At 39.1% G+C, this 143,536-nt stretch overlaps 9 protein-coding genes and 4 long non-coding RNA genes across 25 annotated transcripts in view; 6 read left to right on the top strand and 7 right to left on the bottom strand.

Annotated features, from left to right (window-relative positions):
- Positions 1-8,983, top strand: part of ncoa7b (nuclear receptor coactivator 7b) — a 15,371-nt gene extending 6,388 nt beyond the window's left edge. Inside the window, exons 4-17 of one of the 3 annotated variants that reach the window (XR_014532394.1) lie at positions 412-482; positions 593-700; positions 838-903; positions 2,167-2,277; positions 2,420-2,604; positions 3,040-3,833; positions 4,560-4,731; positions 6,126-6,273; positions 6,398-6,523; positions 6,952-7,104; positions 7,182-7,277; positions 7,426-7,499; positions 7,577-8,618; positions 8,655-8,983. Coding sequence is in view for 2 of the 3 variants with exons in the window: in XM_083535039.1 (XP_083391165.1) it covers positions 412-482; positions 593-700; positions 838-903; positions 2,167-2,277; positions 2,420-2,604; positions 3,040-3,833; positions 4,560-4,731; positions 6,126-6,273; positions 6,398-6,523; positions 6,952-7,104; positions 7,182-7,277; positions 7,426-7,499; positions 7,577-7,712 (2,240 nt within the window). In the remaining variant the exon portion in view is untranslated. Of the gene's footprint in view, positions 1-411; positions 483-592; positions 701-837; positions 904-2,166; positions 2,278-2,419; positions 2,605-3,039; positions 3,834-4,559; positions 4,732-6,125; positions 6,274-6,397; positions 6,524-6,951; positions 7,105-7,181; positions 7,278-7,425; positions 7,500-7,576 lie in introns of all 3 variants that reach the window. The other 2 variants (XM_083535039.1, XM_083535040.1) reach the window with 2 other exon arrangements.
- Positions 8,984-11,973: 2,990 nt separating this feature from the next.
- Positions 11,974-16,101, bottom strand: irf4l (interferon regulatory factor 4 like). The gene is made up of 9 exons (XM_083535139.1): positions 15,986-16,101; positions 15,649-15,843; positions 15,301-15,487; positions 13,918-13,997; positions 13,719-13,824; positions 13,519-13,620; positions 13,107-13,442; positions 12,584-12,693; positions 11,974-12,503 (listed from the first exon to the last, which is right to left on the bottom strand). Exons 2-9 carry the CDS (start codon positions 15,820-15,822, stop codon positions 12,339-12,341), a joined length of 1,260 nt encoding a protein of 419 aa, XP_083391265.1. The 5' UTR covers positions 15,823-15,843; positions 15,986-16,101; the 3' UTR covers positions 11,974-12,338.
- Positions 16,102-26,005: 9,904 nt separating this feature from the next.
- psmg4 (proteasome (prosome, macropain) assembly chaperone 4) lies at positions 26,006-29,406 on the top strand. The gene is made up of 4 exons (XM_083535193.1): positions 26,006-26,087; positions 26,165-26,359; positions 26,471-26,546; positions 29,201-29,406. Exons 1-4 carry the CDS (start codon positions 26,082-26,084, stop codon positions 29,320-29,322), a joined length of 399 nt encoding a protein of 132 aa, XP_083391319.1. The 5' UTR covers positions 26,006-26,081; the 3' UTR covers positions 29,323-29,406.
- Positions 29,407-32,266: 2,860 nt separating this feature from the next.
- Positions 32,267-54,376, bottom strand: slc22a23 (solute carrier family 22 member 23). Of its 2 annotated transcripts, none has more exons than XM_083535080.1 (10): positions 53,062-54,376; positions 51,652-51,755; positions 47,165-47,319; positions 44,527-44,695; positions 41,541-41,668; positions 41,335-41,437; positions 37,060-37,271; positions 36,236-36,268; positions 36,010-36,133; positions 32,267-34,113 (listed from the first exon to the last, which is right to left on the bottom strand). In XM_083535080.1, exons 1-10 carry the CDS (start codon positions 53,473-53,475, stop codon positions 33,750-33,752), a joined length of 1,806 nt encoding a protein of 601 aa, XP_083391206.1. In that variant the 5' UTR covers positions 53,476-54,376; the 3' UTR covers positions 32,267-33,749. The 2 variants fall into 2 exon arrangements, with proteins under 2 accessions (XP_083391206.1, XP_083391207.1); XM_083535081.1 differs by lacking the exon at positions 32,267-34,113 and adding an exon at positions 34,387-34,526 and having other exon boundaries at positions 53,062-54,039.
- Positions 40,517-43,229, top strand: LOC310722659. The gene is made up of 2 exons (XR_014532448.1): positions 40,517-42,285; positions 42,583-43,229. It is a non-coding gene; the product is annotated as an uncharacterized lncRNA (long non-coding RNA).
- A 12,914-nt stretch (positions 54,377-67,290) lies between the features above and the next one.
- dspb (desmoplakin b) lies at positions 67,291-94,892 on the top strand. Of its 3 annotated transcripts, XM_083534927.1 has the most exons (25): positions 67,298-67,590; positions 69,726-69,819; positions 69,931-70,064; positions 74,527-74,671; positions 76,539-76,664; positions 77,084-77,143; positions 78,294-78,461; positions 78,573-78,677; positions 81,110-81,205; positions 82,534-82,659; positions 82,743-82,895; positions 82,980-83,134; positions 83,210-83,336; positions 83,894-84,080; positions 84,211-84,365; positions 84,429-84,575; positions 85,718-85,896; positions 85,980-86,118; positions 86,233-86,426; positions 86,746-86,908; positions 87,938-88,021; positions 88,134-88,241; positions 88,315-88,413; positions 88,510-90,336; positions 91,465-94,892. In XM_083534927.1, exons 1-25 carry the CDS (start codon positions 67,421-67,423, stop codon positions 94,702-94,704), a joined length of 8,181 nt encoding a protein of 2,726 aa, XP_083391053.1. In that variant the 5' UTR covers positions 67,298-67,420; the 3' UTR covers positions 94,705-94,892. The 3 variants fall into 3 exon arrangements, with proteins under 3 accessions (XP_083391054.1, XP_083391052.1, XP_083391053.1); XM_083534928.1 differs by having other exon boundaries at positions 67,291-67,590; positions 84,211-84,575; positions 88,510-89,007; XM_083534926.1 differs by having other exon boundaries at positions 67,291-67,590; positions 84,211-84,575.
- Positions 72,695-74,034, top strand: LOC310722644. Its single transcript, XR_014532434.1, has 2 exons — positions 72,695-73,070; positions 73,111-74,034. It is a non-coding gene; the product is annotated as an uncharacterized lncRNA (long non-coding RNA).
- LOC310722653 lies at positions 75,701-81,846 on the bottom strand. Its single transcript, XR_014532443.1, has 2 exons — positions 80,440-81,846; positions 75,701-78,818 (listed from the first exon to the last, which is right to left on the bottom strand). It is a non-coding gene; the product is annotated as an uncharacterized lncRNA (long non-coding RNA).
- LOC310722634 lies at positions 91,950-96,023 on the bottom strand. Its single transcript, XR_014532424.1, has 2 exons — positions 95,346-96,023; positions 91,950-95,267 (listed from the first exon to the last, which is right to left on the bottom strand). It is a non-coding gene; the product is annotated as an uncharacterized lncRNA (long non-coding RNA).
- A 4,667-nt stretch (positions 96,024-100,690) lies between these two features.
- Positions 100,691-143,536, top strand: part of tbc1d7 (TBC1 domain family, member 7) — a 207,511-nt gene continuing 164,665 nt past the window's right edge. The window contains exons 1-8 of one of the 2 annotated variants that reach the window (XM_083535169.1): positions 100,699-100,973; positions 102,178-102,298; positions 102,478-102,558; positions 102,660-102,850; positions 103,203-103,340; positions 103,727-103,872; positions 105,295-105,424; positions 105,890-106,303. In XM_083535169.1, the coding sequence (XP_083391295.1) occupies positions 102,187-102,298; positions 102,478-102,558; positions 102,660-102,850; positions 103,203-103,340; positions 103,727-103,872; positions 105,295-105,424; positions 105,890-105,976 (885 nt within the window). In that variant the 5' untranslated portion in view covers positions 100,699-100,973; positions 102,178-102,186 and the 3' untranslated portion in view covers positions 105,977-106,303. Of the gene's footprint in view, positions 100,974-102,177; positions 102,299-102,477; positions 102,559-102,659; positions 102,851-103,202; positions 103,341-103,726; positions 103,943-105,294; positions 105,425-105,889; positions 106,304-143,536 lie in introns of those variants that run through there. The other variant, XM_083535170.1, reaches the window with a different exon arrangement.
- Positions 106,830-121,657, bottom strand: phactr1 (phosphatase and actin regulator 1). 2 transcript variants are annotated; one of them, XM_083535110.1, is made up of 13 exons: positions 121,348-121,657; positions 115,815-115,976; positions 115,647-115,727; positions 115,405-115,509; positions 113,783-113,980; positions 113,009-113,237; positions 112,632-112,843; positions 111,749-111,905; positions 109,861-109,916; positions 109,652-109,713; positions 108,644-108,784; positions 108,462-108,538; positions 106,830-108,384 (listed from the first exon to the last, which is right to left on the bottom strand). In XM_083535110.1, exons 1-13 carry the CDS (start codon positions 121,466-121,468, stop codon positions 108,369-108,371), a joined length of 1,617 nt encoding a protein of 538 aa, XP_083391236.1. In that variant the 5' UTR covers positions 121,469-121,657; the 3' UTR covers positions 106,830-108,368. The 2 variants fall into 2 exon arrangements, with proteins under 2 accessions (XP_083391236.1, XP_083391237.1); XM_083535111.1 differs by having other exon boundaries at positions 113,783-113,938; positions 121,348-121,650.
- Positions 123,642-141,542, bottom strand: LOC310722509 (uncharacterized protein). Of its 5 annotated transcripts, XM_083535044.1 has the most exons (23): positions 141,348-141,395; positions 141,213-141,261; positions 139,385-139,493; positions 138,347-138,434; positions 138,158-138,268; positions 137,461-137,586; positions 135,569-135,709; positions 135,362-135,487; positions 134,221-134,343; positions 133,966-134,088; positions 132,196-132,318; positions 131,952-132,074; positions 130,334-130,456; positions 128,087-128,212; positions 127,856-127,981; positions 127,665-127,757; positions 127,492-127,587; positions 126,105-126,200; positions 125,455-125,550; positions 125,007-125,108; positions 124,733-124,838; positions 123,962-124,078; positions 123,642-123,882 (listed from the first exon to the last, which is right to left on the bottom strand). In XM_083535044.1, exons 3-23 carry the CDS (start codon positions 139,490-139,492, stop codon positions 123,804-123,806), a joined length of 2,352 nt encoding a protein of 783 aa, XP_083391170.1. In that variant the 5' UTR covers position 139,493; positions 141,213-141,261; positions 141,348-141,395; the 3' UTR covers positions 123,642-123,803. The 5 variants fall into 5 exon arrangements, with proteins under 5 accessions (XP_083391170.1, XP_083391171.1, XP_083391169.1 ...); XM_083535045.1 differs by lacking the exon at positions 141,213-141,261 and having other exon boundaries at positions 141,348-141,542; XM_083535043.1 differs by lacking the exon at positions 141,348-141,395 and having other exon boundaries at positions 141,213-141,343.
- The window catches only part of eef1db (eukaryotic translation elongation factor 1 delta b (guanine nucleotide exchange protein)), a 9,985-nt gene continuing 9,093 nt past the window's right edge, over positions 142,645-143,536 (bottom strand). For both annotated transcript variants that reach the window (XM_083535112.1, XM_083535113.1), the window contains one exon: positions 142,645-143,536. This exon is cut by the window's right edge and continues 189 nt beyond it. The gene's annotated coding sequence lies outside the window, so the exon portion shown is untranslated.

Genomic DNA, 143,536 nt, shown 5'->3' with positions numbered 1-143,536 from the left:
GAACCCTTGACTTGGCCCAAACCAATTTCCTTGCATAGCTTGAAATCATTTTGGACCCTAACCATAGTGCAGAATGTAAATATGATACATTACTGTAAAAGTAATATATCCTATAGGAGATGGGAATCTTTTTTTAGCATTTTAAAAATTCCTCAGGCATGGAGGAGATGGTGTGGAATTGAAAAATGAACTCTGGTTCCACAACTCCTAATACGAATACTGTCTGTAATTAGACTGTAGAAAGGACACTACTCATAATCACACTCTTGGTATCCCCCAAATACTAAAGGTTCCCCTCATAGTTTCTTCCTCATACCATCTAAGGGAGTTTTTCCTTGCCACAGTCACCACACAAACTAAAAACTGTCTAAAAACTGTCATTGTTCCACATTGACTTGAACCTTCTTTCAGGCAACAACTGCAAAACCAATGAACAGCCCAAGAAAGAGAAAAGGAAGCCTCCAGGCACTGTGGATTACACGGTAAATGAAAGCTTCCATCTTTCAGCCTCTACACTTTAACGAATGTAGTAGTAATAATGTGTGTGTTGATAGTTCAAAGGTTTGAAATTAAAAGATGTATGTGTGTACAGGTGAGCTCGAAGGACACCTTAAACAGCATTGCACTACAATTCAATATCACCCCAAATAAACTAGTGCAGCTGAACAGGCTGTTCTCTCGCAGCGTGCTTCCAGGACAGGTGAGCTTCAACCTGTACTTTACAAGTCTCTCACAGACTCTCTTGATGTCTCTCACAGACTCTCTTGATCTCCTGTTTTTATTCAGATTGTCATACCTTGTATATTGAGTTTTCTTTTTTTTGTCCATTCCTTACAGAAACTCTTTGTCCCTGATTTGGGACAGTCAGAGACGACCAAAGATTTCCCTGAAAACGTGTTACAGGTAGTATATCTGCGGAAGTCACGAGTTAATTCATAGAATCTGCAAAATGTTAATAAAATGGTGATTAAGACTCCTTGTTTATTTCTTTAAATTGCCTTAAAAAAAAAAAAAAAAAAAAATATATATATATATATATATATATATATATATATATATATATATATATATATATATTATAAATGAACAAATATAAACAATTAAAACCTCCAAATAAATTAAAATTATACCGAATTAAACCAAAATAATAAACTCCAGCGAAAAATCATATTTTTATCAGTAAAACTTTTGTTTTGCTGACGCGCCAAGTCTCAAATCGAGCACCAAAAATCCGCACATCCGGCAAATAAAACCGTCCGTGTGGAAACATGGCACAATTTCCGTCATCCGTCATTTAAACCACCAACGTTTACAAGAACATTTTGTCTTCATGCTCTGTGTTGTTTGGTTTCACTATTAATAAACATACATTAGCATCCATATTTGTCCATGTTGATTGAAGTATTAAAAACTTGAAAAGTATTAATTTAAGCTACATTTAATACAGATTTTAAAAAATGCAATTAAGATGCGTTTAATCGTGAGTTAACTTGTGCCATGAGTGCGATTATTCACAATTAAATATTTTTATTAATTGATAGAGCTAATAGATAGAATGATAGATGTGATTTTCAATACTATTTGTTGCTCCCTACATAATTATTTAATTTTCAAGAAAGTTGCAAACATTCATCGATTCTCAAGAAGGAGATAAGTTACAGAGCTGGGGGTGTAAACTTTTGAGTAGGTTAATCCTTCTGGTTGAGCATGTTAATCCTCCTCCGTATATTGTAATTTGTTCCTGTGGGTTATGTGCCTTTTTGAAAACTAATGAATATGCGCAAATAATAACGTGGACTTCCTGGAGACTTTTTTTTTTTTAAAGAAGCATAGGTGGTTTATATGGTCAGGACAAACAATGGAGTAACAAATCCATAGTTTTATTCTGGTTTATTTTTGTGAATTTAGTTATTATTGGGTCTTGTGGATTATATGCAAACATCTGCTATATGAATTATTTAGATATTCAAATAATCATAAAAAAAAAAGTGCTAATCAGCACGTGGTAACAGTGATTTTCCTCTAGAGGCCGCTCTTGTACCTTATAAAGCGAACCGGAAAAACTATCGTCTAACAATCAGCTATCGGTGACGATTATTCTGCAAAAACAGTGAATATGTCGACTTCTAGTTTGAATGCAGTTTCTAAGGCAAACTTGTGTTTCAGGATGACGAATCAAGCTGCAGGCCACGTCGCCGAGAACTCTCTCCTCCTTCTGAGGACGAGAGCCCGGTGAGATTTCTTAAGATGAGCTGCAAGTACTTCACTGATGGCATGGCGAGTACCTTTTGTTTCTAATTCTAGGCTTAGTATTGAACAGGGTTTATTTGCTCGATTGTAAATTTTTTGACATTTCGACAAAAAAAAAAAAAAAAAAACGGACAGATGACATAAAGGAAATTCCTCTCTTCTTTCTTAGGGAGTTGTTGGCGGTGTGATGATTGTGACCCCCAACAACATCATGTTTGACCCGCATAAGTCAGATCCTCTGGTGATCGAGCACGGCTGTGAGGAGTACGGTCTCATCTGCCCGATGGAGGAGGTGCTCTCTGTGGCTCTGTATGACGACGTGTCCCGCATGCAGCTCAAGGACGCTCTGCCGTCGTAAGCAGCAAAGAATTTCTCTTTCTCTTTCTCCTTCTCGTCGTTTTGTGCATTCTGCCTCAGAAATCTCGTTATGTGCGTGGGCGCGTTTATAGAACGGCAGGCATTGGTTATCACATGATGCAGCATTGTTTTATTGGTATTATTGACTGGGTTGTGTTTGCATTTTTGTGTCTCCACAAGCTCTCGCAAAACTCCTAGAATTCCCATTCCAATTTATCATTATGCAGTTTTTTTTTTTGTTTTTTTTTTCTATAATTTACATTTTCTTATTTTTCATACGTTTCCTTGAGTTTTCTTTGCTTTTGTATTGAGTTTCATCATTCAGCCATTATAATTTTTTTTCCTTAAGTTTTGTCATATTTAAGTTCTTATTGTTTTGTTTCTCTTTTAATTTTTTCATCACCCACGCGATGGCCGCTGTCTCATCGGTAGTGACATACCTCAGGATCTTTGTCCATTATACAGGCCAGGTGAGTGGGTTGAACTTCCATCCGAACAGGACCTGAACCCTTTTAGCCGCTACGAGGCCCTCGGCAAACCCAACCGCCCGATCATATTAGATGACATCGAAACGGCGACCGATTGCCCCCAAGCTGACAAATCGCCATCCGATGAAGGCTTCACTGAACTTGAGCTCTTGCAGAATGACTCAGGAACTGAGAACGGAAGCACCGAAACTTCTAACAGCAGACCCCAGACTGCCAACACTACTTGCCTGAGTCTGGGGGAGGTATCCTTTGTGGAACCAAAAATGAGTGTGCCTCTTCTCCCAGACCAGAAAGTGGAGGCAGTGAGGTCATGTGAGGCAGACCAAGTAGAGGAGGATGAAGGCCTTCATAATCGTTCCACAGACGAGAACATAGAGCCGGTCTTGGATGGAGACAAAAGCAGCACTGAAACAGAACTTGGTAAAACAGGACACAGGGTTACTTCAGGGGATAAGGAAAAAGATGCAGAGGATTCAAATAAGGCTAAAATTCTCACTCACGATTCTCTGCAAGCGGAAGAAGTTGTAATGGCTGAGGACCAAAAAAGAATCGTAAGCTCCAGTGATCTGATAGGGGACGCTGGAAAATGTAGTTCTTCTGGACCAAGTGATGAAGACTATAATCAGAATATGAAGAGACCAAATGCAGATGAAGAGCTTAACAAGAAGGAGGAAGAGTTGCAAAATGAAGAAACGGAGATGTCATGGCTAATGAAACGAATGCAGGGTCCAATTGAAGGTAAGAGGATTTAAAGATGTTTGTAAAAATAAAATAAAAAACCAATGAAATATTTTATTTTATTTTATTTATTTTTAATTAGCGCCGATTGTGTTTGCTGAATCTATCAGCAAAAATTAAAAAACGATAGTTTTTCCGGGTTGCGTTATACAGCACGAGAGTGGCCTCTATAGGTGAATCACTGACGTGATGTTTATTTAAAGGTTTTTTTTTTTTTTTTCATTTTTGTATAGAACTGTTAATTTGAGTGTGTTACTTTTTGTCTTAGTTTGAATGCATGTCTTTTTTTTTTTTAGTTTCCTCAATTTGTATTAATATAATTAACATTCATTCACATATTAATGATTGATTTGTTTTTTCTGTAATCAAGTTCAGCACTATTTTACATAGTGTTTATTATTTTTTAAATCCAGTTTCCAATAAAAAAAACCCCAAAAAAAAACGGTTCATTATCTGCAAGTATAATACAACCTGGATATCATTATTGGTAAAAATCGGTCGACCTTTAGTAATATAATCCAATGTTGGTCATGAAGACACATCAGTAAGTTTAAATGGACATAAAATATAAATTGGCAGGAAAATACAGAACTGAAACTTTCTTCTCATCCGTTAGTATGGTGGCATTGCGAAAACAAAAAAGACACTGAAACCCTAGTACCTTTTTTTTTTTTTTTTAGAACACTGTTTGGTTGTGAATAAATGAGGGCATTATTGCTTTTGCAGATATGCTACTGTCTGCAGAAGAGAAAAGCAAGAAACCACCCATGTTTCTCTGCTTCAAAGTGGGGAGGCCTATGAAGAAATCCTTTGCTACAGGTCGAACCTCTAGCCCCACTCTCTTTTTTGGGAGCAGAGGGAAGCACCCAGAGTACTGGTTTGCAGTGCCTCAGGAAAGGTATGTTGTAGCTTGTGTGTTATCAATGCAACATGAAAGATATCATTATAGGAAAAGAGTGTCTTATGTTAATGTCATTGGGCTGCAGTGAGCCTTCAGAATGGTGTTTATTATTCCTATGGAAAAAGAGCTCTATAATCACAACCTCAGACATGATTCGACCATTTCGTGGCATCTAGAAAGTTCAATCATGCATCTAATTAGACCATTTTCTAGCCCTCATTGAAGCAGCTGGCATGGGATGTGGCTGGAAGGCTGTTGAGGACCATCATAGTAGTGATCATATGTTTTGAGCTGGGCTTAAAAAAAATCTGTCTGTCAGAAGAAGGAAGCCTTGTAACCTGGACAATGGTTCTTCTGATTAGGGTTGCAAATTTCCAGGAATTTCCAAGACTGGAAATTTTTCATGGGAGTTAATAAGAATTAAAAAAATTTCAGGTGAGGGAAAATGTATTTGGGGGAAAAAAGTATTTGAATGCAATTTTTCACATCTTGGTGAGTATTCAGGTGTGTTTATATTTGTTTGTATATGATACAGTTTATGTGCATTTTCCCGAATTTCTGGTAATTTTTCAACTTGGAATATTTCCAAAATTCCCGCAGATGATGTTTCCAGAAGGTTTTTTTTGTTCAGGCTTTTCTTTAAGAGGAGATTTTATAGAAATCTACATTCTAAAGCACTTGACAAGGTTGGGGTTTGATGACAAACTGGAATGATGATTGGTGTCTTTTTATTTATTTATTTTTAATATATTCCAAAATACCAGAAGGTATTTTTTTTCGTCTGGGGAAATAAAAGGAAATTTCCTCAGTGGAAAACTCTATGCTGATACTGCCCCCTAGCTGTGAAACAAAGGACCACCACTTGCACAGTTGTTTCGTGGTCATCCTTGACACCAGTGTGTTTTCTTTTCATGTGCTCGTGCATCACTGTGGTACTTCCATCCCACACAAGCTTCGCTTTGCATCGCTTGCGGGTTACAGTCTTCTTTGTTGCGTTTAACATTAAATGCTCCCATGACTTGGATGCACACTTTTTTTCCTGCTTCCGGTTGACTCTGTACTGTTCGCCATTTTGCAGGCGGCTCTGTTATCTTACCGTCACGCAAACCCATAACTTGAGCAGGCCAACTGATTAATAACGGCATTCGTTATTTCATTATCGATTAGTTGTTGCAGCCCTTATTTCAACTGTTCTGGTTTAGCTAAACTTGCAAAAAAATAAATAAATAAATGTTGGTAATTTTGCTTTGACAACAGAACTCATCACAGCACTTTTTTTTTTATTGTTTACATCCTGAAATGGTCTATAGTTATAAATAATTTGTGGCCTAAATTGTTTTTTTTGTTTTACGTAACTGCTGTTTTTAATTTTAGTTTTTTAATTTTTTTAGGGTGGACCATCTGTACTCATTCTTCATCCAGTGGTCTCCTGATGCCTATGGAAAAGACGCACAGGAGCAAGGCTTTGTAGTGGTGGAGAAGGACGAACTTAACATGATTGATAACTTCTTCAGTGACCCAGTGCCAAGAAATTGGGAGGTAAATGCTTGATCTAGTGTTGCAGTTCAAGATATATTTTTGACAGTTTTCTTTGTCCTAAGTGAAATCGAAGACGGTTGTGAGGCGATGTATCGATTGTAGTGCTTCTCGAACCTTTCCTCAGATCATCACCATGAACGAAGCAAGGAGGAGGCAAAGTTTTGGCAATTTTGAAGATGAGGAACCACTGGACCTGTTGTCCGTTCTAACAGACCCCAGCACCTTATTTGAGGATACGCATATCGAGAAGGTTCTATAGAAATATGTTTGTTTGATTTCATGCAGTGCAATGAATATACACAATATATGTCAGGGTTCCTCCACATTTCGGAAAAGTAAATAGAATAAAAAAACCCACTGGAAATTGAAAGATTTGTTTCCTAAAAACCGTGTCATCGGATCTGCACAGCTGCGATTAGTTGTTGTGTCGGGAAGCAGTGGTTTTGCCATGACCATGCGACTTTAACGTGTGAAAAATGTCAGAGATTTAGACGGATTTTAAAATCATTATTTCTGATAAAAAAAAAAAAAAAAAACGGTCTTAAGTCTTTAGGAAAGTCTGCCTATTTGAGTCGGAGGGAAATATGGAATTTTGAAATGAAAAAATGTGTAGGAAACCCTGTATACTATATCTGTTATTATTTCCACTCCATTGACCTCACGATGTGGCGTCTGCAGCTGGCTGCTCGACTCCCGGCTCGGGTTCAGGGGTATCCGTGGAGGCTGGCCTACAGCACAGTGGTGCACGGGACCAGCTTGAAGACTCTGTACAGGAACCTCGGAGAGCTGGACTGCCCTGTGCTGATGGTCATCAAAGACATGAACGACCAGGTACATACACACACTGGATATGACACTCCGTCATACCTGATAAACAATATTTTGATTTATTTTTTATTTCTTTCCAGATTTTTGGAGTTTTCTCCACTCACCCATTCAGAGTTAGTGAACACTATTATGGCACCGGGGAGACTTTCCTCTACACCTTCAGCCCTGAAATTAAGGTCAGGATACAACTGTATCACTATAAATGTAATTATAGGAAATAATAATAAAGATAATTAAAAATGTATACAAAATAATAGTAATAATGATACAATTAATAATAATTTTAAAAAAAATAACGTTGCCTTTTTTCTCCTTCGATTCAAGGTGTTTCGTTGGACTGGAGAAAACTCCTACTTTGTAAAGGGAAACCTGGACTCGCTCCAGATTGGAGGTGGAGGGTAAGCGAAACCGTGTACACGTTTGCACGTGTTGACTAATACAAAGTCCGCATTTAATCTCGCATGTATCTCGCCAGGGGTCACATCGGCCTGTGGCTGGACGCCGACCTGCACCACGGAAGCACCTCCAAATGCTCGACGTTTAACAACCAACCGCTGTCATCGCAACAAGACTTTACCGTGCAAAATCTCGAGGTCTGGGCCTTCGAGTGAACCGCAAACAACCTACACTATACACGCACTTTCTTTCTTTTACGTATCATGCGAGAAAAAAAAAAAGGTATAAATACATATAAATATAAGAATACAAAGAATCCTAAACCTAATGGCAAGCGATTATAAAACGCCGTCGTCTACTGCTGTTTATGCGGAGCTGCACCTTTCCATAAAGGTCTGTCCAAACTGTCCAGGTTGTGCGTTGAGCTTCTAGCGATTAAAGGTAAGAAAGAAGGCGTGCCTCAATTAGACTGCCTTAATATCGCACATCTATCCCAGCATGCAATACAGTATCCGAGCTCTGCGTAGATATAACCCTTATAGGCTGTGAATGCAGAGCCTTAGCCATAATTCATGACAGGATCCTCTGAGCGAGCTGAAGTTTTATATATATTTTCTCCGCATTTCTGTGGATTTGTTACGCTGATGTTTACAAACGGGAGATCAGTTCAGTTAGGGTTCCAAAAGGACGCACGATACGGACGTGCGCGTAAAAAAAAAAAACACACATTCCTATCGTCTTGACCAAAGCGTTTTATTTATGCCTATCTATACGTGTACATTTTCGTTTTATATTTTTGTTTTTAATATTCGAAATCATGTCGTTTTTGTTTTGTTGTTTTAATTCGACGGTTCTGTTCGCACGTTTCCTGCATGCGAGGATCCCGTTCACTTCGGTCGTGTGCATCCACGTGATTTAATCGTAAACGACCCTGTTCGGTCGGCACTGAGCTGAAAAGGGCACATGGTGGAAGTGATGTCAGTATTAGAGGTTTTTGCCGCCGATTAAATTGTTGACTGTTTCACCACGGCAGCGTTGCAGGTCGCTCGCTAACGTCGTGCGCTACAAAAGCTGTGAAGGATGACAGATTTATGCAATGAAGCACTATTCTGTGTATGAACGTTACTAACTCGTGTTTATTGTACAATCACGGGAAGGAAGTTCTGGTTTTGGCAAAGCGACAGACTGAAATGAATTTTGAAAAAGTTGTGGTGTTTTTGTTTTTGTTTGGTTTTTTTGTCACACTGTTGGATATTTGGATGATCTTCATCACTACAGTCAAAAATCCCATGTAATCGTTGTATTGGTGAGCAATTTCAATGAAGCCTCGTTTTTTTCCTCAGTAATTGCGATCGGTCATTTCAGTTTGTCCGTACGCTGGTATGTGCACTAAATTCCTCATGTTTCAACGGTTTGCTGTGTTCGAATGTGAAAGAAAAGAAAAAAAAAAGAAGGGAAATAAATATGTCCATGAAAATCCATTTCACTTTAAATGTCCCAAAGGGTTCATTCCTTGAATCCGAAACGTGTCCGGTTCTATTTCAACACTCCCGACTGCCCAGTTGCACAGCACCTTGGAAGCGCGCTTATATCCTGAGATTTTCCGGCAAGGTTGCTTCAGGCTGTACAAGCTATTATTTGCTAGAACTGGCAGCATTATATCTCTTGTGCGCTCGACCGACTCGATGAACGTGATGCAGGCTTTTTTCCATAGTAACTTCTAGCACTGCAGATGTTCTTTCTTCAAAAAATCATGGCCAGCTTCCACTTATTTCATACAACCATGTTAAATAGGCTTTTCTTCCATGTTACAAAGTACTAAAAGTTACACTACCGGGTTCTGTACAATCCCGTAGCCAGAATTCAAGTGCTCATGTCTGATAGGCCAGTTTTTATTCACTGTGAGTCACACGAACCATTAGTTTTTCCTGGTCATACCCCCTGGGCATTTTCTGCTCGTCACATTCCGGTTGGGGTGGGTGTTTGGGGGACTCCTCCACTCACTACACATTGTTGATTGCTGTACCATCTAATATTTCACCGCTCTAGTTGTTCAATACGAATTTCCACTTATGTCCTCCAGCAATTATTGTATCATAAGGATACAGGAAGTTCCCTGCAATGTTCTGGTTATGGCACCAAAGTAACAAACGAGACCTTTATTTCAACACCCTGACTACCATTCCAGTTTTGAGAGTTTTGCCTTTTTCTGTGAGCGAGTTCCCATCTAAAGTAATTTCACAGCACACAGCTCTGTGGATATACCACTACCCTACATGGTTCCTTTGGAGTCTGTTGATGTACCTCAGGTACCTTTTTTTGGGGGGGATTTCTGGCCCTGTTCAAACATGCAAAACAGTTTTAAGAACAAGTCTTGCTATTATATTAGCGCCAGCACAGCATTATACATGCCCTGCGGTGTCATTTGGACAATAGGACACTGTAGCGCTAAAGGTTAGCCAGTACAGCAATGTAGGTCATTTCCCTAGGCTATAGATATGCTGAGCATGCAGGTCATACTGTCACATGAGCATCTCCTACTCATGTACCTTATACTCTGTGCTCCTGCTTCCTGAGGCCCTTGCCCTATGGCTTCGGTCATATAACCGCCTATTAGGGTTGTGCTGTTCCTTTTTGCCATTGCTAACCCACCCTTCCCCCAAACTCTGGCATTTCAGTTTCTCACAAAAGTAAGTGCACCCCTCACATTCAACCATTTTATTACATGTTCTCAATGTGCAATACTATAGAAATGAAACTTGGGTATATTTTAGTAGTCAGTGTGCAGCTTGTATAGCAGTACAGATTTACTGTCCTCTTAAAATAACAACATACAGCCATGATTGTCTAAATAACTGGCAACAAAAGTGAGGTTACCCTCAGTGAACATGTCGAAAGTGTGAATATTTTGTGTGAGCACCACTGTTATGCAGCACTGCCTTAATCCTCCTTTGTATGGAATTCACCACAGCTGCACAGGTTGTTGCTGGGATCCTCTTTCACTCCTCCATAATGACATCATGGAGCTGCTGGATGTTAAACACATGCCACTTTTCCACCTTATGTTTGAGGAGCCCCACAGGTGCTCAATAGGGTTCATGTTTGGAGACATACTTGGCCACTCCATCACCTTCAGATTCCTCAGCAAGGCAGTTGTCATCTTGGTGGTGTGTTTGGGGTCGTTTTTATGTTGGAAAACTGACGTTCGGCCCAGTTTCTGAAGGGAGGGCAAAAATGTTCGGCTTCAGAATGTCACAAAACAAGTTTCTCCCCAATGAACCACAGCTCCCCAGTTCCAGCAGCACTCCTGCAGCCCCAGACTGTGATACTACCAACACCATGCTTGACTGCAAGGCAAGACACAATTTTCTTGTTACTTATCACCAGGGGGTCACCACACATGCTGGACACCGTCTGAGCCATACAAGTTTGTCTTTGTCTCATCAGACCACAGGACATGGTTCCAGTAATTCATGCTCTTGGACAGGTCGTCTTCAGCAAACTGTTTGTGGGTTTTCTTGTGAGCCAGATTTAGATGAGGCTTCCTTCTGGGACGACGGCCTGCAAACTGACTTGTTGCAGCATGAGCATACTGTCACCTTCTAAAACAATGCTGCAAAACTTTTTTTTGAAGCAGCTTCTGCACCTGACGCTCAGCACAAGAACTCGACTTCTTTGATGGACCCTCGTGAGTTCTGTTCCGAATGGAAGCAGTCTTGAAAAACCTCTGTATGACCCTGACCACTGTACTGTAACTCTGATTGTCTTACAGCCTCTGCATCTTTGTGAAGAGCAACGATTCCAATTCTCAAATCTTTAGCAAAGTCTTTACCATGAGGTGCATGTTGAACATCTAGTGGTCAGTATGAGAGAATTGGGCTCAAAGCACCAATTTTTAACTGCTCTAATACAAGATACACACATTTGTATGGTCCTGTCTGCTTGACGGGACCATACAAATGTGTGTATCTTGTATTAGAGTAGTTACAATTTACAATACTATACAAGTTGCACATTGACTACTCTTAAAAAAAATAATAATAAAAAAAAAAAAATAATAAATATATATATATCTCCAAGTTTAATTTCTATAATATTGTCCCTTATGAACTAATTAAATTAAATGAACTAAATTGTTGCTGAAATATGAGGGGTGTACTCACTTTTTTAAGATTTTGTGTGTGTGTGTGTGTGTGTGTGTGTGTGTGTTATATATATATATATATATATATATATATTAGTACAAGAGCTTATAAATATGGACTATTTATTGCAAATATTACATCATGACCTTGCTGGAAAATCTCCACACATCTGCATAGGGCATCCACCTCTGGATTTTCAGGAGTTCTGTGAGCAGCAGAGTCACTAGACTCCTACGTTCCCCCCAATGTATGTTCTATTTATTGTTGCGATGTTGAATCAAATAAAAATAAATATATATATATATATATATAAAACACAAGACTTGTTCTGTGGTTTTGTAGTTGCCTGGATTTATTTTTAAATAAGCCACATGGAATGTGAGAGAATGGATTAAAGGGAACAAAAAAAATTAAAAATAAAGCTTAATTTATAAAGGTTGCGTTCTTTTTCCTCGTACCAGATCATTTAGAAAAATTTCATCCGTACATTTAATTTCTTCAGACTTATTTATTGCAGCAAAAGGAAGTCTATAATGAGCAAGATGCCATATAATTACAGTAATGCTACTACAGAAATACTAAAAGAATCCAAAAGAAAACTGCCAGACTTGTTTCCCCCTTCCTGCTCCAGACGCTGGTTTAATGCAATTTGAACAAGCAAAACAGTAGGTTATCTCCTCTACTGTCCCACGGAATCTAGTCATGCAACATGTCCTGCTGTTGGGAACTCCCCGTGTAGTAGTTCTGCTGAGAAAGGGGCACCTGCTCCCACAGCACTGGTGCATTATCAGGAGACCTCATGTGGTGTGCGCTGCTCTGCTGACTCAAGATGAACAACTGGCGAGCAAACAGTGGCTCCACCTATAGGCGAAAAACAGTGACATGGTCCAATCGTTTTCATTTCATTTAGAGTATGCAACAAATGGGATGGTTGTATTTACCTGCACTGTTATTGGCCTCCTGTGAACGTGTATGTCGTTGCACTGCTCGAAATACAGCAGGACCTGGAAACCTGGAGGAGGACGTGCCTGGAGATAGTAGCCTTGTAGTTCTGAAAGACATGATGAATTAGATTAATAGGGAAAACCACAGGTAGTTCTTCTTCATCTGTTTCATGTGCTCACTTCTGGAATCTAGGGCTTTGCTAGAAAAAAATATTCCAGATTATTTAATTTTGAAAGTTTCTGAGCAACACAAGAACTTTGAGGATGGATTTACACTGTGACCTCAACAGTCTGCTACAATGGTTCAGGACCACAGGTTTCTTTTATTTAGAATTGGAACTGAATAGGCATTCGGTGCCACTCAGATGAGGATAGGTTTCCTGTTGAGGCAAGTTCCTCTCAAGGCTCATTTCCTAAAATCTGCTTTGAGACAATGTCCATTGTCAAAAGTGCCCTACAAATAAAATAGAATTTCCAACCATGAGCTTTTACCATGAAAGATGCCAGAAAGTGCACTAACCTGTGAAGAACTGCTGGATGTCCAGAAGTTTGCTTGTCTGGTTCCTCTCCAGTTTATTTGGTTTGTCAGCATTAGTATTGGTCGAGGTGGTGGGCGCTAGCTCCCAATACACTCTGGCGTTACACAGACGACGAGCACACAGACCATCGGGAGCCATCCAGATCAATACGCCGCGCTCAAGCTCCGTGCCCTCGCCCTGAGGAAGTGGCACCAGTTCAGGGCCTCCGTAACTCTGGTTCTCCTCGTAAGGAGCCAACCTGCAGCCTTCTGTGCTGAACACGGTCATTTCCCTGATCAGAGAATCCCCACTGAATACCCACACCTGCAGTCTGAGATCTGCAACATGAAGGGTGAGTTAAGATACAAGAAAGAAAATGTGTAAGTGGGTATTTGTGTGAATTCTTAAACGTACCCGAGAAGGCGACAGATCTCATGCTCTGCTCCACGTTAAAGGTGGATGGTGATGGGTCAAAACCATTGTAGCTGTAGAAGGAGTTGCTGAACTGGTAACTGACTGAAAAGAAAAAAAAAAAAGAATCATACATAATTATCTTCTTTTATGACGAAAGCAATCGTACATCTTTTTCTTTCATACATACACAAATTCGGTACCTGGATCACAGGACGCGCCGTACGAGTTTGGATTGTAGGGATAGATCTGGACTTGCTCTGGTAAATCTCTCCATCCTTTCTCACCTGGGGGGAGGTAGTTTGAAACCTGGGCCAAAAACACACCAGACAGACGATGAACCTGGCACAATACACACCCTCTCTTTGTATAGACCATTAGAAATTTGCGATTTTTTTTTACTTGACTCTGCAGAGGTGTATATGTTGGGTACAGTGGGAAGCTGTGAGGGCTTGTCATTGTAGAAGTTCTTTCACAGGACACTGAAAAAAAAAATCCAAAAAAAACCGGACCAATATCATGACTCATTGCTTCAGTTCACATGATGTGCAATTAATTGTGAATAATAATCATTTTTATTTGTTTTAAATGTACGTTAAAATAATAATTCTCACGTTTTTAATACTTTAATCAACATGGGCACAGACAAATTTTGATGCTTTATGCAAAAGTATGTTTAATATTAGTGAAACCAAACTCAACATAAAGACAAAATTTTCTTGTAAACGTTTTAAAGTAATTATATTGTTTCAAATGACATAAAACATCAAAACACCAAAAGTAACTTTTGCTATGTTTCCACACGGACCGTTTTAATTGCCGGATGTGCTCAGCATGGCGGATTCATGTCGGAACATAGTTCAAATATGAGTTCCCTTAAATTTATTTTTTTGGGAAAATGCTACAGAATCCATAGCTAACCAGGAAGTGGCTAACTGCATGCGCTATGGATTATTTATTGTTTTATGTACAGCTTCAATAATTTCTGGAATTATTAAAATAAGGAGAAAATCCTGACACTTCCGCAAATTAAGGGAGTAAATGAATGACGAATGGAAGCAATGAATAATCTGTTGAAATAAGTAGAACAGTTAAATTGATCATATCTTTAGAAAATTTCATATTCAATGTACCAAAAAACACACACGTACATATGCATCTGTATTACCCAAATAGGGTCTCTAACAAATAAAAACTATTCAATTTAATTTTCCATTTATTTAATTCAAAGGAATCCATTTCATTTCTGCCAACTGAATTGATTACTCAATTTAATCAATATTATAAAAAAAGTATATTGTGTTAATTTATTGAATTCTTTATTTTTTATAAAACTTTATAAAATATTATTTTAAATATTAATTATCCAAGCAGACATTTAAAATTGTTAAAAAAAAATTAATTGTTCAAATGTTGATCACAAATGTTAATAATAATAATAATAATAATAATAATAATAATATAATAATAATAATAATAATAATAATAATAATAATAAAGCACGTTAATAAAAAAAAAAATGACAAGCAATTTAATGTTTTGCATTTCTTTCTCCTAACCGTACAGAAATTAAACCTTAAAAACTGCTAATAATAATAATAATAATAATAATAATAATAATAATAATAATAATAATAATAATAATAATAAAATATATAAAAAAATTATTAAAAATTTTTTTTATATATATATATATATATAAAATTTGTATAATTTTTTTATTATTATTATTATTATTTAGAGGGATTATGTTTTTTTTTATTTTGTTGATCCTAAGTCAGTCACCTTTCTTGGTGCCCTCAGGGATGACCCTGTACACTTTATAAGGATCTGAGGTGTCCAGTTGACTTTTCTCCACCAGCTCCTCGAAGTCGTTGCTCTTGTTGAGGGCGCAGCGGAGGCGCGTTTTCCAGGTCGGAGGATCCGGTTTATCGATGCCTTCGCGGTATTTGCCCTTAAAGAGCGCCCAGGCCTGGTGTGTGTGTAGGTGTGTGTGTGTGTGTGTGTGGGGGGGGGAATGAAAAAAAAAAAATCACACGGTCTGCTTAGTTGAGATGATGTGCATAAACTTGTGTGTGTGTGTGTGTGTGTGTGTGTGTGTGTGTGTGTGTGTGTTGGAAATTATTTTATTACCTTAAAGAGCGCCGCGTCTTCCTCACGGTTATAATCCTGCTTGCCGGCGTGTTTCCACGGTATCCGGAACGTGTTCTTCTCGCGGTCCTCCCACACCAGCCCGGGGTATTTCCCTCCATCCACCTGCTCAATCAGCCACTGGCGAAGCTTCCCGTTACCTGAGATCCCAGACATGTTTCAACCTCGTCTCCTTTCCTAAAAGGGATGAGATGAAGGGAATTTTTTTATTCCGACAATACAATCAATTAAAATGAATTAATTGATTGAATAATTAATGAATTCCTATAATAATAATCCACTCTGTTAATTGTGAAGGTTCTACGCTAAACCTTCTCACCTTCCCCTCGAGCGAATATTTTGACATTTGAAACTCCCGTCGCTCAAATTTCAGCCGCAACCTAATTATTTGCCTGCGAAGGGGCGAACTCAAAGCCAGATGTGCGCCAGGGGTTCCACTAAAGTTCACAGGCGCGCGCGCACGCACGCTCACACGCACGCACGCACGCTCATACCGAACGCGCACAAAAAGAAGACGATCTACGAGTGCTAGTTTTTCGAGCAGTTGTAGTATATGTGACAACATCTGGAGTTCATGGTGAACGGAGCGATCCTGAGCACATCTGGATTTTCTTGGAAAAAGAAAAAAGGTCATCTGTGTGTTTTTTTTTGGGTTTTTTTTTGTTTTTTTTCAAAAAGCAAAAACACAAACCATAATATATACTATATTTCATATATATATATATATATATATATAAAACCATTGTATAATTATACACACAAACACACACATACATACATACATACAAACATACATATAAATATTTATGATATTTATTTAGGAATAGAACCAGTGTATAATTACACACACACACACACACACACACACACACACACACACACACACACACACACACACATATATATATATATATATAGTGTGTGTATGTGTGTGTGTGTGTGTGTGTGTGTGTTTGTATAATTATACAATGGTTTTATATATATATATGTGTGTGTGTGTGTGTGTGTGTGTGTGTGTGTGTGTGTGTGTGTGTGTGTGTGTGTGTGTAATTATACACTGGTTCTATTCCTAAATGTTCAGAAGCCACAGGTGTTCTTGCTTGAGAGGAATGAACTAAAACCCCAAATTTCCCCCAGAGGAACGAGGGTTGACTCTGCACATTTTCCGCTTAGATTTGAGTCACATCTGCTATTTAATCTGATTTGTCTGGAGATGACTAGATCTGAACCCAGAACCCCCACCATAAGTCCTCTGGGACCTGATGGTTACTCAGCATTCATCTCTCTCTCTTTCTCACTCACTCACTTACTCACTCACTCACTCACTCACATGCACATTGAGTTTTTATTTTTGGTGGCTATTCATTCATTTATTCATTCATCCTTTAGTCAATCTATCGTTTATGTATGTTTTTAAAGCATTTTTATCCTTTCTTTCCTCACGATTATCCAGTTTGAACAAAACCACAATGAAAAAATGGGACTTTTCTAAATGTATAAGTGATTACCTTCAAATAATATGATGATAGATTATGATTTATTATAACAAATGGTGCTTGCAGAAATCTGCAGTAAAACAAAACTAACAAACGAAAAACAACCCATAAAACATTATCACATTATTTTCAGTTGATAGTATGACAATCATGATGGATCTATCTATCTATCTATCTATCTATCTATCTATCTATCTATCTATCTATCTATCTATCTATCTATCTGTCTGTCTGTCTGTCTGTCTGTCTGTCTGTCTGTCTGTCTGTCTGTCTGTCTGTCTGTCTGTATCTATCTATCTGTCTGTCTGTCTGTCTGTCTGTCTGTCTGTCTGTCTGTCTGTCTGTCTGTCTGTCTGTCTGTCTGTCTGTAAGTCTGTATCTATCTATCTATCTATCTATCTATCTATCTATCTATCTATCTATCTATCTATCTATCTATCTATCTATCTATCTATCTATCTATCTATCTATCTATTTATCTATCTGTCTGTCTGTCTGTCTGTCTGTCTGTAACTCTGTAACTCTGTAAGTCTGTATCTATCTATCTATCTATCTATCTATCTATCTATCTATCTATCTATCTATCTATCTATCTATCTATCTATCTGTCTGTCTGTCTGTCTGTCTGTCTGTCTGTCTGTCTGTCTGTCTGTCTGTCTGTCTGTCTGTCTGTCTGTCTGTCTGTGTAATTATCTGTATATTACGCATGGCCTGTCCCCCTCCCTCTTCTCTCACCAAATGATTTTCCCAGAAATCTGCACATCTTGCGGTTGATAGTCATGTATTCAAATGAACTGTACCCATCCTGCAGGCCACCTGGTCTTATCATTACGCTGCGCATTTCTGATGGCTTTCAAAAAACATGCTGAGTCAATACAATACTAAAGATCAACGAAATTACACAGATAATATACCGATAATATAAACAGCTCATTCTGCTATGAGCCCAACAGCGGGTATGTTTGCATCAATACAGTGGCATGAAGCAAACATGTTTTTTCGTCTGATTCATTATGAATGCCCTTATAATAAACATCATTAATATAATCATTTGTATATCATGAGACATCATTTAGACTCAATGCAACACTATGAAATGTATTTGATAAATGAATGTTGTAGGGGGGACATGCAGAGCTGGTATGTAGCTGGTGAAGTAATAAAAAATAAAAAAATGACACAAATAATAAAATCTGTACATGTATGTGTGTGTGTGTGTGTGTGTGTGTGTGTGTGTGTGTGTGTGTGTGTGTGTGTGTGTGTGTGTGTGTGTGTGTGTAAATGTGTATTTTAGACAGAGAAATAAAAAAAAGAATAATGAAATGAATAAGCAATGAAATAAATAAACATGTAACTGTGTGAAACAATTATGAGGAAATGTTATGTGGTGTGAAAAAAAAAAAAAAATTTAAGAAAATAATCAAAAGAAAGAAAATGGAAGAAAGAAAGAAAGAAAGAAAGAAAGAAAGAAAGAAAGAAAGAAAGAAAGAAAGAAAGAAAGAAAGAAAGAAAGAAAGAAAGAGGAAAAATAAAAAAGCAATATAAGAAGGTATTTTTTTAAAAGAATTATTTCTTGCAATATTTTTCTGCAATTAATAGAATTACTATATAAAATATTTCTATCTTCTACTCAGGGTCGTTACTTTGCCATGTAACTCATTAAATCATTTAAAAGTAGATATATATATATTTTTTTTTTATGAAACTTTAATGTAACACTAAAACCCATGTAACAGCACTTCTACTTTAATGTAACATCCAATATTATTTCTACTCTTCTGATCAATTTTATTTTCTTTCACAGAAACTGAAACATCGTCTCTAATATCGTTTTTGAGTTTACGATCGGCTTCAGGAGCGTTTGTCTCTTGCTCCTTTCTACCCGTAACCACCCTTTCATTCTGAAACCTCAAGATCCTGTAACATCACATATTCAATATTAAATATTAACAAGGTGCTTTTATGCAGTAAACAGGTACTCTTTAAAAACCCTTTAAAAAAGTTGCTCAAATCGTGTAACCTCCATATAATTTCTCTGTATGGTGCCTCGTGGAGAGGGCCGCAAACATCTTGTTGGTATAGATCTCGGAAAGCCGGTGTCTAGTGAAATTTGTAGCACTTTCCATTTACCACTGTGCTCTGAAAACTGGGAGAAGAAAGTCACACTTTCAGGTGTATGTTTTTTTTTTTATTTTCAGTGGTGAAATTTCTCTTCTGAACTGTGTTTCAAAACAACACTGATTTAGAAATGTTGTGAATGGTCGCATTGTACGGAGAAACTCATCAACTACTAGTAAGTAGTTTATCAACCCGACTAGCCATAGCTAGATTCACTGATTTTCCACATAAAGTGCAGCAAAACAACCAAATCAGCAATTTGAAAAACCCAGAACGTTTAATGTTCAGATTCACATTCCTTCAAATATCTTTATACCCTGAATTTTATGTCTAAATGTTGATACTAAATCATTCATGATAACATAAAACATTCAAAGTTCAAAGCCTACTCATGGATATAACAAGTATTCACACCTCAAACATGCCCCCCTCAATATAACTGTGAATTTAGCTTGAATTTGACATATTTGCCCGGCAACAGCCCCCCTTGCCCCCTCCCCAAAAAATCCTACCAACAGCTGCTGCCATGTTTTTGCTCTCACATGCTAAAAGATGCTCACAGACTTTTCTCATTTGAACTGAAAGAAAAACCGGAAAACCAAAGTTACTAAAAGAGTCCAACATCTTGTTCCAGAAGCAAGAAACAGCAAATGTCCTAATCAAATGTGGTGAGTGAGAGGAAGCCAGAGACCATGTACCTTGGGCAGATGTTTGAAAGATGGCTGAAAGAAGAGTTTTTAGGCCTACCTGGTCTACATGCATTTATTCTTAACTGATAGTTGACTTAATCATTATTCCTGGTATAGTTAAACAATAAATCAAGATTGCAATGACATTATTTTAATTCTAATATTGATTTTAGAGGATATTATGTAGGGTTTTGTGGGTTTTTGCTAAAAGTGTGCATGAGTGCTTTGGTGTGGATTCATTTCTCTAGGCCTTGGTGTGATTTAAATTTTTTATTTTATTCTAATATAAATGAAAAAAAAAAAGCATTCTTTATAATGAATTATTTTATTTGCCTATTATATAACATGTGCATGCATTTGAACGATTGCATGTGCTAGAAATATTGCTGCATATCCACACACACTGTCAAAATTCAGGAAATTCAAAATTCCTTATTAATAGGAAGCAATGAAGCCTTAAAAAAGTCAAATTCCAACACCTACAAGTTTAAGGTTCTTTCCTGATGAACAATATTTCATTCGGGTCACGAAGGTAAACCGATGTTATGTTATGTAAGTGTAACGGATATCTTTTAGGTTTTACATTGCAGAACTTGCCTGAGGATGGCAGGTGTAAGAAAAATCCCCTAAAGCCCCGACTTTTTATCGCGTATACATTGCGCTCACAGACGCACACACAACATAACACACAAATGTTCCACTGACCCTCTGGGTGCTAAATCTCAAGAGAGATTTCAAGTTAAACAGGGACACCCCCTCAAACGCACACTCACGCCCACACCCACACACACATTTGTCTTACTACCCTTGTGAGGACTTTTCACTGTTAGAATTATTAATGCATAACATCTAAATAAAAACAAAAAGAACTTTAGACTCTTTTGTAATTTTCAATGTTTATCTCATCAGTCAGTGGCATCAGTCAAATCTCTAAAAAAAAAACAAAGATCAACACACCCAACCGTGTATTCATGATATAGTTAAAATTTAAATATCTCGTTCTGCAAGTGACTGAAAATTACTCATGACCAGCTCAAAGAGTCGTGTGACCGAGAGGTCCAGGTGACTTGATGCATACTAAAATATGGGCAGTCCAGTGTGTCAACACATGTGGCCTCAAGCAACTAGAACTGAAACCACTCAATCACCTTTCGCAGCATCCAAACCTCATACGCATAAAAAAAGACATGTCATATAATAGTACTTTAAATATGTGCTCCAGTTCCTTCCTGCATTCAGAACACAAGTTGCGTAAATATTGCCTGCTGTTGCTACATTGAACTTCTGACATATTTCAGTTGTGTTTTTTTGGTTGTAAAATATGTCATTATCACTACTTATTGTAATGTACACCAGAACACCTCCTTTTTTTTCCAGTTTTTACCGACAATTCTAAAATATAATGTGTACTCAAATTAAACAAATAAACAATTGGACATTAAAAAAAAAATAAAAAATGAGGGAATCATTGAGTTTAACAAATTTTAACCCAATTTTAAAGTAAAAACCCGAACACACTCATGAAAAACTTTCTTTTATTCTTTCTTTTAACCTTTATTAATTCAAATCCAGAAATTGCAGAAGCTCCAACACATTAGTTTCACATGTAGGTTGCTATGCTTTTACCCTTCTGTCCAGTTCTTCCCAAACAAACTCAATGACGTTCAAGTCTGGAAATAAAACTGCCCATTCTATGATTTGAAGCCTACCATCTTGTTCTTTTCTTCTAAGGTAGATCTGACACAGCCTGGAGGTATAGTTTGGGCCATTGTCTTGCTGTAGGATGAATCCCTGACCAACTAGACATATACCAAAGGGAATTGTATGGTGCTGCAAAAGGCTGTGGTAGTAATTTTGGTCATCAACTCTGGATCTAGTAAAAGAGGCCCAGACCACCATCTTTCCTCCTCCATGTGTGACAGTTGGTGCCAAACACCGAGAACCCATCCTTGTGCCAACTAAATCCTGCGTGATGAACTGAAGGTCACTGGTACATAAGGTCTTCTTCCAGGCTTCAGTAGTCCACTAGCTTTCTTTTTCTAATTTTGCCATTTTAGCAATGACTTTGTTATTGCCACCCAACCTGCCAAAACTTCACTTTACAGCTGAAACTGAGACTTGCCTTCTTCACCCACTGTTAAGTTGAGCTTGAAGCTGTTGTCCTGTCAGCCGCCTATCACGCAAGCTGTTTACTCTCAGAAACTTGTTTTCTGACTCTGTTGTGGCTTTGGGTCGGCCAGACCACTTCCTGTCAGAGTTTCCTTCAGTTTTCAAGTGCCTATAGATGGTTTTATAAAAGACAGGTCTACACTTAGGGTTTTAACTGAGCTTTAAGTGAGCTTTATAATGAGCTGTTTGTCTTCCTTTTGTAAACCTTAATCTCACCATTATAGGATAAATACACTACTTCCTGCAGTACAATACTGTCTAAACATTGCCGAAAAGGGTTAGTAAGAGGTTAACAGAAGTAAACAGTAAATGTTGGGACACTTGTAATATTGTTAGCATCAATTTTCAAAGCCTAATTTACTTCTATTGCTCCAGAACAACTCTGGCCTGGACCTTTTGGTAAACTGGCCTTTCTCAAACTTCTGACACTTTACAGCTTATCTTAGTAATATTTCAGGTTATTTACTGGACTAAAATCTGAAAAAAAAAAATGGTGTTTTCTACAAGTTGTTACTTGTAGTGTAGATTTTACAGAAATATGTTGGACTCCTGTTGAACATGAAAAACCCTGGGGTATTTCTTGCAGTTGGCATAGTGTGTGAACAAAAAGCCTAAAAATTTGAATACTGGATGTCCAAATGAACTTAAAATCTGTATTTTTTCTAGATGTTATCTGTATCCTTAACAGGGAAAATCGAAAAAATATATATAATTAATATCAAATTTATATATATAACATTCACATATTTTTCAGCATCCATTTTCATCAAGGAATAACTCCATGAGAACACATTAGGACCAAATTTGATTTATAGAATTCAAAGAAACGACAAGCATATGGCTGATCTACAGTGTATTGTGTATAGTGAAATCGTTTTTCATAATATAGGATCATAAATGATCACTTTTGCAAACATTATCAAGTGTGTTATGATCATATTATTATGTGATCCTTTTTAGGCACAAATCTACACACTTGGGCGGGTTACCGCAACCACTGGCAGCATTTATTAATTTATTCAATAATTTCAGAAGGTATTTTTAAAGGACCACAATTTTAATAAATATTAACATAAACAATATTTGTTGTCAAAACTAGGTCTTTCAAAGTGTCTAATATTCCCACTATACCCACTGCCGCATCCCCAGAACTTAAACAATTCAATTAAATTTAATTCATTTTTATTTGTATAGCGTTTTTAACAATGAACATTGTCTCAAAGCAGCTTGACACAGATAATGTGGTGATAAAAAATTTATATGTTCTTTATAAGTGTAAGTTTGTCATTGATGAACGAGCCGGTGGCGACTGTGGTGAAGGAAAAACTCCCTGAGATGGCATAAGGAAGAAACCTTGAGAGTAACCAGACTCAAGAGGGAACCCATCCTCATCTGGGTTGCACCGAATGTACATTTATTGCAGATATACGAACTAGCATTAGCAAAAACCATCAGTGTATCACTGTTCAGCAGAGATAGGACATAATGAAATGTAAATACTCAAGTAGATTTTTCTGGTATCAGTACTTTTCTTCGCTATGTGTTTTTAAAACTTTTTCCATTCACTCATTTTTTTTACACAAACTTTCTACATCTTTTATTTAGTTTGAATGTATTTGGTGGCATTTTATCTTCTCACTGCGCCGTTTTCACACCTGTTTCTTGTCATTGTGTGGCTTTTTCAACCACTTGTGTATCATTTCCTGGCGATCGCACACCACAGACGTAGACTAGCCTAAGAAGCTAACAATGAGCAGGCAGGAGGCAACAAGAAGTCTAAGGTTAACGTGGATGAGACAGAGGAAGTCAGTGATGTAAACATGACTGAGAACAAACACATTCCTGATCATCATCATCTTTTCTCTGCTTGTGTTATATATGGTGGATGTTCAGCGTGAATACATTCATTAGAGAACAACATTTGGAATTCTTATGTATTAATATATTAATATGATGTGAGGTCCAATAAAAAAGAAAATGGCTACTTTTTACCTCAGAATGTCAGAAGTAAAAACGTGTGGAAAAAGTGTAGTGAGTACGTCAACTTTATCAACTGTATCTGTATGTCTACTTGAGTGAATGACAGATCGACACTATAAAAACAGGCGAGTCGTTTTTCTTTGTAACAAAAGAAACAAGACGTATTTGTTTCTGCTTTATTTTTTTACTTTAGCTTAGCGGTGTTGCTAATAATCATCAAAATAGCTATTCACCCAAAATAGGTGAATTGTTTTGTGTGTGTTATGATTTTTGCTCACTGAAAGATAATCTTTAGTGATTTTCAGACTGAGAGTGAACACGAGTGAACAAATTTGATAAAGTATGAATGGGTTCTTTGAATGCAGTCATGGTTTAAAGCAGTCTCCAAACTGTCTCCAACTTTTTTGCCCCATGGACTGGTTTAAGGTCAGACAATATTTTTCACGGACCGGCCTTTAAGGTGTGGTGGATAAATAAAACAAAATAAAATGATACAACCATAAAAACTGGTATTTTCTAAATATAATAATAAACGTGAATCCACTGTGTTGTTGTTTGTTCATTTTGCTAGCTTGGGGGTTTCAATTTAGTGGTAATGTATTATGTGTTAGAGGCCGGAAATCTTGAGGAAGGTAGAGGATGGAGGTAAGACATGTAAACGAGGCATCATGACATGCATCAAGAGTGAGTCATAGACAGATGTGGCGGAGAGAATCTGATAATTTTCCAAAATAAAACAGAATCAGGTAATAAAGAAAACGGAAATAATGTAAGTTATGTATTCTTTCTGTGCGGCCCGGTACCAATTGACCCACGGACCGGTGCCGACACATGAGAGATTGTCAGGTTCTGCAGGAAATTACTGTATAACATGATATTAAATTATTGGTCCGAAGAAAATGATTTATTAGTTGCTGGAAATAATTTGCCATTGTTGAGTGCCTGTGTCTGTTATGTAGTGAAGGAAATACTGGAAATACTGGATGGAAATGAAATTGGGAATCCTCTGATTCAGTGACAGTGATGGACAACTATATGAAAAGGAAAAGTGAAAACTATGAACTACACCCTGGACAAAATTCAGACCCAGACGAAGGTCCTAGCATGAGCAGTGGGCTAAAAGAAAGCAAAACCGGGTTACCCTAGAGCCAAAGCGGAAGTTAGCTTTCACATGGATTTACAGCGAAAAGCTCTTGAACAGTACCATGGTCCCAATCAAGGACAGATCTTTGGCCAGTTCCTGGTTGACTGCTTAGTCATTTAGGCAAGCAGAGCAATATCACCATTGCTCCCATTTTATATAGCACATCTACTGTATGTGAGTTGAGCTTTTTAAGTATGAAGCCATTAAAAGGTGAGGAGGTTGAAGTTCAGTGGTTGAGATGTTGCTCAGAAGGTCATGAGTACAAATCCCAGCAACACCTTAACCCTTAACTGCTCAGTTTGAATGAGATTGTAAGTTGTTCTGGATGAGAGTCTGCCAAATGATGTAAATGTAAATAAATAACAAAAATTATATTAATAGAAATAGAGACTAAGAGCTGTTAAGCAACAGCATGGTGTGTGTGTGTGTGTGTGTGTGTGTGTGTGTGTGTGTGTGTGTGTGTGTGTGTGTGTGTGTGTGTGTGTGTGAGTTTCTTTAATTCCTGTCAGGATATCAGCTTTATGTTCATCTAAGCAGGCCCAGATTCCTAATGTAAATTAGATGGAATTTCAATGGTATTGGACTCTGGATTGGAAAGTCATGAGTTAAAATCCAAGTGCCACCAAGCTGCTATTGCTGGGCCCTCGAGAAAGGCCCTTAACCAGTAAAAAAAATCAGTTATAAGTTGCTCTGGATATCCACCAAATGCCATAAATGTAATTGTGCTGTGCTCAATTGTGTTTAAACAGTTGACCAGTAGATGGCGCTCGAACCACAAGCGCCCCGGAGAACCTTCGCAGAAGAAACAGAGTGACTCGCATGGAGGTTTCGTTTTTGTTCTGGCGGTTTGTTTTGGTTCGTGTTTTCTTTTTTAATTAGGTCATAATTATTATTATTTTTAGGTGTTCACTATTATGGAGAACGGTGATTGCACTGGCCAGGAGTCCACAGAGCCCATCAGCCTTCATGATTTCTCCGAGAAGCTGCTGGAACAGATGGTGCATTTCCATGTGATGAAGCTCACCGGGGGTTTCTTTCTTTGGGTCGGCACCAGTCCCGTCCTCTCAAACCTGGCAGTGTCCATGAACAGCAGATTTGTGAGTGGTCTGGGAAACGAGAGTATTTTCTTAATAGTTTTAGTATGAATCAAATTGTCTTTGGAGATCTTTCATGACTTTATTCTTATGTCCTCCACCACCACATTCTAGGACTCCATGCCTTTGTCTACCCTGGTACTGGGAGATTCATCAGACACGACCCCAACTTCCATAGCTCAGAGGCTAAGTAAGATCTCACACCACTATTACACCTGCCTTATATCATGGTTATATCAAATGTTTATTATATAAAAATATATTTAAAAAAAGATGTGGTTATAGTTTATTCTAAATACATGAACAATATGGAAAGTATTCAGTTTTGCACACTTGCACATCAGGGATATGATGTGTAGGAAACATCTCTGTAGGAGCTTCCTACTGTAAGTATGTATTGTAAGATCCTGCTGTGCGAACAACTATAACTTGATCTGTACCAGTGTTTAGGTAGCATTGAAGTAACATCTATATCATGAATGCCAGAACCCAAGCTTTCCAAGAAGAACATTCCCCAGAGCATTACACTTCCCCCACCAGCCTGCACCTTTTGTTACACTTGCACAGTGAAACAAGGGATTTTCTATGATCAGAATCATGTGTAGGAGCTTCATATAGCTTGATGAACATCTGAACTCTGCTACTAAGGTGAGCTGTGCGACATGACAGTTCTACTGTATCATCAAGGTCTTTCCCAGACAAAGATTTCAAGGCAGAAGAGCATTTTGGAGTAGCAATGTTGAGGACCGTAGACGCAATGGAATAACCAAACTTGATGCAGCAAATGGAAAAACAATGCTTACTTCCCTCTGCATTAGACCTCGTCCTGCAGTGCCATCAGCAAAGAACTGGTGGAAACCACTGGGACTTAGGTTCACCCATTTAATGTCTGGAGAACTCGGTCCAGAAGCATTGCGACCAAAGAGCCACATGGAGACAAGGCACATGAACATAGGAATTGGGGTACAGAAAAATGGCAGCCGGGCTCTCTGGGCTTATGAGTCGAAATATTCGGCGGTAGAAATATGCAAGTTGTATACAGAAGGGCTGGAGATCAGTAAGAATGCATTATAATGCAGATCCGAGGCTGCATTTTTGCAAATGGAGCTGGAGATTTGGTCAGGATCAATGGTGTTCTCTGTGCTGATATCATGCAATACCTTCAGAGAGGCATCTTATTGGCCCCAAATTAATTCTCTAGCAATACAACAACCCTAAACATACAAGCAATGTCATTAAGAACCATCTTCAGCATAGAGAAATCAAGGAAGTAATAGTGTTAATAAATCTGGCTTATTTATCCAGTTTTGAGATCTGGGGAATATGGAGGTCAAGCCAAGCTTGTTTGTGGAACCACTCCTGAGCAGTGTTTTGCAGTGTGTTAGGAAGTATTATCCTGGTGAGAAAAAAAAAACACTTGCATTAGGGAATAATGTTAAAATGAAGGAGTACAACTTGGTCTGGTCAGTGTTCCCCAGAGCATTACATTGCCTCCACCAGCCTGCCTCATTTTTGTTTAGTACCTTACAATACTTTGTTTAGTATTTTTTGCCCCCCAAAAAAACCCACTGCCATTTACATAATGTAAAAGAAAATGTGATGGCATGTGACCTTCTTCTATTGCATCATGGTCCAGTTCTCTGATAACACTGTTGGTGCTTTGGGAGGACAGGAGTCAACATGGGAACTTGGACTGATCTGCATCAAACACTGCAAGCTGTGATGCTAACAGTTTAGAGCTAGCAGCATTTCCTGCTACAGTAGCACAATTTAGACCAGACAGACCAGCGTACACCAGTAAGCCTTGGGAGTATAGGATCCTGTTACTGGGTCTCATTTATTTGACCACTTTTTGGAGATCAGGTCAACAATCTACTGTTTTGGAGATGATCTGGCCCACAGTTTGGCCGTTGTAACCTCATCAAAGGCACTCAGGGTTGTACCCTTTGCACATTGTTCCTGCTTCCTCTTTTTTGCAAACTGACAATAGTTTACTGACAGGTGCAATTGAATTGAGATGAATTGTAATGCTATATATAAATAAATATAAATAAAACGCTAATATAGTATCTCACTATTATATAGTTCTTGCTCTAACTAAACCATATCCTGTGTTATAAATGATAGCGAGGGGAAAACCCCCTTAATAACCTAAAATGTAATGCCTTTAATTGTGGTGGGTTGTGATTTCCTTTACTATAAAAATACCAGAAAAATTCACCACTTTGCGAGCCATCCTTGAATTTGAGAAAAATATCTATAGCCATTAACGGAAATTTAGACAAGCCTTAGTCACATAATCAAAAGCATTTACTTTGCGTATGTACAAATATACATATACCGAAGCCGTCGCGATTCCCATCTCAACGCACAGCCGACGATACGATACATTAAAGATACATATGAAGCAGCTACCAATACGGTATGATACGAGTTACCACACAAACAGTGTGATTCAATTTCAATTTGATTCAACACAATGCGATTCAATGGAAAATATATGATGCTGTACAGTATAATACGGTCCTGATGGTTCGCTTAGATTTCTCTGGTTCAGACAGACGGCAAATCATCAATTTACACGCCTTTGACGTTCTTTTCCTGTTCTGTGTGCATGAAGTTACAGCTCTACCTCTGCCATGTTAATCCGTATCCTATGCGACTCTCGGGACACGTATAGCGTTGCGATACGTCGTACTTACGTAGCAGCAGCAGTGCTGAGAGAACGCGCTTGAGAAACGGTTTAGAGAGGAGAACTCAATATAATTGTATATATAAATATTGATTAAAAAAATGTATCATTATAAATATATAAACTTTTTTGTTTGTTTGTCCATCTTGCAGCAAAGAAGACCAAGAAGCAGGTGTTTGTAAGTTATAACCTCCCAGTGACCGACTCCAATCTAACCATCTTGGTGGAGAACCGAATTAAAAAGGAGATGAAGCTCCATCCTGACAAATTTTAACATCTTTCAATGCGACGCACTTATTTTTTTTTTCAACACGTTTTGTATATAATAAACGAATAAAGGTTAACAAAATACACACAATGTCTCTACTTGAATATCTTAAATAAAACCTTCAATTGAAATGTTTTTTTCACATTTCCCAGCAATGTTAGAAAGCTGCAGTCAGAGTGCAGGATGAGCCATGAAACAGCGCCCCTGGAGGAGAGGAGGGGTAAAGGTTGCTCCGGGGTCTTACAGTTTTTCTCAACTGCTTTTAGTCATTTCTCACAACAGAACTGCATTTCTCAAAACTACTCGTCCCACTGTCAGAACCTGTTGTCAGTTCTTCACATCATATCAGCAATGTCTTGTTGTTTTCATCAATTTGCAATTGCTTTTGGACAACATGCAAATGGTTCTGTACATCTGTCAGCTGCTTTTGACAATTCTTGTTGCTTTTGTCCTGCTGTGTAAAATAACTTGTCCTGGTTCTCAGCTGAAATGTCACAACCACCAAACCAATTAGTCTTTTTCCTAGGTTGGAAGTCTGTACTATCAAAATGAGTGAACATGTTCTCAGAATTGTATGTCTGTACAGATTTCTACAAATTGTGAGTACATGTTTGCTAAGAAATATGTCCAGAATTGACAAATTGCTCTCAGGTGAGTCTTCACATTCGTTAATAAAGAGAAACATGTGCAACTCTAGACTAACCGAAGATCAACCATTTCTGTGAAATAGCTCAGCGGTGCAACTCATGAAGACTGATTTAGCAGGGTCACATATATATATATATATATATATATATATATATATATATATATATATATATATACAGTGTTCCCCTTTCTGATAATGGAAGCTGAAGGAATAAGAAGAGGATTAAGACTGCGTGGTGGAAGAGTACAGAGACACAGAAGAGGAAGGGGTATAAGATGCCAAAGATACACAGCGATTCCAGATGAAATCAGGGCCACACTGGTGGATTACATTAATAATCATGGCCTTACAATGGAAGAGGCTGGTCGAAGGGTGCAGCCAAATGTTGGAAGAACAACTGTGTCATCAATAATTCAAACATTTTGTTGAGAGAACAGGTATGTACTGTAGAGTAAAGTAATACTGTAGACTTACTGTTACATATACTGTAACACACCTTAGGTTTTCCATGCATACAGTATTCTTAGTTATTTACTGTATGAATCAAAATCCTGTGATCCTTATACTTCTATAATTTACAATATATTTTTTCATGTAGGACTGCAAGACAACCTCGCAGGCGTGGCCCCATTTCACACCTCAGCAGGAGGAAGCAATTTGAAAGAAAGTGAAAGAGCTACGAGTCCAGTTTGTACAGGTATGTTGTATACCCACTATACTGTAAGAGTAACTTCTACACATTTGATATTGGTGGAACTTCATAGATCTTTACATTTGATGTAGCTGTAAACAATGAAGACAAATACAGTCATTTATGCACACTGTGTTTTTTCTGGTATATAGCGCCTAATGGAAATGGAATCAAGAGAACCACCTCACAACTTCATATACTTGGATGAGGCTGGCTTCAACCTGGCCAAAGGCAGAAGGCGTGGTAGAAATCTAATCGGCCAGAGAGCTACTGTTGATGTCCCAGGCCAACATGGAGGAAACATCACTATGTGTGCTGCTATTTCAGACCAAGGTGTGCTAGCTCATATTCCTATTATGGGACCGTACAACACACAGCATCTCCTTACATTCTTAGACAATCTCTATGAATGAGAGGTAAGAGAGAGATAAGATGAGAGGGACCTCAATCGAGATGATCTACCAAAGTATGTAGTAATTTGTGACAATGTCAGTTTCCATCACTCTGACAACATCAGGCAGTGGTTTGTCCACCACCTCAGGATGCTGATTGAATTCCTTCCACCCTACTCCCCGTTCCTGAACCCAATTGAAGAGTTTTTCTCGGCTTGGAGGTGGAAGGTTTATGATCATCAGCCACATACACGGATGACACTGCTGGCTGCCATGGATGCAGCATGTGAGGACATCTCAGCAGATGCATGCAGAGGCTGGATTAGGCACTTAAGAAGATTCTTTCCACCATGCATAGCAAGGGAAAATATATGCTGTGATGTGAATGAGAATCTGTGGCCCAACAGAGGTGGCCGACATGACGCATAGGAAAACTGCCATATAATTTCACCTTTACCTTCTGTACATGTATAGTTTTTCCCACTTTGTCTTTTTCAGGTTTTCATTTGTTGGTAAATAGCCTATGTGTAGTTTCCTTTGTTTTCTGTATGTAAGTACCACTATTAACAGTACAGTAAAAATGTGAATACAGTGTAATCTTTTGTTTCAATTCTTCCATATACTGTTACGTGGGTCGATGTTGATTGGTTGACTGAGGTTAGATAGAATCAATCAGAAAAATTATCTATTCATACCATGTAAATTACTGTAACACCTGGTTGATGCACAATGGTTTGCAAAAGTAACTTCTAAATTATGACACACACCCGTACGGTAATTTAGTAGTTTCTAGTCATCAAAACCTGACTTGAGTATAATTTAAACAACTAAAACTGAGTATGATGTTCTACTGACAACATGACTAATAATTTTGCCTGTCACGTTCACATTGTTGAAAAAATGACATAGAATTCTGCTGCCTCTGACACAATGATTGATGAAAAAACACGCTTTTGCACGATAGACAAAGCATTTTGAGCAGGTGACGCGTATTTTCCGGTTATCCACTATGTTGTGCAGTTTGTACGTGTTGTTTTGAGAAATGCACTTGGAGATCTGCAAACGTCAATTCTGATCTGAGAAATGACTGAAAGCAGTTCTGTAAACCACCAACCTTCTAATCATTATTCCAGAGCCTTCACCACTGATCGACCACTTCCCAACCCAAAAAAAAAAAAAAAACGTAAACGTTTATACACACAAAAATCTGAGACATGATTAAAAACTGTTATTCAAATGTATTTATTCACAAATGGCACATCTTATAAAAATGAACAGTGAAAAGGATATAGTTCCATGAGTTGCACTGTAAATATTTACCTGCATATTACTGATGAGAAACACTATCGAACAAGTGGTAGGAAATAAGTACATTTTAATCAGGGAGTCACAATTGTCATGTCAAATGACCATTTTACATACCAGTGAATATTTATTTATTTATTTAATTATTGACCGAGTTTCACTGTGACTCCAGAAATTCCTTTACATTAAGAGATCCCATGTTGAAATCATGCCATATTGATGCTTTTTTTTTTTATAAAAATTTTTTTTCCTTTTGCAAATATCTGAGATGTCAATCAGATCGAGATCTAAATTCTCAGATTATCGGTCACAATATAAGGCTAGTTTTATAGAACATGGATTTTAGGGAGGGGAAAGATCACAGTCTATTGATCACAAAACATTTATTTATTTTATTTTATTTTTTGCATATTTTGTGCCATCAACAAACTCCATCTCAGTGAAACCATTTCAAATTCAGGGACGAGAAAAAAAATAAAGGAAAAAAAATAAAAATAAAAGTTGAGGCACAAATAATTTACTGGCCAAAAAATCTACAGGAAATACTGAGCAGCCTTTACTTTGTGCTCTGCCCTGCTTGTTTTTTTTTATATTCCTGAAAGAAAGTGGCGACTGTTCTGGTGTAAAACTGTAAGATATCCACACACACACACACACACACACACACACACACACACACACACACACACACACACACACACACACACACACACACACACACACACACACACACACACACACACACACACACACACACACACACACACACACACACACACACACACACCTTATAAACCTGCCAACTAAAACACCCGGATACTAAGATTGGATGGAGTTGACACTTATGGTGTCTTATGGATCTTATCACCAGAATGTTTCCAACAAGTTATGGATTCAGGCTGTATATTTTCCTCCAGCCATCATAATCCGTAATCAGGTCACGTTTCATCGTACTTTTTCCACACACACACACATGCATGAGACTACACACGTGCATTACAAATTAAGATGATTGTTTCTTTCTTTTTCTTTTTTTGGACGTAGTACAAAACTATAGAAAAGCTAAAAACTGTGAGGCGTTGGACCGTTTTTTTTTGCAGACATCAGCCTGAAATTCATTAGTGGTCATTTGAAAAATAGATTTCCCCTCATTTGTTTTTCACACCACTCTACCACATCCTTTCCCCCCCTCCCGTATCTACAGGATGAAGAGGTTTGACACGTTATGAGTATTCGTTAGTTTGCACATCATTCACTGGTTAAAATGCACTAGGAAATTGTAGCGGCTGCAACCTCATGATGCGTCTCTGTGCTCGTGGGCCGAAATCCGATCATCGCTCTGTTCTTCATATGGCCTGGGCTGGGATTCGGGTTTCTGCCGCGCATAAGAGCGCGGTCAAGTCCTCACTCCGTTCGCCGTGCTCCCGCTAGCTGCGGTGCTGTTACCGGGATTGGCGATCTGATGAAGAGGCGTGTCCTGGACGCGAGAGTACTCCCGGGCCTCTTGCCTGGCCAGAAGGTGGTGCTGCTCTCCAGGGAGGAGGGGCCTGCGTAAAAGCCCCTCTCCTTCAGCCAGAGATTCAGGCAGGGGTTGGCCCGTGGTCTCGGGAAGCAAGGGAATGCAAATGATGCATAGGAGGGTGCAGCAGGTGAGGATGACGTGGTGAAGGAAGAAGCCTTTTTGGTTGTGGAGTTCCATCAGGGGAGCTGTTAGCATGCCGAACCCTGCGCTAGCCAGGACCAGACCTACACCTCCACCCCTAATACACACAAGAGCAGCAGTTCATTAAAATTTTTGTTGAAACAACAATTATTTTCAAAAAAAATTGCATTCTAAAAGAAAACCTTTCTTTTCTTCGTGTTCCTTTAGCTTTATTTCTCACAGTCTCTCGAACCTCTACACAGACGGGTGCTACATGCTTTTCTACAGCAAATGAACTATTTTTTGGCTAACATCATTTAGTTGCAGAAAACTAACTAAAACAGCCGAATGGTTGCCATTAACTCGTCATATTCCAAGGAAAATCTTTTGTTTTTGAATGAGTACCTAGAGCACAAGGTTAAATCCTAGCCATGTCAAGGTCCAAAACTGGACATGCCTTCTAACATGAGGGATGTTATAATCTTTCTTCTCTGTCATCCACAGCAAAACTAGTCAACTGTGAGCTCATATCTGAAAAAGAAAAATACGAAAACGGTCCAGATTGCCTTCTCAAATCTGACTAGTTTAGTAGGTGTTGATCACGGCACATCTTTCTAATACGTATCTTTTCATTCGGGAGTTCAAAAGGGACTAATAATAAACATTAGTAAAATGTTCCATTATGTAATAACGGAAAACATTACTGGTGATATGGTAAAGGTTTCCGCATCATGGAAATTAAGGTTTTCAGTTTCCACTTTGTAACAGTCATCAGCCAAATATAATCGTTAAAAAAAAAATGCCTTAATAACACGCTCTTCATTGAAAACCCATCACATTGTCGATTATTATTTTTCTATAATTACGTATTTTTATTTCTTAGATGTCTTTAAGCATGCAAGGAGACACACAAGTGTTATAGGTGCTAATACACAACTCCGTTTATTTAGATACAAGAATTAAGTTGTTCTGAGGTACAATTTTGCCCTATATAATTATTTACACCTCAATCCCAGTCACATGAAAATGGCACAAAAAATTATTTCCATGATCGTGTCCATTTTCCAGTTCCAATAAACTTCTTTATCAGAAGATTTGGCCTGAGTGCTCTCTTGCAGTATTGTGACCTGATAAGAACTGGCCTTTTCCTTGACAATAAATTTGAGCTCAATTTAAAATGCAGGTAGTCCCTGAGTTCTGATGTCCCCAACTTGAAAATATTGCAAGTCAAGACATGGCCTAGCCTATCCATGATGGTGAATGATGATCAATATAGGGTAGTATACTGTAATTTGTTAATAATTTAACATTACAGTACATTATTTAGCAAAACAGACCAATTTACAGTACCATACTGTAAAAACTATACAGTATATATGTATGTGGAAGCAGGCGCTTGGACATGTCCCCAACTTGAAAATATTGCAAGTCAAGACATGGCTAGCCTATCCAGGAGTCAGTGTGGTGAATGATGATCAATATAGGGTAGTATACTGTAATTTGTTAATAATTTAACATTACAGTACATTATTTAGCAAAACAGACCAATTTACAGTACCATACTGTAAAAACTATACAGTATATATGTATGTGGAAGCAGGCGCTTGGACATGTCCCCAACTTGAAAATATTGCAAGTCAAGACATGGCTAGCCTATCCAGGAGTCAGTGTGGTGAATGATGATCAATATAGGGTAGTATACTGTAATTTGTTAATAATTTAACATTACATTACATTATTTAGCAAAGCAGACCAATTTACAGTACCATACTGTAAAAACTATACCCCAAAAGATTTGAAGCTTTAATTGCTGCCAAAGATGCTTCAATTAAGTACTGAGTAAAGGCTCTGAATATGTATGTACATGTGATATTTCAGTTTTCACTAAGTGAAGGGGGTCTGACTAGTTTGCAAATGCACGGTGTACTTTTTTACACACAACGAAAAATGGAAAAAAAAACATGACAATGCAGAGGAAAGAAGACCTGAACAGAGACAGAGGGAGAAATTTTACCTGATGACTGTAGGCGTGATCTCCGTGCAGTAGAAGATGCTCAGGGTGCTGACGGCATGAGAAGAGAACATTCCGATGATGGAAAATGCCACCGAGAACCGCTGGTTTAGCGTGTCCCTGAGAACTGACATAAAACAGGACAGGATTTTGAAAACATCTGCGCTGGGATTAATTTAGGGGTGAATAATTGCGTGTGTATAGCAAAATTTACTGCACTGTTCCTTACCTACATTGTGCCGAAGACTGTACTTTCCAATTACTGTTATGAAAAAAAGAGATACAAGCATGTAAATAGGAAAAATCTTGAAAAGACAACAAAAAAAAAAGAAAAAAGAAAAGGAATGGGAGACCAACCAGCATAATACTGACACATAATAATGCTATTTGCACTACCATGCACTCTCACACTTTATATTCATTACCGATCTGTTATATAATCTGTATATTGTCCTATTTAATACTCATTGTTTACATTGTTTTGTATTGTCTGGTTTTTCCTGTATCGTCTGTTTCGCCTTGTATAGTCCAAGCGAAATGTGTTATTTATGTCTGTACTTTTAAGAGTCACCAACAGCTGGAACCAAATTCTTTGCATGTGTCAACACACTTGGCCAATAAACATTTTCAAAACGAAATTTGTCCCAAATATTATATATAAACCGATATCTAAAGTCTTTCCAGCTGTGTTTTCATCAGCATTAGTCTTTCAGCCATTCATTAGCAAGGGGAAAAAAATGCAATCTCTAAAATTAATAAAAACTAAGACACCTATATGTGTCCATTAATCCATTACAGTCTTCATTTTGGTGGCAAATCAGTAAAAAAAATACATCCAAATTCCATCATTTAGATTCTCTCTCTTCTCTATTGAAACCTCTCTGTTGAGCTACAAATGCTCATGAGATACTGATTAGATGATTAGATCAGGTAATAGGATAATATATACCTTTATACCTTTAATATATACACCAAGCGCCGATCAAAACGAGTTTAAAACTGATCCTGTCCACCACTGATAGCATGTATGCACTAACGTGTGTGTACACTCACAGCTGAGTAGGCCGAGCTGCAGTAAGGAAGCCAGTGCTGTGATGATCATAAAGGTGAGGAGGCCCCCTCGTCTGCCGAACGCAGTCACCACCGGACAAAGCACCAAACACGAGGCCATGGCGATGCCTGCCAGAGCGTAATAGTGCAGGTGAGAGGTGCTGCCCTCTAAAACACTGCGTGCAAAACAGTGGTGGATCCCGTAACCAGTCAACCTGAGAGAGACAGAGCCAGATATAATTATCTTTAATATACATCAATATCATTGTGGTTACTCAAATTTCTACAAACACTCAAAATAAATCACTCCTGCATTTAGTGGATATTGGATATTTGCAAGATTTGACCTAAAAATTGCTTATTGTTTAAGCGTATGAGTAAGAAGGAAAACTCAATTCAATTCATTTTTATTTGTATTGCGCTTTTAACAATGAACATTGTCTCTAAGCAGCTTTACACAGATAATGTGGTGATAAAAAATGAATATGTTCCTTATAAGTGTAAGTTTGTCCATGATGAGTGAGCCGGTGGCGACTGTGGTGAAGGAAAAACTCCCCGAGACGGCATAAGGAAGAAACCTTGAGAGGAACTCAATTTATTACAGATATACGATGTTGCGGGGTGCAGTGATGATGATCAGATGCAAACTGTAGTTCTGAGTCAATGTAGCAGACTGTTGACATTAACTACAGTCCGAATCCATCCTCAAGGCTCCCGTTCTTACTCCGGAATTTCATGGATCCCCAGGGCTTTGATGAGAAACCGTCCCCAGCTTCACAGAGTGGCCTCCAATCAAAGAAAACACCATCTAGAGGCAGGCCGGGTCGAAGTGGGAAAATATTTTGACATTATTCTGCCTGCCACACATCCATATAGTTATTGATTGAGGGATTGAGGTTGGAATTTAATATTCGCCTTAAACATGCCTCCGGAGAAAACTGTTGCCTGATGGAAAAGGCATTGCACCAAGACTTGGTCATGCCTGAACACTTTTCCAGCCATATGTTTTTCCTGACCAAACTGTTACCACAAACTTGGAGGCACACAATTGTAAAGCATATCATCTGATGCTGTAGCATTCAAGTTTCCTTTCACTTGAAATAGGAGACCCAAACCTGTTCCAGCACGACAATACCCTTGTGCACAAAGCCAGCTTCATGAAAATATGCTTTAAATGGGTTGGAGTGGAAGATCTCCTGCTATAGAGCTCCAAACCCATTGAACAGCTTCGGGATTAGTTGAAATGGCACCTCAGGCCTCCTCACCTCACCTACTTGGGACACCTGACTTTCCCAGGCATCATATGTGGTTCTTCTTCAAACTGTTACCACAATGTTGTAGGCACACAACTGTATAGAATGTTTTTGGATGAGGTAGGCTTTAACATCCTTGTAGCTGAATGAGCACAAATCTCCACAAAATCTAGTGAAGCATCTTCCCAACAAGCGGCTGTGGAACCGGATGTTCAGAAAGCACATGAATTTTATGCTCAGGTGTCCAAAACGTTTGTCAATATAGTGCACGAGAAACTCGTCTTGCGAATGTAAACGAGCTTAAATATATATGCGACAAATCGCAAATGTTTCCCGATACAAAAGATTCAACAATTATACACAAACAAAATCTGTTTATTATTAGCTCTAGATTATGTAGTGTGTTCGGCTTACGAGTCATTGTGAATAAGCCGTTACTATAGAAACAGTGAATCAGCCGGGTGCATTAACATAATGTAAACCTATAAAAGACAAAACTAGTCTCCGAACTGAGCTGTTATATAAAATCAATGCACCCCCTCGGATTAGAGAATTCACATCACTGTGGTATATAAACCTAATTAAACAATATAAATATTTGCATACCATTAAGCAGTGCATTTTACACCTAGGCCTTTTTTTATTACATCATTATGATGTCATGGCTATAGAAACGATCAATATTATACAGAAACATCTCTAGCAGGAGCATCAGTATTAACCTCGTAACATATCCCCAGGTGAATCACGGTTTGCCTGTGGATTTCAAATGAACGCAAATTGTGTGTATTTGTGCAAAATCTTTGCGTATATGCAACCAAATCAATTTTTTTAAACTATATTTCTTGAAAACATATTTGAGCTCGTGCAGTTTGCTACATGTGCGGTTTATGACCATCTGACCATCCAATCAAAGGACGTGAAAATGCTGACGTTATCTGACGCCTGCTAGAAGTCGAAATCTGTTTGGTTAAAGCAACAGCTTCAATTAGCATGTATTCTAAGCGACAGATGGCCGCGGTTGTTGATTCCGGAGACGTTGCAGCAGATACTTTTGACAACATGAGATGTGATAAGTAAAATCTGATTGGATTGAAACACCAACGTAAACAGACACTACAGGAAGTGGTGCGTCTGAGGCCAATCTTATGAAATGTAAACAATCGACAATCGGGAATAAATATATTGAAACACAAGTCAATGATTTTGATAGTTTAGGTCAGAGAAGTCCTTGCTGCAGTGGACATGAAGAAGGGTAAAACTATAATTAAACCTGTTATCATGGATAAGGAGGTTGGGGTTGTGGACAACTACAAGTACTTAAGTGTTTACTTAAACAGCAGATTGGACTGAAGGTCCAACACTGACGCTGTATTTAAAAAGCGCTTGAGCAGACTTTGTTTCCTGATGAAGCTCAGATCTATCAATGTATGCAGCAGGATGCTGAACACTTTTTTCAGTCTGTTGTGGCAACTGCCCTTTATAGTGCTGTGGTCTGCTGGGGGAGCATCAGTGCCAGGGATGGGCAAGATCAATAAAATCATCCGCAAGGCCGATTACATTATCGGACACAAACTGGAGAGATTGGAGACAGTGAGAGACCAAGTCACAAAGAACAGTTCAGGAAATCATTCCTACTGTACGCACAGTACAATGACTCACCTCTATGTTACAGATGTTAATTGCATTTCTTTATGAATTCCCTGTTGCACTTTTTTTTTTTTTTTGTAGCATCATCTCTCAATATTATATTTATTCATTGTGTAACCTGCTGCTGCTGTAACACAATTTCCCTCACAAGATCAATAAAGTATGTCTAAGTAAGTCTAAGTCTTAATAATAATCAATAATAGTATATATAGAATATATAGCCTACTATATTCATTGCAAACTGAAATCAAAACATTTGCGATTAAATGTTTTTAAAATAGATACTGCATGAAAAACAAACAAACCACTCCACGTTAAATAGTATTGAGTTATACTACATGAATAATAAAAAAATCTGTTCTAAATTATAATGTGCTAAAGGAAATAAATAAGAATATATTCATTAATAAATATAATTGTTTAATTAACTAATTATAAATAATAATTCTATAGCGCTCTCCGTGCAGCGCGCAGTCTCTCGTGTACAAAATAAACAGCAAGTGGCGTGATTCACCTCTAGAGGCCGCTCTCGCAATGACGGCGAAACGAAAACTGTTGGTATGGATTTTTTTGCCCTTACAGCAATCAACTATCGGTGCCTCGACCTCAATTAATAACTAAGGAAAGCTTTTAGTTTGAAAGCAAACCTTTATTATCGAATGTAAATATGATATGAGTAAAACATTTTTAAATTTCATTTTCTCAATATGGCATTGTTTAGAGGGCCGTTCCATATGTGGGGTGAGCCGTAATTTGGGGACCCCTGATGTAGACATTTTGCAGTATGGATTCCGAACCATCTAAAGACGTACCAGCGCCATTTGGATCCCACTCCATGTGGAGTTTGGACATTGGACCTCTTTGAGTGTTTAAAGGCTCTGGTATGGAGAAGCTGGTGTTGGATCTGTGATGATCGCAAATGTTGAGCTATTTTATGAGTTGCTCAGTAGCTCCTGGTTCCATAACATCAACTGACTGTATAAGAATGTAGAAAGGACATTACTCACAATCGTACTTTCCAGTGCTCATGTTAGTGCTCACTCTCCAGTGACTCTTGATGTCACCCAAATGAGGATGAGTTCCCCTTTTGGGTCTGGTTCCTCTCAAGGTTTCTTCCTCATTACATCTAAGGGAGGTTTTCCTTGCCACGGTCACCATGGCTGCTCATCAGGGATAAATACTCATCGCTCAGTTTCACTGTTAAATTCTGTAAAGCTTTTTTGAGACAATGTTGTGATAAGCTCTATAGAAATAAAATTGACTTGAATTCAGGACACAAACATAATGGAATAAAATCCAATCTGCGGTGTGTCTGAATCATCTCTGCTGCATCCCAGGCACTTCAGTTTACCGATACACATGCAGATATACTCACGAGTTGACACAGAGCACTACCGTGCTCTTCCACAGGTTTCGTGTGCTTCTCAGCTGTGTGATGCAGGAGGTCCTGGGCTTCTGCTGCAGCTCACGCTCCAGCTCTGGACACAACCACAAATTCATTGTGACTTTTATAAAATCATCCTTGCAGGGGAAAAAAGACGCTTACTTTCTAAAGTAAGTGTGTAAGATATCAGTCATCACCTGAGAGAATCCCATTAGGGTCAGTTGCAGTGTCCACTTTGTTACTTCGAGCGATGGAGTACATTTGCCTCTTCGCTCTGTGATAATGCTGCGTGGCCAACAACCAGCGCAGCGACTCGGGAAAAACCCTGAAAAGAAGGAGGGGAAAAAAAGGATTTCTCCTGATTATCATTCCATTTAAGTTTGAGACTACTCTGGCAGGAACACATTACAACAACTGCATCCAGCAAGATGTGGACTGCTGAAATCCCAATTTTCTTTAATCTCAATACCTGACTTTTCTAAAGCCCTTGTGGCTGAATGAATTTCCACAAATCTTCATAAACACACCCCAAAATCTAGTTATATCTTCCTAGAAGAGTGGAAGTTGTTACAACAGGAAACGGGGCCAAATATCGAATGGGAAGTTCAAAAAGCACATACAAATCTCATACTCAGGTGTCCACAATCGTTTGCACATGCTGTGTATTCGGAATTGTTGATGTCTGAAAGCCCTGTTTCTTCTGTGTGTGTGTAAGTGCAGATTAAAAACATATCTTTTTAGCAAAGCCTTCACATAACATACGTCACATATCATAACCTTGTGCTCCAGAACATCTGATCAAATGCACATTATCAACTTGTGCTGTTAATATCATGAACAGCAGCTACGCTAATTCCCCTCCACTGCTTCTCTTTCTCTCCCCATCCCGAGGCTTCCTGAGGTTGCTCCAGCCCCAGGCACGTCATGAAGATTATGGAAGAAGTAGATGCCGAACTCGCAAACTTCCCGTACCACCCAGAGACGTACCAGTGCCAATTGGATCCCACTTCATGTGGAGTTTGGACACTAGACCTCCTTGAGTGTTTAATGGCTCTGGCATGGAGAAGCTGGTGTTGGATCTGTGATGATCGCAAATGTTGAGCTATTTTATGAGTTGCTCAGTAGCTCCTAGTTTTATAACCACAAATGACTGTAAAAGACTGTAGAAAGGACATTACTTATAATCTTACACTCCAGTGCTCATGTTAGTTCTCACTCTCCAGTGTTCTGTATTGGTAGAAGATTATGATCACATTTATGATGTCACCCAAATGAGGATGGGTTCCCTTTTTTGAGTCTGGTTCCTCTCAAGGTTTCTTCCTCATAACATCTAAGGGAGTTTTTCCTTGCCACAGTCGCCACGGCTGCTTATCAGGAATAAATACACATCGCTCACATTAACTGTTAATTTCTGTAAAGCTGCTATGAGACAATGTCTGTTGTGAAAAGCGCAATAGAAATAAACTTGACTTGACTCCTGGCCTCAATTTAAGCTGCTTCTGAATCATTTGAATATAAGCCATTTTCCTGATTGTTTTACTCAGTTATGGATGATTAAATCGTGCACCACATTTTTTTTTCTTTCGTTCAACTAGTGGAACTGGTTAACGCATCAGCCAGATATTGTTCTTATTCAACAGCTCATCTACATTTTTTAAGCCTTTATATTTATTTACTGTACATTGATCCACTTATATACCACATGCTGTACATCTATTTGCATATTTATCTGTACTTGTCAATTTGCACAATTGCTACTATTTGCATTTGTGGTTGCAAAGCTGCTCCCAGTGAACCAGTCACCATAATACACACTGCTATTACTGTTTAACTGTGCAATATGAACAACAACAAATTATCTTAAAAAACACATGCAATCACAGAAATAAATAAATTAATTAATTAATTAATTAATTAATAAACTTTCAATATTACCTGTGTGCAATATTATCTGCAATATGTGCATTTTGTTATATAACTAATTACTAGTGGTCTCTTTTTTCTTATTTGTATTTATACATTGTGTTGTGTGTATACTGTATAATATAGAATGTCTTTATTCTTTTATATATTTACATTTTTTTCTTTTTTTTTTTTTTATTCGCTGCAGAGACATTTGCCCACTGTGGGAACGAATTAGGGTATATCTTATCTCATCTTATTTCTGGTAGATACTAAACTGCATTTTGTTACTGTGTACCTGTATTATGCAATGACAAAGTTCTATCTATCCATCCATCCAATACACCTCAAACTATGTTCAAAATGTTGCAGGCAGGGGGATTTTTTGAACCAGAAGCTGTTGCACCATCTATCCTAAGAAGCATGTTTAAACATAAACTCCAAAGGAAATGAACAAAGGAGAACAAAGGAACATCTGTCTTTCAATCACACAAACATTAGTAAGAAATAAAAGCGTATTTCTTAAACGAAAGTAAATTGTCTGATCTAATAGTAGAACATCGAAACCCCTTTTCCAACTTCGTTAAATTCATTTATTAAAGTAAAAGCAGCAGCAACTGTGATCCAAAAAGGACATTTATTAAATCCTGAAGGTTATTTTGCTTCCATTCACCTCGTGTTTTGTTCATCGATAGAAATTCAATTATTACCATTATTATTATTTTAATTAACGCATTTTTAGTTCACACCTGCATAAAAACTTTGCACTGTACCGTAGATCTCAATCCAATTGCACATATTAGTTTCTGGAGCGATATGTTAAGAGGAAAAACACTGTGAAACATCATCACAACACCTTCTGTAGTCCTTTAGCCTGAAACTGATTAAGCAGGACACCACTGAAGTGGCAATTGGTGCGGGTGGGATTTGAACTTACGACCTTCATGTTTAAAGTCCAATATATTTTTTATTTATTTTAGAATTCTTCACTGATCCCACAGGAAAAAGATTCTTTCTTCGCATATCCTAGTGATGTTAGAAAGATGGGGTCAGAGCGCAGGGTCAGCCTTGATACAGCATCCTTGGAGCAACAGTTAAGGGTCTTGCTCAAGGGCCCCAAGCGTAGCAGCTTGGCGATATAATGGCTTAAACCCCCAAACCTTCCGATCAGTAAACAAGAACCTTAACCACTGAACTACCACACCAGCACATTTTTTATACTCCCACCAAATACACACATGGGATACATGTGGCGTTCCCATGTCGTAAAGATGAGCTTACCAAATGTAAGGAAGCATTAGGATAAACGGGACGATGATGAGGACCTGAAGAATCTGCCAGTCGCGGCACAGGGCTGCCAAACCCGGCATCAGCAGCTGTCCGCCCACAACCACCAGACTGGCAACCATCGTCATGGAGAAGCGCCAACCAGGCAAACACAGCTCAATCCCTAAGAGACAAAACAGCACAATTAGTGCAAACAGAAATATCCCATTTTACATTTAAGGCTTTTAATACTTTTTTTAATCATCATTATTGTTATAATTATTCTAGATTTCATGGTTTTCTTTTTTATTTGATGACCTGTTAAAATTTTCATTACTCTAAGCTTGCACTGAAGACGTTCATTTGCTTTGTTGCTAAAGCATCCCCTGGTAGTCATTGTGTCCCCAGGCTGTCCCCAAAGAGTCTCAACCTATTTACGGCATTACCCAGCTTTTCTGTAAATACCTGCATTAATCTCTTTTGATGGAGAGAGCAACAATATTAAATATTCAGCATTCAGCAACTCATTAAATGCTGTTTTAAACTAATTTTCAGTAAATCACTCATGGTATTACATATATTAATGATATATAGATATTGGACATGTAGGTCTGGAATTCATGCTCCCACATTTTATTTACAATAGAACATAGAAAACATATCAAATGTTTAAACTGAGGAAATTTACCACTGAAAAAGAAAAATTACCAATGAAAAGGAAAAATAAGGTAATTTTGATTTTTGATGGCTGCAACAGGTTTTTACAACTTGGGATGAGGCAACAAACGTCTAGAGTAAGTAACAGTTATAGGAATTTAACAGTTGAAGAAACATTAACTAATTAAGTTGACCTCTAGAATAGACTACTGTAATGCATTACTAGGTGGATGTCCTGCATCATTAATAAACAAGCTTCAGTTAGTTCAGAATGCCGCAGCAAGAGTTCTTACTAGGTCAAGAAAATACGATCATATAACCCCAATCTTATCGTCCCTACATTGGCTTCCTGTTAAGTTTCGAATAGACTACAAACTACTGCTACTCACTTATAAAGCACTAAATGGTTTGGCTCCCATGTATCTATCCAGTCTCTTAACACGCTACAATCCGTCACGCTCCCTGAGATCTCAAAACTCTGGGCTTCTAGTAGTTCCTAGAATAGCAAAGTCCACTAAAGGCGGTAGAGCATTTTCACATTTAGCTCCTAAACTCTGGAATAGTCTTCCTGACAGTGTTCGGGGTTCAGATACACTCTCCCAGTTTAAGTGCAGATTAAAAACATATCTTTTTAGCAAAGCCTACACATAACACACATCACACACATCACATCACAACCTTGTGCTCCAGAACATCTGATCACATGCACATTATCAACTTGTGCTGTTAATATCATGAACAGCAGCTACGCTAATTCCTCTTCACTGCTTCTCTTTCCCTCCCCATCCCGAGGCTTCCTGAGGTTTGGCCAGCTCCAGTCACGTCCCACCTCGTGAAGATTGTGGACCTATGGATGATCATGGAGAAGTAGATGCCGAGTGTTTAAAGGCCCTGGCATGGAGAAGCTGATGCTGGATCTATGATGATCACAAATTGTTCTGTATTGTTGAAAGATTTATGACCAAACTCTTGATGTCACCCATATGAGGATGGGTTCCCCTTTGAGTCTGGTTCCTCTCAAGGTTTCTTCCTCATATCATCTAAGGGAGTTTTTCCTTGCCACTGTTGCCACGGCTTGCTCATCAGGGACAAACGCACACCATTCACCTTCACTGTTGTTTTCTGTAAAGCTGCTTTGAGACAATGTCTGTTGTGAAAAGCGCAATAGAAATAAACTTGACTTGACTTAATTGACAGTAAGACGACTGGGTATAAAAAGCGTCTTAAATATCTTAAAGTTATGATACACAGATCTTCACCAATCTATGAAAGACAGTGTCTACAAATTGTGGAACAATTTCAGAATAATGTTCCTTAACATCAAATTTAAAATCTCATCATTTGCAGTACATTAATGAATCTGGACAAATAGCTGCCTGCAGACTAATTCGAAAACATTTGGTACATCAAGGAAAAGAAAAATACAATAAAGAACACCCAGAACTGTTGAGCAGCTAGAACCTGTATCAGACGCATGGGACCACATTCCTCCGCCAAAACTTCAGCAACTGGTCTCCTCAGCTCCCAGATGCATACAGACCGAAAACGTGATGCTACACAGTGGTAAGTAAGACCCTGTCACAACTTTTTTGAGACCTGTTTTGTCCATCAAATTTGAAATGACCTTTTTTCTTCAAATTGTATATATTCCCGGTTTAAACATTTGATATGTTTTATGATATGAAAAACTTAGAATAAAACGCAAAAGTATATATATATATATATATATATACACACACAGGTATATTCAGGTATTTTAAAATGTATAAAATCAAATATATTGAAATAAATCAAAGACAGAACCAATAGCAAGTAGAAAAGTACAACCTGGACTTGTCTAGATTTTATTTGATCTACACAATCTAAACCCAATAAGGAGAAAATGTTTGCAGCAGAGCGCAACCCTGGCGGTACAAGAAGCTGTTTTGAAGCAGATCCCAACCCTAAGTCTAAGTGTGAAGGAAGAAAAGTGAGAAAAGTGAGAAAAGAAACTTACTCAGCACATAGAGGGAGACTCTGATCGAAGCAAGGCAAAAGCCCTGAAAGAAGCGTAGAGTACTAAACATGGCCATGTCCACAGAGAAGGCCACACACAAGCCAAACACGAGCACAGACAACACCGACACAAGCAGCACCGGAATACGACCTATCCTGAGAGGGAAAGAGATAGGTAAAGAGAAAGACAAAGAGTTGTGTAACTAACACTTGACTCAAATCTGGGCACATTTACCTGCTAAGTTCAAAAGTTAAAATACATGCATTAACCTACAAGCCTGTAGATATCTATAAATAAAGACTACGGAGTTACAGTATCTCTCAGAAGTGCAACTCAGTTTCAGGGTGTTACCGATCTTCTTATTGCCTCGACCAGCTTTGTGGAGAGCAACCATTCTAATTCTCGAATTTTCAAAGAGTGTTTACCATAAGGAAGAATCAGAATCAGAAAGAGCTTTATTGCCAAGTATTTTTGCTTTTACAAGGAATTTGTTTTGGTAATAGAAGCTTCCAGTTGTACTTTTTTTTTTTTAGGTAAAACGGAAATAAAAAAGAATTGAAGTATTAAAAATGATTGCCATGTTGAACATCCGGTGCCTAAACAAAGCACCACATTTTAACTGCTAATGCAAGATACACAAATTTGTGGTCCTGTCAAGCTAAAGAAAAAAAAAACATGAGGAATAGGACAAGTGGCTTTGCATGTACAGCTGTTATCACTTAATTTAGTTGCAAGTTGATTACACAATAATGGTTTTATTTCTATAGTATTGTCCCTTGAGAAGATGCGAAAAAGGTTGCTGAAATGTGAGGGGTGCGCTCACTTTCGTGAGATACCACATATATTAAAGGTTAAACTAAATATATCTGCATCCGTATCGAGGTAATAACATTCTCTTCTTTATGAATCCTTTTACTTGCTGATTTTATACCTCAATATTGCTATGTTCTTAGTAAACACGCCAGTTCTCTACAGCCTCCTGCTGGACCGCCAAAATCCCATTTTGCCAAAGTTTCATGGTCACCTGACCATCAGTCTGATGCCAAACACAGTTATGGTGAAAGCACACAATTGTTTACAATCCTGTTAAAAGCTGCACCGTTGCAATTGTTCAATGGAACGACGAGGCCCAAGCCTGTCACAAAATGAGCTCCATTTAATGTAAAAATCTCCTCAAAATTATACAAAATATACCCAATACTGACAATGTGAAATAAGTGTGTTTTCAAATCTTTGCAAATTTATTTTCTAAAAAAGGAAAAAAAAGAAATCAATCAAGTCAATACTTTGTTGAAGCTCTTTGGCACCAACTCCAGCTAGTCAATTCATGCTAACGGAGTTGAACATTTAAGATGCTAGGTGTTTTAAGATAGTTGAGAAGATTTGAGAAGTTATGTCTATTAAAAAGTGCTCGAGTCTGAAGTTATCAGTGGTGATTAGTTGTGTAATGGCAATTTCTATAGTTGTATCTATTGAGTGCTTCAAATATCCACATCTGTATCCAGATTTAAACCGGAAGTGAATGAGACCAAAACCATTGGCTTTTGTCCCCCTATAATAATTATGACCCTGATATTCATCTATGAAAAACCTAAAGAAAAGATAGACATGCAGGTCCATAACTTGAGAAAGACAAATCATCATGCCTTTCTACATTTAGATCACATTAAAAGGTAATTTTAAGGTTTTAAATCCAAAACACAAAGAAATAGCAAGAACCAACCGATTTCACAGACACCAGAGTGAACGAATGAATAAATAATTAATCCTTTCATTCTCCATTTTCCTGAAGCAATAGTTCTTTGCTTTATTTTGAAGCATCTCTCTTTATTGCTCAAACACGTATGACAAAATCATAGTGAAATCCCCAGCAACTTCCTCTACTTCCGGGTGGAGCTAGAAATAGTTCAGACGACTGTTCAAATGTAATCGGTACACAACTGTCATGAGTCACAGCCGGCTTATGACTTTTTTCTGAACAATATATAACGCAGCAACAGCAGGTTACTCAGTGTAAAGGCTCTTTTTACTCTCAAATCTCCTTTACATGTTTCTTTCCTTTAACAAGCCCAAAAACCCAAACTATTTTGTAAAAGTCTCAATGTATTTTATACTAAACTTTACATACAAATAGATGGTTGACGGTTGTCAGCTTGGCCCGGGTTACCATCTGTTCCCAAGCATTCCTTTATTTCTGAATGTTGGTCCAAATATCTTAGTAATCTAATGTTTCTCAGCTCAGCAACCTTTTTTTAACAATTTTTCCTGCCCAGGACTAATGAAGCCCTCAGGCAGGGTGTGTTGGGAGCAAAGAAATCTATAGAAAGAACTACATTTGCCAGTGGACAGTCAATTGCATCAACAAAGCTTCCTACTGATCTAAATTCCTGTCACTATATGTATCATCATCCTGAACCAACTGGCCGTGAACCAAATTTTCTACTACGCCTAGCTGTGTGTAAAAAAAAAAAAAAAGGCAGCTTTTCAGAAGCAACTTTTTAGCTATTAAAGATCTCCGTTCCTGATTTACCAGAAATATAATTGTAAGATATTTCAAACTTGTCCCCACTTACACCAGCCAAGGGGTCTCCAACCTTTTAGCGATTGAGAGCTCTGTGATGTAAATATTCAAAAAAATACACTTTTTTTATATATATACACATATATATAAAAGTATGTGTGTGGGTGTAACAATCGGCACAGGTAGTTTTTCCGGGTTGCGTTATACAGTATGACAGCGGCCTCTAGAGGCGAATCACTGATGCCACATGCTGTTTATTTGAACTGTCTTATTTATTTGCAGTGTTGCTTTTTGATTCAGTTTGAATGCGACTTATTTTTCTCAATATTTAATAATATAATTAATATATTTAAATTGATTTCATTTAGGATATTTTTATGATTCAGTACTGTTCAATGTTTTTTGTAATGAAGTACAGTACTATTTTACATGGAGTGTTATATTTGTTTATTTATTTTTATCCAGTATCTATTTTGAAAAACTAGATTAATCGTTATCGGTTAATCATAAGTACGCTCCAACCTCGCTATCGATATCGGTAAAATCCATTATCTAGATATCAGGATCAGTGCGAGACTCCACTGACGACGATCATCTAATCATGCAGGCATTTTATAATTTTTTTGTAGCCTGTACAAGTGCATTATTTAGCCAAAGGTTTGTGGACACCTGGTCATTTTACTCATTAGTTCTTCCCCAAACTGTTAGGAGTTGCCACACAATTGAAAGTAATTCTGTCCCCTTCTGCTCTCCAGACCTGCCTGATTTACCCTGATGCCCTTCTATTGGATGGAGTTCCCTTCAACTGGAAGACTGCTGCTGAGGATTCCACATGAGCAGCATAAAGATCAATTAGGTTACTGCGGAGGGTTAAACGCAAGAACCATGAAGATGGATTTGGACTGTAACTAATATATACAATATTCTACAATAGCTTAGGGATGCAATGGACACAAACAGGTTTGCATTCATGTTTCCATCAGTAAACAGCTGAAAGGAACTTTAATAAATAGATGCTTGGTGTCACCCAGATGAGGATGAGTTCCCTGTTAAGCCTGGTTCTTCCTCATACCATTTCAGGGAGTTTTTCCTTGCCACCTATAAACTACATGTGTCTTTGTAGCACTGAAATTTCCCTTCACCGAAAGTACCAAGATGTCCAAGTCTGTTTCAGCATCACAAAGCAAGCTCCTTAAAGACATAGCATCCTACACGAAACCCTGTCTTAACCCCACTGAACACTTCTGAGATGAACCGGAACACAGACCTCCTCGTTTAACATACAGTAATGCGCAATTGGCTCAACGATCACAACGATCCCTGCAGCCATGTTCCAAAATCTGGTGAAGAATCTGGATGGAGAGCCCTCTCAGGAGAACTGAGCTTGTTATAACTATAAAGGGGCAATAAATCTTGACCACATAGGAGTGTAATGATCAGGTGTCCACAAACTATCGGTCATACTAGGTAGAAAAAAATGGCACGTTACGACAATGTGGCAAAAACCAGTAGTGCGATGGAGTCCTTTATTTTAACACTCCGTAAGAATTCCATAAATGCTTTCTGAGTAAAAAGGCTGCTGTGTATTGTTAAGTGTATTGCAGTCCATTAGTAGGTTTGATCATGTTTGTGTTGCAGTGATCACATGTTGGGATTCTTTCCCATTTAGATGGAAAGCACTGACAGAGTCTGAGCAAGGCAAAGCAGGATGATCGGATAAAAGGAGTGCACAGGATCCAAGGATTCTGCCATGCAGGAAGTAGCTAAAGGCAATGAGCCAAACTTAAAAAGGTCACACTTTTAGATCAGCACTTTACCTTCATTATCCATATGATGTCCTACACTACAGTGCAAAGACAAGATTTATGACCTACACAGGAATTTCTTTACCTAGCCCAAGAGTTAAAGCAGAAAAAATAGAAAGGATTGAGAACCTGTGAGAAACATTATGAGTTGAGAAGCTTACCAGTCCGCCATAGCCCCCATCAACAGGTAACCAAATATGGAGCCCACCAACAATGAGAACTTGGCAATGTGGACTTTCCACTCATCATCACACACCAGCTGCCACTGTGGAGAAATCATACACATCCGTGACAAAACTGTTCAAACTTCTACATATTTCGTTCTAGATTCTAATTTTCAATAGTAATAAATCGGAGGCTCCACATTGAGAACCGAATTGAAGAACATGCCTAATTGATGTAACACTTCTTCAGCTTTTTTTATAAAGGAGTCTCCAGTGTCAGAGATGAAATGCCATGCACTTCAAAATGGCAAGCTGCGTTTCTTGTCATTAATACCGTATACCTGGCATTCAATTGGGGGGTTTTGGTTTTACCTTGTTCTCCCAAAAATGTAAACATGGCCTTTTTGCATTAACTTTTTTTCCCCTCATGATCTTCTAGGCTTCTACACAATCATTAAAACCAACCAATGACCAACATCAGATGCATAACTCCAGTATGGAAATAAAGAACAGAGTATAGATTGGTGGTCGAAATAATCATAGCAGTAACAGGCCTGGGTTTACCATCTAAAACATACTGTAGGTGCCCAAACCTTGATTGAGAGCTGTGGGATTGTTGCATTACACCAAACTGTATTATATTGCCATTTATGAATTCATAATATTTAGAAACGATTGGAAAACTGCTCAACTGATGAATCTTCTAGTTAGATGAAATGCATTACATAATGAAAGCATAGAAACATCTCCATTTACAATACAATAGCATGCAATGCTTAATACAACTTTCCATGTGCTTGTAATATTAATAACTTGACCCAAGTTTTTCCCAAATTGGGTTGCAGCTGACTTCCAGAAATGAAGATGTGTCAATGACATCTTCTCATATATGAGAACTCATATACTGGGCCAAATCAAAAGGTCAACATGGACCCTAGTTTGGATATCCCAGCTTGTTTACATATGTTTTTCTGCATTACACGTGTGAAAACCAACCCTGGTCATGTGGGACATCCTAATCTCAAGCAACTTTCTGCTGAAAAAACATAATGTATAGATATACGCCTGGGTTTGCCTGTCCGAGGACTTATCTGTCCCAGATTAGGCATGTGGAACGCCCCTAGAACTCTTTATCAGCCCCCTGCCTGCACCTTCTGACTTAACCAGACTGTCAGCTGGTCTTCCTCAAACAAGAACAAATTTTAATGGCACCTAAAACAGTCCTGCAAAAAAAAAAAAAAAAAAAAAAGATCTCGAATCAGATCATCCTGGGGAATCCAGGTCATTGCATCACCACTTCAATGTCGAAACATTGATGCAGAATATATGCACATGCAAAGAGACATCCGAGAAGATCTGCAGCATTCTTGGATGTTTCTTCTCCACCCCTCCAAACCTGAAACTCACCTTGGTGACCACATTCTGCTGCAGTCCTAGCTGGAGCTCGAATCTCGGTTCGGCGCATTTGCACCGCGCGCTGGCGCTCTCGGCGCGTGTCACGTTCACGAGCAGACCCGGCGGCCAGGAGCTCGCGCTCACGCTCGCGCCCGCGCCGCTGCTCGCGTTCCCTGTCTGATCGCACACGCTCTCGGGCTGCGCGAGGAGGAACGAATCCGAGAACTGGCCGAAAGCGATGAGCAACGCTGGCAGCCAGGTCAGAGCCACCAGCCGCTTCTGGAAGCGACCAAAGCCTCCAAGGAAGGGCAGCACGGCGGTGTCCACCTGAGACAGAAGCTTCGGGGGGACGTGGGGTTCCGAAATCCGTGATACACTGCCGTTCTCAGGGAGCTGCTCCAGTCCTTGCAAGCGAAGAGAGGCCATAACGGTTTTTCCTCCTCGTCCTTACATCCAATCTTTTATTGGAGGTTGACACTCTTTGTCTAGAGATCCAATGCAATAAAAATAATCCCCCCCCTGATCCCAAACTAGATTAAATCCAGTTTAGAAACCGGTTTGGTTTATAGTCTGAATGAGGAGAGATGCGGCCGTGCTGTATGTCATCCGTGGATCCTCCAGGTGATCACGCCATCGCAGGATCCTTCCACTGCATGCACCGGTGATCCTTAAACCCAGGAGGTCTACAGGTAACATACCTGTTTATGCGCAGATCTCGGGCAGGCGTGGTCCCGGTACCCATCCCTGATTCTGATTTTTACCCCCCCGTTAAATGTTACATTGTGCTTTAGGTTCCGGAGCGCGTTAGTAGATCTCTGCGTTTCCGTTTGGTAGATGCGGGATCGCATGCATCGGTACTTCACTCGAACAAGGGGGTTTGATTGCTCACGCGACCATTTTTCCTTTCTTTCTTTCTTCCCCTTTTTTTTTTTTTTTTATCAATTCCTCCTCGCACAGGGGGTCGGTGGAGCGCGCGCGCACGCTCGCAGCATCCCAAAATGAAACGCCTTTCTTTTTTTCTTTTTTTTCTTTTTTTTTCCTCCTCTGGCTCGACGCGCCCTCTGATTGGCCCAGACGCTCATGGCGATCCACTCGCGGCGTGCCATTGGATCCCGGTGCAACAAAGAAGCTTTGTGCGGCCGCTTCCCCCGCGTTCCTGTTGTGAAACAATGAGAGAAGTTTACACCCCGAAAAAAATGTCCAAAACAACATTTGATGAACAGATGCACGATGTGATCTAACAGCAGATCTCCATCAGGGGTGGATCTATCAGGGACTAGAACCCACAACTCAACACACATCCAAATCTCCCTGTGTTTTCAGATGCGTATTCATCCCATTTTAATTAAAGGTGCAGTAGATGTTATTGTTATTATTATAATTATTTTTATTTTTATTTTTATTTTTACTTGCATAAACATCCAACATGATCAAAAATAATTATTATGAATTATTATTTATTTATTATATTAATTATTATTATTATTATTATTATTATTATTATTATTATTATTAATAAAAAAAAGTATTATTTGTCTTTCTTTATTAGTTGTTTCCCGACCCGAAAATAACCCTTCAGTTGCCCTCCAATAGGGTGGTCTACACCCCTCACTAGATCCTGTAGACTGGGTATTGGAAATGAGCTGGCGGGGGTCTGGTTGGGATGAAGCACCAACTTAAAGTCACACAAGGTATGATCAGTATTATTTGTTTGCTTGCTTAAGTGTCTCTCTGGAACAGAAGTTTCTCCTCCAAACAGATTTTCTCGCTGACTATTTATACTTTGGATCTTCTTCTTCTTTCGCCTTCTCCCATTAGGGGTCGCCACAGCGGATCATCAGTCTCCATACCCCCCCCCCCCTCCTCTGCATCTGCCTCTTTCACACCAACTACCTGCATGTCTTCCCTCACCACATCCATAAACCTCCTCCTTAGCCTTCCTCTTTTCCTCCTTCCTGGTGGCTCCATCCTCAGCATTCTCCTACTGATATACCCCATGTCCCTCCTCTGCACATGTCCAAACCATCTCAAACTTTTTATATTTTGGATAAAACCCACAAATCAATCCAATTAATTTTATGGATAGTTTTATTAGTTTTTATTAGTTTTGTGCCTTACATTTCAATAGTCCAATAGTCAATATCATTGCATTTGCATATCAGGTTGCCCTTTTCTGGTCTCCATCTCCAACATTATTCTTAGTTTTGCAATTCAACCTGTTCTGTATTTCACTTTCTGTGCACCTCTGCTCAATGAAATAAAGTGGATCTAATCTGATCTAATCTAATCCAATAGGTCTGAAGGCAAACGAGCAATAGCTACTCACTTTAAGAGAAACAGGACATCCTTTCTTATATACTTGATATAATGGTTATATACTATAGATGTGCATCTCCATAACTGAGGCCAATGCGATTTGCATTCAATACATCAAAGATACAGTACTTATGAAGCAGCTACATGTGCGATGTGATACGATTCACCTCTATTTCGACGATGCGATTCAACTCAAAACAATGCAATGAAAAAAATATGAGCCGCGCTTAAATTTTTGATTTGCTGTCTGTCTGGACCAAAGAAATCAAAGCCAACGAACTGCACTATAGTGAATTGCAAAACAGTGGGGCAAAAAAGTATTTAGTCAGCCACCAATTGTGCAGGTTCTCCTACTTAAAAAGATGAGATAGGCCTGTAATATTCATCATAGGTACACTCCAACTATGAGAGACAAAATGATGATTTTTAACAAATTTATTTGCAAATTATGGTGGAAAATAAGTTTCTCATCTTTTTAAGTGGGACAACTTGCACAACTGGTGCAAAGCAGATAGTTGGCTTTGATTTCTTTGGTTCAGACAGACAGCAAATCAACAAGTTCACAAACACGCCTTTGTAATGCAGGAAGAGAAAAAAATCAATAAAACCAAATGAAGTTACAGCTCTACCTCTGCCATGTTAATCCGTATTCTATGCGATTTTCAGGACACGCCTCGGCCTCGGTGCTGAGAGAACGCGCTCGAGAAACGGTTTCGCCGAGGAGAAATCAATCCGCATATAAAATAGCGGTTACATATTATTGGTCACATTCTAAATGATAAAAATACAGTGCATCTGCTAATAATCATATAGAAATCAATACAAACACAAATGCCAACTTGTATCCGATGCATATTGATTATTTTTTCAATCGAAACGCATCACGTCATTCACTTTTATGACGGTTATTCTTACCATCCCTACTATATACACATTTCTTTAAAAAGAAAACCTCATTTGCCAGACATCCTTATCTAGAGCCCTTTAAACAGTTGCATACCAGTGCTGAGATTTGAACTCACAACCTTCTGCAAGCTCTTCCGAACTACCACTTCAGAATTTAGAGACGGTTTTTACTTCTCATGTGCATTACAGGACAGTGAAATGCCATCTTCGCATATCATATGTTAGAAGGCACAGGGTCAGGCATGATACAGCACCCCTGGAGCATAGAGGGTTGAAGGACCCAAGAGTGGCAGCTCGGTGGTACTGTTGCATGAACCCCTGGACTTCTGATCAGTAACCAAGAGTAGATGCTCTCTGGCGGATCTCTTGTGAGTGTTACTAGTTTCAATATCATGGTGCGAACAGGAAAAGTAAAAACATCTAGCAAATGCCAGTTCTGCTGGAGGAGGTGCAGAAGAGGTCAGAGTTGATGGGCCAGACTGTTTTTGGCTTAACAAGAAGGCTACAGTAAATTAAATAAAAGTGGCGGGCCCTCAGGACCAGAAAAGACCTTTTCTGCTGGTCTAAAATCACTGACTTGTGATTTAATATATTCTTTTGTGCATGAATATTTATTAAATTATTCCTGATAGTCCCTTTTCTTCATTTTATTGCGTTTCTCTTATACGCACTGCTCCTTGAAGGGTAAGTTTCGGTTGGGGTTTCTATCCAATCAGATTTCAGCCATCACATCACGTGTTGCCGGGGTGCTCAATGGTATCTGCCTTGAGCCTTTACAGTGAACACTGCAAGCTGTTGCTTCAACCAGTTAAATTACGATTTGGCCACTCTGGGGCCCTCTAGAAGGCGTACAATCACGTCAGCAATTTCAAGTCCTTTGATTGGCTGGTCATAGAGCGCACTAGTCAGAGTCAGCAAACCGCATCTGTAGCAAACTGCACCAACGCAGCTATATTTGTGCGTCTTTAATAGCTATTTTTTCTTGAAAAGACAAGAAAAGCTGTTTCGACAATCAGTTGCTTTTTCATTAACCATTTGCATTTTTCTTCCTGTAGAATTTGCACAAAAAACACACAATTTGCCTTCTTTTCAGATCCCTGGGAAAACCACAATGCACCAAAAAATGTACAGAAATGCAGGGAAAATATTTTATGAGGTTAATATTGCTTCTCCTAGAGAAGATGTCTGGTGCAGCTGTGACTCCAGTGAAAGGAGACTCATTGAATTGTGTTCATTGGGTTTCTTGCTTGAATTTTCTTTCTTTCTTTCTTTCGGCTTCTCCCGTTAGGGGTCGCCACAGCGGATCCTCCGCACGTTTGATTTGGCATATGTTTTACGCTGGATGCCCTTCCTAACGCAACCCTCCCCAATTTATCCGGGCTTGGGACCGGCACTGAGAGTGGCTGGGGATGGTTCCCTGACCGGGGATCGAACCCGGGTCGCAACAGTGAGAGCGCTGCATCTTAACCACTAGACCACCAGGGGACCTGGGTTTCTTGCTTGAATAATGACATTTATTCTCACTGTATGAGATTCTTGTCTGTGACACTGTGTTTTTCTAATATTGATGGTTTCTACCACATCATAATGATGCCATTAAGAGGTGGATTGTTTGAGCTGGGACACCACTGAAGGCCTAGGTGTGGAATTTATTGCCCTCCACTGGTCAAATAGTCACAATTTACAGCCACCGTGAGCAGAAAAGAACACATCTGAGAAGACATGGTACTGTGAGGCAAATGTCAAACAAGACTAATAAACAAATGGGCAGGTGAAGGAAAGGTTTATTGAATTATTATGTGAATTATGAGGCTCCGTGAAATGGTTTGTTTTTACATGGCAGTGTTCACCAAAGATGTATCTACTCATGATGGCTTTTTAAAATGTAAAAAAAAAAAAAAAAAGAATATTGAAAGTAAACTTTGAATATTATTAAATGGGCATTGAAGCTTCCAATAGAGACAAAGAAAAAAGATCACGTGATCACACTCTCCTGCAAGTTTATTATACCCTGTGCTTGGTTATTGAAATCACAATATATTAATATAAATATATCCTTTTTTTTATATTCAAAAAGTATTTAAACACACTAAACACATCTAAAACGATGCACACAACAGCTTTGAAGCGAAATTACGTCACAGTTTAGGGGTGCAATGTAGTTTCCAGCCACTAGATGGCACCCTTTTACAAAGAGACCTCAATCCAATAATAAAAAAGGGCTGTATACTTTTTACATACACTACCAAAGACACTATTGTCAGTCATTTTCGATTGGCAAGCTGACAATAATGGCAAAAAAAATAAGGCAAAACATATTTGTTCAACTGACAGTTAGCATGATGCATTGCACTCTATATACACTGGGCCAGTGTGTGTTTGTGTGTGTGTGTGTGTGTGTGTGTGTGTGTGTGTGTGTGTGTGTGTGTGTGTGTGTGTGTGTGTTCCATGATTTGGCAGTCAAATATTCAAACAAATATAGCTGAACATGTCTATGGCTGTAAAGCTTTTTCATCCTCTACTAGATGAGAAGTGAAATCAGAAGAAGAAAAAAGATTCAAACATCTGTGTAAAAAACAAACAAGCGACTTGGATTTTCCACACCCTATAGAATAACAGGTTTTTCCTGAATGTTAAAAAAAATAATTGTCTTGCTGTCTGTTACAACCCCAAGGCTTTCTTTCCCTCCTCTCTCCCTCTATAACCTGCTACTTATTTTTTATGAAGATGGGTGCACATACTGAGCAATGACCCTCACGTGGATGAGAAACCGTGTCTGAGATGGTGTAAAGTGACACAGGCAGTAGACACACATGGTGCAGTGATGAGGTCAGCTATTTCACAAGCAGCTATGAGCATGAAGTTAGACCTCGTTCATTTCTCGTAGATCTGCGAACCTTCCATTATATTTCGCCATCAATCAAAATTAGGGTGTATTCCAGAAACGATGTTATTTTAAACGCTTGTGCAACGAAGATCATTAAGTTCTGATTGCACAAAAACAGTGAAAGAAAGTGTGTAATGTCTTTCTTGGGAAAATGAACCCAGGTAACGTCTCACAATGGACATCGGTCCAGAGGGAGGGTCAGCTTTCGGTAACGTGATCATTTCAGACTCAAAACAACACACTGATCTTCTCGTTTCCACTCTGAGGGAGTATCTATGTCAGCTAGTAAATGTTAAGTCAAATCTATGAATAGCTGCAGATAACATGTCCCTCTTACTGTGAAGAAATCAACAAAAATATTTGTCCCAACATGACAATCTGCAGTATTTTCCTCACTTTTATTACTGAACTGCTGTTGATTCTCCATGTCAAGATCTTGTGTGCAACCACAGACAAGCGACTATTCATTTCTTCACACTTGTCTGTTTCTGTCTCCACAGGCCACCCAGGTACTTGTCATCTCAAGTCTGGACTACTGCAACTCGCTCCTGGCAGATTTGCCTCTGAAATACATTCAACCTCTGCAACTGATCCAGAATACAGCCGCATTGCTAGCTTTTAACCTTGCTAGGTTCTCTCATACCGCCCCACTGCTGCTTTATTCACTATCTTCCTGGAGCTGCTCGCAGTACAAAGCCAAAAACTGACCAGCATCCGTCTATTTTGGAGAACTTATCACCCAATGCTGCGCTAAGCTCCCACCGATCCTCAGCCACAGCTCAGTTTGTCTCAATAAGAGTACAAGGAAGACAAGCTTCCAGAATCTTCCTTATTCTGGCACCGAAAATGGTGGAATGAACTTCCATATAATGTCCGAATGTCTGAGTCTTTAAACACGACGGTCTTAAATATATACATCAGTCAGGTGTAACATTCTGACCACCTGCCTAATATTGCGTTGGTCTCCGAATTAACTTTTTCAATAGTTTGAGCTACCGGAGTTCATCTGTTGGATCGGACCACACGGACCAGCCTTCGCTCCCCACAATGACCCTGTTGCCAGTTCACCACTGTTCCTTCCTTGGACCACTTTTGATAGATACTAATTACTGCAGACCAGGAACAGCCCACAAGAACTACAGTTTTGGATACGCGATGATCCAGACGTCTAGACGTCACAATTTGGCCCTTCTCAAACTCGCTCATAACCTTTTTCCTGCTTTTAACATATCAGTTTTGAGGACCAAATGTTCACTGGCTGCTTAATATAGCCCACCCACTAACAGGTACCATGGCAAAGAGATAATCAGTGTTATTCACTTCACCGGTCATAATGTTATGACTGCTCAAGATATATAATTTTTATATATAATATTTATTCATTTTTATTTGTGTAGCACTTTTAACAATGAACATTGTTTTAAAGCAGCTTTACACAGATAATGTGGTAAAAAAGAATTAATAAAAATGTACAGTTGTCCCTGATGTGTTATCCGGTGGCGACTGTGGTGAAGGAAAAACTCCCTGAGATGGCATAAGGAAGAAACCTTGAAAGGAACCAGACTCAAGAGGGAAACCCATCCTCATCTGAGTTGCACCGAATGTGCATTGATTAGAGTTAAATGATGTTGAGGTGCAGTGATGGTGATCAGAAGCAAACTGTAGTCCTGAGTCAGTGTAGCAAATTGTTGACTTTAACTACAGTCCAAATCTAATATATTATGTAATACATGTAATGTATTATGTGTTAGCAGCCGGAGCAGCCCCTTAAATAAGGTAGCGGGTGGAGGTAAGACATGTGACCGAGGCATCTTGACATGCATCAAGAGTGAGTCATAGACAGATGTGACGAAGAGAATCTTTAGCAAATTTAGCAAAATGAAACATCGTTCAGAATCAGATAATAAATAAAATGGAAATAATGTAAGTTATGTATTCTTTCTGTGCGGCCCGGTACCAATTGACCCACGGCCTGGGGGTTGGGGTCCACTGGTCTAATCAACATGCACAGTAAAACCAAACTCAACATAGAGCATGAAGACAAAATATACTTGTAAATGTTTGAAATTAATTATGGTGTTTTGAATGACGTAAATCATCAGGATACCAAAGGGAACTTTTGCTGTTTCCACACGGACGGTTTTAAATGGCAGACATAAAGAGGCATTGTAAACACATTTACATTTTTTTTTATAGTACAAATAAAGTAAATAAAACATCATATATATATATAAAATTTACAAAAATCAACTTAATACATTACATTACTTATTACAACATATTATGGATTGAGTACTACAATGAAAAATATCACAAATATTTTACATTTTTGCTTCAGTTAATTTATAATCTGCATCTTATCTAGTCAGAGAAACTTAGACTCCCAAATCACAGGGTTCCTGCATGAGGAAAAAAAAAAGCATTGTCCAGACTTGTTAGAAAAAAGTGATTATATATGTGTGGGTGTGCACGACAAGATGCCCTGGGAACCTGAGTAGATCATATTACAGCTGAGGATTTATACCCAAACACCACAGTATAAGATTTCAAAAACGATCAATCTTCATTAACGATTTCCATCCTGGATAGTAGAATCACTCCAACCAGTTTAATAATTAACATTAGAATGAAACTAATGAAAAAACTCCCAATCCTAGCAACATGACTGAACATGCTAAGCTGTGGTGAGGCATGATTACCTCAGCTTTGCTCAGGATTAGAACGGATTTATTCAGGCTTTAATCTTCACCACTTGGTCTTCAGGAGCTTCCACAGTATTGCAGTATTGATTTATATTCACCACAGCAATAGAGATTAGAACAGATGGGAAACAAGACACAGTAATGAACTGCAGCACCTCAGAGTTCATGATGTAACATTCAGGTTACCTGTTAAAATACATTTCTCATACAGAACAAGGTGTGTAAATACAGAAACATTTAGAATCTGAATATTATCTGATATCTGAAATTATGTCATATGTGCCTATAAGTTTAACCCTAATGAGCAATCCAGTGGAGACTGTGGCAAGAAAGAAACTGAGAAAACCTCCTATGATAGTATGAGGAAGAAACCTTGAGAGGAACCAGACTCCAAAGAAAAACCATCCTCCATCCATCTTCAACACGGAACGTCCATTCATTACAGTTCCATCTGTGTCCTACTGTAAATGCAGAAGTTTTTGAGTTGCTCAGTAATGGATCTTTAAGCTGTTTATGTGGAACCATCCTCAGATGCACAGAATGGTCTGAAATTAAAGAGAATTCCAACCAGAGGTAGGGCATCGGGATAAAGCGGGTGAATCTGAAAAGGAAAAAAAAGCATGAACCTCAGGATCATGTTTAATTCGACGGAGAGAAAGAAAACGAAAGAAATAAGGATTAGTAAGTATCCTTATTACTTCATAAAGGTTTAAGAGATCGTACAGTGTGATCAGGGTGCAGTCGAGGACTCCAGCAAGACTAACTATCGCAGCATAACTAAAAGCCAGACGGTAACAGACATGTAGGATCTCTGAAATACAGTAAGATAAGGCCTACCACACTACCATCAACAAACCTGAGTGAACGTATGAGTGGCGGAACGACATCATCCAAACATCCCAGTTTACCAGAAAACACTCCATATCCATGATCCCTCCAGATCTGCTCCTTTGGCTCTAATCTACCGAACCCCACATAACTGTTTTTAATAAATACTGTGTTCCGGTGCACTTTTTTGTAATAGTAACTGAGCGTGTGGAAACAGAGGTGTTCATTAAATGGGGCAGATCTTGACGCAATACAGTTATTTGGAGCTTAGTGCATTAGACCAGACAGTCATTATAATGAATACTGTGTATATGTTGGAGAAACTGTGGAAACCAAAACCATTGCCATGTTTTCTGAGACTGCCATTTTATTAAGGACTATTGGAGACAGTGAGGACTTACCCGACTTAACCCACCTCTTAATACCACCACTATATACAATACGAAAACGCAATATACCAAACGCTTGGCATTACAGAGAGAGAGGAATTTCACATATAGAGGGTAAAAAAAACATTTTACTAAAGCAAGAAACCCAGTTAAGACAACCATAACTGTGCACCTTCATCATCTGGAGCAGTTCAGAATCAATATTTGTCTAATAACATGACAGAAACATTAAAATGTAAATAAAACACAACCCACTCACCAGAGATGCAGACTCATAATGTGCAGCGCTCCTCAGAGGCTGTAATCCAGAGGTACCGCTCGTATTCACTGGTCTGGAAGTGGTGAACAAACCCTTTCCAGGGCTGAGACATGCTAGCTAGCTTCAGGGTTGGCCGACGATGTCTAGCTTTTTATGAAAATTTATTTTTTACTATGTCCAAAACCAAATCATATTCTCTTCCTCCATAGGCATTAAAAAAGTCTAACTCAGATGTATTAATGTGTGCAGAGCTACACACGTGTTTTGCTAGTCGAACTTGGCTGTAACAGTTTCCCTCTGATCAACTAATCAGAGGTCCGAAAAACGCTTAGAGGCCCTGTGAGGAAAATGTGAAATCTGATTGGTTGAAGAAACGGACCCATTGCTTATAAAGTATAAGGTAAAAAGGCCAGCAGTACTGATTTTGAAGGCTCTGGGCAGATTAGATTGACATGGCAGCACATAGAGGCTGAAATCTGATTGGACGAAAAATCTAACATCCACATACACGTACTGGAAGCAGTGCAGCCAAGAGAAACGCTACGAAATGAAGAGAATAAACTGTTGGGAATAAATTAATACAATTTCAGGGAACAAATATTAGAATTTAGGTTGTAAATGTAGGTCACTGCTTCTGATAGTGTTTAGGCCAGCAGAGAAGACTTGGCTATATGCATGTTATGTTCATGCTCGTGGGCCCAACTATGGCAGCTTTAGTGGTGCTGGGATTTTAACTCTCGACTTTTAGATCAGAAGTCTAACGTCTTAACCACTGGAAGCACCAAAATTACAGCTGAAATGCTTTGCCATGCCTCTTGTAAAACTTCTTCACAGGATGGAAATTTCTGTCTGAACTTGTGATCCAGTTTATCCCAGACCAGTTCAATAGGATTTAGGTGTGGTGACAGAAGGCCATTCAATTCCATTCTCCAAAACAACCCCAACCATTAAGCTTCCACCTCCATGTTTGACTGTGGGGGTGAGGCAGTCTGCTAACATCTTTTCTCCTTCTCCAAAAATGTCACGACTCATCTGTCTACAGAACTTCCTTCCAGTCAATTACTGTCCAATTCTTGTGTGTTTCTGCCTTTTGTTTCCACACTATTGTAAAGCATTATAACAGGGCAAACTGTAGGTTTAGTAGGAACTGCTTGATCATACGTGATTCTTTCATCATGCATTTCATCATATATGGTTCATATTTTATATTAAAATGATTGAAACAATGGAATGTCATACTTTGAGGAGGAAAATACAACGCACTCTTTCGTGAATTCTGATTTTGTGATTTGTGGATAAAACAATGTAAATTTCTTTGTAGGAAATGAAGTGTGAAGATCAATTCAATGTCTAACCGTGTGTTTTCAGTATCATTGTTGTTCTCAATAACGTACTTCATTGCAAATTACCAGTTTAAAAACACATGCATTTGGGATCATAACCCTATATAAAGTTACCTGCAGTATTTGTTAGAAAATATTATATAAAAAAAACGATTGTTGAAATAAATTGTGAGTACTGCCTAAGGCACACACGTCGCTTTATGGTGTCAGGTTTAGACATGCTCAAGATACTTTCAGAAATGTGCCCAGAGCTACATGTCAAATAACAGGGTGAGTCAGAGAAGCTATCACCGCCTCGACTACTAGTTTGTCGACTTCACTTTTCTCCTTGCTTCATCCCCCCCCTCAAACCCACCTCCTCTTTATGACCCCGGTGTCAGGATGGATGCACCCATTCACACATGGAGGAGAGAAATACTACAGCTGTGTGTGGGGTTCTGATACCTTACATGGACACACCCATGAGTGTGTGTGTGTCCTGTGGTAAGATTCAATTGTGATCAGTCTAGTCATGTCACAGCTTACTGGTTACAGGTTTTTGGATTCAGGTAATATTAGATACCACATTACATATAACATAATTCAGAATCAGACACTTGCAGTGTCTTGCAGTCTTGCAGAACCTATTTTTCAATCGGGGTCATAAACTTGAACCTGTTTTTCCTGTAAAGTGCAGTAATTAGAAACTTTGAAAGAAATCGTTTCCCAATCTGAGATATTTAAGTGTTTTCTTTTGCCAATGCAGGCAATGCAATCTGCTGTAGAATCAATCAATATTGAGGATTTGAAGTCACAAGATCATGGTGGTGGCTTGCAACATGATGTATTGTTATTTCAACAGCAGTGGATGAAGTACACGAAGCATGTAGTTGAGTAAAAGGAGAGACACAGTAGGTGAAATACGACTCCAGTAAAAGCAAAAGTGCTCCAATTAACCTTCACTTGAGTAAAAAAGTACAAAAGTGTTTGTCATAAAATGTACTTTAGTATGATTTATTATCACTGTAATGTTCCTATTATCATTTTTTATCACAAGACTCTTTACTAAATCACCCCAGTTTACGTGAAAATACTGTTACTCTCAGCACATCAATCTTTTAATACAATTATATTAATGAATCAAACACTGATATCTGATATCTAATAAAATGATCATAAACCCAAAACCTTCCTTTCAACGACTTATAAGAAATAAGGCCACGGGTGTTGTGGAAAGTTAAAGTTTCTCCCATCATTTATTCCACTCTAAATGTTCTGCTTGCTGTTTAACTCACATTGAACTGTATGTCCATGCTAAGTAGATACCACCAAGCAGCAATGATGGATTCTTTGGGTGAACCACGCCATGACCCGACGTCTCCCCCATTAATTAGTTTCAGCTCTGAAAGGCTGCTCTCAGCTTCAGCTTCCATCACTGGATGAGTCCGAAATATTCTCAAAACAGTCCACAAATTTGGAGACATTTCTGAGAGCTTCATTTTATGTATAAATATCACCCTAAATGCATTTATTGCACAATTAAATACACGCCATTGTGTACAATTGATCAAACTCTCAGAACCAAACAACTTATTTTTTAATTGTAGCCATACGATACATACAACATCGGTTTCCTCATAAAACATGTCTTTTAAATAAGCATTTTTAAGCTGCACTGGAGATTCTCCTCACTGACCTCATTTTAGGACCTTTTCAGTACAATCACATAAAACCTTTGACATCACCTCAATTAAAGGTAATCAAATCAATAAGTAAGTAATAGACAAGTAAGGCTGTAATTGTTTTGTTGCAAGTTACACACATTATGCTAAACTAAATACTGTAAATTATCATGTAATTCAATCTTAAATCAATATCGTTGATTGATATTTGACTTGACCAAACAAAAATTTTTATTAAAAAGTACAAATACGTGAAAAAACTACTTTAAAGTAACAAATTACATTTACTTCCTTCCTGTCCACCAGTGTATTTCAAGGAAACGTATTATGAGATCGCTAGAAAAGCAAGTTATTTCAAGAAGAACATGCTATCACAGGTTCAGGATTTTGTCCCACTCAGCAATTTTTATTAAATACGTCAATTCAGCAAAATTTGGAAGTTTTTTTGTTGTTGCTGTAACTACTAAAGAAACCATTGTATTCCATCATTATTTTAAACAAACGAACTTTCATGATCAACACCAATCAAAAAATTCTCCATCATAACATTTATGGTATTCGACTTCATCACTTTTCAGAAGATCTCATGTACACAGCTGAGCAATTTAGGGTTAAATGCCAAAAAAATAATGCATCATAATAATCATAATACATTTGACTTATCTTTGGGCATTATGATTATTATATGATGCGTTATTTTTTTAGTAAAAAAAAAAAAATTATACAAATTTATCTAAGAAAAAGTTTGAATAAATCATGGTTTATGGATTTTTGGTATGAAACGAGAGAGAAGACCGGATGTGAAGCATAAAACAAGCTGAAAAGTAACCTTGGGTCAAAGAAGAGATCTGGTGGTAAACAGTGACGGCGTGGGCGGAGTTATGGGCGGTGTTTTAACGGCGAGGGCGGTGTTTTAATGGTGAGGGCGGGGTTTGGGGGAGCAGAGGGCGGTGCTTTCATGTTTATTCCGTGGTGGAGTAGGACGAAGTTGGAGATCATCGCTGGAGCAGTGCGATCTAACCTGGTTCTCGGTTTTTTCTCGGGTTCTTGATGGTGTTGGTGTGAACTTTGGATGAAACCATGAGTGTTTACGGATCGCAGCGGGGGCTGCACTCTCTCAGCCGGCGCACCGGCTCTCGCAGCGACGTCGAGGTCGGTAACTATCAGGTCGGCGGTAATGGATTCGTCCAGGACTATGCCGAGGACTACAACTACACCTTCTCCAAAGGCTCCATGGGAGGAGGACAGGGGTAAGAACTCCTCACAATTCCCAGGCTACAATGTATCCTCCAGAATTGACCTTTGAAGTTTGTCTTATGGAGCAACATCTGCTGTCTTTACTGAAATCTACTAATTTAACACAGTTACTCCACAACCATCTATTGAGAGACCATGGGTCTGATTGTCTTCAGTGTTTAAACAGAGTCTCTGATCTTCTCCTTGATAAAAAAAAACCCTGTATGGTTTCTAGCCTCTGTATTTAGTTTCAGGGCTTTTATCTCTCCAGGTGCTTGTGGTGTTCTCTTACCAGTTCACAACAATGAAGCATCTGATGGCTGGCCAGAAAAAAGAAAACGATTTCCAGTTTTTGTCTTTGACTTATTATGCAATTTATTATGTACTACATTATATACCGTGTGTAAAAGAGCTCATGAGTGTTTTTAATACTTTTAGAATTGCAATTTATTTTAACATGCATTTCATATTCTTTTATATACATCTTTCATATACATGCACATTTTCTATTCATATTTGCATCATGCTCAGGTTGTAGTTAATGATTTATTTTTTTATAAATAATATTTTATATATATATATATATATATATATATATATATATATATATATATATATATATATATATATATATATATATATAGTGTGTGTGTGTGTGTGTATATATATGTATATATGTATGTATGTATGTATGTATGTACTGTATGTGTATATAGACACACACATTGATATATATATATATATATATATATAGTGTGTGTGTGTGTGTGTGTGTATATGTATGTATGTATGTATGTATGTACTGTATGTGTATATAGACACACACATTGATATATATATATATATATATATATATATATATAGTGTGTGTGTGTGTGTGTGTGTATATGTATGTATGTATGTATGTATGTACTGTATGTGTATATAGACACACACATTGATATATATATATATATATATATATATATATATAGTGTGTGTGTGTGTGTGTGTGTGTGTGTATATATGTATGTATGTACTGTAGACACACACACACACACACACACACACACACACACACTGAATTTACATCCATACAAGCTGGCCATGGGTACTGGTGCTATAGACCGGAAATAATCTCTCTGCAGATATTTGACTTTTTTTGGGGGGGGGGTGCACATTCCTTTGTCTCCAGTGTTGTTTGGCCCCTCAGCAGTTCCTGTAAACCACAACAATGGAGGTGGGAGGCGAATCTTGTCCCTTTCGAGAGGAGGAAGTTTGACTTATTACGCAAAATATATTTTCGGATTAAAACATTTCACATGCATACTTTCACATTCGACTTGCATTAGTTGTAAACAAAATATCCTGCTCGTGTGTTTTTTTTTTTTTTTTTTTTTTTTTATTATTTATTTTTTCATGAATACCCAATACTTTTTCTTATAAAAGACCAAGTTGATCGAGCGCTGTGGGCCGAAAGAAATTTTTTACGTTACATTAAAGTTATGGTTGTCATGGTTTCTGTTATTGAGAAATAAATATATGAAAAAATGATTTTTTTGTTCAGCATAACTCATCTTCGAGTGTTTTAGTAAAATTATAACATAGAAGCGGACCAATTTATACTACAAAAGAGTAAAATTCCTATTTTAACAATAATACAATACAGCCACATGTGAAATATAAGAGACAGAAAGTTGGTCATGTTTTTTTAAAAAGTGGAAAAACTGCAAAAGTCAGTATATGTACTTGAGAGTTTTGGTTTAGACTTTGGTTTACGTTCATCAGATTGAATTAAAAATGAAGACCTGTGTCAACGTTTTTCTCACTTTTTTTCCGTCTTCTCTTATATGGCATGGTGAGTCGAATCAAAGGTCCTAGCTTTCTGTCAATGTTTGTCCGTAAGTCCCTAAAGCCTGTCATGAGTTCATATTCTATGGGAAAATCAAAGGAATTTCAGGAATTTGCACACATTAAGCAGTACAGGATTCCAAATGAATTTAGTATATTTGTGAGTTTTATAGTTCAATTCGATACTGTAAAAATTAATCGAAATGCTGAACCATGGTATTTCCCACCACTATAAATACCTTCACGCATGTTTGTGCAAGCTTCTCTGAACACGCTCTAGCAATAAAGCTAACTTTTATTAACTTTTTCTCCCCTCCAGCCCTCCTCTTCACGTTGTCATCCATCAGCGAGCTTCCATTCTGCAAAGCCAATGCCAAGCGCTCCTTCATAAAGCAGAGTTCATTTTACAAACGGTGAGTTCATGCTCCCGTGTGGGTTTTTTTTTTCTTGCATTGTTTTTTTGGTGTGTGTGGTACGGTATGCCTGGAATGCTGTGTTCTGAGGGGTCGTGTTTGCCGTTGCAGGACACCGATAGAGTGAGAGCTGCAGCAGAAGCAGAGCATTGCATGATGTCTGCCAGAGATACTATAGAGCAGCTCAAAGTTCTCGCTGTGGATCTTAGGAACATGGGCCAGCCCAACGAGAGCATTCTAATGACGTGAGATATGCGTACACGCAAATAAAACAGAGACACGAATGCATTCACGACCAATGCCACTCAAACACACATATACATATATATATATATATATATACAGTGAGGAAAATAAGTATATGAACACCCTGCTATTTTGCAAGTTCTCCCACTTAGAAATCATGGAGGGGTCTGAAATTGTCATCGTAGGTGCATGTCCACTGTGAGAGACATAATCTAAAAAAAAAAAATCCAGAAATCACAATGTATGATTTTTTAACTATTTATTTGTATGATACAGCTGCAAATAAGTATTTGAACACCTGAGAAAGTCAATGTTAATATTTGGTACAGTAGCCTTTGTTTGCAATTACAGAGGTCAAACATTTCCTGTAGTTTTTCACCAGGTTTGCACACACTGCAGGAGGGATTTTGGCCCACTCCTCCACACAGATCTTTTCTAGATCCAGGTTTCTGGCCTGACGCTGAGAAACACGGAGTTTGAGCTCCCTCCAAAGATTCTCTATTGGGTTTAGGTCTGGAGACTGGCTAGGCCACGCCAGAACCTTGATATTCTTCTTACAGAGCCTTGGTTATCCTGGCTGTGTGCTTCGGGTCATTGTCATGTTGGAAGACCCAGCCTCGACCTATCTTCAATGCTCTAACTGAGGGTAGGAGGTTGTTCCCCAAAATCTCGCAATACATGGCCCCGGTCATCCTCTCCTTAATACAGTGCAGTTGCCCTGTCCCATGTGCAGAAAAACACCCCCAAAGCATGATGCTACCACCCCCATGCTTCACAGTAGGGATGGTGTTCTTGGGATGGTACTCATCATTCTTCTTCCTCCAAACACGTTTAGAGGAATTATGACCCAAAAGTTCTATTTTGGTCTCATCTGACCACATGACTTTCTCCCATGACTCCTCTGGATCATCCAAATGGTCATTGGCAAACTTAAGACGTGCCTGGACATGTGCTGATTTAAGCAGGGGAACCTTCCGTGCCATGCATGATTTCAAACCATGACGTCTTAGTGTATTACCAACAGTAACCTTGGAAACGGTGGTCCCAGCTCTTTTCAGGTCATTGACCAGCTCCTCCCGTGTAGTTCTTGGCTGATTTCTCACCTTCCTTAGGATCATTGAGACCCCACGAGGTGAGATCTTGCATGGAGCCCCAGTCCGAGGGAGATTGACAGTCATGTTTAGCTTCTTCCATTTTCTAATGATTGCTCCAACAGTGGACCTTTTTTCACCAAGCTGCTTGGCAATTTCCCCGTAGCCCTTTCCAGCCTTGTGGAGGTGTACAATTTTTTCTCTAGTGTCTTTGGACAGCTCTTTGGTCTTGGCCATGTTAGTAGTTGGATACTTACTGATTGTATGGGGTGGACAGGTGTCTTTATGCAGCTAACGCCCTCAAACAGGTGCATCTAATTTAGGATAATAAATGTAGTGGAGGTGGACATTTTAAAGGCAGACTAACAGGTCTTTGTGGGTCAGAATCCTAGCTGATAGACAGGTGTTCAAATACTTATTTGCAGCTGTATCATACAAATAAATAGTTCAAAATCATATATTGTGATTTCTGGATTTTTTTTTTAGATTATGTCTCTCACAGTGGACATGCACCTACGATGACAATTTCAGACCCCTCCATGATTTCTAAGTGGGAGAACTTGCAAACTAGCAGGGTGTTCAAATACTTATTTTCCTCACTGTATATATATATATGTATATATATATATATATATATATATATATATATATATATATATATATATATATATATATATATATATATATATATATATATATATATATATATATATATAATATAAAAATATAGGCCTGGCCTCTTTGCTAGAACATAGTGTTTGCACGGTACAATTATATTATATGGTCTCATACGTAAACCGCCTTTGGCAAATTTGGGCAAATGTCAGCGCTGTTAAAGCTCTTTGAAAGATCCAGAAAACTGCTGCTAGTCGAACATTATAATCGTGAGAAAATGGAATTTTTCCAGCGTGTAAAGAAATCAAAGAGACTTTGCTGAAGCACGCACCAAGCATTTCCAGAATGCAAAAAAAAAAAAAAAAAAAAAAAGGTAGCTATAACACCTGGAACAGATCAAGTAGACAGCAGCCTGCACTGTGAATACTCTCTAACACGCTTGTCTTTGTTTTCGCATTGTTCAGATAACACCTGGAATAGTTGCTGGAACAGGCCTTGAAATGCAGCCTGAACTGAGACTAAAACTCAGTAAACTGCAAATATAAAAAAAAAAAAAAGAATGATGCAATTTATCTTTCATTATGAGGAAGTTCGAGTTTCAGTAATAATGGATAGAATTGTGCTTACTATTAAAATTTTCTCTATTTTCTCTCTATTAAAATAAATTTTTAATAGAGAGAAAATAGAGTGCAAGTGATATATACTTTATATCATATTCATATATATATATATATATATATATATATATATATATATATATATATATATATATATAGTACAGTACAGTAACCAAACGTTTATTGCGGTGGTTACATTCCAAAACCGGCGGCGGAAAAAGATCGATCATTAAGCTATGATCAAGAAAACATTTGCAAGAATACAGTAATGTTTTTTCGTGAATAAATTCATTATTTCAGTTCCCTATAAGTTTTTTGCTCTATCGTGCTCTCCGCGAGAGACAGGGGAAATCGGCCAAACAAATTAGTTATGTGGCAAATGCAATTCCGCGATAAACCAGAGGGGCGCCAGATTCGAACCGCAGTAAATCGGGGGATTACTGTATTTGCCTGTTGTTCTGGGACTTTTTAATTGTACAGGTATAAAAATTGATGCTAGTGTGGCGGTACAACGCGCAGTTGTAAGTGGCTAGTGTGTCCTATGACTGATAGGTGGCACACATGTCACGGGCCTGTCCATAGACCGTTAATCACACTTGCAGACAACAGTGTAAATGCGTGCATGGAACAGCGTGTGGTGATGAAGTTTCTTGTGAATGAAGGTGTGAAAACTCCAAACACAGTATGGTGATGAGACTCTCAGACGCAGTAACGTCCGTCAGTGACGATCCTGGTCATGGTGGGTTCCTTGGTGACGAAGTGAAGTAATCTGTCCTATGATGGTTCAGGCATACTTACATCTTTCTAGGCCGAATCGTTCCAGGTGTTTGTTAAACGCTGGGATAAGTGTATAAATACGTAGCAGGGGAGTATGTCGAAAAAATAAATGCAATTTCCACGTCTTGAAATTTATTCTTTTATTTTATAAACTTGTTATAAAAATACTTGTTTGAACGGCCCTCAAATATGTGTGTGAATGCATAGAGCTGCTAAGTTATGACGCTCTGGAAGCGGTCTTCAGACATCGTTCGGGGACTGTTATAGACTTTGTTTGGACATCAAGTAGAAGCTCATTGATTCACCTCCGTGCCAGAACAAAGAAGAGTCTGGAAGCATGTCGTCTGTATACCCTGAGTGATGGTGGTTGAAGATCGTAGGGAGTGTAGTTGGTGCAGTGTGGGGGTATGATTAGTGCTAAGAGGTAAGATAAGATAAGATGCCAATATGCCAGAGACGGCTGCAAAAAGACACAACAGTACGAAGCAACTCTGACAGGCAGCTGCCCGGGTCGGGTAGAAGGGGGCTGGTCTGTTTTTGGCTCTGTAGGAAAGCATTAGCGTTTTGAATTTGATGCGGGTGGCTGCAGTGTGTTGACTGGTAAAACGAAACCTTCACTGAACCCAAACACCAATCTAGAGGAAGAGATAAAGGACAACATCAAAGGGTGGATTTGAATCCTGATTACCTCTTCAGTCAATCTTAGACTAAACATGCAATAAATTATTTTGGAAATGATAAAAAATGATGGATTTGGATAATGGATGATTTGACAATACGCTAGACTCGTATCATCATATCAATTTAGTTTTATCTTCCAATTTTTTAATTGTCACGGTACATTTCACAGCGAGAGGAAAAATTGCGATCTCGGTACGATCTCGATACACATGACTTGTTCTGGGCTCGAAGCCAAGCGCTTGTGTTTAGACACGGTGATCTACTGGAAAACAACCTCGCACCTCTAATCGTAAAAAAGCCCGCAACCAAACCTGGTGGTGAGAGCTCCTGCGGGGGGGAATTTGATTGGGCCTTTTGGAATCGTCTGTGTAACCTGATTCATAGAGTGGAATAGGAGGAACTTTCCCTGAACAAGAATGAAACCGAGGTCGTTTGTGGCATCTGAAATGGCTGCTTTCGCATTCGTTTTTAATGTACTGTTTTTTTTAACTGGATTGGATTGAATACTAAGGAAATTTGTAATAAAAAAAACGGTCAGGAATGTATTTGAATTGTCGTTGCCGTAGTGAGCATTCGAAGCGTAAATACTTTTTTTATATATATATATATATATATATATATATATATATAATAGTCTAGAAGAGGAGCACAGCCGTGTTTGATTCTGTTTTGTTTCCCAGTGTGGAAGAGTGCACAGAGCAGCTAAGAGCAGTACATATGGCTCTGGGCGGCTCTATGCAGAGGACGAGCCGAAGCAGCAGAGGCAGCTGGGATGAAACGGACAGAAACTTCCAACATGCTATTGCCTGGATTGCGCAGCAGAAGGTAATCATTATTACCATGGTTTCATATATATATATATCTCCAAAGAAGCGCAAGAAAGAACTGGGATAGAAGGTACAAAGAAAAGATGCAAAACATTCTTTACTGAATGGATGTAAAGAGTCTACAGATTAAAGTGTGTGTATGTGGGGAGGGGTCTGTACTCAAGCCCATGTTGGCACACTGCCAACCAGTTTGACTGTAAATCCAGGAACTGACTATCAACAGTGCACTAAAGTCTTTCTTCAAGACACTGCTTCTACTGTGCGAATGTTTCCAGAGCAGAGACAAGCATGAGAAACATAATAGGCAAATAATACACCCACCCCCTTGTACCGCATGTATCCAATCCACAGGGTTTCAAACTCAGTCTGAAAGTTAAGTGAAAATGTTCTGGGTCTTAGTTACTAAAAAAGGAACTGGAGCATTTGCATTACAGAGAAGTAAACAGAAGAGTTGAGAGAAAGAGCTTTTCTTCGGGCACATGCAATAAATCCGCCCCCTCCCTCCTTTTAAAAGAGAGTTATTGCCCAGTCACATGACTCATCTCGTTCTGAGACTCTGAGATTTACGACTGGCTTTACAATTATTTGAACTACTACTATGGCACAGTTTTCCTTCAGCTGCTTGTTTTTCTAGTTTAAAACAAGCACAAGTAATAGTAAGAAGAGTCCAAGAGAACGATGGCGTGTCCAGCGCCTGTCCAAAGTACGAGTTTTGAGAGACACATGCAGGTTCCTTTTGTTTTTATTCAACAAACTTGGTCATTTAATGATATAAATGTACAGTCGTTCCACTTTATTTCTTTTTTTTTTTTTTTTTTTTAAATCTCTAAGCATGAATAACAGTTTTACACACTCTTGGCATCTGGACAGCTGAAATACTTTTACCTCAAAAAAAAAAAAAAAAAAAGAAAAAAAGCTTGCCAAAAGTTGTACTTGGAGATTTTTTTTTCTGACCTTGTGATCCAGTTGATCCCAGAGCAGTTCAATAGGATTTAGGTGCAGTGACTGGGCAGGCCGTTCCATTATTGATAACACTCCAGCTGAATGCTCTCTAAATAACGTTTACAGAGTGCACATACGCTTCGGTTCATTGTCTTGTTGTATGGGGAATTCGGTTCCAATGACGGAATTGCATGGTGTTGAAGTATGGAACGGTAGCCATGTTGGTTCCTTTCACCTAAAATAAGTCTCCATCATTCTCAGCTCCAAAACAACCCCAAACCATTAAGCTTCCACCTCCATGTTTGTCTGTGGGGGTGAGGGAGTCTGCTTACATCTTCTCTCCCGTTCTCTGTCTTACACAAGTCTTTCTTTTAGAGACAAACATGTCAGGACACATCTGTCCGCAGAACTTTCTTCCACTCATTCACCGTCCAATTCTTGTCCAATTTTGTTGTGTAGAAAAAAAATGGAACAACGCACAAAGCGTGACTCAACTTCTACCATCACAGTCAAATTGACTCATTTTAAAAGTGTATTATTAATTATTATGCAAAAATGACCATTAATTATTGATACATACATTGAATGTTTTGGAACATTAAAGACAAATTAGTTCCTGTTATCATTTGAGCTATAGCAGCTGTGAACATTTTAAACGTGTTAAGCTCAGAAGACGATTCTGCTGAGAACAGAAAAGCATTAACACACACTTGTTATTTATGATCCAGCTTTTGAGACGATTAAAAAGAACGAATTGCCTTTAATGAATGAAATGATGATAATCACCGCTTTCAGAGCCCATAATCGAGCGGAGAATTTGCCGCGAGCAAATTCGGATTATCCAACGCAATTACTACGTTTCTCGAGCGAGGGTGGTTTCGAAATAGGATTCCTTCACGCTTTCTAACACGCATGTTTTCTAGCGTCTGATTGAGACTTCGTCGTGGGGAGAGGAGCCGGCATCTATAGATCAGCAGATCATGAATCACAACAGATTTCACAGCTCTATCCAGAGGAGTGTGGAAGTGGAACGAGCCAAAGAGGAACTAGTAAGTTTAGTGCACACGCACATAAACTCACTCACACACACACACACACACACACACACACACACACACCACACACAACTTAGGGTATGCATCGGCATTCTGTACTTGCAGCAATGCATCAATGCATCCAGTTACTAATGCAAGTATTATTAATGAGTATAAAATCAAGTACATCAGACAATTTTTTGAAACTGCATAAATATTATAAATATAAGTATATCAGCTCATATTGAAAATGAAGGACTTCTTGTTGCATTCTGGCATTACATTACCAGTATGAGTAGACCCTGAACAAATGTTCACTATCTATCTTACACAGCTACACACCCAAGAGCTATAAATATAAACCTTTTAGGTTATCAATTGTCACAAAAGAACACTTGTGCAATAAAGACATAAATGCTTTTGTCCCGTTCCAGAGAGATAGAAGAGACAAGGCCGGGCTGCATTTGCTGGAGCAGGAATGGGACAGCCTCCAGGTAGGGCGCTTCATGATCAAGAACTTTTAGCAACGCTAAGTTGTTTAGCTAAACACGCTTCCATCAGCACAAATTACAGGTCATACCGTATGTACTTGCTGATATCCTTCACATAGTCAACGATTTCAGATTATTATCCAAAATGTAACGTAAGCCAACGAGAACATGGGAAAACTCAACAGTTTGTAAACGATTGTTTCATTTATTGAAGGGAAAATGGTTACGCAACAAGCCTTGTGAATAAGAACTTGTCTTCCTGAACTTTATAACTTATTTGCAGAATTGCTTCAATTGCGTATTGTTCTAGCATTCACACCAGGACTAGGCCACACCTAAACCTGAAAATTTTAGTTCTTTTCAGCCGTTCTGTGATTGATTTTGCCCTGTTTTCTTGTCATACAGTAATTGTGTTAATTTTGCTTGAAATCTGTAGCTAGAGAGGTGTTTTGCTAAAGGAAAGCGTCCCCACATCGTCACACTACCACCACCATGTTTTTACAGTTTGTTTAGTGTTTTTATTACGGTATGCTGTGTCCGCTTTTTTCACAAGGTTTGAAAATGTTCGAATTTCGACTTCACAGAAATGCTTGGTCGAAGATCAGGGTTGTGTTGAAAAAGTGCCACATGAGCCTTTATGTTCTTCTTGGTTAGCTGTGAATGCATTCCTTATCCGAATCGTGCAAGGCCTTGCAGTTCCAGAGTTGGGTTCTTTTGTGAGATTCTGATGAGGCATTGATGTGCTCTGGGAGGAATTTTGGTGTGTGAACATGTTCCAAGTTTCCTTTCCTTTTTGAGATAATGGATCTCACTGTCTTTTACTGGCATGTCAAAACCTTAGAAATGGTTTTGTAACCCTTTTTAGCCTTCTTTTAATTGTGGTGTGTGTGTACTGTGCTGCTTTTTGCGACTCTCGAATCCATGTTGCATTGCTGGAAAGGTTTTATTTTAATGATGGCATGGGTGAGTCTAGTCTCGTCTCTACAAAGGCAGTAATTGTCTTTAATCGCCTCTACGAAGGCAATTACTTTTTTACAAATAGAGCTAATTGGTATCAAGGAAGGCTTAAAGGCTGGATTTTCTCTGGAAGATAAAATACTTTTCAGGCTTTTGGATGCCCAGAAAATATATCTTTTCTCTTTATATTTCACAGAAAATGTCGTTCGAACGCGGCTCACAGTTAAACGAGCTTCAGAACATCATCGACGAGATCACTCGAGAGATCATGTGGGTAAATGATCGAGAAGAGGAGGAACTCATGTTTGACTGGGGCAACAAAAATATTGACACCTACATTTCCAAGAAACAGGAGAGTTACTCGGTACGAGCATAAACACACACGCAGCAAAACACACCCAGGGTTTAAAAAAAAAAAAAAAAAAAAAAAAAGCACGAACATGAATTTCCGGTTGCATTTTTTTTTCCCAATCAGAGGTTAATGAGTGATTTGGAGGAGAAAGAGAAATATTTGAATAAACTGAAAGCGAAAGTGGACAACCTTCTGGTAAACAATCATCCTGCATCGGACAAAATTGAGGTAAGTGCCTGCTGTAAGTTCCTGTTTTCTTTTTTTTTTTTTTTTTTTTTTTTTTTTTTTCAAAGAAAAAGAAACCAATCAGTTGCACATTAGACATTATATAACCGTATACATTATATATAAACACACGTACATCCACATCTAGGGTTACACATATATACACATACAGTGAGGAAAATAAGTATTTGAACACCCTGCTATTTTGCAAGTTCTCCCACTTAGAAATCATGGAGGGGTCTGAAATTGTCATCGTAGGTGCATGTCCACTGTGAGAGACATAATCTAAAAACAAAAATCCAGAAATCACAATATATGATTTTTAAACTATTTATTTGTATGATACAGCTGCAAATAAGTATTTGAACACCTGAGAAAGTCAATGTTAATATTTGGTACAGTAGCCTTTGTTTGCAATTACAGAGGTCAAACGTTTCCTGTAGTTTTTCACCAGGTTTGCACACACTGCAGGAGGGATTTTGGCCCACTCCTCCACACAGATCTTCTCTAGATCAGTCAGGTTTCTGGCCTGTCGCTTTGAGCTCCCTCCAAAGATTCTCTATTGGGTTTAGGTCTGGAGATTGGCTAGGCCACGCCAGAACCTTGATATACTTCTAACAGAGCCACTTCTTTGGATATCCTGGCTGTGTGCTTCGGGTCATTGTCATGTTGGAAGACCCAGCCTCGACCCATCTTCAATGCTCTAACTGAGGGAAGGAGGTTGTTCCCCAAAATCTCGCAATACATGGCCCCGGTCATCCTCTCCTTAATACAGTGCAGTCGCCCTGTCCCATGTGCAGAAAAACACCCCCAAAGCATGATGCTACCACCCCCATGCTTTACAGTAGGGATGGTGTTCTTGGGCTGGTACTCATCATTCTTTTTCCTCCAAACACGTTTAGTGGAATTATGACCCAAAAGTTCTATTTTGGTCTCATCTGACCACATGACTTTCTCCCATGACTCCTCTGGATCATCCAAATGGTCATTGGCAAACTTAAGACGTGCCTGGACATGTGCTGGTTTAAGCAGGGGAACCTTCCGTGCCATGCATGATTTCAAACCATGACGTCTTAGTGTATTACCAACAGTAACCTTGGAAACGGTGGTCCCAGCTCTTTTCAGGTCATTGACCAGCTCCTCCCATGTAGTTCTGGGCTGATTTCTCCTTAGGATCATTGAGACCCCACGAGGTGAGATCTTGCATGGAGCCCCAGTCCGAGGGAGATTGACAGTCATGTTTAGCTTCTTCCATTTTCTAATGATTGCTCCAACAGTGGACTTTTTTTCACCAAACTGCTTGGCAATTTCCCCGTAGCCCTTTCCAGCCTTGTGGAGGTGTACAATTTTGTCTCTAGTGTCTTTGGACAGCTCTTTGTGTCTTGGCCATGTTAGTAGTTGGATTCTTACTGATTGTATGGGGTGGACAGGTGTCTTTATGCAGCTAACGCCCTCAAACAGGTGCATCTAATTTAGGATAATAAATGTAGTGGAGGTGGACATTTTAAAGGCAGACTAACAGGTCTTTGTGGGTCAGAATTCTAGCTGATAGACAGGTGTTCAAATACTTATTCGCAGCTGTATCATACAAATCAATAGTTTAAAAATCATATATTGTGATTTCTGGATTTTTTTTTTTAGATTATGTCTCTCACAGTGGACATGCACCTACGATGACAATTTCAGACCCCTCCATGATTTCTAAGTGGGAGAACTTGCAAAATAGCAGCGTGTTCAAATACTTATTTTCCTCACTGTATATCACATATATATACACTGCACACATATATACAGTGCATCCGGAAAGTTTTCACAGCGCTTCAGTTAAGGTCTGCAATTCATTATTTTCCTTAAAAATTCTATAAAAAACAATATTCCATAATGACAATGTGAAAAAAGTTTGTTTGAAATATTTGTACACTTATTAAAAATATAAAAAAATAAAAGAAAATCACACATCACATTTACAGCCTTTGCTCAATTCTTTGTTGAAGCTTCTTTGGCACCGATTACATCCTCAAGTCTTTTTTCGTTTTGATGCTACATGCTTGGCACCTATTTTCGGCCAGTTTCTCCCTCTTTGCAGAACCTCTCAAGCTCCAATTCTGTAACATAAGTGAAGCGCTGTGAATACTTTGAATTGCATTTATATTTACAGCACATATGGGCATCAGAAATACTGACAAAAAAAGAGAGAGAAAACTATCTACATATATGAAGCGATTTTCGTTTCCGTCTGAAATTTTGATAATAAAAAATCAAATCATGATTTACAATGATTTACAAATGCTGTTATTTGCTATATTTCATAAAAGTCTATTGTGAGTTCCATCCATACAATCAGGGTTATTATAATTATTATTTTTTTTAACTTGCCTATTTGATTATTACTCATGGATGCACATCCTAGCAATTCAGCTCTTGTATTCCCCTAGGCATACATGGAGACTCTTCAGACCCAGTGGAGCTGGCTCCTCCAAATCACCAAATGCATTCACGTACATCTAAAAGAGAATTCAGCTTACAGCCAGGTAACACACGAGCCATGTTTGCACCAGAAATGCAAATAATCAATATTTAACAAGATCTTTTCATTTTCGTATTAAACAGTGTGTATCCAATAATCCCTCGTTCCCTGTTTATGTAGATTGTGTAGATCGTTCACCCCTACTTTTAAACAACACACTTACAAAATTATGATTTTGCTGGTTTTGTAGTACACATGGGCTTTTATATGACTTTGATATTACATGATATAAATAACATTTGATGGTTCCCCAGCTAGGAATATTCCAGTAGCATATAAAGTCTCCAGAATAGTCCCTCTGTAGTACATGATTAGGAATGGGGGGAGGGAGATGGGATTTCCTCAACCTTCCCAAGAAGTTGAGTGACCAGGTAAAGTTCTCCACCAGATAAACACCAAGGAATTTGGTGCTCTTAATGATCTCCACAGAGGATCCATCAGTGTTCGGTTGGAGAATGGCTGCTCTGTGCTCTCCTAAAGTCAACAACCATCTCTAGTTTTGTCAACGTTCAGAGACAGGTTGTTGGCTCTGCACCGGGCTGTTAGTTGTTGCACCTCCTCTCTGTATGCAACTCGTCGTTTTTGCTGATGAGACCCACTATCGGCAAACTCGATGTAGTTCGAGTTGTGCATTGCTACACAGTCCATTAAATGTAATATTGTACTCTTATATTACCAATGTTATTGGAATCTTTTTTGTTAGGTAGGTAGCTGTAAAGTAAAAGAATCACTCTGAATGGACAACAAAATTGTGGATTGGTATTTGCTTTTTGGATATTCCATTTCACATTTACTCCCTATTTGCCATTCTAATAACCTCTGCTCTTCTGGGAAGATGTTCCACTAGATTTTGTGGTCATTCAGCCACAGGGATGTTAGCAATGCCAGGTACTCATGTAGGTGATTTGAGGAGGCCTGGGATGCCGTTCCAAATCATCCCAAAGGAGTTCAATTGGGGTTTGAGCTCTATAGCAGGAGATCTTTCACTCCAACTAATGTGAAGCGTCCTATACAATTGTGTTTCACTTTGTGGGGCAGTTTGGGAATCACATATGGCTGGAAGAGTCAGGTGTCCCAATGCTGTTTAGTTTGGGGTTGAGCATTAATGAAGCCACACCACATACTATATGAGAATATGTTGGAAAGTTTGGAGGTTAAAACCCCGGTATGGCCAAGTTGCCATTGTTAGGCCCTCGAGCAAGGTGCTTAACCCTCTGTGCTCCAGGTGTGCTGTATCATGGCTGACCCACTTGAACATAGCGTAAGTGGATATCATGGTAAAACAACTTACAGCAGTAACAGTACAGTAACCCCCAAACCATCTATATTTAGTTCTTCATAGAAGCAAACGAAACATTTGGCAGACTACAGCAGCAGCACGAGATCATCCGCAAGAAATTCTCCTGTGACAAATCAACTCCTCTGGCGAATTTACAAGAACTGCTTAAAAGCCTGGAGGTATAACACACAAACACAAACACACCACACCTAGGATTTCAACCCAAGATAACTGCTCAAATGTTGTGTTTACATGTCAACAGAAAGAGAAGGATTATCTGATGGAGCACAAACAACAGGTGCAGCAACTGGTCAATAAATCCAAGAACATTGTAAGTCTACGCCCAAGAAACCCGGAGGAGAAGAGTAACAGCCCTGTGAAAGTACAGGCTTTGTGTGACTTCAGACAGGATCAGGTAGAAATGCACTTCTGCACGTATATACTCTGGAATTCCTTTGTCCTCCGAACTCATTTCCTTTCTTCTGTCCTTTTTGAGCAGAAAGTGATCTGTAAGGACGACATAGCCATTCTGAAGGATAACACTGAGCGCAGTAAATGGCTTATAACTGGACCTGGAGGATTGGATATGGAGGTGCCTTCGGTCTGTTTGCTAGTTCCACCACCCAACCCTTTGTCCATCAACCTGGCTAACAAGTATGTCCATAAAGACACAAAAATCTGCATCTCTATCGCACAATGCTATACCAATGTACGTGTTTTGCATTGCAGAAACGAGCAATATTTCGAGGCCCTTCAGTTAGTGTGGAACCAGCTCTTCATCAATATAAAGAGCCTCATTTCCTGGCAGTACTGCCTGCACGACATCAGCCGTATCAACTCCCTCACAATCACCATGGTAACGCTAACCTTCATAGCAATGAGTATGTCAGCGTTATACATGGGATCCGTATTGCATCAAAATAATTGTTTTGGGTGCAGTGTTTTTGAGCAGCAACGGCCTAATAGCATTCCATAGCAGTTTTGTCCAATGCCTTAACCACTAGGCTACCACCTCCCCACATTTTTATATACATACAGTGCATCCGGAAAGCATTCACTGCACTTTACTGTAAAAGTTTATTTGTAAATATTTTAATGATTATGAATTATATTCTATTATTTTTATTACCAGAGTGGCTTATTGGTTAAAGCTCTGGGTTACTGATTGGAAAGTCAGCATTCAAGCCCCTGTATCACCAAGCTGCCACTCTTGAGACCCCTCAGCAAGGCCCTTAACCCTCTGTTCTGACACCCCCAATCCCCAACCCCCTAGTCTCGGTCTGTGGAAAAATGATCTTGAGTGAAATGCAATTTGGGTGGATACCAACCGGGTGCCCTACAAAATGAGTTTTGTCGTTTTTTAACATAATTTTGATATTTTTCTCACCCTAATGTTTTTGCATTCTTTTACAGCTGGCTCAAATGCGTCCAGAGGAGTACCGCAGCATTATCAATAGCTTAGAGTCTCACTATCAGGAGTACCAGAGGAACTGTTCAGGATCTGAGATGTTTGGAGAGGAGGACAAGAGAGCCATCGAGAGCCAGTATACTGGGGCCCAGAAACACTACGATCAGATGATCACGCAGCTCCCGGCCTATGGTGAGTACACTTGTGTAATGTGCGAAACCCTGGTTTGCCTGAGACTGTGGACACGTGCACGTGTTAACCGAAAAAGGATGTCAAGAATGGTTTATCTCACACATTATTGTCATTTGGGTGTTTTTTTTAGTCGGCCAGCAGGTGGTGGTCGTGGATACTTCAGTGAAGGAGACATCAACGACGGTTCTCCAGGGTGCGAAGGTTTCGTCGGGTGTGAACCAGGTTACATCAGATGTGAGAAATGTTTCGGCAGGTGTGAAGAAGGTTTCGGCAGGTGCGAACCAGGTTTCGTCAGATGTGAGAAATGTTTCGCCGGGTGTGAAGAAGGTTTCGGCAGGTGTGAACCAGGTTTCATCCGGTGTGAACGTGCTCAGTGAATTGCATGCCTTCCAGTTGAAGCTGGAAGTCTTGGAGTCTGCAGTCAGTACACACCAGCACATCCCAGTGGGACAGGGAGCACCAGCACAATGCACCAGTCTTATCACTTCCTCACAGGTACAAGCAACACACTTAGCAAACAATACACATGTACACAATAGGTATGCGCATCTCCGTATACTAAGGCAGATTGGATTGGCATCTCAATGCATAGCCAATGATATGATACATTAAAGCAGGGGTCATCCACATGGAGCATGGCAGTACGGGAAATACTAGGTGGTATTAAGTCCGGTAGATCTCTCATGGCAACAAGTAGCTCTGACCGTGAGTGAGGTGGAATCGGGACCTTATAAAGGGGAAAGGTAATGGAGAACAGGTGTAGGTGATTAGAGCAGGGAGAGTCTGAGTGAGAGTTAGAGCCTTGGAGGAAGGCGTGGCTGGTGGTTCCCTTGCATTGGTGTGAATTAAAAAATTACAATATTAAAATATAGATGACTAGATATAGATAAATATCATTAATTATCAATAATAACATAGAATTAAAGGCAAATTTGTTATTTCAGAAGTGTGTATTAAACTGGTAGCCCTTCACATAACCGGTACCCAAGAAGTAGCTCTAAGTTTCAAAAAGGTTGGTGACCCCTGCATTAAAGAAACATGAAACAGCTACCGATACGATGCGACACAATTCACCCATATTACGACGATCCGATTTCAACACGATGCGATTAAATGGAAAAAATATGATGCAATTCAGAAGGGTACAGATAGTTCTTTTATTTCTTCGGTTCAGAAATACAGCAAATCATCAATTTATTTAGGTGACTTCTTCTTCATGGTCCCTTTTACAAAAAGGCCTTGGTAGTGCGAAAGAAAAAGATGACATAAAACCAGACGTCTTTTTTCTGCTCTTTCTTCAGGAAGATGCAGCTCTACCTCTGCCATGTTAATCTGTATTCTATGGTCTCTGTAGCGTTGTGATAGGTCATATTCACGTAGCAGCAGCGATGCTGAGAGAACATATCAAATATTGGTCACAAATCATTGGTCACTTTCTAAATACTAAAAGTTTAGCGCATCTACTAATAATTACTAATGATTAGATATAAATCAATCTTCTTTTTTTTTACCGATGCAAATATGTTCAAAACCGGTGAATCTTACCGTAACACACAATATACAATATAAATCCAAACAAAAAAAAAGCAAACAAAAATGTACTCACCAACCTTCATTGTCATTGCTGACATACGTAGGCAGTGGTGAAGGATGTGGAGTCATTGAAAGGAGAGTTCCAGAGGCTAAAAGCACAAGTTCTCACCGAAGTCGAAGGAATGAAAGACACGGATAAAGCTCAGTTTCTTCACAGCCAACTCAACCTCATAAACCAGAGACTGGACAGACTGGGGTCTCACTCTAGCGCTTATCTGCTGAGGTTGGAAATCATACAGAAGGTCTTGTTTTAAAGGGATAAAAAAAAACTATATTTTATATTCAAACTTGTAATCTGTACTTCAGGTTGAAGGCTTTGAAGTCTTTGCTACAGGCCCTACTTCAGGCGGAGGATGTGGTGAAGGTTTACGAGGCTCGACTCACTGAGAGAGAAACGACCTCACTGGACCCGGCTGAAGTCGAGAAGTACCAGAGCGCTCTGAAGGTACTTTAAGTACTTCACTGAAATCTAAAATCCGCTGTAACGTGGATTTGATAGTGTTTGAGGTGTAATTGGCTGTAGTGGTGTTATAATCGCTGTTTTTGTTGTGCTTTCCAGGTAATGCGGTCTGAGCTCGATCAGAAGGATGGCGTACTGCGTTCTTTGGAGGACGAGCTGAATAAGGCTCGTCAGTGTAACACGCAAATCGATCCGAACTGTCACAGGTGTGATGTTGAACTGTGCCTGTACAGTGAGCATGTAACGCAGCTGTCTGACCGTTGGAAGCGCATTCAAGCGCAGATCAACAACAGGTACTTTTTTTCTTCAGACATTTATATATCTTTTTTGGGGGTGCTGCTATTAGGGGTCATCACAACAGATCATCCATCTCCAAATCACTCTGTCCTTTACATCTGCCTTTTTTTTCTCAGTACCACTGTTTTATTACTAAATTACTTAAATCTTACTAAATAGCAGGTCTCACCATCGTCACCAACTTCTCCACCTGCTCCACCGTTTCTGCACCTTTTTTTTTTTTTTTTTTTTTTTTTTTTTTTTTTTTAATTCTCTTCACCCCTCTAACATTATATATTTATACATAAAACCTATTCAATTTTTTTTCTCTCCTAGGTTCGGGGATCTGGACGCATACCTCCAGCAGCTAAAGCATTATCTTGCCTCAAGCTCCGCTCTCGATTCCTGGATTAATGACATCAAAAGCCGGATCAATGCTCAAATGAGCACTAGGACAGATGACATTGGGGTCCTCAGCAAATTCCTTAACCGACAGAAGGTTGGACTTTATACTGAATAAATGTACTTAGCTAGTAGTATAGAAAGTGTATAAAAAATGCACAAGTCCTTGAAACAAGTGTGCAAGCAGCATAGCAGAAGTAGCTTATGTACAGAAATTTGTCTGGTTGACTAAGTACTGATTTTGCTCTGAGAATTGCGTTTACCCTTTAATCAGGCATGATTTGATTTTTACAAATATTAAAAAATCTACTAACAATTGGTGCGTTTATGGGGGGAAAAAAGGACACAAATCATCAACGCTACTCTAAAGTAGTAGTTACAATTTATGATAAATGATGATATCAGCACAAACTGTAACATTAGTATTGTTTAATTTATTGTCTAATGAAAATGGTAAAAAAAAAAAATAAATAAAAAAAAAAAAAAAAAAAATATATATATATATATATATATATATATATATATATATATATATATATATATATATATATATATATATATATGAAGTAATTCTAATTATGTAGCTTCGTCTTAAGTATGACATGCTAAACTACTCTTAAACTACTTAAAATTGAATATGTGTCAATAAAACTTTAATTATTAATACATTATATGGACAAAAGTATCGCAACACCTGAATTTTTCCATCCATATGTGGTTTTCCCCGAACTGTAACCACAAACTCGGAGGCTCACAATTAGACGTCGCAGTAGAATAAAATTTTCCCTTCACTTGAACATGGAGACTTGAATCTGTTCCAGCATGGCTATGCCCTTGTGCACAAAGCCAGCTTCATGAAGATATGCTTTATATAATCACCATTGAGATGAATTGGTACCACAGGCCTCCTCATCTCACCTACATCAGGACCTGAAATTATTGAACCCCTTGTGGCTGAATGGACACAAATTTCACAAGCACACTCCAAGAAGAACATCTAGAACATCTTCTCAGATGAGAGGGGAATGGGATGTTTAAAAAGCGCATCTTATAGTCAGGTGTCCACAAACTTTTGTCTTAACGTTTAACTTGGATATACATTTTTTTTTTTTTATGTTTTCCTTAGGCGCTAAATTCCGAAATATCCGGAAAGAGGGAGGCCGTGGAGGCTGTACAGAGAGATGGTGAAATATGTGTTAATAGCATCAAGGTATGCTGATGAGATGCTGTAGAGTGCTAATGTATTCCTTTTTAACACATATATACATTGTTTTAATGCCCCGTAAGTCCAACATTATTTGAGACGATGTTTAAATGTGTAGGACTATGAGCTTGGGTTGGCATCTTACAGTGCTGGACTAGAAACTCTACTCAACATTCCTATAAAGAAAACCATGCTGCAGTCTCCGACGACAGTTGTGATACAGGAGGTACGAAAGAATTAAGGTGCGAACTGAGACTTTTTGTCTGCTTTAGGTATCTAATTGTATTTTTGTGTTTCAGGTTTCCTCTTTGCATAGCCGCTATTTAGAGCTTCTAACACGTTCAAGTGATTACTACAAATCTCTTGGAGACTCATTGAAGAACTTAGAAGAGCTCAAGGTATATAAAAGGCACCCCATTATTTTTTCCCCAGAATTCGCTGTCATTGACCTCTGACCCTTATCAAACATGTTTCCCTTCTGATTTTGTTTTTAGATGCGGAACACCAAGATCGATATGCTCGAAGAGGAGCTGAGGCTCCTGAAAGCTGACATAGAGGACCGCGACGCTAAGAACACCTCAATGCGAGAGGCACTCTCACGGTACCAGCTTAAGCTAAACGAATCTCAGGAGCACCTCCTTTCTTTGGAGGAGGTGAAGAGAAGCCAGGCTCTACAGTGCAGCACAGCGCAGGCGACCCTGAGCTCGTCCCAGAACCAACTGCATGAGCTCTTGGCGGAGGTGGAGCGTCTAAAACGGCTCGTGGAGGAGGAGAAGAGAAGCAGAAAAATTGTGGAAGAAAGGTATACTAGTCAGCAGGAAGAGCACGAAGGGGCCATGCGGAAAAGGCTGAAAGAGTTAGAAGGGGCCAACTGGGCCAAAATTGAATTGGAGAAGACCGTGTCGGATCGGACACTTGAGATTGAGCATGTGCGGAGGCAGCTGGAGGCGGAGTCACAGAACCTGAAACAGGCCCAGATGGAGCTGGCTAAGGTAAGGCTGCAGCACAGTAATGAAATGAGAGAGGCCAAACAGACCTATGAGTCCCAGATCCTGGTAAACCAAACGAACATACAGAAGCTCTCACAGCAGCGGAAGGACGAGACGTTGTCCTTGCAGATGGAACGTGAAAGGGTCGAGGGGGATTGCAAGAAACTGCAGGAGGAGTTGAGGAGGCTACAGTTCACCCTTAGTGAAGAACAGGCTCAAAGAAAGTACACGGAGGTAATGCTGCAGCAACAGATCACAGCAGGAACAGAGGAATCCCGAAAAACATGTGAACTAGAGGCTCGGATACAGCTGCTTCTTAGTCAGCAAAGTGCAGAAGAGAGCAGGTGGAAGGAAGTGCAGGCACACTCTACAAAGTCTCTCCAGGAGAAGACCAATCAGATCTTCAACCTCACACAGTCACTAGATGACGAGTTGCTCAAAAGGAGAGCCCTCGAAGCAGAAAACGGCCATTTGCAAAAGGAGCTAGCAGACCTCCGTGCTAAGCATACAGCTTGTAGTCAGGAACTGATCAAAGTTCGTTCTTCACAGCAAGATCTAAACATCCTCCGTATCGAATTGGAAAACCAGGGCAACGAGCGAAACCGGGCAGAACAGAATATTGGACATCTTCAGGCAATGGTTCAGGAGCTCCAAGGAGAGTTAAAACAACTGGATGGGCAGCTGAATCAGCAAGTAAAAGGAGCCCAAGAGGAGGCGACCAAGCGCAGGAAAACCGAAGCTCAGCTTGAGAAGACAAACCAGGCTATGCGGGAGTATATCTCCACCATCTCCGCTTTGCAAAAGAGTCAGGAGGAGGCTAACACCGAGGCCAAAAAATCAGAAGACGACCGTAGAAAGTTACAGGAAGCTCTTGATCGTAGCTTGAAGGAGTCGGGTTCTTCAGCTCAGCGTCTAGCAATGCTGGAAGCTGAAATGAAAACTTTGAGGCTTCAGTTAGTGCAGGAGCAAGGTCGGGTTTGTGAGTCCAACCAGCGTTTCCAAACTTTGCACAGAAGCATGGAAGAGAAAACCAAAGCACTCAATGAATCCATTGCTGAGGTAGAGCGCGTGAAGAAGCTCACAGAGACACTCACCAAAGAGCGCCTCGGGCTGGAGGAAGAGTTACGAGCCGTGCGGCTAGAGCATGACAAGCTGCTTCAAGGCAGGCGATACGAGGACGCCGAGATGAGCGCCCAAATTGTGGCGCTTCAGCAGCAACTCGAAAGCAGCCAACGTACCCGCCATGACCATGATAAACTTATTCAACAGCTCTCGCAGGAGAGAGAGAAGCTTCGATTGGAGATACAGAATATACAAAAACAAGCCAGTGAGGTACTAATCAACTGTAGAATGTTGAGGAAGTGTCATAGAGTGTAGTTCCACTCAGACATTATGTAGGATTATTTCCAGCTTGCTTTATACTTTTCAATCTCTTCACATTCTGCAGATTTAGTGCTCTGCCATGCGATATGGTTTTATTTCATGGTCTGTTTCTTCACCTGATTCTGGCACTAATTCCAATGGAAGGCGATTATTCTCATGGAATCCTCATGCTGTGTGCTTTTTTGGCTTTTTCTTGTGTGGTTTACTCAGTCACTCTAATCAAGTCATTCCTAAGTCATTCCTTTTGGCATATATTTTCCAAAATACTGTATTTGAACTGGATCAGATGATCAGCTGAAAGGGCACTCAGCAATAACCGCAATCTCAATATCTCACAATCATTACATTCTTAGTCTCATAGTGATTTGAAACTACATTAGAATGAAAGTTTTCTTTTAAATGCATGCACTTGTGATTTTATTATACAGATGGTCCCCGAGTTATGACTGTTCGACTTACTCATTGTCCACATGCCCGCTCCCACATACTGTATAGTTTGTACAATACGGTTCTGTAAATTGCTTTGTTTTGATAAATTATGCATTGCAATTTGGTAAAATTACAGTACACTACCCTATACTGATCATCATTGTTTAAAACTCCTGGGTATGGCCATGTCTCGACTTAGATCGTACTTGCCGATAACCATTTAATCAACCGATTAGTTTTTAAAATGGATACTGAATGAAAAAACAATTGTTTATTACAACAATAAACATAAAAAAAACAGTTGAAACAGAACAGTTTAAAAACAGGTCTGAATCTTGTTAATAATAAAGATAATGTAGCGCTCTCTGTGCAGCGCGCTGTCTCGCGTGTAAAAACAAACATCACCTAGGGTCAGTGATTCACCTCTAGAGGCCGCTCTTGTAAAGACAACGGACTGGAAACCGGAAAAACTATCAGTACGGATTTTTTGCAAATTGCCAATAGTTGATGCAATCACCTATTGGTGCTAATCTGAACGCCTCTCCATCATAAGTCGGGGACTTCCTGTATTAATATTTAAATATTTATGGTCTTTTTTAGTGTGAAGTATTTAACATATTTCTCTTTGTTTCTCTTTTTTCCAATCAGACATCAAGCTTGATCCAGTCTTCCCAGACTCAGTGCACTGAATTACAACAAGAACGAGATGCCCTTCTAAAGAAAATAAAAACCCTGGAAGAAAATATGACCAATATCCGGAAAACCGAGGAAGATTTTAGGAACACCAAGCTGTCACTTCAGACAGAACTGCGCTTAAAAAAGCAACTGCAGGATGAGAACGAGAGGCTCAGCAATGAGTTAAGCACGTGGAAAAAGCAACGTCAAATCCAAGATGAGCATGTTCGGCAGCACATCACCGAGCGCACGAAGCTCGAAGGGGAATGTTCCTCCTTCAGAGCGCATATAGAGCAGCTGCAGGCCCAACTGAAAGAAGTCGAAGAGCGCTACAAGCTCCAGCTGCAGGGATTGAAGCAAGAGCGCAATGACCTAGTGACAATTAGAGATTCCTTGCAAGGAGAGGTTCAGAGAGTGAGGCAGATTGAAAACGCAGTAAACCGATGCACACAGACTGATTTTCCTGGTACTGTGGATCCCAGCACGCTGGTCTTTGATGGTGTGCGTAAAAAAGTCACAGCCCAACAGCTACTCGAGTGTGGCGTGATCAACCAAAAAACACTAAACGACTTGCGGAAGGAATATCAGACTGTCCAGGATGTGGCTGTCAATATTAAACTAAATCTTAAGGGCACAGGAGCCATCGCAGGACTCGCTGGACCATCTGGAAGGTTGACACTCACAGAAGCCAAGAAAGACGATCTGATCTCCTCAGATAGCGCAGTGAAACTGTTAGAGGCTCAAGCAGCAACAGGATATATCCTTGATCCCAGGGCGAATTTAAGGATGACCGTGGAAGAGGCTTGTCTTAATGGACTTGTGGATGAAGGGGATAAAAAGCAATTGCTGACTGCAGAGGCTGCCTGCCTTGGCTTTAGAGATACATCCACAGGCAAACTCCTGTCAGCCAGCCAAGCGATGAGAAAGGGAATTCTAGACCAAGAAACCGCTCTCCGTCTGCTGCAAGCGCAAGAGGCTGCAGGAGGCATTCTTGATCCTGTCCTCAGTATATACCTTCCCAAGGATATCGCCAGGGATCGCAATCTAATCGATGAGACCCTTTCTCAAGCCCTGAGTGCAAAACCGAACTGCTATATCGACCCTGGAACAAATCTGAGTACGAGCTACGTCAGCTTGAAGAGGCAATGCAAAGCTGACCCGAATACAGGCTTGCTAATGCTGCCAGCCCCACCGGCACCAATCACCGTGCAGGGTTTGCGTGAAAAGGTCTCTCTGTCACATCTGGTAGAGGCCAACCTGTTAGAGCCCGCAGACCTTGATCAGCTAAGAGAAGGCAAACTGACCAGCCAAGACATCGAGCACAGACTTCGAGCCTATCTACAGGGATCCACCTGCGTTGCTGGGGTCTATGATGAAACCGACAAAAGCATTCTGCCTATCTACCAAGCAATGAAAGAAGGACTCCTGCGGCCTGGAACCACACTGGAGCTTTTGGAGGCTCAGGCAGCTTCAGGCTTTATAATTGACCCTATTAACAACCAGTATTACACAGTGGAGGAGGCTTGTAAGAAAGGGCTCGTTGGGGTGGAGTTTAAAGATAAGCTCCTCTCGGCTGAGAGAGCCGTTACTGGATATAAAGATCCGGGTAGTGAAAAGATCATCTCCCTTTTCCAGGCAATTGAGAAAGGTCTGATCGAAAAAGGCCATGGCATTCGCTTACTAGAGGCTCAGATAGCCAGTGGTGGCATCATTGATCCCAAACAAAGTCACAGAATTGATGTCGATGTTGCCTTTAAGAGAGGTTATTTTGGTGAAGAGATGAATCAGATTCTCAAAGATGAGGGTGATGACACAAAGGGATTTTTCGATCCCAACACTCAGGATAATCTTACCTATCTACAGTTGAAGAGTCGTTGCATGACAGATGATAAAACTGGTCTTGTGCTTCTGCCACTTCATGATAAGAACAAGATATCAACACAAAAGAACACAACAAGGAAGACAAGGGTTGTTATCGTGGACCCTGACACCAATAAGGAAATGACAGTACACGAAGCTTATAAGAAAGGTTTGATCGACTATGAAACTTACATGGAGCTTTCTAAGCAGGAAAGCGAGTGGGAGGAGATAAAAATCACTGCCCCGGATGGGACCAGTAAACTGGTCATTAGTGATAGGAAGACAGGCCTTCAGTATGACTTGAAGGAATTGCTTGACAAGGGTGTAATCAATGACGACAATCTGCAGGAGTATCGCTCTGGGGATATCACTCTTACCGAGTTTGTTGACATCATCACCACTAAAACCATAGGCGTGAGCAAGCCCCTGAGCTCTTCCTCCTCTTCGTCCTCATGTTTTGTGTCATCCCAGACAGTCAAAAGAGAAATCGTGACCTCGGTTGGAAGTGCTCCCTTGCAGCAAGCTCCCTCGTCACCAAACAGCTTGAAGCGCATTGCCAGCATGTCGATTTCTCTGACATCACCTGGAGATATTACAGATGAGCAAAGTCCAGTTGGGGCCATTTTTGACACCGAGAAGTCTGAAAAGATCAGTATATATAAAGCAATGAAGCAAGGTCTTGTAGACTCCATCACAGCCCAACGGCTGCTTGAGGCACAAGCCTGCACCGGTGGTGTCGTAAACCCAGAAAATGGCCGCCGCATCTCAATTCAAGAAGCTACTCGCTATGGCATAATTGACGATGACATGGCTAATCGGCTAAAACCTGCTCAGAAAGCCTACATTGGCTTTGAAGATATTAAGACCAAAAAGAAGCTGTCAGCAGCTGAGGCAGTAAAAGAAAAATGGTTACCGTTCGAGGCTGGTCAGCGTTTCCTTGAGTTTCAGTTTTTAACAGGAGGCCTCTTCGATCCGGAACACGGCCACCGGAGGTCACTTGACGAGGCCGTACGCTTGGGCTGGTTGGATCTGAGGACATCGCAGAAGCTCCTGGACACTCGTCACCATCCCAAGATGCTGACCTGCCCCAAGACAAAGTTGAGGATCACGTACAAGGAGGCAATGGATGCCTGTATGTTGGAGGACAAAACCGGAGTACGCATGCTTCCTGCAGCTTCTACATCATCACGTGGAATCAGCAGTCCTTACAATTCAAACCCAAGCTCTGCCCCAGGCTCTCGGACAGGATCCCGCCGAGGCAGCGTGGATCAAACCTATTCCAACAGCTCTACATCGAGATACAGCACTTTTAGCTACAGTAGCACCTCTTTTAGCAGCAAGTCATTATCATAGAGGTGATTTAGAGAGTAATGGTGGATGAAAATACAACCCAAAGGGTATTAACATAGAAAAGTGTATCTATATTAATGGTAAGATAACCTGAATCCTAAATGATAATTAGATCAATGTTAAATACTAATTGAAGACACTAAGTTCTTGTTTTTACTTCAGATTCACAAAAGTATTTTACTTTTTTTTTTTTTTTTTATAAACCGAGTGCCTTCTCTTATATAAAAATATCAGTATCGTCAGTTAAACTGAATTAATGTGGTTGCTGAAGGCGGTTACATATTACGTGGGATTATAGTGCTACAAAGATGTGAAAGTGTGAGCTTGAGGATGGTTGAAAATATCGACCGATGTCATAAGTATTTGGACAGCAAACGTTTAGCCATTTTACGAATGTATGCAACTTCCCGGAGCAATCAAGATATGATCGAAGTGTAGGCTTTCAGCTGATGTGCCGTTTAATGGTCAGGTGCAGCCTCCTTATTCCATGACAAATTACAGAAATCAAAAGTCTGGAGCTAATTCCAAAGTGTTGAATTTGTGTTTAGGAGCTGTTCAGGGAAAACCTAACACCCCCCCACCCCCCCCCCCCCCCACACACACACACACACACACACACACACACACACCAACACCACCACCACCACCACCACCACCACCCCCTTACGCATTACTAACATTGTGTTGCTGAACAACTACTTATGGCCTGGTATTTGTATTTGTTGGACTGGTGTAGGCAATTTACTAACTCAAAGGAATATGATAATGTAACGTGATTGTTTGCTGTATTGTCAGCCCAGAGATGGTTTTGAGAATGTTTAACAATGCCCTTTATTGGTTCTATGTAGATTTAGTTTTAAATGCTTTTCATTTTCTCCTCAGATAAACCTAACCATTTTTGTTCAAGCATTTGTACGATGTCAAATTGTTTTTTGCAAATGTGATCCCTTCTTTAACATCTAAACTTACACATTAAATAAATAATTGAATTCATCTAAGGCTACAGTTTATATTAACAGGCAAATATCATAAAGCCTCAGACTGCACAAAGGCCACAGGGGTACATGTTCTCATCATTAATAGTTTGTATTTTATTAAACCAGTAGCACCTATGGGAGGTGGTAACTCAGTGGTTAAGGCTCTGGGTTGCTGATTGAAAGGTCAGGGGTTCAAGCCCCAGTATCGACAAGCTGCCACTGTTGGGCCCTTGAGCAAGGCCGTAAACCCTCTGTGCTGAGGGGGGCGCTGTATCATGGCTGACCCTGTGCTTTGACCACAGCTTTCTAACACTGCTGGGATATGCAAAGTAAGAAGTTAATTGTGCTGTAATGTACATGTGACAAGTAAAAACCCACCTTTACCTTTACTAACTAAAATCCTATAATATTAGCAAATATAAAAATGATTTCCTGCAAAATTACTGCAAAAAAAAACTATCTTGGACAAAATTTCCAAAATTAATTTTCAATGTAATTTTATTTGTAGTGCTTTTAACAGCAGACATCATTTTTAATGCAGCTGTACAGAATTAAATAGATTATGAATATAATCTTTAAATGTATAAATCAGTCCATTTATCCCTTATGACTGAGCCAGTGGGGAGAGTGGCAAGATAAAGCCCCCTAAGATGACAAAAAGGAAGAAACTTAGAGAGGAACCAGACTTTAAAGGAAACCCATCCTCATATGTGTGACTTCGGATTTCCATTCATTATGATCTGTTTAGTGAAATACATGTGAAATTTCTGGATTTATGGATTGCACTCATTTCATGTATAATTCTTCAAAAATCGACAAAGATGCTTTAGAGTACTGCTCTCCCATCATTTTTTTTTTTTTTTTTTTTTGCAACAATAGACTTAGTCATGGAGCGGTTTTACAGTAGTCCAGATGGAAATTTATATTTAGATCCCTAATGACCAAACCAGAGGCAAGTGGGAAGGAAAAAAAAACCCTAATATGACCTTTGAAAAGGAACTAAGACACAAAAGGGGGCCATCCTCTTATGGGTCACAGAGGATAATTGAATTTATTACTGTTCCACAATAGCTTTATTGTGTAATATTAATTGTACTGCTTTTAACAGTGGGCATAGTCACGAAGCAATGTCACAGCAATCTAGTAGATTTATATTTAGATTCCTAATAACCAAGGCAGGGGTGACCAATGCATGGAGTAAAATCCCGAATGGGAACGTCATCCACTTTTGATACTGGAATTATAATCCATTACTCTTTCACATTTAAGTCAAACAGCATTGCATTGAAAGCATGTTTAGTATCAACAGTATATTGTTTACCATTACACCAAGTTCCTCTGTACAACGTCTACGTAAGATTATATGCTGGAGTTTGGATGATCATTTACGTATCCATGTGGCACCATCTACGGTAAAATCAGAAGGTAAATCACAAGCACTGGTGGAAGTTCAATTGTTACTATGAAATCAAGGCATCCCAGAGCTCTTTTCACCATTAAACCCCACTCTGTTTTACACATTTAAGTAAGAATGGTAAGAGGTTTTCATTATTCTAGCTATTGAAAAAGAACCTGTTTCTTTTGGTCAAAATAAATTTTACAGATCATAATATAACAGCTCACATTCCATAGATGAACCTAGTCAATATAAGTTAAGACCACTTGTCAAGTATTCTTTTTCCTAATACATCCATACTCTGATCGCTATCTGTTTATATGCTTACGGAAATCAGATATTTATTTTACTCAGAAAAGCAGCATGGCATCAAGAAGATCCATCCAACCAACCAACCACCTACCTACCTACCTACCTACATGCATGCATTCATACATACATACATACATACATACATACATGCATTGCATCTGGAAAGAATTCACATCGCATAATTTTTTCCACATTTTTTTCAAGATTCTACAAACAATACCCTATAATGACAATGTGATAGAAGGTTGTTAGCAATCTTTGCAAATTTATATATATATATATATATATATATACAGTGAGGAAAATAAGTATTTGAACACCCTGCTAGTTTGCAAGTTCTCCCACTTAGAAATCATGGAGGGGTCTGAAATTGTCATCGTAGGTGCATGTCCACTGTGAGAGACATAATCTAAAAAAAAAAATCCAGAAATAACAATGTATGATTTTTAAACTATTTATTTGTATGATACAGCTGCAAATAAGTATTTGAACACCTGTCTATCAGCTAGAATTCTGACCCTCAAAGACCTGTTAGTCTGCCTTTAAAATGTCCACCTACACTACATTTAGTATCCTAAATTAGATGCACCTGTTTGAGGTCGTTAGCTGCATAAAGACACCTGTCCACCCCATCCAATCAGTAAGAATCCAACTACTAACATGGCCAAGACCAAAGAGCTGTCCAAAGACACTAGAGATAAAATTGTACACCTTCACAAGGCTGGAAAGGGCTACGGGGAAATTGCCAAGCAGCTTGGTGAAAAAAGGTCCACTGTTGGAGCAATCATTAGAAAATGGAAGAAGCTAAACATGACTGTCAATCTCCCTCGGACTGGGGCTCCATGCAAGATCTCGCCCAGAACTACATGGGAGGAGCTGGTCAATGACCTGAAAAGAGCTGGGACCACCGTTTCCAAGGTTACTGTTGGTAATACACTAAGACGTCATGGTTTGAAATCATGCATGGCACGGAAGGTTCCCCTGCTTAAACCAGCACATGTCCAGGCACGTCTTAAGTTTGTCAATGACCATTTGGATGATCCAGAGGAGTCATGGGAGAAAGTCATGTGGTCAGATGAGACCAAAATAGAACTTTTGGGTCATAATTCCACTAAATGTGTTTGGAGGAGGAAAAATGATGAGAACCATCCCAAGAACACCATCCCTACTGTGAAGCATGGGGGTGGTAGCATCATGCTTTGGGGGTGTTTTTCTGCACATGAGACAGGGTGAATGCACTGTATTAGGGAGAGGATGACCGGGGCCATGTATTGCGAGATTTTGGGGAACAACCTCCTTCCCTCAGTTAGAGCATTGAAGATGGGTCAAAGCTGGGTCTTCCAACATGACAATGAACCAAAGCACACAGCCAGGATAACCAAGGAGTGGCTCTGTAAGAAGCATATCAAGGTTCTGGCGTGGCCTAGCCAGTTTCCAGACCTAAACCCAATAGAGAATCTTTGGAGGGAGCTTAAACTCCGTGTTTCTCAGCGACAGGCCAGAAACCTGACTGATCTAGAAAAGATCTGTGTGGAGGAGAGGCCAAAATCCCTCCTGCAGTGTGTGCAAACCTGGTGAAGAACTACAGGAAACGTTTGACCTCTGTAATTGCAAACAAAGGCTACTGTACCAAATATTAACATTGACTTTCTCGGGTGTTCAAATACTTATTTTCAGCTGTATCATACAAATAAATAGTTAAAAAAATCATATATTGTGATTTCTGGATTTTTTTTTTTAGATTATGTCTCTCACAGTGGACATGCACCTACGATGACAATTTCAGACCCCTACATGATTTCTAAGTGGGAGAACTTGCAAAATAGCAGGGTGTTCAAATACTTATTTTCCTCACTGTATATATATATATATATATATATATATATATATATATATATATATATATATATATTTATTATTTTTTTTTACATTAGTTCATTAGTTTTCCTGTTATTCTGTTTTTACTGATTCTCCTTGAGATGTTTCTACAACTTGAATAGAGTCCACCTGTGGTAAATTCAGTTGATTTGAACATGATTTGGAAAGGCACAATAGCACAAACTAACCATGAAGTCTAAGGAATTGTCTGTAGATCTCAGATCTGTAGGCATAGATTTGGGGAAAGGTACTGATACTTTCCTGCAGCATTCTATAAATGAAAGAAGTTTGGAACCACTAGGACATTTCCTAGAAAGGGACACCAGGCTAAACTGAGCAACCGGGGTAAAGAGCCTTAGTCAGGGAGGTCACCAAGAACTCGATGGTCACTCTGAAAGAGCTCCAGCCTTTCTCTGTAAAGACAGAAAAACCTTTCAGAAGAACAACCATCTCTGCAGCACTCTACCAATTAGGACTGTATGGTAGAGTGGCCAGACGAAAGCCACTCCTCAGTAAAAGGCACATGACAGCCTGCCTGGAGTTGGCCAAATAACACTTGAAGGTCTCTCAGACCATGACAAACAAAGACTGAACTCTTTGGCCTGAATGCTAAGTGTCATGTCTGGAGAAAACCAGCCACCGCCCATCACCTGGCCAATACCATCCCTACATGGTGGTGGCAGCATCATGCTGTGGGGCTGTTTTTTTAGGCAGGAACTGAGAGACGAATCAGGATCGAGGGAAAGATTAATGCAGCAATGTACAGAGACGTCCTTGATGACAACTCTGGACCTCAGACTGGGATGATGGGTCATCTTCCAACAGGACAACGACCCTAAACAGACAGCGAAGATAACAAAGGATTGGCTATGGGACGACTCTGTGAATGTCCTTGAGTAGCCCAGCCAGATCCCAGACTTAAACCTGATTGAACATCTCTGGAGAGATCTGAAAATGGCTGTGCTCCCTATCCAACCTGATGAAGCGTGAGAGGTTCTACAAAGAACAATGGGAGAAACTGTCCAAAAATAGGTGTCCCAAGCTTGTAGCATCATACTGAAAAAGACTTGCTGTTACTGATGCCAAAGGAGCTTCAACAAAGTATTAAGCAAAGGCTGTGAATACTTATGTATGTGATTTTAATTTATTTGTATTTTTTTTTTTATAACTTTTGAAGATTTCAAACACACATCTTTCATGTTAAAAGGGTATTCTATCTATCTATCTATCTATCTATCTATCTATCTATCTATCTATCTATCTATCTATCTATCTATCTATCTATCTATCTATCTATCTGTCTGTCTGTCTGTCTGTCTGTCTGGCAGGCAGGCAGGCAGGCAGGCAGGCAGCCTGTCTGTTTGGCAGCCTGTCTGTTTGGCACCGTGCGAATGCCACATATCTTTTCCCCACTATAGTGAACACGCCCTTAGTGACATGTCATAAGTGCCTCATGAGCCGTCATTGTCTACTTGTACACTTCTTCGCCTGTTTAAAAGGACAGGACGCATTTTGAGGTGTTTATGACTCTGTTGGTTTGCCATATTTCTCACAGGGCAGTATTATTCTACCACAGCGCCGTGCTGCACAGCGGAAATACAGCGGGGAGGAACAGCGGGTTACGCGGACAGGACTCATGAAAGCCGGGGTTTGAGAGCTGGGAAAGCCCGAGGATCCCACTGCGGCCTGTACCTGGGGCGGTCAAAGTGGTGGGTTTTTAAAATATATTTTTAGTGCATTTTTAACGTTAATCGTTATAATAAACGGAGGAGGGGCAGAGCCTTGGTATCGAAAAACGTGCATAAAATGCCAGTTAGCTTTATTTGTAGCTTTAAGCAGATTAGAGCACGTTTTTCCTCTCTAGATGCGTGCATGCACATGGTCGTAAATTAAAATAATAATAATAATAATAATAATAATAATAATAGCAGTACAACATTTCCGGTACTGTACCGGATATCGACACGAGATGTACGCGCATGCGCAGGTTTCCGGAAGTAAATAAGTCCCTTTTTTGTTTTTGTTTTTTGGACTTTGATTTTTAATCAAAAGTATTATAGGTTTATTATCAACAAATAAACATATTATATATATATATATATATATATATATATATATATATATATATATATATATATATATATATATATATATATAATTATTTATTTTTTTTTATTTTTTTTTAATAGAACAGACCATTCATTATTTAAGCAACATTAATTTGATGGATGGATGGATGGATGGTTGAATGGATGGATGGATAGATTCAATACAGTGTCTTGTAAAGTATTGAATCTACACTATATAAGCACATGGATTAAGACCACAGCCAGTTTTCCAGCCATATGTGGTTCCTCCCCAAATGTTTACCACAACATAGAAGGCACACAATTTTATAGGATGTCTTTTGGAATAGCATTTTCCCTTCAAATATTTTTCCATCACTTGAACTACGAGACCCAAACCTGTTCCAGCATGACAATGCCTTTGTGCACAAAGCCAGCTCCATGTTGAAGCATGTAGAGCATGCTTCTTCTGCCCTAGAGCTCTGACCTCAACATTATTGAACACCTTTAGGGATGAATTTGTCCTGCACTCCAGACCTCCTCACCTCCCCTACATCAGTACCTGACTTTACTAACACCCTTGTGGCTGAATATTCACAAATCTACACAGTCACACTCCAAAATGTAGAACACCTTCCCAGAAGAGTGGGGGATATTATTAAAGCAAATGGGACGTGTTAAAAGGAACTCATCTGAGACTAAACGAACTTGCGGTCCACCACTTAATAAGTTCCAGAAGGAACTGTACCTGTACCGAAAAACACCGTCCCCCTTTAAAACGTGATTAAAAAAAAATTTTTTTTTTTTTTACAGTGGTTATATTTCAGCCTTAAATTCTTCATTTCAGGCTGCAAATATGGCAGAGGATCCTCAGAGGAACTTCAGATCAGCCTATTATGAAAAGGTGGGCTTCAGGGGAGTGGAAGAGAAAAAGTCACTTGAAATTCTTCTCAAGGACAATCCCCTCGGTAAGAGAAGTTGTTTGCCTTATTCTTGTCCATAAATACATGTATTCATACGATCGTGTTCTGTGTTCTGTAAGTAGTTGTTCCTATTGTTTCTGTGCAATAAACGTAAAAATAAAAAAGAAATAAAAAATTTCTTTTTCTATGCCAAATGTCTATTTGCACAAAACTTCGTCTTTCAGACGTGGAAAAGTTGAGTACGTTCAGTCAGAGGTTTCCGTTACCCTCTATGTACAGGATCCATGTATGGAAAGTTCTGCTTGGTGAGAACAATGGGCTTTTTTTTTAAGCTATAGTGTCTGTCTATTATCTATTACACAAGTGAACTCTGAAGGGAATTACTTTTGAGTCCATGTTTTTTCAGGTATCCTGCCTCCACACAGCGATTCTCATGCACTGGTAGCACGTTACAGGAAAGAGCAGTATACGGATATAAAAGAAGCTCTCCTGGCGATGCGCTTCGTGAACAACGGCACACCAAACACCGAGCTCTGCCTTCGCATGCATCAACTGGAGAAGCAGCAGTTGCCTTGCCGCTCAGATCTCACGAAACCTGTAAGGTCCTGTTTTTGTGTCTGTTTCTGCTCAATGCAGCGGTTTATCAATATTTTACATAGTAAATGATGTTGGAAAAAATTAGGGGGGTGGGGGGGGTGCTACAATATTTACAAAATGTTCTCAATGAATGAGAACTGGGATGAGAAGTATGGAAGGCTACAAAGATGTTAAGATCTTTCAGTAGAATTGCATTCATTCTAGTTTTTAGTGCACCTAAAACAGAACTGAAACCAGAGGAGAAAGACGTGAGAATAGCTTAGATGAGAAAGAAAATGTCTGTAAAAAATGTATGAAAATGAGTCGATTTCAACATCGATTTTTTATTTTATTTTTATTTTTTTTATCTGAGAGTGAAGAGGATGAAGATTTCTTGGCTATTGCCAGGGTGATGGAGGAGATTGTGGATGATCCGGTGGACTGCTATTGGCTGATTAGGTGCTTCGTCAATCAATTCAATCACAAGTTCGGCGACTCCATACCTCACCTGGTTTGTAACTGTGGCTGCCTTTTGGACTTCATATTGATAAGACTCCTGGAATAAGTATCTCCTAGTATTACACAATTATTAGCAATACAGTATATGGACAAATGTTTACGGACACCTCACCATATGATTTGATGTTTTTTGAACATCCCACTCCACATTTAGTCTCCATTTACTGTTATAAGAACCTCCACTCTTCTGGGAAGATGTTCTACTAGATATGGACAATTCTATACAATTGTACAACTTATCTGTAACAGTTTGGGGAAGAACCACATGTCAGGTGTCCTAATACTTTTGTCGATCACAAGGAGTAAAATTGGACATGCTAAAGATCACCATGATGTACTACAGATGATCCATGTTTTTTTTTCCTTCCTCTCTCTCAGCCCAAAAGTCTGGAGTATTTCCTCTCTCAGGAGGACAGTCGTCTTTTGGCACACCTGCACACTTCAGGCAGTCTGGCTGTACTGCCTTATAACCTTTGGTTCAGACGCTGTTTTGCAGACTGCTTGCCAGAGTCCAGCCTACAGAGGTTAGCACTGATCGATTTCCTTAACATCTGGAAGTCCGCACTCTAAGCAAAAATCAACCATTTGTCAAATGTCTAGAGATCAGAATAATTTTCTTTCCACGTATATATACTTAATCATTCCCAATAGTCGATTCTCTTTATTTCATCTTTTCTCTCGGTTGCACCGCTTTCAGGCGTGTCTGTTTTATATTAGAGTTTTTATCCAATCCAAATTCAGCCATCATGTGTTGCCAAGGTCAAAGAAATCTGCCATTAGAATCAACAGTGTGGGTTCCTGTAGCGACACTGGGGCCATCTAGCAGGCATCCAATATTTTCACGTCCTTTGATTGGATGGTCAGAGCACTAGTCAGACCTCAAAGTCAGTCGAAACAGTTCAAAATATTCAAGCTTTTTCATGGACCATTTATACTTTTGCGGTTTCTTTCTTGTTGAATTTCTACAAAAACACAGAATTCGCCTTGATTTCAAATCCCCCGAAAAATCGTAATGCACAGAAAAAATGCACCAGGGTAAATTCATGAGGTAAATATTGATGCTTCTGCCAGAGATGATGTATGCCGGCGGTGCAGCTGTGGCTACAGTGAAAGGAGAGTTGTTGAATTGGTTTCATGTTCAAGTAACGGCATTCGTTCTCACTGTTTGAGATTCCTGTCTGTGATGCAGCTCTTTGTTCTACTGCGTTTCTCTATAGTATTGATGGTTTCTATAGCCGTGGCATCATAATGGTGGTATTAAGAGGTGGATTAATTCAGGTACGGCGCCACTGAAGGACAAGGTGTGAAATGCACGGCCCCGACACTGGTCATTCTGTTTTAGCTGCCAGTGCTAAATCATCTCTGCATCATTCAACTCAAAATGCATATATAAGACTAACTGTTATGGCTAGCAGGCATTTTTAGGAGCAGCCAAGTTTGTGCAAGTTGGACAAGTTTGATTGATTCAAGGCTCAGTCAAAGAGTTGCCTTGTAATGTTCAGTTCAGCCTGAGTTCCAAGGTATGCTTTCTTCTTCCTCGGGTTTTCCTCATTGCTTGCATGTTTACGTCCCAAACCTGATCATACCCATCATCCAACTCCACTAGGGTTTAGCTGAACAAACAGTTTTGTCATCCTGCCCTCGAGGTCTGGAAAGTTTCCAACATGAGTTAAACCTCCTGGATTAAGACTGTAAAAAAGTTATTTTGCAGATCGTCCATCTATGCATTTTTAAACAATGGGCAACGTGCCTCGTGTTAGTAGCAAGCAGCATGTTCGTAATCCCATCATCTATAGCGTTCCTCTGGGGACTTTAATATTATTTAAGTTATTCAAGTTATTATTTAAACATTAATATTTTTTAGTTTTATTGTAAATAGAATGTTTTTATAAGATTCACTAATCATTTTGTATATTCTCTTTATGTTTTGTCGTGTGTGTCCGCAGAGTCTGGGACAAGGTGATCAGCGGCTCCTGTAAAATCTTGGTTTTCGTGGCGATGGAGATTTTGCTGAGCTACAAGATCAAGCTCATGGGAATGAGTCGACCGGACGCAGTGGTAAAATTCCTGAGCAATGTGAGCGAAAACACACACGTGCACACACACACACAATTTATATATCCCAATTGTAGGGGCATATTCGCATTCATATATCCGAATTTGCATTGTTAAGGCGCCGAAGGCTTTATTTGCTCTTTTTTTAATTACCATACCTGGAATAATGGCGTATATGGCGACTCTAGTTTGTATAACCTCGTCTCTGTGAGCCGCACCTGCCGCGTATACGCCGACCGATTTCCAGAAACTGAAAAACTTGTTTGTTCATGCAAAGCCTTGAGGCTGTCGCTGTTTATACAAACCATTGTATTGTAGAATAGCTTTCCAACTCATTCACCAATCGACCAAGTCGATTTTTTTTATTATATATATATATATATATATATATATATATATATATATATATATATATATATATATATATATATATATATTTTATTGCTACTCAAAACAGTTTTTTTTTTTTTCCCTCTCCTTGTATAGATGCCACAGGAAAACATGGACGCCATAGTGACCAAAGCCATAGAACTGTGGCACAAGTACTGCGGGACGCCTATGCACTCTGTTTAACCCTTATGAACTATGGAGCATGAATTCACACTGAGACCTGTGTGGTGCCTGTGAGCAACTTATGATCTGCAGATGTTATGATCTGCAGCTCCTTGGCTACGTTTCCATGCAGCCAAATAACGTCGAATGAGAAGTCGCTTTGGATGAGAGCATCAATGTCAAAATACTCGATTTGGCTGGGTCAGAACGACTTGATCCGAAGGTCAATCTGAATGACATTTTTATCTGATGGGACACGGTTGATCGTCTTTAATAATTGATTGAGTTTCTCTGTTGGATCGCTCAGTGTTCGATAAATAAAAATGGTAATATACCGTTTTCTCGTGATCTAACCATAACAAAAGTTGTTTGCTTGATCTTATTAAAAAGCATGCAGCATAAGAGCATAATCTAGAAGCAGCATCGTCGCAGCACCACAGATAATAATCATAGCCAATCACAGCACACGGACTAACGGCACTGAGACAAAGCGCAAGCTTATTAGACTCATCAGCTACCAGGTGTGCCTTCGCCTGCAAATGGTTACAGTTACTGTCCATGGTGCTGGCGGTGCCTCAAAGAAAATTAAGGAAAAAACATAACTCATGGCCTCTTAGGATTTTTGTAATCCAGAGTTGCTTACAATGATCTCATTCATACAACAGAGTATTTAAGGTCCCAACAGTGACATATAAGAGGAGCTGGGATTTGAACTAAACAGAGCTTAACCACTGAGCTACCACTTTGCGGTTCTCCAAAATGGCAGGCAAGCAAATGACCATGTAATGTGCATAGAAACTGTCTTTGAGATCAGAGATTCTGCAGTCACCTGGTTCATATAAAAACACACCATTTGAGACCAAAACTCTTTCAACTTCATGTCTTACTTCAAACAGATCTTTTTAATAGGTGTTCTTCTACATCATACATCATCAAAAAACAAAAAACAAGGAAGGTAGAACAAGACGTGCGCCGCCTCCTTTCATTAAACCTCAGCTAATAGCAGCAGGAGAGGAGCGTTCGAGGGAAACTGTAAACGAAACACACCAGGGGAAAAAAAGCAGGAAAGCACCAAAACAGCGAATGATTATTATTTTTTCTTCAATAATATGTGAAAAAAACTTTGTATTCGGCTTCTGTCGTGTAAACAGGTGTACACCGGTGTAAACAGAACAGACAGACAGAGGAGTACGTTCTAAATCTTTACCCCACGTTAATGAAGATCAAGAACCTGCTTCAAGACTCCATGTTAGAGCCACAATCGACACGTCAAGACCAGACATTCAGGACACGGACATATTATTGCTTGGTTCGGTCACTTGTTTTGTGCAACTGTCAAACAGGAAAACCTATTAATGCAGCTGAGGGTTGCAAAGTGGTGGAAAATTTCCTTTAAATTTCCGGACACTTTCCATGGGAACTTCATCTGGGAAATATTACAAATTGGAATTTTACCAGGAATTGGTGGGAATTTATAGGAATTGATTAGAAATTTGGGGAAATTGATTTGAACTGTATCCTATACAAACATATGACCAAACAATATGTTTCGATTTAAGCTGACATGCATGCAAAGTAATACATATTTTTAAAAATTCAAATTTTTTACCTTTTATTAAATTGTTAGCTATTGTGCAACAAAATTATACAAACACACAGCACAAGGAAGTTATAAACATACATTTATATAATATTTATTTAATTTATGTGAATACTCACCAAGATGGACATCGTTTTTTGTTTTACCCTCCCAGTTTATTCCCATTAATTCCCATATATTCCCGTTAATTCCCATAGAAGGTTTCCAGTTTTTCAAAATTCCCGGAATTTTGCAACCCTAGTTACAGCCAGGGTGAGATGATGACATCTGGATTCTTTTGGTTTCACTTGTGGAAAATGGCTTTCGTCCATTACTGCTAGAATGACGACGCTGGAGAAATGAAAACTAAGTGTAGGTTAATGTATTTTAAGTCAGAATACTTAAACTGTACGATTTTCTTTATAGATTTTTTTTTGAAGATTCTCTTATGTTTTCGTTGGTTTGTTTTTTTGCTTGACACGTACAAAAAAGGGGTTTTTGACCAGTTTACAGGGCTGCGTGCACAAATTTACACCCACCTCATTTGTTTCAGCGAACAAACAACACCAGGAGAGAATTTTTAAGTGTACTTCCAGAGCACAAATATCACACACACACACATATACACGTTCAGTCCATTTTGGTTAGGGATTGTTGAATCTAGGTGGGTCAGGTCATCTTGGGAACTTGTTTCTTCTCCTGATATTAGATCAGAATCTCTCTGTGTTTAGTCCCAATTCTTTGCATTGTTTCATCCCAGCACATTAGACTTTGTCTGTCCCAGAGGTGAATTAGTCATTGGTAATGCCCTGTGCTTCTGCCCAGCAATCAGCACTATGGTCGATGAAACCTGGAATAAAGAAGGAAGAAAGCCAGTGAGCTTGATTTTATAACAGGGTAGTGAGATATCCCAGTTCACACGGTCACCTGGTTAGATGTCGACTTGATTCGTGGACCTCCATTTCTGTGCTTTTGAACTCGTTGAGCTCCTTTCTGATAGCAGCCTAGGAAGTAAAAATAACCCATAACTCTACAAATGACTACAATTTAATGGGAGAAGAAGCTTATTCCAAAAATGTACTTGTAACCCGATTCATTGTCTGGCCGACCTTGTCTGAAGCGGTAAGTCGGGTCCACGGTTTGTCTGCCCTTCTGTCATAGTCCTGAGCTTCAGCCACTTCCACATAATCGCTGAAACGAATAAGAATTTTCGCCTCCCGCAGTTCCTCAACTGTTGGCCTTTGACTTAACTAAAAGGACACAAAAGGGAAATATATAAACCAATACTATTTATAATCAATCTATTCAGCAAAGAAAGAAAAATCTATTATGAAAATCTACTCGGACAATCCTATGTTACTATGCTACACTATAGTATTTAGAGGTCGAACGATAGTGGAGTTTACTAATGCTGATAACTGGGTTGGAATACTGGAAGAAAAAAAAAATAATCAAAGCCTTTCATGGATAGATCCAAAATAGTGCAGAATTTTATTACGAAAGTAAAAAAACTAAAAAACTAAAAACTTTCTTTTCGGCTTCTCCCGTTAGGGGTTGCCACAGCGGATCCTCCGCACGTTTGATTTTGGCACATGTTTTACACTGGATGCACTTCCTAACGCAACCCTCCCCAATTTATCCGGGCTTGGGACCGGCACTAAGAGTGGCTGGGGATGGTTCCCTGACCGGGAATCGAACCCGGGTCGCAGCGGTGGGAGCGCTGCATCTTAACCACTAGACCACCAGGGGACCTACGAAAGTAAAAACACTACTGAAACATAAAAATATGCAAAAATAAATAAATATCATGTTAATTATATTAATAAATATGAGGAAAACACGAGATATGCATTCAAACTGAAACAAAAACACTCCAAATGATCAAAAACAATCTAAAATGTAAAAACAAAACAAAAAAAACAGACACTTCAAATAAAGAGCACGTTGGCATCAGTGATCCGCCTCTAGAGGCCGCTCTTGTACTGTACAACGCAACAGGGAAAAACTATCAGTATGGATTTTCCAAGCAATGAACTATCAGTGCAGATTAATCAGCAACTCTGATTAATCGGTCAACCTCTAATAGTATTTATGTTTATCTGTTCTCGTTATCTCACCTTCCGTGACAGCCTTTTCTTTAGCTCTTGCTTCTCCTCGAGTTCCTCCTGCTCATTTCGTGCTACCAGACACAGAAAAATTGAAGTAAATGTGTCTACTTATTTAATCATTATATAATTTTAGTGCTCCCTATTTTTTCTCCATAGTTTGGTCACTGTAGCTGTTCCATGTGTGTGTGAATTATTTATTTTTTTCCATTTCTGCTTACGTTTTAAGATATTTCGTTGCTCGAGCTCCTCTGCAGTTGGTCTCTGGCTGAGCCTCCTACAAACAGATAGACATCAACAGATACTACCAATTGAGGTGATATATATATATATATATATATATATATATATATATATATATATATATATATATATATATATATATATATATATACACACACACACACACACACACACACACAATGCATTGCGATACAAAGGCCAATTTGTATTTATCCGATGTACACTTTTTAAATCTATGCATCACATCGTTACCTTTTATGCCATTGCAACCACACAAAAGTAAGTGCCCCCCTCACATTTCAGCAAACATTTTATTACATGTTCTCATAGGGACAATACTATAGAAATGAAACTTGGGTATATTTTAGTAGTCAATGTGCAGTTTTTACAGCAGATTTACTGTCCTCTGAAAATAACAACATACAGCCATTATTGTCTAAATAACTGGCAACAAAAGTGAGTACACACTAAGTGAACATGTGTCCAAAGGGTGAATATTTTGTGTGAGCACCATTGTTATGTAGCACTGCTTTAATCCTCCTGGGTATGGAATTCACCAGAGCTGCACAGGTTGTTGCTGGGATCCGTGGAAGAGGATCCCAGCAACAACCTGTGCAGCTCTGGTGAATTCCATACCCATCACTTAGCTGCTGTATGTTAAACACATGGCGCTTCTCCACCTTCTGCTTGCAGATGCCCCACAGGTGCTCAATAAGGTTTAGGTCTGGAGACATACTTGGCCAATCCATCACTTTCGGCTTTCTCAGCAAGGCAGTTGTCATCTTGGTGGTGTGTTTGGGGTCGTTATTATGTTGGAAAACTGACGTTCGTCCCAGTTTCTGAAGGGAGGGCATTGTGTTCTGCTTCAGAATGTACATGTACATGTTAGAATCCATGTTTCTCCCCAATGAACCACAGCTCCCCAGTACCAGCAGCACTCCTGCAGCCCCAGACCGTGATACTACCACCACCATGCTTGACTGCAGGCAAAACACAATTGTCTAGGTTTTTCTCAACAGGGCGTCACCACACATGCTGGACACCGTCTGAGCCAAACAAGTTTATCTTTGTCTCATCAGACCACCAGACAGGGTCTCAGTAATTCATGCTCTTGGACTGGTTTTCTTCAGCAAACTGTTTTCGGTTTTCTTGTGAGCCAGATTTTTTCTTCTGGGACGACGGCCTGCAAACCGACTTGTTGCAGTGTGAGCATACGGTCTGAGCTTCTGCAACCTCTAAAACAATACTGCAGAACTCATGCGTCGGTTTTTTGAAGCAGCTTCCGTACCTGACACTCAGTAAGAGGACTCGACTTCTTTGATGGACTCTCACGAGGGCTGTTCCGAGTGGAACCCGTCTTGGAAAGTCTCTGTAGGACCCTGACCACTGTACTATAACTCAGTTTCAGGGTTTTACAGATCTTCTCATAGCCTCTGCATCATTGTGAAGAGCAACAATTCTAATTCTCGGAACCTCAGAGACTCTTTACCATGAGGTGCATGTTGAACATCCAGTGGTCAGTATGAGAGAATTCGACTCAAAGCACCAAATTTTAACTGCTCTAATACAAGATACATACTTTTGTATGGTCAAGCAGACAGAAACATGAATATGATGAATAGGACGTGTGGCTTTGTGCGGTTACACATGTTATCACTGAGGGTGTACTCACCTTTGTTTCCAGCTCCCAGACTTATTTCTAGAGAACAGATCATCTGTACTGCTATGCTTTCCTGTGAAGATCTACTAAAATGTGAGGGGTGCACTCACTTTTGTGAGATACTGTATATATATATATATATATATATATATATATATATATATATATATATATATATATATATATATATATGTATATACACTAACCGTGTGAGTTTCGTGCCAATTTGCTGTCTGCACTCGAGTCTCTCCTGGTCAGTCAACATGGGCAGAATGTTCTTGTCCTCCAGCTCTCTCTTTGATGGCCGGTTACTCAGTTTTATTGCAAGTGAGTCTTTTCTCAGGATCCTCAGAGCCAGAGTACCTGCCATCAAACACAAAGTTGAAAGAAAAAGGACGTAGTTTATGTCCAATAATCCTAAATATGCTGTGCTCCAAAACTTCATGGTACATTGTGGAGTATTTTGTATGTAACTTGCTTGGTCCCAATTCCTTTTTACCATCAAGCTGAATAGTAGGTCAAAAATCGGTTTAAATGGTGTGTATTTTTCAGTTTGCAAATAAAATCTGACCCAAATGCAGGTGTGCATCTGGTACATGTATATACTCCTACCTCAAATCACTTGCTTCAAAAGATTTTTGATTTAAAAAAGAAAAAGAAAAATAAATTAAAATTCACCAGTAGGGGGCAGGTCATAACATATACCCCACAAGCACAACAATACCTTTCTGGCCTTTCCCATAGTGGCCTGGTTTTTTCAGATTCATTTATGTCATTAAATGCAAAATTGTTAAACCGGTTGTTATAATTTGTTGAGCTTGAATTCATATATTTTTTTTATGTGTCTTGAATTGATTCATTGTGCAGATTAATCTTAAATGTCACTAATGTAGGCGAGCGTATGGCATCAACATCAACCAATGATCAACTAGTTCTATTAAATCTGTTACAGTTTTTCTCAGCTGCTTTGGAGCATTTCACGCATCATCTTTAATATTTGCAAACTAGTAAGTGCATTCTCAAAACAATGAGCAAAACAAATTTAATTTAATCATTAAATCACTGCCTGACGAAAAAGCAGCCACATACTTGTAAATAAAGTGTCGTCATCTTCTTCCTCCTCATCGTCGTCTTCTTCAGGTGTGGGTGGGATGTACATGCGGGTGTTGAGTGCGAGCATGTTGCTGGGGTGCGTGTTGAAAACGTGGGCATTGGGCAGAAGTTGGTGTGTCGGTGTATCTCTGTTCTCCTTCTCGTCTTCGCTCTCCATTTGGACTGAGGGCACAGCCTGGAGTACAGAACTGTACAGGATGGAGCATAGCTGTTAGGGCTGATTAGCATATAAATGTGTGCACTAGGGGGCAGTGTTACATGTTGCACCAAGGCAGAATGTACCACTATGTAAAGTATGACTATAAGAGATACTGACAAATACAGAAGCACACTCCAAAAGCACATCCACTCACCTCTCCAGTCTCTGCATGGTAAACACAAGAGTTTTGTTCAGCTCCTCAATGATACGGCTCGGGGGATGGAGGGAAAGCGGTAATGTGTTGTGCTGCAGAGGGTGTGTGTGGGTTAGGGAGTGTGTGTGCATGCTTGAGGGTTGTGGATATCTGAGCTGGAAAGAGGGCACTGGCTCGCATATCATCACTTTTTTGGGGGGAAGTGGTGGGGAGAATTTCCCTATCGGGTCTAGAGAACAACAAGAAACCAAGCATTAGGCGTGAACGAGCAAGCAGAAAGAATTTCAGTCATGTTGGGGTGTGTGAGGAAAAGGACAAATAGAATAGAGGTTGATAGTGGGGTTTTGTGATACTGATAGCTGGGTTGGATTGTACTTGCAGAGAACTGATTAATCAGTTTAAACTTATTAAAAAGGATACTGGATATTCCAAAAGAATAAAAAAATAATGATTAATAAAAATGTGATAAAATGTGAAATAAATGAGTATATTAAATATATAAATAAATATTCAGGAAAATGAAGGACCTGTTAAAAAAAAATTATCTGAAATGAATTAAACAAACAAAAAGACACTTCAGATACGCAGTGTCAACGATTCGACTTTAGAGGCCGCTCTCATAGTCTATAACGCAACCAGGAAAAACCATCTGTATGGATTTTTAACGATAGCCAATAGTTCCAGCAATCAACTAATGGTGCTAATTAACTGGCAAACCGATTGGTTGACCTCTAGAACAGAACAAAAAAATGGTGAGTAGGCGCTTAAATGTACCTGTTAAATGGTTTGGTATTCTGTTATACGGTTTCGGAGGTAAGGCAGGTGGTTGCTTTAGTGCCAGTGGTTTGGTCAGGGGGATGTCCATGCCATCAACTGGTAGTGGAATGACTTTCGAAGGGGGCGTAGATGGAGCCGGCTTTGGTGTGTGACCTGCTAGACACAACCCGGTTTTCAACTGTGGTAAGTGAGTTTCTGTGCCAGACATAAACAAGAGTCACATGGAGATTAAATACAGATTCCTTATTTGGATATAGGAGTTAAAAAGTGTACACACCAGTAAATGATGGAAGAAACTCCAGACTTGAAATCGCCACAACACCTGTGGCCTTATTTGTGTGATCTCTTTTTTAAGAAGTTGATAAGACAGTTTTGGGCTCAGGATAATTTGAATCTCTACTTTAACTCAACTACATGGTTTGTTTACTTTATCCACCACTGTTCCTCAATCATTTCTACCTCAGTGGGCAGTAGAAATGCCAGACTGGTTCAAGGTGGAGGTGGGACTGCATCAAGGATCGGCTCTGAGCCCTTTCCAGTTTGCAGTGGTGATGGACAGGTTGAAGGACGAGGTCAAATAGGAGTCTCCATGGACTATAATGTTTGCGGATGATATTGTGATTTGTGGTGAGAGTAGGGAGCAGGTGGAAAAAAGCCTGGAAAGGTGTAGGTACGTGATGGAGAGAAGGGGAATGAAAGTCAGTAGGAGTAAGACAGAGTACATGTGTGTGAATGAGAGGGAGGGAAGTGGAGTGGTGCGGTTGCAGGGAGAAGAGGTGGTGAAGGTGGAGGAGTTCAGGTACCTGGGGTCAACAGTGCAAAGTAATGGAGAGTGTGTTAGAGAAGTGAGAAAAAGTGGGTGGAGAAGAGTGAAGAGAGTGATTTGTGATAGAAGGGTATCTGTGAGAGTGATTGTGGTGAGACCTGCGATGTTGTATGGTTCAGGGACTAAAAGACAGCTGAAGGTGTTGGGAGTGACGAGGATGGACAGGATTTGAAACTAGTTTATTAGAGGGACAGTACATGTAGGACGTTTTGGAGACAAGTTGAGGGAGGCGCGTTTGAGATGGTTAAGACATTTGCAGAGGAGGGACATGGGGTATATCGGTAGGAGAATGCTGTGGATGGCGCTGCCAGGAAGGAGGAAAAGAGGAAGGCAAAGAAGGAGGTTTATGGATGTGGTAAGGAAACACATGCAGTTAATTTGAAAGAGGCAGATTTAGAGGACAGGGGGTATGGAGACGGATGATCCGCTGTGGCGACCCCTAACAGGAGCAGCCAAAAAAAGAAGAACTCCACAAGAATGTATTAGAGCTTGTGCAGTTTGCAACAAATGCGGTTTGCGAGCTCTGACTATCCAATCCAAGGACGTGAAAATGCCAATGTGCTTGAAGCTTTTGAAACCAAAATCATGTATTTTGCCAAATTTGACTGAAATACAACAACCAGCTAAATTCAAGAAGTAAATAAGTAAATAAAAAAGCAAATAGAAACACGTATACTGAATGCATCCATTCATGTAGACATTTTATGTCCATTGTATATGTATTGGGAATTTCAACAAACAACAGGATCCACTTGTAGCGCTTACAGTGAAATGTCTGACAAGAAGTTTATACCTGTTTCTTCACCGTTTGCTTCCTGGGTTTCAGATTCAGGACTAATAACTGCCAATCTGTCAAACTCAGGCCTGCTCATGTGTTCATTCTCTACTGCTTGATCCTCTTAAAAAAATAGAAAGACAGACAAACAGACAACATCTCAGCACCATCTCGATGCGCTTACATTGCTGACTAACAAAGTATTGAAGTTCAAGGTTTTGACTGTTATGATGAGTGCTCTTATGTATGCTTGTCAATACCATTCTCGTCCACCTCCTTAAGCACTCCCCTCTTGATCAACTCCTCTCTGCTTTGCCGTGTAGACATCTTTCTCTCTAAGACTTAAGAAACAATCTGTCACCCAAGAGCAATTACCAATAAAGAGATTTCCAGGTCTAATTTGTGGCATATTTTAAATGTGTATGTACCTGCAGATGTCTGTTTGAACTTGTCGCTTTTCTTCTTCCTCCATTTCCATGGCTTGAATAGTCGTCCAAGGCTTGCTAGTTTACTTCGTCGACGAATGGGAGGTGTGTGAGTACCGGGCACCAGCGAATCAGAACGCATCGCAGCTAATCTCTCTGCCCCCTCTGTAAATAGAAGTAAATAGACAGTATACAAGATAAAAAAAAAATTATTAAAAAAATACCAAGGATCATTAGAAGACCTTTGTGTTTACATGTATGACGTGACCTTCCGATCCTAAAAACTTAACCACTGACAAACTGTCATTTTCTTCAAGATTGTAACAATGATCTGGACAAAGCATTGGGAGACCTGACTTTTTCCAGCTATATGTGATTCTTCCTCAAATTTGTACACAATTGTATAGGATGTCCTTTAACCTTTACTTGACTTCTACAACTACGAGATCCAAACCTGTTCCAGAATGACAATGCCCGTGTGCACATATCTTCAAAAAGATGGGTTGGAGTGGAAGATCTCCTGCTTTCGAGCGTCTCAACCCTATTGGACACCTTTGGGATAAATTGAAATGGCACTTAAGGCCTCCTTACTTCAGTAAGTGAACAGACATCTGTGGGTCTGAATGTACACAAATTTCCAAAAGCGCAGTCCTAAATCTAATTCAATATGCGAAGGAAACATAGATCTTTAAACATGTCCTGATTGATGATTTATAAGTTGTACATAATAAATATAAAAATGTGTCTGGCATTAATGATGTATAGCAATAAAAGAAATTATAGGACTCTCCTAACATTACTCTTCTATGCAGGAACAAATTCATCTCCTTCTGACTAAAAAAAGATCTGCAGTTACTTGCTGTAGCTTGCTATAGTGTTTACTATACAGTAAACAATTTGGAATAATATACCACATGCCCATATTTGTGTTCTGATCAGTTCTCCACAATCGTTCGGACAGCAATAATTGATCAGTAATAGTTATTTGTTTACCTCGAACATTTAATTTTCCATTAAACAAAACACACGCCAATGTACAGTGAGGGAAATACCTTTCAACGTTTTTTTATTGCACACACTTCAAATGCAGCAAATCACATGACATTTTGATTAGTCATTAGTATTACCTCAAAAAACCTACACAGATTATAGACATCTTAATATTATAATCCGTAAAATGTTATATTTAATAAACTGGAATGTATCATAGTGGAGTGTTGTAGGTTAGAAAAGGCTTATCCACCTCTGAATGCAATCATACAAACATCTACTGATGCGTAAAAGCCTAAGAGCTCTCCCAAGACCTTTGCAACACGATGGTTGCCCTACATAACAACAGCACTGGTTACCGACTCCCAAATGTTCCTGTAAGCACCACGGGGGCCATTATCCAAAAGTTGAAGGAATATCGCTAGGCTAGAGCTCCAGAAAGACTTTGCTGTAGCAGGATCAGTTCTCACACATAACAATAAGACTTGCATTCTCACCCCAGAAGGCTCCAGAAGGGTCCCTCGTTTTATCACGGTTTAAATCTCACGGTCAAATTTCGCTTTTCAACAATATAAGTTTGTTTATCCCCGATGAGTGATCCAGTGGCGACATTGGCAAGGAAAAACTCCCTGAAATGTGGCGAGGAAGAATCCATGCGAGGAACCAGATCCATCCATCATCTTGGTAGCACCAAATGTCTATTCATTACAGTTCCATTGTTTAGGTGTGTAGTAATAGGTGCTTAAATGCAGAATTGCTGAGATATCAATTACAGTCCAAATCCATCCTCAAGTTATTTAGGCTGTAGAGTGAATACCAAAACCTGATCAAAATGTCATGTGATTTGCTGCTTTGGAACAGTGAATTGACAAAAGAATTGACAAAAGCTCACACTGTATCACGTATTTTAAATAACATCGCTGCGCTCTACTCTGCATGAGTTCGAAATGCTACAGGCGTAATCTAAAACACAACATTAAACAATTAATAAAAATAATCATCACATGCACATGATTCTATAATTCTATAAACCAATAAAAATGACAGCACACAATTGGGTACCAATGCTAAAAATGCAGAGAAGTGAGGGACGCTCACATATGGATTAAAGGTAATAAACAAGCTTGCACAGAATCAGTGATTTGCATGCTTTGAGTACACACACACACACACACACACACACACACACACACACACACACACACACAGAGTAAGAAAGGGGTTAGAAGGAACAGAGACTTCCTGCATGTACCAGACCCCTGCCTGAGAGTGTCTAACATCCACCTTCGCCTTTGGCTGAACACAACCCTCTGCATTCACACACACTCTCTCTCTCTCTCTCTCACACACACACACACACACACACACACACACACACACACACACACACACACACACACACACACACACACACACACACACACACACCACAGTTTGCACTAAATCTTAGCTTTTGGTGTTTACCTTGCTATAGTATGTATGTGCTATTAATGTCCAATAGGGATCTCAGGTCATTGCTCTAACACGACCACCTCATGGTAAAATGTCCGGCTACGACTCTGTTGATGGGATTATCATGTTTCAGCCAAATCATATTTTTGAAATGAACCCATTCTTGATGAGTCATGTGGAAATATTTATTTTTAGGGCTCTAAAGTGTCAAATAAATTGAGGTCACCAGTTTGATGATCACCACAAGGAACAAACATTTCTTGGCCCACGATCGTGCTGAAAGACATTGTCTCAAAGCAGCTTTACAGAATTGAACAGTGAAGGTGAGCGATGTGTATTTATCCCTGATGAGCAGCCGTGGCGACTGTGACAAGGAAAAACTCCCTTAGATGTTATGAGGAAGAAACCTTTAGAGGAACCAGACTCAAAAGGGGAACCCATCCTCATTTGGGTGACATCAAGAGTGTGATTATAGTCTTTAAACAATACAGAACACTGGAGAGTGAGAACTAACATAAGCACTGAAAGGTAAGATTATGAGTAATGTCCTTTCTACGGTCTTTTACAGTCAGTTGAGATTATGGAACCAGGAGCTACTGAGCAACTCATAATATAGCTCAACATTTGTGATCGTCAGAGATCCAACACCAGCTTCTCCATGCCAGAGCCTTTAAACACTCAAAGAGGTCCAGTGTCCAAACTCCACATGAATGAGATCCAAACGGCATCTACTTCTTTAAAGGACCACAATCTTCATGAGGATTATTGTTAATTATTATAGTTTTTACATTATGTGGTGTGTCCTCCATACAAGTCCCAAATAACTGTGAATTAATATAAACCTGTGTTTTGCATTAAAAACAAATATATGCTGTTACACAAAATGAGCCAATGCCTTCTGACCAATCAGATTCGAGAATCAACAATCAAGAGTCAACAATAAGTATTTGATTATAAACCTATTTGTTAAAATAGGCAAAAATGATCAAAGGGATTTGTTTAAATACCACGTGACACCGTGTATTATTGCTGGCAATATGCATCCCTCAATGGCTACCTTATTATAGCGATTTCTACATAACGTACCCCATTAGAAAGCACCAGTCATCTTAAACTGGTTCACTGAGTTCAGTGTTCGTCAATGACCTCCATGGCACAAGATCTAAAAATCAATCGAGCAGCTTTGGGATGCTGGAAAACTGGAAAATCGCGGTGTAAAAACTAAATACACAATCAAGCCAACATGGTTGAGACTCTCAAAGGAATAACTCCATGTAGATTTTATTTCATGAGGGATTGAGTGTGTTTTATGAGCAGTGTTAGTTGGCGTTCCCAATAAATCAGTGTGTGTACACGTAAATGTACAGAAATCACCCCAGAAAGTTGATTCCAATTAAATTTAGGCTTAGTTTTATAATTTGGGACAAAGTTAGAGATTCATTTTATTTATTTATAATTGAATTAAAATCATATTGCACAATTGGAATATGCAAAAAAAATGCAGGGAAAATAGAGCTAAATATTAAATTGTAATTTTTTTTTTATAATTTAATAAAAGTACAATGATGATGTGCTCTGGGATTTGCAGCATGGCATTATTCACACACAAAAAAAATACAAAAATAAATAACAATTATATATTTTTTTTAAAGATGATACTAGGTAAGTAATAGATTCTTTACATTTAATTATTATTATTTTTTGTAAATAATTTTTTGGTTTTTAATATTAAACTCATTATTAATTTTATTTTTTTATTATTTTAATTTTTTTATATTATTATTATTATTATAACTGCAAATAAAACACATTCGACTTGCTCGATCCATCAACTCATGAGGGCTTCACCATAACATATACTTCTCAATTATGCATACTGCAAGTTTACACAATCACTATCGCCAAAAGTTTGTGGACACCTGACCATCACACTCACATGCACTTTCTAAAACATCCCAGTCAATATGTATTCCACTTTTAGTTCCTAATGAGGGAGTCAGATGCGATGGTGGTGATGAAAAAACCTCCTGAGATCGTATGAAGAAAAAACTCAACAGAGAATCCACAACCAGGAAAACGAATATCCATTTATTACAGTTACATTATTGTTGAAGGTACCAGAGGGTTTATACCGATTGCAGTCCAAAGCCGTCTTCAAGGGTCTTGAGATGAACCATCCTCAGTAATCTCGTGTTCATGTTTAGCCACCTGCAGCAGCAAAAGGTTTTCAACTACATTCTTCTGGAATGCAGATTTTGGAGAGTGGCTGTGTTCATTTCAGAGCGTTAGTAAGATCTGGTGCTGATGTTGGGTAAAAAGGTCTGGTGTTCAGTCTGATTTCCATTTCATCCCAAAAGTAATCATTAGGGATGATGGAAAATTTAGGGCTCTGTGCTCCAAAACACAAGTTCTTTGACACCAACTTTAACACACTGTATCTTCATCGTACCTCTTAGTTGACAAGACATTGTGGACAATTGTATGTCTGGTGTCCAAAAACAGGTCTCTGGGTTGAATACATAGCCAAACATGATCTTATTCAAATATGAAAAATGAAAAATACACATTAAAATAATGAGCATAACAATTTGTTGAACTTGATATAAGTGATATGAACGTACAGGCAAAACACAGATGTTGGATCACCCAGGCCCATCCTGGTTCCACAGGCATCCTTGAGGATATTGTTGGTGCAGACGGTTCATCATTGTAGATTTGAATATATTTTTCTCCATCATTGGAATGATGAATGTTTCCAGATCAGGCTGCATTGATGACTGACTGATCTGCATTGGCTGACTGATCTAGAAAGCACTGTACTGTCTGAAGTCACATCAGGAGCAAGGAACCATAATCAGTGAGCATGCTTCTTTTTTTTCCCCCACACCAGTGCTGCTTGGATCACGACATTACGCTTTCATTGCAACCCTGCAGTGACATGTGCCAGGTGATACGACCAACATTGAAGGCTTTCTAGGAGGGTTGTCACGCGCGCACACCGTGCATAGACACATGCATGCATGCATTCATTAATTCATTCATGCATGTTTGTGCACATGCATAGCTCCACCTACGTGTCTGCAGCACGTCCTACCTGTCTGTAAAGTGTACGAGAGCCTGGTCTCGGTGAGGTAAGGGGTGTCACTCTTGGATCTGGCTCTCCGGATGGGTCGCCGGTCCACATCAGCATCCTCCTCTTTGACAGGCGCCGCCATTGAGTCTCGCGCTCCCTGATGTGCTGCAGGAACCACGGAGAAACACGGAGCACGGATGGGGATGTAGGATGTGGGTGGTGGAGGGAGGGAGGGAGGGAGGAAGGGGGAAAGGGATGGGGTGGGGTGTCGAGAAAAAAAATAAAATAAATACACCGCTCGAGATGGCGACCCGTTCCTTTTTTTTTTTTCTTTTTTTTTTCTTCATGCAAGGAAGTGAGTCTGAAAACCAATCCCGCCCCTCACCATCATCATTACCACCACCATCACCACCAACGTGGAGGAACGAGAGCAGCAGATTCCTCAGCAACGCCAGAGTGTGAGAAGCTTCATGCAGCATCTGAACTAGTTGGACATAAAGCAAAAAATAAATGCATCAGTAATTCAAAAGCTAAGAGAACTAGGAGCATTCCAGATGTTCACAGAAACAGCTGGCTTTGCTGAAGACCTCAGAAGAATCAGGGGGAGAGTGCACCTAGGGTTTATATCCATGCATGTTAAATATATGTGCAAGTATTCTCAGCAGCATTACATACATATTATATAAATACTGTATATACATAGTATATAAATACACGGGGGACGTTGGTTAAGTGTATCCGAAAAGCCCAGGCACACCAATCTGCCACTTCTGGGCCCCTGTGCAAGGCCCTTTACCCCATAGCTTCTCAGTATTTATGAATGATATAAAAGTCGCTCTGAATAGGGGCGTTTTTCAAATGCCATTTGGGTAAGGGGTAGCTCAGTGGTTCCGATATTGGCTTCTGTTCAGAAGGTGGTGAGTTCATATCTTGCTGCCACTCCTGGGCCCTTGAGCAAGGCCCTTAACCCTCAACTGCTTAGTTGTATGAATGAGTGAGAGAATTTTAAGTCGTTCTGGATAAGGGGGTCCGCCAAATGCTGTAAATGTAAAAAAAAAAAAAAAAAAAAAAAAGAAAATGGCATTTTTTTCCCCCAACCTATGCATCATTAAAATCCATATACAGTATACAGTACTGGACAATATATCAGACAAGCATAAAAAAAAGACAGCTTTGATTTTAGATGGATTTGTTTTATTCATACAAGAACCCTCGCAGTCAAAATGACGTATCGGATATCTATACGAAGCGCTAAATTCCAACAAAATATCTTTCTTAGTAACAGAATTTTCAATGCCACAGAAAGGTTTGCTTTAAAGATAACGATAAATACATAAAAACACTGGTGCTGTGTAAACACTGGCATATGAGACCATTAGAATGAATGTCAAATGCCAGAAATGGTGAAACCTATTTGTTCAAGCTAAAGAGACATTGTCTTGGTGTCCATCTGTTCCTGGATAAAAAAAGAAATCCTGTTGTTTCTGAACAGGAACCATGCTGGAAGGTGGGGGTCTACTTTTCGATCTTGCCTTTGTCAAAGAGGAAACCCTTGTACTTTTTCAGTGTTTAATGATTTTTCAGATTCTGCAGTTCATTGGTGGGCTCCATGCGATTCTTTTAAAGGCCCAACCCACCATTGACCATAGACTTAGAACCTTAAGTGTGAGTTCATATACAATGTTTCTGAGAAATTCTTTTTAAGACCACAGGGGGGCTTTGATTCAGCTTTTTGACCCTAAAAAAAAAACCCCAGGTATGCAGAAACGAGACTTCGTCAATTTGTTTTGTATGCGTCTGGTATTATGGAGTGTGCCAACCAAACTCAATTCAGATCAGTGTTTCTTCCCTGCAGGATATCCAAAAAAATAAAGACAAAAAAAACCAAGGCTTAAATCAACTCGAGTCTGGAGTCACGCGATGTGGCTCAGCTGCCGACCCCTGGATCACTCGATTGGGGGCTCAGAGCCCAAAGGAAGTTGAAGAATCATTGTCACTTGATGACATGCATGATTTGATACCCAGTGTAGACCCCAGCTCTAGCAGGTTGAAAGGATCACATCACGTAGCCAATACACTCTCGACGCTTGCTTACGAGAAAAACATTGAGGTCAGAGAATGCTGTTCTATAAAAAACACATCTTTTTTTATTATTTAAAAAATTTAATATCGTAATATCTCAATGATTTGGCACAAAAGTATTTGCCCTGTAAAAAACTTGGGTCTCATGTCAAGTCTTATTCATGAGCCCTGGCTTATAACCTATTTAATATAAACGCCATAATTTTTTACCGACCAACTTATCAGACTTCTTATGATATAAATTGTCTACATTCAATAGCATACACACAAACACCTACTGTTTGAAAGTCCATCCAAAAAGTAACAAGTCACGTCCTGAAGATATGTTTAATAGACCGAGGGAGTGTAACAGTGTGTATTTGTGTGTAAGTGAGTGGGGTTACAGTATGTCTGGGTCATATTTCGGTTTTACTTGGACACTGGATCTTGTATCCCACTCTGTACGCTTGTAGATACACACGTGCTTGGTTTATCCTGTAAAGAAAATACATTGAAACTCTGTGTATCTGGCATGTATATTATTACATGTATGTGAGACAGATGTGTGTTTTACCTGTACTTAGTGCAGAGCAGGACTCCCAAAGGCCCACAACGATCCACATAACTTTCTTTAAAACCTTTTCGCACTGCTCGAGCCATGCTGACTATGGTGGTCACTACTGGACAAGTCCTGAGAAAGAAAGAAAAAAAAAAGAGAGAGATGCTAAGACTTGGTACTAAAACTCTCTGAACACCTCCAAGATCAAATTGTGTCAAAACATAAACCTGGGGAAAAAAAATTTCCAATACCATTTTCTGAACAAGCTTAAAATCACAACAAACTTCTATTGTGAAATGCAAGACGTTTGGAACCACCCAAAATTTTGAAGGTCCTCGATCAGTAAGGTGACAATGACAATTGTAACAAAGAGCGTCAGACATCTCCTGTGGTAATGTGAGAACGAGAACCTCTCAGTAATACCAGACCCAAGCATGATATTTTAAAGAACTCAAGTTCCAGCTCATCAATTAATAATTAGCTATTAATCCTATAGTGAAGAATGGTGGTGGTAGCAGCACTATGCTATAATGGTGCTTCTCAATGTCAGATGAATGGAGACAAAATCCAAACTTGAAAAACAAAACATACTTCAATGGACATGACTTTCGGGACTATAGTGAAGATTTAACTCTGAGCAAAGAACCAAACCAGAAAGCTGAAAGTCTCTGAATGTCCTTAAACAGCCAAAGCTCTATAGAAGACCTGTGGAGACACCTGAAAATGGCAGTTCACAGTAAGCAGGGATTAAATATTTAACAGAACATCGGTGCCAAAAATACTTACAGCTTCTCACACCGCAGGCCACCAGTCCCTAGTGGGCAAGTGCAAGTATTATGTGGGCTGCAGGAGCCACCATGCTGGCAGGGTGGCACACAGGGCATACTCACAGCTGAAGACATCCACACACACACGTATATATAATGAGACACATCCAGTCATGAGGAAAAATTTTCCATGTATGTTAAAATTTTCATCAAATCTTGGTGCTTTACATACTTCAACAATTCTAAAAAAATGGGCCATGAACACACATCAAGCTGACTGAAAACACACAGACCTGTTTCACAGAGGTCCCCTGTGAAGCCAGTGGGGCATCGACACCTGTTGAGTCCCACACACACTCCACCGTTGTTACAGGGCTTCACACATAGCACTGGTTCTGTGAAAACACACACATATATATGTACTGTATGTATATAACGTATCTCACAAACGTGGATGTTGGATATGTTTTAGAGTAGTCAATGTGTAGCTTGTATACGGATTTACAGTCTTTTAAAAATAGCAACATGCAGCCATTATTGGCAGAATAATATTGCGAAAATTTCAATTTCGTCTCTTTTATATTTATTTATTCATATTTTGAATAAAAACGGTCAAACAGAAGTGCATTAATTCGCTCGTTAATAAAAAACAGTGGCGTTAAAATCAATTTGCGTTAATTCTGACAGCCCTAATAAATATGTATATAGGTAAGGCGTGTGTGTGAGAGTGTGTGTGAGTACCTATCTGACAGCGAGCTCCCTGCCAGGATCCCGGACAGGTACAGGTGTTGACATCTACACACCTTCCACCATTCAGACAAGGCGGAGTACAGAGAGCTAAACACACATTCAGATTTCCAGTATTAGCACATAACACATTTCCTCCTGATTATGGAAATATGGAGGGGCTTGTTTTGATAGAAAGCACATCTCGAAATATCAAGTGGCCCTTTTTAAACAGTAAGCTCACAAAAGACAGCCATGTTTATGATTGCTGTAAGCCTTGTCCTGTAATAAAAACAAAACGGTTCTTATAGCAGCCTCTATTCAACATGTGTGGGAACCTGCAAAAAGTTAGCAAACAATTCTTTATTCTGAAAAGTTTCTGTTTAAAAGAAAAGAGTTGCTAGATTCATTGTAGATTAAAATGGGGGGTGAGGAGAGGATAGTGGTTTGGAAAATACAAATGATTCATGAACTGTGTATTATTCCAATGGGCATTTTCTTCACACTGCTCTAGAATGGACAGCGTTTCATAAATGCTCAATCAAAAGACTATACTGAGGTATTTTTCCAAGAAATAACTCTTGGAGTTATATGAGAAATGTGGGCTTCATAGGAACACAATACCCTGTCTTCAGAACAGCATAAAAACAAACTCGTATACTCACGAGTAAGACACTGCAGGCCAATATAATCCGAAGGACACTGGCAGACGTTAGGAGCTACACACCGACCACCGTTTCCACATGGCAGCTCGCACACCGCTTTAAAAGAAAAAAGGAATACATATGAATGAAATGACTGAAGTATCTGTGCTTGTCTGTGTGACATGTGCTCTCAAAAGAAAAAGTTGTGTCTAGTTTAGTGTGGGATTAGTGGCTTTAAACTCACCCTGGGCCAGCAGTCGTATGTATTTTGCATAAATTATAATAATATTACAATATAATACTACTAAAAAAATTTTTTTTAAGTTTATTTTTTAAGTAAATTCCCAATTTTCAACACTTTCCAAAGCCACTACACTGAGTGTAATGTATATTGCTAAATGCCAGACCAATTTACATCTTTTTATTCACACACTGGGAGCAGATATGCGTTTGCGTCTAAACTTTTGACTGGTACTGTATATACAAGACATGATAAAAAAATCATCTGGTCCTTAGAATTAGGTAAATACTCCCTCAGTAAACAAAAGCATGATATATTTCACTTTGTTGTCATTATAAACACACAGTACTGGTTGGTCTGGGATTAGAAGAACCTGAGAGTGAAGGAAAAGCAACCAACAAGCACTCAACACCTCAGGGCACTCAAGATTGTTGAAAAAACATTCCAGGTGACTGCCTCATGATGCTGACTGAGCGAGTCTGCCAAGCTGTCACCATCATTAAATGTAGCTACTTTGGATCTAAAATATCAACATATTCTGGGTTGTTTAACACGTTTTTGTTGACTACACAATTTCATAGTTTGGATGTTTGTATTATGAACTGTACTAATGTAATGTAATGCAATGTTGAAAATTATAATAATTGTAAAGAAAAACCACTGAAAGAGGAAGTGTGTTCAAACTTTTGACCGGCACTTTACATATAAGGCATAACAAAAAATCATCTGGTCCTTACATTGTACCTTACAAGGTACAACCTAACAATGAATATATTACATCTTGCCTTTATATATCTTACAAAACTAAAAGCCGTATGTGAAAAATTAAGTACAACACATGATTCAAAAGCTTGTAGAGGCACCTATAGTGTATATACTTCAATAATTTGTAGTCATATTAATAAAAGTCCTGTATGACTTTTATCAATCTTTCACATCATTGTGGAAAAATTTTGTCTCACTGTTCTTTGTCTTGCTGCTTAAGTTCATCGAGGTCAAATCAGTTCTCCGTGTGCACTTAAAAAAGTTGAACAATAATATTCTATCTGAATGAATAATTTTTCCGGGTCGACAATATTGTACTGAATAAACGCACATGTAATATTACACTCATTACTCGAGTTTGGTCCTATGTGTGGATTAATGGGGAGGGGGTTTGTAAGCTACCTGTATGGCAACCCTCTCCGGTCCATCCGGGGTGACACAGACAAGTGTTCAAGCGCATACACGTGCCGCCATGAGCACAGGGTGGTGAGCACATAGCTGTTATTAAAACACACATAAAAACATCAATGAGTGTAATTTTGAATAACACACAGCCTCTATCATATTCACTGTACCTGAGCAACCAGGGCCTGGGTAGCCAGCAGGGCAGTCGCAGGTGTTAGGTGCGACACACACGCCGTAATTCTGGCATGTCGGCTCACATACCGCTGAGTGAGATTAAAAAGGAAGGACAAATGAAAACAACTGGGAAGAATTGGAATACGTAATATTATACATTAGTATTGGCTAATATAAAAAGACTTACGTTGGCATTTGGTCGGATCATCTGGGCAAGATTCGAAGCCAGGCTTGCAGGTGCAGTTATAACTGCCTGCCTGGTTCACACACACTTGTTCGCACCCCCCGTTAAACATCCCACACTCGTCAATGTCTACAGTGGGAAAGGGAAGAGAGAGAGAATGAATAGAAAAGAGATCCAGTCATGGCTAAAGCCGATCTATTAGTTAGGAATGTGTGTTGTGTTCTTTTTCGTTACCGAGACACATTCTTTGGTCAGTGGCCAGCTCCCAACCCTCTCTGCAGCTACACTTAACACGTCCCACAGCTCCCAGTGAACATATCTGATCACAGCCGCCATTCCATAATGCACAGGAAGTGGTGTCTACCGTGAATGGAACACAAAAATGCATCCAGAGATACACACACATTATACTCAATCCTTAAAATAGTGCTATTTCTATATATTTTTATTATTAATACTCAGAAACGACAGATCGGGTCATTTTTATCAGCTTTTTGAATCCAGTTTCCCCTTTAAACTTTCCCTTGAGTAAAAGTACAAAAGTATTTGCCTTCAAAAGTACTTAAGTATCCAAAGTACTATGATTTATTACGACTATAATGTTCCTATTATCATTTTTGCCACAAGACTCTTCGCTCAATCAACTCTGTTTATGTGAAAAGACTCTGTTACTCTTAACACACCGATCTATTAATAGAATGAGTCAAACACTGATTGATTTCCATTCAAATGATTATCAGCCCGAAGTTTTCTTTTCAAATACTTCAGAAAAATTGCCCAATGAGGCCACGGGTGTTGTGGCGAGTTCGAGTCTGGGGTTTCTTCCATCATTTATTTCTCTCAAAATGTTCTGCTTGTGTTCCATGCAAGCGTAACAAGTCTCGCTAAATGGAAATACTTCAATAAAGTACAGTTTTCCATTTACGAATTCCTTTTACAGTACTGCGTTAATGTCACCCACAGGAAAACGATGGGTCACGGAAAATGTTTCTCACGATAAAATAAAATATACTTAATTCAAAAGAAAAGAAACATATTCGGTTATATATTAAGTATATTAAGACGCTGTAAAAAGATATTTTTTTTCCAATTAAATTAAATACACATAGAATTGTTAGTTTGACTGACAAGACAGACATCTAATATAATAACAATAGAACTTGAAAGCTTTGGACTTTAGCTTAAGACTTTAGTGTCTTATACTGCAGAAAGCTAACCGAATATATGTAAAGAAAATAAATATAATATAAACATATAAACCCCTGCTGAGTCTTACTGAGCACACAATATTTTGTCGTTAGGGCACTTTTGAAAGTTTTCTATGCAACTTCTGCACTGAAATGCGTTTTCGCATGCGGATAAGAGAACATGAGTCTGGTCTATATCCGGACAATATTTTCACGGACCGGCCTTTAAGGTGTGGGGGGATAAATACACTTTTCTAAATATAATAATAAACGTGAATCCACTGTGTTGTTGTTTGTTCATTTTGCTCGCTTGGGGGTTTCAATTTAGTGGTAATGTATTATGTGTTAGCGGCCGGAGCCCCTTAAATAAGGTAGCGGGTGGACGTAAGACATGTGACCGAGGCATCATGACATGCATTAAGAGTGAGTCATAGACAGATGTGGTGAAGAGAATCCGGCAATTTTCCGAAATAAATCCGTTCAGAATCAGATAATAAATAAAAACGGAAATAATGTAAGTTATGTATTCTTTCTGTGCGGCCCGGTACCAATTGACCCACGGGGATCGGTGCTGGTCCGTGGCCCGGAGGTTGGGAACCACTGCTCTAAATGTTTTCTTCACTCATTAAATAACATATGGATGTAAAAATCATTCATACAAGACCATTAGAACAAATTCCTCATGTTACATTTGATTATTAGTGAAAAGAGATGACAGAAACAACAGTTATAGTGGACTGACCATAGGATTTATATGTCACTTTTATACCTCACTTTTCTGGGAAATTGTTCCACTAGATTTTGTGGTAACGTTTGGTCACAAGGGTGTAAGAACAGTCAGGTAAGGAGTAATGTAGGTGAAGTGAGGAGGCCTGTGGTGCAGTCAGTGTTTCAATGAATCCCAAAAGGGTTCAAGAGGTTTTAGAGCTTGTTCACGTATATGTACTTTACTGAAGTATTTCCATTTGGGGGAAAACTTCACTACATTTCAAAGTAAAATATTTTACTTTTTACTACACTTTGTGCAATCAGTCGTTCCTTTTTGTTTATGAGGATAAAAACTTAACCGTCCAATCGTGCAGCAAACCACCAATCAGGTTTGAGTGCACGCTCTGTTTAAAACTTGTGAATAAATAAATGATGGAAAAAACTCCTGAAACTCCCCCCAACAGGACATGTTCAAAATGAACTGATTTAATTATTTCAACATTTTATGTATAAACAAACACACACACACACAAACACACACACACACACACACACACACACACACACACACACACACGTAACATACTGACGCAGGTGGAGCTGTGGTGGTCCAGCAGAAGTGGAGGAGGGCAGTGGCATACATGTCCTCCTGGTGTGTTTGTGCAGATATGAGAACAGCCTCCATTCTGCAGTTTGCATTCGTCTATGTCTGAATCACACAAAATGACAAATACACACCCACACATTATTTATCAAGCTTTTCTATAAGTATTACTATACCTAAGCACAATTCTAATATATAGTATTAATATAATACACAGTTAAGTGCAAAACCATGCAAAGTTTGTAGATATCTTGTGTCTTATGGCTTTTAAAAGACGTACATGTTCCTTTTGTTTCTATGCAGTATGAAGATTTACTTTGTCTAATTAAATCAAATTGCTTTGAAAAATCCTTCCCAAGCATTAATAACAGCTTTACACACTCTCAGCACCCTGACAGTTCATTTCTCCAAGGATTCAGCTGAAATACTTTGCCATGCCCCTTGTCAAACGTGTTCTTCTTAAGTTGGAGATTTCTTACTTGTGATCCAGTTCATCCCAGAGCAGTTCAATAGGTTTAGGTGCGGTGACTGGGCAGGCTATTCCATGATAGATAACACTCCAGCCGTCTGTTTGCTCTTTGAGTAACACTTGGAGTGATACTCTTGATGTCACCCAAATGAGGATGGGTTCCCATTTTGAGTCTGGTTCCTCTCAAGGTTTCTTCCTCATAACATCTAAGAAAGTTTTTTCTTGTCACAGTCGCCACGGCTGCTCATCAGGGATAAATACACATCGCTCACATTAACTGTTAAATTCTGTAAAGCTGCTTTGAGACAATGTCTGTTGTGAAAAGCGCAATAGAAATAAACTTGACTTGACGTACGTTGCGGCTCATTGTGTTGTTGCACGGTGAAGACGGTTCCAATCAGACGGAATTCCTTTCACATGGAATAAGTCTCCAAAACAACCCCAAATCATTAAGCTTCCACCTCCATGTTTGACTGTGGGGACGATGCAGTCTGCTGACATCTTCTCTCCTGTTCTCTGACGTACATAAGTTCTTCTGTTAGAGAGAAAAATGTCCAATTCGGACTCATCTGTCCAAATAACTTTCTTCAAGTCAAGTATTTCTAGAGTGCTTTTTTTTACAATGGACATTGTCTCAAAGCAGCTTTCATAAATATGAAATATGATTAAAAAATTAAGGTAAGCGATGTGTATTTTCCATGATGAGCAGCCTGGGGGCGAATGGGGAGAGGAAAAGATGTTATGAGGAAGAAACCGAGAGAGGAACCAGCCTCAAAAGTGGAACCCATCCTTATTTGGGTGATATCAAGTGTGTGATTATAAATCTTAAAAACAATACAAAACACCGCAGAGTAAGAACTAACGTGAGCACCGGAATGTAAGATTGTGAGAATATCCTGTCGTTCTTCCACCCATTCACTGTCCAATGATAGTTTAATGCATAGAAACAAAAAAAACATGCATGCGTCCATAAAAAAAACCCATAAGATATATTTTTTTTTAGGTGTTTCCAAACTATTGACAGTATATCAGTATACAAACTTCTGCATTCAATTGTTTCCTTCTGATCTTTATATTTCTACATTTAACCCAATGCTATAAATTGGAAATAGAATTTTAACGTGTACCAACCAACACAGCTTTGTTTATCAATGTGCAACTGATATCCACTACGACAGGAGCAAATAAAGGAGCCTGGTATGTTGATGCAAAGTTGCTCGCATGTCGTATTGCCACTCACACACTCATTGAGGTCTGTACAAAGAAAGAATGGCACAGGAAGAGAACAAAAGGCAATAAAATTAATAGAAAATTGTAAACAAAAGAAGCATGGCAGATGAGGTACGCCAAACTGTGTAAATCTTTGTGTGTGTACCTGTACACGTGTGTAGGTCATCTGATAGTGTGTATCCTGCATTGCATAGGCAGTTGTACCCTCCTGGTATGTTGGCGCAGCTATGTTCGCAAAGTCCGTTGTTTACAGCGCACTCGTCGCTATCTGTCACCATAGCAACGACAAATGACAATGGTTTTCTTCGTATTTTTGGAAAGCAGTAGGATATATGACAGCATAACAATTGCAAGAAATTTGCAAGCAAAAAGTTGCATTAGCATTGCTAATCCTTGAGATTGACATTGTGGGTTTTTGTGCATTTTTTTGAACATTTAAATGATTGAGTTGTTGAAAATAAAGGGTAAGTTGTTTAAAAATTGGCAATATTTTCAACAGTATTGTAAACAGAATAAAATACAAAAAGCCTCTAGAAACCAGAACAGCTTTAATCCCCTTTGACAGATTTTCTGTAAAATGTACAGTAAGAATAAACCATTCTTCCATAAAAAAAAAATGTCCTGAGTTGTTTTTATGATGGTGGTAGAGTGTGCTTTTGTTTAAAGCCATTCAAACATATCCCATAGTTCTTTAAATGATCTGGGGGCTAGACTAGGGTTGCTTCGATCAGGAATTTTTTGGGACCGAACATCGATCCCTGGAAGGCGTATCGTTGGAAATCGATTCCAGGGTCTACTTGAGGCTTTCTATGTATCACTCAGCACTTTTAACAACAATGTGTATTAAGTATTAAAATTAAGTGAAGAGAAAGTATCATGATTTAACAACTCTGGATTTATTATCAAGCAACATGTGCAACTTTTCCACTTAAAACCCAGCAGCCTGTGCTTGGTTACAATGGCCTGGCATTGTGTAACGCAAATCCAAGTAGGACATGAGTCTTCCACCCTTCGTCTTCTACAATAGACAGCGGCTGATGATCACGGTATACGGATTTCATTATTCCGCCTGGTATTTCTTTATGCTTCTTATTGTCCTTGCAGTAGGGTTGCTGTCTTTGGAACGTCTGTTAGCGACAGCCGAGTGAGTGGCGCTTGAGGTGCTGAATCGTCCTGCTCTTTTTTAGCGCTAGCCAACTTTGAAAAGCGCTCGTAGTCCTTCACGTGACTTCGGGTGAATTTTCTTACACTCGTTGCAGATTGCTAATGTATTGTTTTTTCAACACGCCTTTTAGAATTGTTGGACCGGTGAAGCCATTTTAGCAGCTGACGCTTCTGGATCGACCTTTATAGAGACCATTGATCTTCCCAGAGTGATTATGATTGGCAACCAATCAACTGGAACACCCTTATTCCATATGATTCATATCATTCTCCTGCTCATTAAACCATTCATGGATGGAGCAGAGTCATACTGGGAAATTTTATCGGCATAATGGTTAAGGCATCACGGTATTGATTTGCAATGACAATTCATACTAAATGTCAAGTGGCCCAACCTTTATAAATGTCAATGAATCAATATGGACCCAGCTTTACTATTAATCACCATTATTTGGTGTCAATTAAGTGATACTATATGAAATCATTATGGAAAAGGATCAAATCTTGATATAGTGGAGTTTGTTTGGAATTTTAGCAAATTCTTCATTTCCTTAATCGCTATTTGTGTTTCTATTGCCAATTGATCAAGTGTATGTTCTTAAATTACATTACGATCATGCAAAGTGCTATCGTGCTATCGAACTTTATAATAATTGTGGATTGAAACACGACCGTTTCGAGCACCGCATGCTATCATCTTAAATCGCAGGAATAAAAGGCACTGAAACACACTGAAACACAGAAGACTGACCATCACAGGAGTGACCATCTCCACTGTAGCCCTGATAGCACTGGCAGAAATATGAACCCATCACATTTCCACAGCGAGCGTTCACGCTGCAGTCATGAAGTCCTGAGACGCACTCGTTCACATCTACAAAGGGTTGGTGATGGCGAAATAACAAATATGACCCAGAAATATTTCAAATATTCGTATAAGCTATAGGGCAGAATCGGTACTGAATGTATAAACAGGAAAAAGAGGGTGTAAAAATGTGCCTCTTACCTGTGCAGTGGGTTCCATTGCCACGGTATCCCTTTGAACAAACACACTTGAAGCTTCCAAATGTGTTCTTACATTCCCCCTGATTAACACACACCCGTTCCAGCTCATCACACTCGTCCACATCTGGAAAGAAAAAGTAACCATAACCTTTTCACATGAGCAGAATGAACAATGAATGAACAACCACATTTAATCTTAGGTTCAACAGTAGTTATTACCCCGTAAAATGATTTTGATTAACTACCAAACAAAGGTCAGATCTTTCAGTAGGACTTTCATCTGACCGCTGAAAGCTGTGGTCCACAAAAGGCTTAGAAAGCATCTGGAATGCAAGTTCCCTCAGGAACATAATAAGCGGCGGACCACAGCTTTGTTTAGTCTTCACCTCGCACTCACAAAAATAAAATATAAATAATACCAATAAAAATGAATAAATCAAATGAATGCAATAAAATGTATATTATATTTTATAAATCTGAGTTTTCTGATCAAATCGTGTTTCCAGTACGGATCGAGTAGCGCAGTTTCACTAGCGATATGGATATATACTTAAGTTAATGAATATAATAAAATGTAATAATTATAATAATTTAATTTATTTAAATGAGCAGGCATTTTATTTAAAATCGTTTAAAAAAAAAGTAATGTTCATGTTTATGAATGTTAATAGTAATAAACAATGTTTAAAAAAATAGAAACAACAGGCAAGTTTATGTTTATTTATTTATTTATTTATTTTCATTTCTTCCCCTGAACTGTACCGAAATCTAACAGAACTGTGATTTCAAAGCCGAGGTATGTACCCCGACTGCTCGGTTGTATAAAACGCCAGAATGCAATTCACTTTGTATGAGGGTGGTTGCCAAATGTAAATGTATATTTACATCTTAAATGTAAATGGTACAAAAAATTTATTTTTTTTAAATCTAGCACGAGAATACTTACTTGCGAAGGTAAGGGACCCTGCCTAGAGACGTTTACAGGGGCCACTACAGGGAAATCTGACAATTATTGATTGCCCTCTACCCTTTACCAATCACATGTCCGGACTAAGGGGTAAAAGGGCTATTAGGAAGCGCTCTCACAAAAACGTGTTCAAATGTATAGAATTTTGATATCTACTGGACATCCACGCACTCACCTACGCAGGCTGCCTTGTCTTCTCTGAAACCAGGCTGACACACACATTTGTAGCTTCCCTCTGTGTTTACACAGACATTCCCAAGCTCCCTTCTGCAGCTCTCTTCAAATGTGCACTCGTCGACATCTGCAGGAAAGTACCATACATTCGAATGAGATAAAAGAACACATTCTAACAATTCTGTGTCTAACAATTAAAGAAACTCACCATAACAATTGTGTCCGTCGAGTCCGAGGACAAATCCAGTAGGACAGTGGCAGTGGAAGGAACCGGGGCTGTTCTTACACCCTGCCCTTCGCCCACATGCCTGTAGACCAGTTACTTCAGCTAGAGCACATTCGTCTATATCTACAAGAAATAAGTATAGTAAAGTAAGGTACTTTATTGTCATTGGAAACAAAATGGTAAACAACTCTCAGGCAGCCAAAAACTATTAAAGGAATTTAGCAGTAGCAAAGGGTAAGTTTATTGCAAAATGGTATTTGATCCATAACCGGAAAAGTAATGGGGTATTCCCATGGTGATGGGGATACAGTGTTAAAGGGGGGTATGATGGCAGCTACAGCTTTGGAAAAGAAGCTACACTATATTCTGTATGTATGTGACCTGGTTGCCATGTCCCTCTTATCCAATGCTAAGAAAACAAACATTTTGTATAATGGATGAATGGAGTCTTCGAGGATGCTGTTGTCCACTACGAGGAGGAAAAATGTTTCGAGACTAGTTCTGTAACAAGCCAACAGATGGCAGCACAAGACCGCACTCATAGTCACAGGGAGCACCGACCTTCATAAGTCAGTGTGCCAAAAGACATCGCCAAGTGTACATCAGGAGCTGTGCAACTTAGGCTATTCTGACCACATGTGCACCCTTGTCATTTCCACACCCACCCGACTTGTGAAATTTGGCTCCTGTGGACTCCAAACTCTTACCAAAGATAAAGATCCTGCTCAAAAGTTGCCATTTTACACCATTGCGAAGATCCAGTGCTAATAGCAAAAAGTGCTTGACACGCTTTGAAAAGAAGACTTCCAGGACATATTCCAGAAGAACCAGGAACGCTGGGAGCGTTGTATTGCTGTGCAACGGGACTATTTTGAAGATATTGTTTAAACATAGATAAATAAAGTACTTTCTTGTAAACAGAGCGAGTCTTTTTTGATATCACAGATATTCCAACTGATTAGGTTGGACATTCACGTGTCCTCAACACACACTCTGAGCCACTATTTAACTCTTTGTTAACCAATAGCTGTGTTCCTCTGTATAACTCTTTATTAAGTACATAGATGACACCGCCAGAGATGTAGAAGTCCACATCTCTGAGGATCTGTCTTGGCACAAGAACATTTCAGCAATGTTTAAGAAGGTGCAACAGCATCTACACTTCTTGGGGAGATTTAATAATTAGAGGTTTACCAATTCGTCGGTTTTGCAAATGAATCGCTACCATGGTTGATTGCTGAAACTATCAGCAAAAATCCATACCGATAGTTTTTCCAGGTTGCGTTATATAGTACAAGACCGGCCTCTAGCACTGACACCACATGCTGTGTCTTTTTTTACTCAATTTGGATGTAACTTTTTTTTATTTATTTGTAGTGTTACTTTTTTGTTTAAGTTTGAATGCATGTCTTTTATTTTCCTTAATTTTTTGAATAAAGTTCAGTACTATTTTACATTTGAGTATTATGTTACATTTTTTTAATCAAGTATACATTTTGAAAGACTATTAGTTGATTAATTGGTTATCGGCAAGTACGATCTAACATATCTATTGGTATCTATATATATCAGTAAAATCCACTATTACATTACATTTGACAAAAAAAAAAAAAAAACACATGCAATCACATTAAAGCTATATTTAGTTTAAGCTTGAACAAATACAACCAACAGCCATGTGTTGCACCCTGATTGGTTCAGAACAAGTGTACGTTAAACACAAATCACAAATAAAGTGAAGGCTAACAGTCTATGCAATTGAATAAATTATTAAAATGCTCTGCTAACAGTTTATTCGAACTCAAAGCATCACCCTTGTGGTTTCAGTAAAACCACTGCAATGAAAACATGATGCATATTTCATAACTTCTCACCCTGACATCCACTGGGGCTCATCAGATATCCACGAAGGCAGTTGCACACGAAGGAGCCTGGGGTGTTGGTACAATTGCTGTGATGGCCACAGGGTCCTTTGTCACCTTGCTCACATTCATTGATATCTTTCATGGAAGAGTAAGAAAGGAAAAGATATATTTTAAGACATATGTAGTAAGGTGTTAATTTGTGCTTGTCCACTAGGGGCAGTGTCACTGCACAGAGATGTGTGGTTAGCAAATAATAACCTATAATTAACTATCTGCATCTTCTGTCAGCTGAAATATACAATACTAATAATTTTTTTGGTAATCACTACATAATCCAGATATATATGTACCAACTATTCCTGGCTATGAAAATACAATTTAGAACTTCAACATTAAGTCGAAATGTGAGTCTACTTATGTGCACGTCATCGAGGTTTATCAAAGAGAATACGTTTTTTTTATTGTTTTACAGTATGTCTGTTATACTGTATATTATCTGATTTTGGGCTGTACCAGATGTAAACTCATAGCAATGGTAGAACTAAGTCATCTGGTGAGAAATTCGACGACCTATGTCTACCGACTAGCCAAAAAATATGCGACATCGTAGTCGTAGCCTAAGTTAAAAATTGTACAGTGTATAGATCGGATGATGCATTAAGCCTTTTTGTGTCGCATGTGTGTACAGGGTGTGTCTACGCCTCACCCTGACACTCTGAAGTCCCTTTCAGAGTAAATCCTACACCACAGGAGAAGTTCAGACCTTCCACCGGCACGAGATCTTTATCAAGGCTGGAGGTTAGGCTGGAGGTCAGGTCTAAGTGGAAAAAAAGTAAGCTTTAAAAATAAAAACGCATGAATAAATATATGGATCGATGCTTATCTGTCTGATTACCTTCGGAAATGTTCTGTTTGACGCCGATATCCTGCAGCCTAGCGTTCTCGATCTGATTCTGTTCATGAATAAAGACATCACCAGATTCCTGTAAGAGTAAAGAAATCTTTTGAACACCAGCCCAGATCTTAGCTATGCACTATCTAATGCTCCTCCTGGAATAAGGATGAAGTTTGACACAAAAAAGGAGGATGTAGTTTCACCCTACTGCTACCGCTAACTATTTTCCTGCTTTTCAAGAGAAAGTTCCTAAAGCTTTCTTCATTAGTTTTTTTTTTTTTATATTTCCGAAAACACAGGAACTAATCCAAAAATACAATCCGAAACAACAAATTGTGAACGCAATACAAATAGAAAACCAAAATCAACAACAAACAGTCACTCGAGCTATACAGGAAGTACAACTTGAGCAGCTTGAGGTCATCAAACTTTGATTTACGTGTTGCACTGCTTCGCATATGTCGAATCTTAGACGTATTTGTTTTTTTTGAAAAATTGGACTATGGCACATGACTGTATTATACTGTTTACATGCTGGTTTTTTTTTTTTTGCACCTCTTGACTGCTCCTACTGCTGTTTCTTTTTTGCACCTCTTGACTGCTCCTACTGCTGTTTCTTTTTTGCACCTCTTGACTGCTCCTACTGCTGTTTTTTTGCACTGCATTGTGTCTGTTTATATTTACTCCAGTTATAGTACCTTATAATCAAAGTATACAGTAGGTTTACTGGTCGGCGCCATCTTGGGTTTTGTGTCTTGTCTTGTCTTGTCTTGTGTGTCTGCACTGTTTTTCGTCTGCACTGTTTGCACTAGATTGCACTCGATGCACTTTACGTAGCTTGTGTCGTGTTGTAGCCCTATGTTGTTAAGTGTAGCACTAGGGTTCTGGAGGAACGTTGTCTCGTTTTTTACTGTGTACCACTGTGTATAGTAGAAATGACATAAAAGCCTTGTGACTTGACTTGACTCTTGATGACGTTCTAAGAAACCCTGCGGCTGTAAAATTTCAGAACGGACAACGTATATTAGAATATCTGACCTTGTACCTGGCCTGCGTATCTGTCGGCTCAAGGATATCGTTATCCCCCTGTCCACTGGCGAGACAAGTCAGGATTGCTAGCAATAAAAGCGCAGCTGGAATGTCCATCCTAAGGGCAACAAGAAAGTTGGAATATTTATAGTGTATGGTACAAAATGCTCTCAGAACATGTTAAACACAACACTAAACATGTTCATTTCAATTCATTATTATTTGTATAGTGCTTAACAATGAACACTGTCTCGAAGCAGCTTTACACAGAAAAGTACCAAACATGTTCCAGGTCTGGAGGTCAAGCCCAGACATGCTCAGAGGAGCCTGTTAGCTGTTAGCTTTCTGCTAATCAAACAAGTGTGCTGCTTTGTTTATCTCTCTCTATCACACACACTCCTATTATTTATGCCGCCCTCAGTCACAATCCGAAGGCCTATAAAAAAAAAGTTAAACTAACAAAAAATAACCGAAATAAATAAACATTTAATTGTGAAGGCGCCACCTTATGGACATGACATAGTACAAACGGAATGTTTATGACTGCAGATATATTATTCTTTTATATGATCTACAACTCGTGTGTTACTCTAGCTAAATAATGTTATACCTACACACCTACACACATACGAGCCATAGGAGACATTCACCCTACCATTAGGACATTAGATTAGATTAGATTAGATTTACATGGCCAAAGACACACACTTGTATTGCTTTAAATGATCATTATTATTAATTTTTTTTTACTAATAAGATCAGCTGGATTCCATTTTTTTTCTTCAAACCTCTCTCTCTCTCTCTCTCTCTCTCTCTCTCTCTCTCTCACATTCACACCTATTACTCTTTAGATGATGTTACAACTTGTGTGTTACCCTAGCTCTATAAAATCATTCCTACACACACGTTTACATACCTTACTAAAAAAAACGAAATGGTTCAACATTTTTAAACCTCTCAAAATCAAGTACATGGTGGAGAAACAAGCCACAGGAGACATTAGGACATACATGACCGAAGACACACACACACACACACACACACACACACACACACACACACACACACACACGTTGCTTCAAATGATCATTTAAGACCAATTTACAGACAGAAGACCCCTGTGCATTAGGTAAGAATACACTTTTTCCACCACCAAGATCAACTTTTTTTTTATTTTGAACCTCTCAAAACCAGGTACATGATGGAGAAACAAGCCACAGGAGACATTAGGACATACATGGCCGAACACACACACACACACACACACACACACACACACACACACACACACACACACGCATTACTTTGAATGATCATTTAAGACCAATTTACAGGCGGAAGACCCCTGTGCATTGGGTGCATTAGGTAAGAATACACTTTTTTCCACCACCAAGAACAACATTTTGAACATTTTGAACCTCTCAAAACCAGGTACATGATGGAGAAACAAGGCACAGGTAATATTCCTCCTACCATTTAGGACATAAGGACAAAAGACACAAAGCATTGCTTTATATGATTATTTTTTGTCCAATTTACAAGACTTCTGGTGCATTAGGTTCGTTATGTAGGATTACTCTTTTTTGTCACCACCAAGATCAACTGGATTTAAAATTTTGTTCCATCAAACCATTACAACCAGTTCACACCTACACCGAATTGTCTATAAACCGGTTTCCAAATACAAACAAAAACAGGACCCGAAAAGCGTTTTCCGGCAATAGTCACAACTTAATCTTTTGTTTGTTAGTTGTTTTTTTTTATTATTAATTTTTTTTATATATATCTTTAACAAATATTTGTACTAATAATCAAAAAAAAAAATCGACTATCGCACCTTTAACAGCTGCAGTCAGCTGGATTTTTTCCGATATTCTGTACATAAACTAGATCAATAATGAAAGTAAAAACCACAAACACCGATTTTTGAGCAAATCTTTGAAACAAAGACCCCAGAATGAAAAGTACACACCTGGAAGTAATGCAGCTTTTCTTTGCAGCTGGAATGAGAAGCTACTGAGGGGGGTCGTAACTGCCTCCACATCCTGTACTGGAATAATGTACTTCCCACAACATCTGCTTCACTTCCCAATGACTTCAGGCAGAAAAACCTCCCAGGAACTTTCAGCTTTAAAAATGATTCCTGGTGTTTCTTCACTCATGAGAATGAAGAAATCTTTTCACTGACAATAAACACCAGCTTAGTTTTCAGCGATGCACTAAATTGATGCAACTCGTAGTAAATAATGTACAAAAAGTACAAATAAATGCAAAGTTGAGCAAGTGTTAAGATCTGAAGAAAATGATCATGCTGGAATAAAACTGACCTAAAAGTAACAGGAAATATAATTTAGAGTTTGTAATTATTATTATTTTTAATTAAAAATGGAGTCTGACGCACACAAGCAGAATGTTGTAGGATAAGTTGTCACCATATTCCTCCTGTACCTCCTATCATTTTAAACTTCTAAAAATAAGAACTAATCCAAAAACCAAAATCCAAACCAAGATGGTGGACACAATAAATATAAAACCCAAATAATCATCAAATTAAAAAGGTTGGTGTCTACTTACCACTGATATGTTTAAATACTGAAGCTTAAAATTTTCCTTTACTTGAACTCCCAGACCCAAGCCTGTTCCAGCATGACATGTTCACAATGTTCCTGTGCAGACTGGAGGGATCCAGGACCCCCATGACAAGTAAAACATAGACTTAGGGGGGTATATATATGATCTACACAACTGGGGACCCCCAGAAGACTCAATTCAAGCACTGTTCCTGTGCACAAAGTGCAAGTTCCATAAAGATGTGCTTTACATGAGTTGGAGTGGAAGATCTCCTGCTACAGAGTTTTGGCCTAAACCCTATTGAACACCTTTTGGATGAATTGGAACGGCACCCCAGACCTCCTCAAAAATCTTTCCATAAAAGTGGAGGTTATTATAAAAGAAAATGCCAATAAATGTGAAATGGGACGTTCAAAAAGATTATACGAAACTTATAGTCGGTGTCTGTAAACCTGCTTTGGGGGCAAAGTTTATTATTAAAAGCATTACACACAAAAATCCAATGGAGACCTGATTATCAACAACAAGTTTTTTTTTTTTAGCTTGCAGGATATTAGAATATCTCAAAATACTTTGCTATCTACTCACGGTAAACATGCAGATGAATTGCAGCTATTTATTATAATTAATGAGAACTGGTTAAATGAGATGTTCGAGCTCCTTTCGTAGTGTGAACAGAAGTAACTGATTATCAGGACTGGAAAGCAAAGACAACAGTTTAATACGGTTACAAGGACAATACAAAAAAGACCTGAGAGAAAAAAAGAGCATCAATCACTCCAAAATCTGATCTGTAAGAGCATTGGGGAGAAGGTGGAGATCTGGAGCATCATGTTGGTTGAAATAAGTAGATATCGGATGCGAATAAATACACTTTCCTTTGATGATTGTGTTCATGTAGAAGATTAAACAAGGATTTGAAACACTGGTCTTTAGAGCAAAGGGTGAAATTGTGTTTAATCTTTTTTTTTTTTATTAGTCAGCTTTGAATTTAAACCAATTAAAAGAAGATTTGAACAAAAGTATTGGGACACTTGTTTTTTTTTGTTAGCCATATTTGATTCTTCCTCAAACTGTTTTGAAATTTTCTTTCCACTTCCAACTAGGAGACCCAAACCCGCTCCAGCATGATGATGCTACAGAGCTAAAAAAAAAAAAAAAAACCTATTGGACACTTTTGGGATGAATTGGAACAGCACTTTCAGGCCTCATCACCTCAACTCCATGAGTACCTGATTTTAACACTTGTTGCTGAATATCCAAATCTAGAAGAACTTCTTTCCAGAAGATTGGAGGTTCTAATAAGAGCAAATGGGGATTCATGTCGACATTCAAAACTTTTGCCCATGTAGTGTTTATGTAAAAAAGCAATAACCATGTGTTCACAATGTGTTCAAAGAAACAGGAACAGTTCATGAAGGTGAAAGCAGTGGATCCGACTGATGAAGTTCATGAAATTCTTCTACAGTTACAAAACGAACAATTTTAACGAATGTTGTGGTTCGGCGTCATCATGGAATCCTGACTGTCTGTCTAGATTGCGATTTCAAATCTATTCGTGATGCCTGGAATACAATAAGGAGAAATGAG

The sequence above is a fragment of the Silurus aristotelis genome, assembly GCF_946808225.1.
Source record: "Silurus aristotelis genome assembly, chromosome: 29".
In the NCBI taxonomy this organism is placed as follows: Eukaryota; Metazoa; Chordata; class Actinopteri; order Siluriformes; family Siluridae; genus Silurus; species Silurus aristotelis.
The sequence above is the reverse complement of the archived record's forward strand: the minus strand, read 5'-3'. Positions and strand labels throughout refer to the sequence as shown.

What these genes read in the sequence shown, in the direction of transcription:
- slc22a23 (XM_083535080.1), bottom strand. Translation starts at nt 53,475, where the DNA reads ATGGCCTCTCTTCGCTTGCAAGGACTGGAGCAGCTCCCTGAGAACGGC. An exon ending in CTAATGCTTCCTTACATTTG is followed by an intron (nt 41,669 to 44,526) that starts GTAAGCTCATCT and finishes CCTTCTTTTCAG; the next exon opens with GGTTTTTCCCGAGTCGCTGC. An exon ending in CCCTAATGGGATTCTCTCAG is followed by an intron (nt 41,438 to 41,540) that starts GTGATGACTGAT and finishes GGTTGTGTCCAG; the next exon opens with AGCTGGAGCGTGAGCTGCAG.
- LOC310722509 (XM_083535042.1), bottom strand. Translation starts at nt 139,690, where the DNA reads ATGTCTGGGCTTGACCTCCAGACCTGGAACAT. An exon ending in CAATGGAACCCACTGCACAG is followed by an intron (nt 134,089 to 134,220) that starts GTAAGAGGCACA and finishes AACCCTTTGTAG; the next exon opens with ATGTGAACGAGTGCGTCTCA. An exon ending in TGATAAACAAAGCTGTGTTG is followed by an intron (nt 130,457 to 131,951) that starts GTTGGTACACGT and finishes TGTGTGATTCAG; the next exon opens with ACATAGACGAATGCAAACTG.
- psmg4 (XM_083535193.1), top strand. An exon ending in TGTCCATGAACAGCAGATTT is followed by an intron (nt 26,360 to 26,470) that starts GTGAGTGGTCTG and finishes ACCACATTCTAG; the next exon opens with GACTCCATGCCTTTGTCTAC. An exon ending in TTCCATAGCTCAGAGGCTAA is followed by an intron (nt 26,547 to 29,200) that starts GTAAGATCTCAC and finishes TCCATCTTGCAG; the next exon opens with CAAAGAAGACCAAGAAGCAG.
- irf4l (XM_083535139.1), bottom strand. Translation starts at nt 15,822, where the DNA reads ATGTCTGGGATCTCAGGTAACGGGAAGCTTCGCCAGTGGCTGATTGAG. An exon ending in AAGACGCGGCGCTCTTTAAG is followed by an intron (nt 15,488 to 15,648) that starts GTAATAAAATAA and finishes CACACACACCAG; the next exon opens with GCCTGGGCGCTCTTTAAGGG. An exon ending in GAGATCTGTCGCCTTCTCGG is followed by an intron (nt 13,443 to 13,518) that starts GTACGTTTAAGA and finishes TTCATGTTGCAG; the next exon opens with ATCTCAGACTGCAGGTGTGG.
- dspb (XM_083534926.1), top strand. Translation starts at nt 67,421, where the DNA reads ATGAGTGTTTACGGATCGCAGCGGGGGCTGCACTCTCTCAGCCGGCGC. An exon ending in AGAAACAGGAGAGTTACTCG is followed by an intron (nt 78,462 to 78,572) that starts GTACGAGCATAA and finishes TTTCCCAATCAG; the next exon opens with AGGTTAATGAGTGATTTGGA. An exon ending in GTGACTTCAGACAGGATCAG is followed by an intron (nt 82,896 to 82,979) that starts GTAGAAATGCAC and finishes CTTTTTGAGCAG; the next exon opens with AAAGTGATCTGTAAGGACGA.
- phactr1 (XM_083535110.1), bottom strand. Translation starts at nt 121,468, where the DNA reads ATGGCGGCGCCTGTCAAAGAGGAGGATGCTGATGTGGACCGGCGACCC. An exon ending in ACCATGCAGAGACTGGAGAG is followed by an intron (nt 112,844 to 113,008) that starts GTGAGTGGATGT and finishes CATCCTGTACAG; the next exon opens with TTCTGTACTCCAGGCTGTGC. An exon ending in GACTTACCGCTTCAGACAAG is followed by an intron (nt 108,539 to 108,643) that starts GTCGGCCAGACA and finishes TTTACTTCCTAG; the next exon opens with GCTGCTATCAGAAAGGAGCT.